This window comes from Cervus canadensis, chromosome 21 (assembly GCF_019320065.1).
Source record: "Cervus canadensis isolate Bull #8, Minnesota chromosome 21, ASM1932006v1, whole genome shotgun sequence".
NCBI classification, from domain to species: domain Eukaryota; kingdom Metazoa; phylum Chordata; class Mammalia; order Artiodactyla; family Cervidae; genus Cervus; species Cervus canadensis.
The window spans coordinates 6,641,310-6,778,263 of record NC_057406.1 but is presented as its reverse complement, the minus strand read 5'-3'; the positions used below and the strand labels follow the sequence as shown (position 1 = coordinate 6,778,263).

Genomic DNA, 136,954 nt, shown 5'->3' with positions numbered 1-136,954 from the left:
ATCACGCCCGCGAGCCGCCCCGGCCGCTGGTGTGGTAACGTTCAGCGGCGCGCACTTCTTGGAGCTTCTGTATCAGCTCCCCGCGCTCGGGTCACGGGCCCTCCTGAGGTGGATAATGGCGCCTGGGCTGCTGTGTCGTCGGCCTGGCCCCTCTGCAGATTTTCTGCAACTGTTTTTCCCCACCTTTAAACCAACTCTTTCGAAGCTCGGTATAGATGTGCACGCGCTCCCCTGGCCTTGAGTTTCTCTGCGCTTCTCCACAGCCCAGGGAGGTAGTTTATATCATCTGTTCCCATTTTAGACGGGGACGTTTTCATCCCCAACTGTGAAAACAACCCAGAATTTTGGACCTGGAAGGAAACTTAGGTCGTCCATTCTGGGTACCTTTCTTTTTCCTGGTGTTTTTCTTTTATTTATTTAGTTTTCAGCCACGCCTGCGTGGCATGTGGGGTCTCAGTTCCCCTACCAAGGATTGAACCCATGGCCCCTGTAGTGGAAGCTTAGAGTCTTAACCGCTAGACTGCTGGGGAAGCCCCTTTCCTGACATTTCTCTACTGAGGCTGTCTATCTCTGAACGTCAGTGGGGGAAGCCTGGAAGGGTAAAAGGAAAAATAACAGCTAACTAACAACATGTCAGGCGGTGGGTAGATATTGTTAGTCTTTCTTCATCTCTTAGATCAGGTAGGTTCTGTTAGCACCCCCATGTTACAGGTGAGGAAGCTGAGATGGTGCAGGATAGGTCACTTGCCATTTTAGGTTCCGCCTCAGACTGACTGTCTCTTCTGAAAATGCAGTTGAGGAACACCTTATGAGTGTTAGGGAAGGAGAAGTCAGGGCTGAACTTAGCTTTGAGACCTCAGCCACCATAGGGGATGGACTTGCATCTATCCCAGTCTTTCCCATTTTAAAGGGTAAAAAATTGGATTTTCCCCTTGTGTTATTTTTTTAATGTACATTTATATGAGTCGTGCATTTAAAGAAAGCACGTAACATGTGTAAGTTATAAGGGATACCAGAATGGGAACTTTTGAACTTTAGTACCCGCCTCAAAAAGTTGTAGTACAGTTAAGACTTATGTAAAGTGTTGAGTTCAGTTGCTCAGTCATGTCCAACTCTTTGCCATCCCATGGACTGCAGCAGGCCAGGCCTCCCTGTCCATCACCAACTCCCAGAGCTTGCATTTAAAGTGTAAGATGCTCCTATTAACCACTGTGTTACATTTTTCAGGCACATTAACTTGTTGAAGCTTCCTGACACACCTGTGAGATAATGCTGTTATACCCACTTTACAGATGAGAAAATTGAAACACAGTGGCCAAGTTACTTGACAATATTGGATTGAGACCCAGGTAGCTGACCCAGACCTAGCTGACCTCTAGGAGTAACCACTATCATGAATTTAGTGTTTAATATTCTTATCCATTGAAAAAAAAGTAAGGTCTGGACTTTGGTGGTGGCCCAGTGGTTAAGAATCTGCTTGCAAATGGATTTGATCCCTCCAGGCATCTGGGGCTTCCCTTGTGGCTCAGCTGGTAAAGAATCCACCTGCAATGCAGGAGACCTGGGTTCGATCCCTGGGTTGGGAAGATGCCCTGGAGAAGGAAACGGCCACCCGCTCCAGTATTCTGGCCTGAAGAATTCCATGGACTGTATAGTCCATGAGGTCGCAAAGAGTCAGACACGACTGAGCGACTTTCACTTTTCTTTCTAGGCATCTAAGCCACTGTGCCCTAGCACCTGCAAGCCACAACTACTAAAGCCTGTGTGGCTAGAGCCTGTGCTCTGCTGCAAGAGAAGCCGGTGCTATGAGAAGCCCATGTACCACAACGGGAGGAAAGCTCACATGCAGCAATGAAGACCCAATGCAGTCAGAAATAAATAAAGTCTGTGGGGAAAAAAAGTCTCTAAAACAGCTCACAACTAGAGGGAGAATATTTGCAAATCATCTGTTCCATAAGGGACTTCTGTCTAAGATATATCTATCTAAGATATCTGTCTAAGATAAAACTCAATTTTTTAAAAGGCCCTATTTGAAAATAGGCAAAGGTGACACCACCAAATGCTAATGAGAATGCGGAGCTGCAGGAACTCGCATTGTTGGTGAGAATACAGCCAGTGTAGGAAACAGCTTGGCAGTTTCTTACAAAACTAGCATACTCTGGACTTGCCGGTGGTCCAGTGGTTAAGACTTCAGTCCTTCACTTCACAGGGCTCAGATTTGATCCCTGGTTGGGAAACTTTAAGTTCCCACGTGCCACGAGGCATGGCCAAAACACAAAAAACTAGCGTACTTTTACTATACAGGTCAGTAATCACACACCTTTGTATTTACCCAAATGAGCTGAAAAATTATGTCCACACAAAAACCTGCACATGGATATTTATACCAGCTTTATTTATACTTGTCAAAACTTGGAAGCCACAAAGAAGTCCTCCAGGAGGTGAATGAATAAATAAACTGTGATACATTCAGACAATGGAATATTCTGGAGCAGTAGAAAGAAATGAGCCATGAGAAGATGTGGAGGAAACTTTAATGGATATTACTAAGTGCAAGAAGTCAATCTGAAAAGGCTACCTTTATGACTCTAGCTATATGACACACTGGAAAAAGGCAAAACCATGGAGGCAAAAGATCATTGTCAGGGACTAGGGTGGAGGGAGAGAGGAATAAGTGCAGTACAGAGAGATTTTAGGGCAGTGAACCCATTCTGAATGATACTGTAATGGTGAATACATGTCATTATATATTTGTCCACATCCACAGATTGAACCCTAATGTAAACTATGGACTTTGAATGGCAATGATGTGTCAATATAGGTTCTTCCATTTTAACAAGTTGTACCACTCTGATGGGGGAGGTTGATAGTGAGGGAAGCTGGAGAGTGGGCATGGCAAGGGGTATATGGAAACTGTACTCCAATCAGTTTTTCTGTGAACCTAAAACTGCTCTTTAAAAAGTCTTTTTTTTTTTTAATGGGCAAAGGCTTTGAGTAGCTGTTTCTCCCAAGAAGTTATACAAATGAGCAGTAATACATGAAATACACTCAACATTATTAGTCATATGTAAATGCATATTAAAAAAGCAGAGACATTACTTTGCCAACAAAGGTCCGTCTAGTCAAAGCTCTGGTTTTTCCAGTAGTCATGTATGGATGTGAGAGTTGGACTATAAAGAAAGCTGAGCGCCGAAGAATAGATGCTTTTGAACTGTGGTGTTGGAGAAGACTCTTGAGAGTCCCTTGGACTGCAAGGAGATCCAACCAGTCCATCCTAAAGAAGATCAGTCCTGAATATTCATTGGAAGGACTGATGCTGAAGCTGAAACTCCGATACTTTGGCCACCTGATACGAAGAGCTAGCTCATTTGTAAAGACCCAGATGCTGGGAAAGATTGATGGCAGGAGGAGAAAGAGATGACAGAGGATGAGATGGTTGGATGGCATCACCAACTCAATGGGCATGAGTTTGAGTATACTCCGGGAGTTGGTGATGACGGGGAGGCCTGGCATGCTGCAGTCCATGAGATCGCAAAGAATTGGACGTAACTGAGTGACTGAACTGAACTGACTGAAAGGCAAATCAAAACCATAAGAAGATACCATTTCTCACCCACTAGAATACATTTTTTTGGTGGGGGATATTGATACAGGTTAAGGAATAACTGCTTTTCTGTCCCCCCTCTTGCCACTGTCGTTGGTGCCCAGTGAATGTTAAATTGGGTTGAATTGAAGACTTCAGCATGTGAGAGACTTGTGCTGTTGGTAGTGGAGTGAGAACTAGATCCCAGAATTTTTTTACCTGGGCCTGATGTTTTTCTTCTACTCCATCCCTCCTCTCACCCTCCTCTCACCTCCTCTCACCTCTTGGCCTTGATTTGAAGCTCGTCTAAGATGGTTGCGTCCTTCTTCCAGAGACCACCTTACAATCAGAGATTCAAGCAGAGGGTCCTTTGGTTTCCAGTGGTATATGAGGTCATGGGGTCCCAAGATGAAAGCAAAAACAAGGGGAGGTATCAGGAACTGATTCATGAGGGCTGAGATACACAGCCACACATTGCCTTAGACCCTTTTCTTTCTGGCCTCCATTATTTTTCTGGCCTCTATAGGGACAAGAAAGCAGCTTTTATAATTTTCTAGCATGCACTGTGTTATATTCTACACATTTTATTTTTGGCTGTGTTGGGGCTTCGTTGCTCCATGGACTTTTTTCTAATTGTAGCGAGCAGGGACTACTCTCCAGTTGTAGTGTGCAATTTTTTCATTGTTTTGGCTTCTCGTTGCTGAGCACAGGCTCTAGGGTGTGTGGGCTTCAGTAGTTGCTCCTTATGGGCCCTAGATAGCAGAGGTTCAGTAGCTGTAGCACACTCATGGGCTTAGCTGCTCCAAGACATGTGGAGTCTTTCCAGACCAGGGATTGATCCCATGTCCTCTGCATTGGCAGGAAGATTCTTAACAACTGGACCACCAGGGAAGTCCCATACTGCACATTTTAAATTAAATTTGTATGATAATTATAGATTCATATGTATAGAAATAACAGAGAAAGGTCAGATGCACATTTTACTCGGTTTTTCCCAATGGTAACATATTGCATATTGTAAAACAATAGTACCATATCACAAGGATACTGACACTGATATAATCAAGATACAGAACATTTTCCTCACCACAAGGATCCCTCGTGCTACCCTTCTCTGTTGTTCAGTTGCTGTCATGTCCAACTTTTTTGTGGCCCCACAGACTGTAGCCCACCAGGCTCCTCTGTTCATGGGGTTTCCTAGGCAAGAAAACTGGAGTGGGTTGCCATTTCTTTCTCCAGGGGATCTTCACAAGTCAGTGATAGAACCCATGTCTCCTGTATTGACAGGGGGATTCTTTACCACTGAACCCCCTGGGAAGCCTTCTCCTTACTTATCCCCTCCCTAATCATGGGACTCCACTTTGATAATTTTGTTAATTTCTAGAATATTATATAAATGAAATCATACAATATGTAACCTTTTAGATAGGATTTAGTTTTGTTTTGCTTTCTCTCAACATAATTCCCTTGAGATTTATCCAGCTTGCTTTGTGTATCAGTAGTTTATTCCCTTTTTTTTTTTTCTGAGTAGTATTCCATGGTATGGATTTATCACAAGTTAATCATTCACCCTTAAAGGGCATCTGGGTTGTTTCCAGTTTGGGGCTATTATAAATAAAACTGTACATACTTGTGTACAGCTTTGTGTTAATGCAAGACTTCATTTCTCTAGTATAAATGCCCTGGAATGCAATTGTTGAGTCATGTATATGTTGAATATTTAGTTGTGTAGGAAACTACTAAATTGTTTTCCAGAGCAACTGTACCATTTTGCATTCCATTTAGCAATATATGAGTGGCCCAGTTCCTGTTCTACTTTTGGTGCAGCAACTTTTTAATTTTTGCCATTTGATAGATGTGTAGGGATATCTCATTATTGCTTTAATTTACATTATGGCTAGTGATAAGCATCCTTTCACATGCTTATTTCCCATCTTGTGTTCTTATTTCCCATCTTATGTTCTCTCCAGTGAAATGGATTTTCATGTCTTTTTCCCCAATTGAAAAAAAAATTTTTTTGTTTATTTATTTTTTTAGGTCTTCACTGTGTCTCGCAGGATCTTTTTTTGCAACACACAGACTGTCTAGTTGTGGCGTCGCAGCTCAGTAGTGACTTGTGGGCTCCAGAACAAGACAGCTTTAGTAGTTGCTACTCTCAGGCTTAGCTGCTTAATGGCATGTGGGATCTTAGTTCCCCAACCAGGGATCAAACCTGCATCATCTGCATTGCAAGGCGTATTCTCAACTACTGGACCACCAGGGAAGTCTGTGACAGTATTCTAATCAGACTGTTTACTTGTTGAGTTTTGAAAGTTCTGTGTTCTAGGTGCTAGTCCTTTGTCAGATACATGGTTTGCAAATATTTTCTCCCACACTGTAGCTTGATTTTCTATCTTTTCAGCAGGATCTTTCACAGAACAGGAATGTTTAATTTTGATGAAAGCCAATTTTTTTTTCCTTTTATGGATTGTGTTTTTGGTGTCAAATCAAAGAACCCTACCTGTAGTTTCAGTAGATTTTCTTTGAATGTTTTCCTAAGAGTTTTATGTTTTACATTTAAGTACATGGTTCACTTTGAGTTAATTTTCATATGGGGCATTAACTTAGATTGAGGGATTTTTGTTTTGTTTTTGCTGATGGATGTCCAATTACTCCAGAACCATTTGTGGAAAACCCAGCTTTTCTCCACTGAGTTGCTTTTGTACCTTTACCAAAATTCAGTCAAAAGCTATAATAATCAGGACTTCCCTGGTGGTCCAGTGGTAAATAATCCATTTGCCAATGCAGGGGATGTGGGATTGATCCCTGGTGCAGGAAGATGCCACATGTATGCTAAGGAGCAACTCAGCCCATGGACCCCAACTACTAGCCTGACTCTAGGGCCTACTAGCCACAGCTACTGAGTCTTACGTGCTGCAACTACTGAAGCCTGCACACCTAGAGCCTGTGCCCAACAAGAGAAGCCACCACAATGAAAAACCCAAGCAGTACAGCTGGAGAGTAGCCCCTGCTCACTGCAACTAGAGGAAGCCTGCAAGCAGCAATGAAGACCCAGCACAGCCAAAAATCATCATAAATAATTTTTAAAAAGTAAGTTCTAATAGTTCTCATAACAAGGAGAATTTTTTATTTTATCTATATGAGAAGATGGATGTTAACTGAACCTATTGTGGTAATTATTTCACAGTATATGTAAATAAAACCATCATGCTATATATGTTTAAGTTTTACAGTGATATATGTCAGTTATTTCTCAATACAACTTAAAAAACTAAATAAAAATGATATAATCAGGATTTTGATTGAGATTGCATTGAATACGGATTGAAATTGAATATAGAAATGACATCTTGTGATCCAGTGGTTAGGATTCCATTCTTTCACAGCCAAGGGTGTGGGTTCAATCCCTGGTGGGTTTAATTCCTAAGGACCCACCAGCCGTGTGGTGTGGCTAAAAAAAAAAAAATAGAAATGACATCTTTATACTGCTGAGTTTTCCAAACAGGAAACACAGCATATTTTATACATAGTGTGTGTGTGTATGTTCACACTCTAAGAGAAACTCAAGACGTTTGGATAGGGATCAGAGAATAGAGCATTTATTACTCACAAAGCATCTTGTACTTATTCCCCACATTAACTCTATTTTCTGCTGTATCTGCTGTTAACCCGTAAGTATGGAGAAGTCTTAATGTCAGATATTGTATTTTGTGTTCTAGAATGTCTATTTTATCTATTGCTATGAACAAATTACCTCAAAACTCTCAGCTAAAACAATAAATATTTATTATCTCACAGTTTCCTGTTGACCAGGAATCCAGGTGAGGCTTATTTGTGTGCCTCTGTCTCGAGGTCCCTCAGGAGGTGGCATCAATCAGCTGGCACTGTGGTATCATTGAGGGCTCACCTGAGCCAGGGAAGAGAGTGTGAGCTGGCACCCACGTCATGGTTGTCAGCAGGCCTTGGTCCCTCATCACTTGGACCTCTCCACAGGATGCCTTATTAAAAGGCAACTGTCTTCCCCCACCATGGTAAGTGTTCAGAGAGTGAGTATTCAAGATGGAAGCCATGGTCCTTTTTTTTGTAAACTTATTTGGGAAGTGACATCTCACTTCTACCAAATTTATTCAATAAATCCAGGCCACATTCAAATGAATAGTAGGAGGTTGAGATTATTAGGGACTGTCTTAGAGATTATCCTACCACAATGTCTATTTGATATTTTTTTTACAGGCTTGAATTCTCTGTTGAGTTACTCTAACTATTCATCCGTTTTGTCTATCTTTTCATCTATTTTCTTTAACATACTAATCATAGCCATTTTTAAAGTCCTTATCTGGTAACTCCAATATCTAAATTACCATTGGGTCAACTTCTCTGACTATTTATCTCTTAATTATCAGTTAAATTTTCCTGTTTCTTTGTAAGTTTAGTTACTTTTTATTGTAAGCTTGACATCATGGATATGTTGTAGATTATGTAGATTATTTTTCTCTAAAGGAATATCAAGAAAAAGGATGTATGTATATGAATAATTTAATCACTTTGCTGTACACCTGAAATTAATACAACATTATAAATCAATAATACTCCAATCCAAAATAAAACCAGCCACAAAAGATAAAAAAGAATGTCAAATTTTGTTTTGACAGGCTTTGAAGCTTGAATTTAGGCTCCAGTTGATTGGAGCTGTTTTAATTCTGCCTGTACTTGTAGGTGTAGTCCTTATTCCTAGGGCAGTGCTTTTCTGGCATCTTAACTGATGCCTGGAACATGCACCAAAATCTCTTCACTTTGGCCAGGCCTAGTCTCCAGTGTCATCCAGCAGGTGTGTTCAATCCCTAGGTCGGGAAGAGCCCCTGGAGAAGGAAATGGTAACCCACTCCAGTATCCTTGCCTGGAGAATTCCATGGACAGAGGAGCCTAGTGGGCTATAGTCCATGGGGTCGCAAAGAGTTGAATGCAACTGAGCACGCATGCCTATAAGTAGTTGAATGTATTTTGTCCCCTTTTATATTTGTTTACTGTGGGAGGGTAAATCCAACATGAGCCACTCCCTCATGGTTGAAACTTTTAAGTCCTCAAAAAGTGTAAGTGTAATGGGAAGCCAATATTTTACCAGCTTTATTTTTATTTCCACAATAGCTGTTTATTTTCCCCAATAGACAAGTCACTTTCTAGGGGTGCCACATCCTTTCTTATCTTTTTGAGAATTTTAATAATGTTTAAAGTTTCTTATGATTTTCTCTATTCACTCTTTTCCTAACCATTAGGATTTTTTTTTTTTTGAGGGAAATGCACGACAGTCTTTACTTTTAAGTGATTAGCAGTACAATATCAGTACACCAAGTAGTAACATGTAACAAGTTAGTGAACTCTACCATCTAGTAAGTATGAATAAGAGAAACTAAGAGCAGTCCAACACTAGGACCCATTATTCTAATCCTTGGCTGGAAAGGACTATTTTAAGGCTGGCTGCTGTTTCATGTGGGTCACAAATAACTATTTACTACTTTTTCATAGATAAAGACCCTGACTTTTAAGAAAGATTTAGGGAAAAAATATTTTAATCCCTTTCTTTCTTAAGAAAATTGGGTTTTTAAAAACTATCTAAGAGAGAAAAAGTCGGTGTTGATAATATGCTGCTTGAGTGAAAAGGCATAGAAAACACACAACATATATCCATTAAATTTCTAAGAAATATGAGGTAAAAAGATACACTCTTTGGATAAGCTCTAAGCCTGTACAAAGAATCTACCTTTGCGATTCTGCAAAAAGTGAAGGGACCTACTATATAATGTACAGAAATAATTTAATGCCTTTTCATAAGATATAACTCAAGCCTTGCTAAATGAAGCCTCATGTTCCATGAAGGCATTCAAAACGCCAATCCACGGAACAGGCACTTTTTTTCTCCCTCTATCCATTTATGCGGTAGTTCTCATGGATTTCTGGCCGGATGTCGCAGACAAAGGCCAAGAGGTTATCCAAGACTTCATCCCTATTCTGCCGGAAGTAGGTCTGAAGGATGGTCATCTTCTCCTGGGTGTCCTTCTCTACTTCAGTGCTGCAACTGCCATGGGATCCCAGAGCCGCAGATTCCTTGGCCTTGAACTCCTTCTCCCTCTGTAGGCGGTACTGTTCAATTTCAGCCTGGGCTTCTTTTTTGGCCTGCTTCAACCTCCGGTTCTTTCGCTTGCGGGCCTCGGACACCTTCTCGGCGGCCGGCTTCTCCGCCTGGAGCAGCCGCTGGATGCCCTGCGACTGACTGGTCGTGGCTATGGCGATGGCGCCGGCGGCTGCGACCTAGGGTTTTTTTTATTTGTTTGTTTCTTTGTACAGTGTTGTGGCTCTCTTTTCTAGTGTTGGTTTTCTTTAAGTATTTGGCAAGTTCTGCTCAAATGTTCAGGTCTGTCTTTGAGAGTCTCTGATGGATCCTTCTTGAATGTTTTTATTTACTGAGAAGTATCATTATTCTCTGTGGAGCCAGGATAAGACATTGCTAGGCAGGGTATACTTTGTGGTTAGTTTGGGGTACTGGGGCTCCTGTTTCTGCTGGTGTTACCAACCATCCAGCACTTCTCTGGCCAAGGAGTCTTACAGTCACTGTTCTTACCTGGTGCTTGATACATCTATCTTTGCTTGCCTCCGGTGGAAAGAGAGGAAGTTGGTCATCTTTTTGCTTCACATGAATCCCCAAACCAATCATCCTGATAAGTTTCTCTCCCGCTCCCCAGATCTGTCACTTTGATGGACAGACACCCAGGGACCCTCCACCTCTCACAGTGATGTCCTCCTGCCTGTATTTTGTCCTTTGGTTTCCTCTGTCGACCTCATCCTGCCTGACTTCCACTTTTGAGAGATTCCTTATGGCTTCTGATTCAACAGGGTATTATTTTTTGCTTTCTGGAACTATTATGAATTTATTTAAAGATTTGCTTTATTTTACCTCTGTTGTTTGAGGTAGGAGACAGAAGCAGTGTACACAGGTGGCAGTCTGACATCTTGGACTTAGTGGCTCCTGAGAACCTTTCTGTTGTCCTGATGCTGAAAGCTGACTTGGCTCAGCATGGAATTCTTGAGTCACAATCATTTTCCCTCAAAACTCTATAGAACAGTATCCCACTGTGCTTTAACATTTAGTTCTTCTTGTGATAATTCTGATGTTCTGATTTCTGACTCATTCTTTTTAGGTAACCTGTGTCTTTTTCCCCCCTATTGTAATGTTTTCTTGTTCTTTATATTAAAAAATCTTACTAGGATATGTATACGTATGGAAACTTTTGTGTTACTTTTGCCTCGTTAAGTTAACTTAAAATTATGTGATTCAAGAGTTAAGGCTTCCTTCACTTCAAGGAAAAATTAATTTCTGAAATCAATTAACAGTACATGAGTCTACTCCAGTCTTTATTCTGTCCCATCTATCTTGACGTCAGTAATCCTATACTGTATTGATTATACAATATATTGTCCAACTTTGCTTTTTCAAAATTCTAGGTCCTTGGTGCTTCCATATGAAATTTAGGAATAGCATATCCATTTCAACAACCAAGAAAGTTTGCTGAAATTTTTATTGAGATTAATTTGAGGGTGGAATTCACGTTTTAATAATTTTGAATCTTCTGATTCATGACCATGGTATATCTCTTCACTTGGTTAGGTCTTTAATTTCTTTTAACAGTGTTTTGTAGTTTTTAGTGTACAGATCTTCCACATATATTTTGTCAGAGTATTTCATATTTTTGACACCATAATACATTTAAAAATTTTCTATTTCTAATTGTTCATTGCTATTATATAGAAATATAATTGATTTTAATACATTTTTAGAGCAGTTTTAGGGTCACAGCAAATGCAGTTGACTTTTATATATTGATCATATATCCTTCACTTTGCTAAACTCTAGTAGCTTTTTGGATTTTATATATGATTATGTTGTCTACAAAATAAAGGTAGCTGTACTTCTTCCTTTCCAATATAGTTACCTTTTCCTTCTCTCTTTTCTTTTTTATTTTATCTCTTTGACTGCACTGTGTCTTAGTTGCTGTACACAGGATCCTTAGTTGTGTCATGTGAACTCTTAGTTGCGGCATCTGGGATCTAGTTCCTTGTTCAGGGATTGAACTTGGGCGCCCTGCATTGGGAGCTCGGAGTCTTAGCTAATGGACCACCAGGGAAGTCCCTATTTTTTATTTTTAATCTTTAGTTCATTGAAAGAAGTGATTATTATTTAATGACTGTGTCAAGTTTGCAAAACATTAGTGTAATCAATAAGTAAGCTTATGATATGGATACAAGTGAAAAGTTTTGTCTCATTTGCAATTTGCCGCATAAATTAATGGAGAAAATGTTATAACTTATAAAATTAACACCAATAGTTTTGTAAATTTTATATGTAAAGGGCTGAATCACTGTAATCATGAGGTTCTATTTTTGTTGTTGTTGTTGGCCTCTCGTGGGGCATGTGAGATCTTAGTTCCTTGACCAGGGACTGACCTCTCACCTCTGCATTGGAAATGTGAAGTCATGACAACTAGACTGCCCGGGAAGTACCCCCCATATATATATTTTTTTAATTGTGGTTCTGACTCTAGAAATCGGTTACTCAAAGTATACAGTTTGACTTTAGGAAAAAGATAAACAAATGATAATAAATAAGAGTTTCAAATGTTAGGTTGATTTCTGGACTAGACTAGGCCTGGGAAGGGAAGTCACACTTATGTGAACCGTGAACTTCCAGATGTTCAAGCTGGATTTAGAAAAGTCAGAGGAACCAGAGATCAAATTACCAACATCCATCCGTTGGATCATAGAAAAAGCAAGAGAGTTCCAGAAAAACATCTACTTCTGCTTTATTGATTATGCCAAAGCCTTTGACTGTTTGGATCACAGCAAACTGTGGAAAATTCTTAAAGAGATGGGAACACTAGACCACCTGACCTGCTTCCTGAGAAATCTGTATGTAGGTCAGGAAGCAACAGTTAGAACTGGACGTGGAACAACAGACTGGTTCCAAATAGGGAAAGGAAAATGTCAATGCTGTATATTGTCACCCTGCTTATTTAACTTATATGCAGAGTACATCATGAGAAACGCTGGGCTGGATGAAACACAAGCTGGAATCAAGATTGCCAGGAGAATTATCAATAACCTCAGATATGCAGATGACACCACCCTTATGGCAGAAAGCAAAGAACTAAAAGAGCCTCTTGATGAAAGTGAAAGAAGAGAATGAAAAAGTTGGCTTAAAGCTCAACATTCAGAAAACTAAACTCATGGCATCTGGTCCCATCACTTCATGGCAAATAGATGGGGATACAGTGGCAGATTTTATCTTCTTGGGCTCCAAAATCACTGCAGATAGTGACTGCAGCCATGAAATTAAAAGACACTTGCTCCTTGGAAGAAAAGTTATGACCAACCTAGACAGCATATTAAAAAGCAGAGACATTACTTTGCCAACAAAGGGCTGTCTAGTCAAAGCTATGGTTTTTCCTGTAGTCATGTTGGATGTGAGAGTTGGACCATGAAAGCTGAGCACCGAAGAATGGATGCTTTTGAACTGTGGTGTTGGAGAAGACTCTTGAGAGTCCCTTGGACTGCAAGGAGACCCAACCAGTCTCCGATTTCTCCAGGAAATCGGTCCTGAATATTATTTGGAAAGACTACTGTTGAAGCTGAAACTCCAATTCTTTGGCCACGTGAGGCGAAGAACTGACTCATCTGAAAAGACCCTGATGCTGGGAAAGATTGAAGGTGGGAGGATAAGGGGACAACAGAGGATGAGATAGTTGGATGGTATCACTGACTCAAAGGACATGAGTCTGAATAAACTCCAGGAGTTGGTGATGGACAGGGAGGCCTGGCGTGCTGCAGTCCATGGGGTTGCAAGGAGTTGGACACGACTGAGCAACTGAACTGAACTGAACTGAGGCATGGGAAGGGAAGTCTGGTGTTATGCTTCTTATCTGACATCATTGCTCCATTCAGGAGTGTGGTAGGTTTACTGATGGGTTAAGGGAAGATAACTTCTCTTTCTTGACTTAGTTTACAGTCTAAAACCTCCAGTACTGTGTTGTATAGAAGCAAAGAGGGCTGATATCCTTACCTTTTTCCTGAATTTAAGGAGAAAACATTCAGTATTTTACCATCAGGTATATTTGGTAGCTCTGTTTTTCATAGATGTCCTTCGTCAAGTTGAGAATGTTCCAACTACTCCTAGTTTGCTGGGAGATTTTTTTTTGTTTCGGGAAGAGATGTTCATTTTGGCAAATGTTTTTTATGAATTTGTTGAGATAATCTTATGATTTTTGTTTTTTAGTCTATTAATATGGTAAACTATATTGATTGGTTTTGGAATGTTGAAACAGCCCTGCATTCCTAAGGGTAATGTATTATCTTTTTATATGTTGCTGGTTTCAATTTGATAAGATTTTAATAATATTTGCCTCCAAAAAAAATTTTGCCTCAATATTTATGTGAGATGCTGTTTTGTAGTTTTCTGGTGTTATCTTTGTCTGGTTTTGGTGTATCCAATAATGCTGATGCCGCATTCAGAGAATGAGATGGGAAACACTTCCTCCTTTTTTTCTGGAAGAGTTTGTGTAGAATTGGTATTATTTCTTCCTCCAAAGTTTGGTAGAACTTACTAGTGAAGCCATGTGGACCTGAAGTTTTCTTTGTGGGAAAGTTAAGTAAATTCATTGTCTTTAATAAATATAGAATTATTCCAGGTTATATGTTTCTTTTTGAGCTTTAGTACTCAGTGTCTTTTAAAAATATTGTCCATTTCATCTACATTGTCAAACTTATTGGCATACCATCTTGTTTATAATGTTCGCCACATCAGCCACCTTTACCATTCTTTTTTAAAAATAGTTTTATTCATTTATTTGTTATTTTTGATTGTGCTGGGTCTTTGTCACTGCTTGGGCTTTTTTTTTTTCTTCTCTAGTTGCAGTGAGCAGGGGCTACTCTTTAGTTGTGATGTGTGGGCATCCCATTGACATGACTTCTCTTGTTTTGGAGCACAGGTTCTAGAGCATAGGCTCAGCTGGGCTTATCACTACGTGACATGTGGGATCCTCCCAGACCAGGGATCCAACCTGTGTCTCCTGCAGTGGCATGTGGATTCTTTACCACTGAGCCACCAGGTAAGCTCCACCTTTATCATTCTTGATATTGATCATTTGCATTTTATTTTTTTTCCTGATCTGTTCTATCTAGAGGATTGTACATTTTGTTGATCTTCTGATTTTATTGATTTTAGTTGAAGCATGTGGGATCTAGTCCCCTGATCAGGGATTGAACCTGGGTCCCCTGCGCTGGGAGTGCAGCGGCTTAGCCACTGGACCACCAAGGAAGTCCCTCTTTTTCTGTTTTCTGTTTCATTTCTTTTCACTCTGATCTTTAAAATTTCTTGTGCTCACTTTGGTTTGCTCTTCCATTTCTACTTTCTTAAAGTAGAAACTGAGGTCATTGATTTGAGACATTTTTTATTTTCTTTTTTAATTAATTATTTATTGAAATATAGTTGGTTTACAATGTTGCTTTAGTTTCCTGTGCCCAGCAAAGTGACTCAGTTATACATGTATATGTACACATATGCCTTTTTATATTCTTTTCCATTATCGCTTTTTACAGGACAGTGAATACAGTGCCCTGTGCTCTACAGTAGGACCTTGTTGTTGATCTATTATATGTATAACAGTTTATATCTATGGATCCCTAACTCCTAATTTATCCCTCCCCCACTCTCTTTCCCCTCTGGTAACCGTAAGTTTGTTTTCTACAGACGTTTATTATTTTCTAATACGGGCATTTTAGTGCTGTAAATTTCCCTCTATGTGCTCCTTTAGCTGCAGCCCACAAATTTTGATATATTTTAAAAAATATTTATTTACTTGGCTGTGTTGAGTCCTAGTTGCAGCATGTGGGATCCTTGCAGTGCACAGTCTCTTCAATTGTGGCAGTGGGCTTTGTTGCTCCCCAGTATTCAGGATCTTAGCTCCCCGACCTGGAATTGAACCCATGTCCCCTGCACTGCATGGCAGACTTCCAACTACTGGACCATCAGGGAAGTCCCTGATATATATATATATATTTTTTTCTTTTCTTTTTGTTTAACATTCTTTCTTATCTTTTTATTTTATAAATGTACGTGAATTTTTTTTTTTAAGGCTGCACTGCAAAGCTTCCAAGGATCGAACTTGGGCCCTTAACAGTGAAAGTGCAGAGTTCTAACCACTGGACAGCCAGGGAATTATCTATTTCACACACACGCACATGTGTATTTATTTGTTTTTGTCTGCATAGGTCTTCAGTGCTTTGCTTGACTTTCTCTAGTTGCTGTGAGTGAGGGCTACTCTTCACTGTGGTGCAGGGGCTTCTCCTGTTGCAGAGTACAGGCTCTGGGAGAGAGGGGTTCTATAGTTGCAGCACGCAGGCTCAGTAATTGCAACTGGAGGACTTGGATGCTCCATGGCATATGCAGTCTTCCCAGACCAGGGATTGAACCCATGTCCCCTGCATTGGCAGGCAGATTCTTATCCACTGCACCTCCAGGGAAGTCTTATTGTTATTATTTTTAAATTTGTTTGACTGCACTGGGTCTTAGTTGTGGCACGTGGGATCTAGTTCTCTGGTCAGGAATAGGAAATCTGCACTGGGAGTGTGAACCACTGGGTCTTAACCACTGGACCACCATGGAAGCCCCCACACATATATTCTTTAAAGTGTGTTGTTTAGTTTCCAAATATTTGGGGATTTTTCAGGGATCTTTCTGTTACTGATTTATCATTTAATTCTATGTGGTCCAAGAACATACTTGCAATTACTTAAAACTTTTAAGTGATAGAGGCTTGTTTTGTGGTTGAGAATATGGTGTTCCATGGTAAATATTTCATATATATGTGGAACTAAGGTATTGTTCTGTTTTAACCAGCGTGGTTTTGTAATTATTATTTAGTTACAGTTGTAGTAATTTGGAGAGGGTGGAAAAGCTATTGTCTTGACTCAGAAGATGTCTGTTTGATGTCTTCAAGCTCCAAGGGCAGTCTCCGTCACGTTTACCTTTCTGTGTGCTCAGTCGCTCAGTCGTGTCTGACTCTTTGCGATCTCATAGACTGTTGCCCACCAGGCTTCTCTGTCCATGGGATTCTCCAGGCAAGAATACTGGAGTGGGTTGCCATTTCCTTCTCCAGGGGATTTTCCCGACCCAGGTGTCGAACCTGCATCTCCTTATGTCTCCTGTATTGGCAGGCGGATTCTTCAGCACCGAGCCACCTGGGACCCTCACCATATTCCCGGCTCAAACTGAAAGCTCAGCAGACATTGGTTGAATAAATGGATGACACTTAGAAACGGTCCAGTTGTGTTCTGGCTTTTTATTTAAAAAACAAGATTATTGAGTCATGTGAGTGAGTCTTATGCACCTTTGTGTCCCTGCAGGACTTTGTGTGGTGCTTGGCATATCGTGGGCGCTCAAGCAGCATTGATGGCACTGAATGGACCCGAAGAGACACCTACAAAGGCGCCTCCTCTGACTGGTGGGGATTGACATCCACCCCGAGGCAATGACAAGCTACTCTGGTCAGGGCTGGAGAGGTTGTCCTGTCATAAAGCCCCCAAAGACATGATGTCACACACAGACACCGCTTGTGAAAGGGAGGGGCTGTGTGCTGGGCTCCCGGGCGTAGCTGTGCTTCAGTGCCCTTCTCAGTGTGGGAGCCTGAGGGGAGGTGAACAGGCTGCCTGCGCACTGATACAGTCAAAGGATACTCTGCAGATCGCTAACATCCTCAAGGTTGGTAGATCTGGTAAGCAGTTTCAAAAGGCCGCCCTCAGTAAACCACCCAAGCAGGTGATAATTCTCTTGATGACTCCCAGCCTGACTGTTCTGCCTCCCTTCCCATGTGGTGTTCTCTCTTCCCTCCTCTTCTTCTCTGACTCAGGACTCATTTTCTCTCCTCCAAACCTTCGTTCAGAAAAAGTCTGATATCTTGCTTTTTGAAAGGTTACCGAAAGCTTACTGTTGAGTATGTTCAACAGTATTCTCAATATTCTTAGTACCTTCTCAGTATTCTCAGAGAAGGTGGTTCAGTAGGTTTGGTAGTGCCCCGGAGAGAGACGAAATGAGCTGAGGCCCCAGAAAGGCCCCCTGGGTTTGGGGACTAGGAGCTTATTGATGACTTTGGTGAGAGAGGTCTCAGAGGCTGATGGGAACACAGAGTCTGAAGTGGGATGTGGAGTGAGGGAGTGGTGGAGTGAAGCGGAGACATGCACGGCAGAGTCTCTCAAGGAGATGGTGTGAAGGGAAGGGGACAATTAGGATGGCACCTGGAGAAAGGATGTGGGTTGAAGGGACAAGAGCTGGGTGATGTGATTACATATGGACGGGAAGAGAAGGAAAGACAAGTGAGAGAGGGGACCCCCAAACACCAGGTTGTGAGAAGACCAGATGAATGGAGTACAGGAGGGGGTGAGCCCCAGAGAAGGGGGTGCGGTCTCCTCCCCTGAAGAGGAAATGACCTGTGAGAAGCAGAGAATGGAGGAGTCTAGTGGCAGAAAGTCTGGGAACACCCGTCTGATAGAGCCTGTGGGCCCAAGTGAGAGTGAGCAAGGCGGACAAGGGGCTGGAGGTTGAGAGAGAGATTCCCTGACAGTTCCTGTGGAGAATGGGGGACTCAAGGGGAACAGAGGCTCCCCAGGCCATGCTGAGGTCCACCTCACCCTGGAGACCTTGACTTACCCTGGTGTCACTTTATATGCAGCTCAACGCTGAAGGTGGGATTCTAGACAGAGAGGGTGCTTTCGAAAGGCTAGGGAATCTCCCCCTGTCCTCCCAAGATTATTCCAAATCTGCTGCATAACACCAAAAATACTTTAAACTGGTGGTAGTTTTTAATCATTTTTATTTACTATTATAATTAGCCGCCTACCCCCTGCGGTCATTTTACATCAGATGATCAGTAGAGCTGTACTTTTTCCCTTAATCCTCTCCCAACCCACCCTCCCCATCCTGACCCCTACTTTTCCAGTGGGAGGTGTGAGGTCTTGGGAGAAATTCCTGAGCATTTTCCAAGCTCCGAGTACTAACCCACTCCATCGTCCTGAGTTTAGCCTCAAACTGAAACCGGCAGGCTTTCCCTTGGATGAACCCTGCTGGTGGGGGTCCTGCCATTCCCCCAGCTGCCTCTGGCTCATTGCAATCCCCGCCAGCCACAAAGTAAAGGAATATCAGGCCCCTGGGGCAACATGATGCACTGACTGATACCCATCTTCTCTCCTTAGACTGAAAATGGTGTTTGGTCTGTGCAGCCAGAGAGAGAGGTAAAGTTTACGTGGGCCCTGTTATCATACCCTCATCAACCAGGAAAGGGGACCCTCTCACTGGGTCCCACGAGGAAGGGGTTTTGTATGGCCCTTTTCTTGACGGTTACAGCGTCTCTGGGACTCAGGGTCAGAGTGGAGAGCCTGGGACGTGCCTCTGTGTGTGTGTGTTTGTGTGTGCATGTGTGTGTGTATATAGACAGGGTGCCAGCATTCTGGCAGTGCCAAGACGCTGTGTTCAAGGGGGTTCTCAGGTGGCCAAATGGTTAGGATTCGGCACTTTCACTGTGGAAGCTCGATCCCTGGTTGGGGAACCATCCCAAGTGCTATTCAGAATGGCCAGAAGAAAACTCTGTTTGTCCCAAGGGAGGTGTTCTTGAAGAGCAAGATGGACAATGGGATATTATTTCTAATCCAGGCTGAAGGACTTGTCAGTCCAGAGGAGAGAGGGAGGGCTTTGGGGGGCTGTGGGCCAAAGAGCTAATACAACCCTTGAACGAACAGCTATGAATGCTGAGCCAAGGCTAAGCCCCTCTCTTCAGGCTGGAGAGGCAAGATGGACCTGTGTAAACAAGAAGGAAAGGAAAAGGGAGTGGGTCAGAGGGGCCGTGTGGGCTCCAGGCTCCAAGTCTGGCTTTCTGAATAAGCAGAGGCACAGTCATGATGGCCAGTCAGCAGGGAGCCTGGGCTGAGCCCTGTTACAGCTGCGGATTTATTCATCCACACTGTTGATTGGACACATCCTGGTGGAATAGGTGCTGGGGCTTGGACGGGAGAGAAAAACTGTGAGGGCACGAGACCCCAGCCTCACACACTGCTCTGCTTTCCTTCCAGGCTCTATAGTCTCCTCTACGCAATAAATATCTTCATTCTTACAGGTGAGGGCCTGGGTGCTGGGGTGGTCGGGGGAGTGAAGGCAGGGCCCGGGGACTGGGTGCTCGTCTCTGAGCCACTTCAATCTCCAGCTGCTCCCCAGGACTCCCAGAGGCCCCCTCCTGAGATCGCCGTGTGCCTGGCTCCCCAGGGCTGGTCACACTGCTCAGAACCAAGGCTGGCCTTCTTTCTCCCTTTCCTCCCTCTGAACCTCCATGGAGAAGTGGGATTTGAACCTGTGTCTGATCTAAAACCCATGCATCCTCCCCAAAAACTCACAAACCAGCCCCTCAAAACACATATAACCAAGTCATACCCTAGAGCAGTGATCTTCAAATATTTACTTATACCTTTTGAATAACACCACTTCCCTGGTGACTCAGATGGTAAAAAGCGTCTGCCTAAAATGCAGGAGACCAGGGTTAGATCCCTGGGTTGGGAAGGTCCCTTGAAGTAGGAAATGGCAACCCACTCCAGTACTCTTGCATGGAGAATCCCATTGATGGAGGAGCCTGTAGGCTACTGTCCATGGGGTCGCAAAGAGTCGGACACGACTGAGAGACTTCAGTTACTTCTCTTTCACTTTCACTTTTGAATAGCTGTCCCCTCACACATTTGTAAGTTAATGTCTAAAGTCTTTCATCACACATCAAAGTAGTTGAAAAATATACCATTTCTGCCATATTGTACATACTGACATTTAAAAATAATTGTTACTTTTTATGTGTTTTAACTAGTCTGTCTTCATCTCCCTGCAGGCGTGGCATACTACTATTTTCAGGGGTCTGTGGGGAAAACAGCCCCTGTCCATGAGATTGCTGTGGAGTCATCACAGGTGGGGACCTCTGTCAGGGGCTAAGGGGACCGTCATGTAGCACAAAGAGCGGTCATACTGCTTGATCAGAAATGGGTGACCAACTGTGTCTGTGTGTGTGAGGACTCTGGTGAAATTCCCTGTGTTCTCGGCAAAGTGTCAAACAAAGCCCCCCTTTACCACCCCCAATTGCCACCCCCCGCCCAGGGCTGGCTGGCTGGTCACCTCAGGGCTCTGTGGCGTCAGCTCAGCTCAGGGCTCCGGGGCAAGAGCCTAGACGAACCGACAGGAACAGATGACCCCTAATGTGTGAGTAGTCTTGGAACATGGTTCCACATTCATACGTGAAGGGGGTGGTGGTGAGCAGGACAGCTGCCTGGGGTGACATGTCCTCTCGGACACTCCAGGTCCAGGAACCCGTGACTGAAGCCCCTGCTCCCAGCCCTCTGTCAGGAAAACACACATGGAAGCGGGATTTCCACTGAGAGCCACGTGCCGGATGAGGGGTTGCCCCTCTGGTGAAACCTCACAGCATCCCAGCGGCATTGTGTGTGTGTGCTGGAGTACAGCCAGGGAACATGGGACAGTTCCAGGTGAACGATGAAGGGACTCAGCCGTGCATGCACATGTATCCATTCTCCCCGCCTCCCACCAGCAGCTCTCACTTTGTAGGGGAGGAAACTTAGGCTCCCAGAGGGACAGTGACTGGACCCAGGCTGCCCAAGATGACACGCTAGAGTGACATGCCTGGTCCCTGGAGACCTCCTACTCTCCCTCTAGTGTTACAGGGAAGAGAGGATTTTCACAGGGACAAGCTTCTCTGTGGCCCAGCAACATGGAGACGTGTGGGCTACGTAGTTAGGGAGTGACTGCCAGAGGTTGGAGAGCACCTAAGAAGGCCCAGGTGGGCAGGTGCCATAGGCCTTCCCTGATAGCTCAGTGGGTAAAGACTCTGCCTGCAATGCAGAAGACCCCGGTTTGATTCCTGGGTCAGGAAGATCCCCTGGAGAAGGGATAGGCTACCTACTCCAGGACTCTTGGGCTTCCCTTGTGGCTCAGCTGGTAAGGAATCCACCCGCAATGCGGGAGACCTAGGTTTGATCCCTGGGTTGGGAAGATCCCCTGGAGAAGGGAAGGGCTACCCACTGCAGTATTCTGGCCTGGAGAATCCCATGGACTGTATAGGTTTGCAAGGAGTTGGACACCACTGAGCACATTTCACTTTCGGAGACAGAGGATATGTTGCTTCCTTTGTGTGTGTGTGTGTTTTAATTAACCAAACTTTCATTTAAAAAACTTTATTGTCATCAAAGAAATGTGTATACACAGTTTGATGAGTCAAAGTTTTAAGACCTGGAAAAAGTCTGCTGTTTGTCCCAATCCTCTTCACCCACAATTCCCATAGCCCAGGGTGGAAATCTTTCTAGCTTCCAACTTTCTAGCTGAAGCCATTGTTTTTCCCTCTGATGTTCTAAATTAAAACCTTGTCTTGCTTTGTCTTGATTGTTCAGATTTAAACATTATCTAATGAATTATTACAACAAAAGGTGAGGATTAAGCTCTCATAGCAACAGAACACTTACTGCTACCTCCAACACACATTTCACCTCTCTCTAGTCTTCCTCATGATTATATCCTAGGTTTTGGCATTCTAAATGTTTTGAGTAATGACATCTTTAGTTGCTAAAAGTTAAGTATCATTTTTTTTTTTTTTGCTGACTTTTACACCAGTTTGGGTTTTAAATCCCTCTTCCACACAGTGGGCTCTTTTTAATACATTTTTTTAAGATTAGGGAACTACTTAAATAGAGTGAAATCCATTCTTTTTAGCATACAGTTCTGTGAGTTTTGACAGATATATACAACTGTGAAATTGCCAGTATAGCCAAGATACAGAACAGCTCCAGTCAGTTCAGAAAATTCCCCCATACTCACAAATACTCAACCCTTCCCCCGCTCCCAGCCCCTGGCCTCCAGTGAATGGTTTTCTGGCCCCAGAGTTTTGCCTTTGCAAGATGGTCATAGAACTGGAAACATCCCAGTACATAGTCTTTATTTATTTGCCCACACAGCAGGCTTGCGGGATCTCAGCTCCCCGACCAGGGATCAAAGCCAGGCCCCCTGCAGTGGAAGCACAGAGTCCTAACCACTGGACCACAGGGAAGCCCCCAATATGTAGTTTTGAATCTTTCACTGAGCACAGGACACCTAGTTGTGCGTGGTGGTAGTTTGTACCTTCTCGTTACCACGTAGCTGTCCCCTGTATGGAGGTACCACAGTCTATCCACCGACCAGATAAGCAGCATTTGGATTGTTTCTGGTTTTTAGCAGTGCGTGGTGGTAGTTTGTACCTTCTCGTTACCACGTAGCTGTCCCCTGTATGGAGGTACCACAGTCTATCCACCGACCAGATAAGCAGCATTTGGATTGTTTCTGGTTTTTAGCAGTTTCAGATAAAACCACTATAATGTTCTAGTACAAGTTTTGTGTGAACAAAGGTTTTCCATTTAGGTAAACACCTCGCAGGGGAGTTGCGGGGTCATGTGGTAATGTGTACTTAGTTTTCTAGGAAACTGTGAAACTTTCCAAAGTGGCTGGTATCCACTTTGCATTCTCAGCAGCAGTGAATGAAAGGATCCATTGATCCATCTCATTTCCAGGATTTTCCTTTTTTAAAGTCATTCTAATAGGCTTGTGTCGTCATTTTGTTTAGCTCAATATTGAGGGTCTACATTTTAAAACTATGCAAACAGTATTCCTGAGTCATGTAGTATACTATAATCAGTCTTTGTGCATGATTTTTGCCTTTTTCCTCTTTTTTAAACTTTAGTTTTCTCTGTACCTATAATTAATACATCTAAACTCTCTATTAAAAACAATTAATATCCTTGATATACACTTAAGACGAGTTAGGTGGTTTATCAATATGATCATTTTCCTGGGGACATATTTCATGGAGCCCTCCACCCTTTTCCCACATGGACGGACGTCCTTGAGGTCGGAAGCTCAGCTGTCCTGGGATCTCCCTTCACCGTCATGCTGCGGAGTACGTCACTTCTTTCACGTGTGGAGCCCGTGTTATCTTTTATTTTGGGGGCAGCACAACCTACAGACGTGCTGAGGGGTAGTCCTCAGATATTCTTGACGGGTAGTCCTGAGATATTAGCTGTTCGAAAAGGTCTTACTGCATATTTAACTCAGTGTGGCAAGGTACAGAATTTTAGATTAGAAATAATTTTCTCACAGATTTTGAAGATCCTCATTTTCTTCTGGCTTCAAAGGTTGGCGTTGAAAAGTCTGATGAAACTTAATAGACTTCTTTCTTCATATCTCTGGAAGTTTTTAGGTTCTTCTTTTTATCCTAGTATTTCAATATTTACTGATGACATCATCTGGGGTGGGTCTCCTTCATCCATTTTCCTGGACACGTGGTGATTCCTTCTCCTCTACAAACTCAGGTCCTGTATCTTTGGGAAAACTCTCAAAAACTCAAGACTGGTATTTATTTGTGACCTTTCTCTGCCCCCCTAGTTTTTTGACTCTGTTCCTTATTTCAGAAAGATCTGTGATTTAGCTGCTGGACCTCCTGATCTCTCTATTCTGGGAGAAACTCTTTTTCAATTTTATCTTCTACACTCTGATTGGATTTTGAATTCCCATGATCATATTTCTCTTTTTGAAGAATTAGATGTTGTAGGGAGTCCTGGTGGTCCAATGGTTAAGAATCCATCTTCTAATTCAGGGGATGCCAGTTCAATTCCTGGTCGGGGAAGTGTTGTCCCACATGCTGTGGGACAACAAAGCCCATGCCCAGCAACTAGAGAGAAGCCTGTGCACTGAGCTAGAGAGAGAAAAAAAAAGCCCAAGCACCGAAATGAAGAGTCCATGAACCTCAACAGACCCCATGCAGCCAAAATGAAATTTAAAAAAAGAAAAGAAAGAATTAGAGATTATTGTTGGAACATTTGTATTTTAGCACCGATCCTTGTTTTGTGAATGCAGCGTTTTATGTTTCAAGACAGCGATCATTTGTTAGTATGGCGCGTCCTTAAACCCCGTAGTCTAGTGTCTGCAGCATGCACTGACCATGGACCAGTGCAGGACTGAGCCCTTGACAAGTCACCTCAGCCTTCTCTCTTCCTCCTTGTCATACAGCCCATCGGGGAGACCTTAAGGCCAGTGTGGGGGCCGATGGATAAGTGCTACCCCGTGACCACTCAGGTGGGTGAGGGCTGGGCACTCCTCCTCCCCTGGAGTGGGGTGTCTGTCCTGGGCCTCCTCGGTGGGCATGCACGGAAAGAGGATGGGCCAGGCAGGGACGGGCTCCCGGGCACTCTCAGCTGTATGTGACGGCCCCTGTTTCCCTCTGTAGAGACGCAGAGTCAGGAGTAGGAAGAAGCACGACTCTGAGGTAAGTGAGGCCTGGCCAGGAAGGGCCCGGGGCTGGGGGCTGCCACCTGTCCGTGCTCCCCGAGACAGGAAGTCCGTCCAGCGCATGGTCAGGGCCCCAGGGATAGCGGGGGGCTCCTTTAGGAAACCTACAACCCGACCACACCTCGAGCTGAGAAGGGAGGGGCTTCCCTGGAGAAACAAAGAACTACAGACTCCAAGTGTGCACAGCAGGAAGCGCGGGGGAGGGCATCGGACGGCCTTGCTGCCCACATACCGCCCTGGTGCCCCTCTGCAGGCCATGACCCCCAAGGCCATGGGAGGACCGAACAATGCTGCCCCCAAGGAGGAGACTGCTGTCTTGTCTAGGGAAGAGGGTGAGGTGGGGCCCCTGGGGGAGGAAGCAGCCAGCCTCATTCCTGGTGCAAAGCGGGTGACTGAGAAGGAAGAGGTGGCAGGGACCCCAGGATGGCAGGTAAGGAAGCCTGGTGCTCAGCTGGAACACCATCGCCGTGTGGGTCCTACTGGGAAGCCCCCGGGCTCTGCAGGGTGGAGGGGAGAGGCCAGGCCCATGCCACCGTGGCAACGGTTGGGGGAGGCCGGGGCACCCCAAGACCATGGTGTCAAACTGCCATCCCGGTGGAGCAGCAGCTCTGCGTGCAGCTGAGAGGTGCAGTCATTGTCTGAGAGGTGAGGGGATCTGAACCCCGGCCTCCCCCGACTTCCCGTGAACTGAGGCCCGTCTCCCCAGCTGCACAATGTAGAACCTGCCTCATCCCACCCCGTGCCCCTTCTCCCTTCCTAGGAGAACAAGAAGGCCCGAAAGGAGGCGGCCGTGTATGTTTCTGGTAAGACAGCAGACCCCATCCTGTGCAGCGGGACTGCCCTGCTTCCTCATTTCAGGGACCCAGAGGTCACAGATAGCTGAGCTCCCTGGCCCTCCTGGTCGAGGGAGGGGTGGGGACGAAGCCCAGGTAGCCCGATGCCCAGCCTTTCCTGAAGGAGACCACTGCATCCTTCTTCCTTCTTGGCTTGGCAGGACTTGAGGCCACTTCCCTTGGGCTGGAGGAAGGTTTCCTCCTTTTTAGCAATGCTGACCTGTTCTCCTGCCAACAGAGGGTACCCTAGCCCTGGGCAAGGTTCCTTCCAGCAGGGTACTCACAGGGCGTGTCTGTGTGTGCTTTTCAGAGGCTTCCGAGGTGGACATCGTGGAGGAAAGGCCCGGGGGCTGGGTCCCCCAGCCCTTGAAGAAGCTCTGGCTGGGCTGGTTCCCCGCCTCTGACATCCCTAAGACTCAGAGCCACGAGTGACACTGTGTGCAATAAAACCACAGTGGATGCTCCTGCAGGCCCGGCGTCCTCCTCTCAGGGCCTCAGGTTTCTGCAAGCTCAGTGTGGCTTCGTCCACGGCCCCGTCCCAGTCCACTGCTGGAGCCCCGCCTCCCGCCACTAGGCGCAGACGTGGGGATGCTGGAGACTCACGGGGGCCCTGGCTGGTCTTCTGAGTCAGTGCCAAGGGACGGACCAGGTTCCCTGAATGTTGAGACCTGACTGTCATGAAGGCACAACTGGCTTGATTAGCGGCTGGTGCTTCTGACCTGTCTGGGGTCTCCCAGCTCCTAACCTCAATGTGCCAGGGAGTCTGCCTGAGACTCGGGTGAGCAGACAGCTGTTAGAGCCCTTGGGTAGTGTCTGTGTGAGCTCAGTCCAGACCAGACTGGGGGCTGGAGGTGGAGGATGGGTGTCCCTGCCCTTGGCCGGGGCTCCAGGCTTAGAAGGTCTCAGCCTCTGAGTCGGCGCAGGAAGACAGGACTCGGCAGCCATCAGAGGCAAACCTCCTCCTGGCCGAAGGGGAGGCAGAAGCCCAAGGCCACATGGTGGCAGAGCACAGCAAGGATGAGGGCCCGGGTGTCCTCCTCTGAGCTCTGCAGGGCCTCCTTCAGCTCCGCCATCCCACTGTCACAGGACCCAAGGTTGACCCTGTCCCCACGGCACACCTGCGGTCCACAGGGGCTCATTCCCGGCCCCTGCCTAGCCTCCCGAGAGCCCGGCCTCACCTGGCCACTCAGAGGATGGAGCCCAGGTTGGAGCCGAGCTCTAGCGTGGCCGTGAGTGGCAACTCCGACTGGGCAGGGGCTGGGGGATGAGTGTCCTAAGGGGCAGGGAAAGGGGGCCCATCCTATAAAGAGGCCCAGGGAGGTGGCTCCCTCCTGGGAAGAGCTCCGGCCTCAAGAGACTGAGCGCTCTGGGCTCCCCCGGCATATCTTCCCAGTCCTGCCCCCACCTTCTGGGGCCGCAGACTTGAGGTGCTGGCTGAGGTCTGTGGAGCCAGGTGGCTGTGACTAGGCCTGAAATGTGGGTGTGAGAGCTGTTGGGGCCCCTTATTGCATGGGGCCTGAAGTCTCTCCCCAGCCTACGTGAGCTCGTCCCTGCAGAAGCCAGGAGCTGTTTATATAGGCTCGGTCACTACACCCAGCAACCGAGGTTGGGTCTCCCAGGGTGTCTGGGTGTAAGCCTCAGTACACCCATCTCACAGTACACCCTGCTACACCTTCAGAGCCTCAGTACACCCATCTGTTAAATGGGGTCAAATACCAGGTAAGGATGATTCAGTCTGGGGGTGGGGACTGGTTTTGGGGAGACTGCTGAGGCTACATGTCTGCCAGGGTATGGTCAGGGGCCCCAGCTGGGACTCAAGTCAGGATGGAGCCACCAGGCAGTGGTTTATTGAACATCAGGGCTACCGCTGAGGTTGGGGGCTGGGTGCCTGCCTCTAGCGGGGCACCGCACACAGCTGGTACGGGCCTGGGGTCACCAGGAAGGCAAAGACACCGTGGTCGCTGGGGCGGGGCTGCCCGGCAGGCACGGCGAAGCTGAAGCGCTGCAGGAGGCTGGTGAAGAAGAGGAAGAGCTCCATGCGGGCCAGGGGCTCCCCGAGGCACGCGCGGCGGCCTGTGGGCGGGCACGGGGGCTCTGTGAGCCTGGGCTCTACCCCCCCAAGATCCCCTCAGGGAGGGCAAGCAAACCGAGCACCCCCCAGCCCCAAGGTACCTGCGGAGAAGGGTATGAAGGCCTCCTGCTTGACGAAGCGGCCCTCGGCATCCAGGAAGTGCTCCGGGTGGAAACGGAAGGGCTTCTCCCAGACGGTCTCATCCTTCAGCACTGACGACAGGTTGGTGATGAGTGTCGTCCCCTGGTGGCAAATGTCTGGCATGGGTGAGGTCTCGATCGGAGGCGGGGGGGCGGGTGCCCAGACCCCTGCCACCAAACACATGTGGGCGCACACACATGCCTGGCACACACCTGGACTCAAGTAACCGCAGCCCAAAGGTTTCTCAGCACCGTCCCCGTCCCCATGGCAGGTGTCCTTACTGCCCCTCTGCACGGGCTCCGCCAATACTGTGACATGGTCTAGTTTGTCTTCCCTGCCCGGCCAGGGAATCAGAGGGACAGAGCCAGCCCTGCTCCGCCCTCCTCTCCACGCCCACTCAGGCTGGGACATTCGGCACCTGCGGCCATGAGGACGGGGTGGCTCGGATTCCAGTCCTGGCCACAGCTGGCAACACTCACACTGGGGATACCAGGTGGAAGGTGGTGCGGAGCCAGGGTTGGGAGATCTGCAGGCCTACCTTTGGGATGTGGAAGCCCTGCAGCTCGATGTCACGGGATGTCATGTGGGGCACTCCCAGGGGGATGATGTCCGCAAAGCGTTGCACCTCATGGACCACGGCCACAGTGAAGGGCATGAGGGCCTGATCCGCGATTTCTGGTCGCCTCACCTGCCCTATCACCTCATCGATTTCCTGTTGGACCCGTCCTGGAGAACAAGCGGGTCAGACCCAAGGGCTGGGCTCCCGCCTCCTCCCGCCGCCACTCTGAGGAGGGCGCTGTGACGTCTGCGCTGGGGCTCAGCCTCTGCGCAGAACTGCTGCTGGGGCCAAACCAGCTGAGCTCAGGGGCTTCGGGCTGGCCCCGTCCTACCTCGCCCCTCCACCCCCCACTCCGGGCTAGACTCACGCTGCACGTCTGGATGCAGGATCATGAGGAGGAGGGCCCAGGCCAGTGTGGTCAAGGTGGTGATCATCCCGGCGGAGAACAGGTCGGCCACCACCAGGCGCAGGTTCCCATCATTGAAGCTGCTCTCGGGGTTCCCCTTGGCCTGGGTCACACCGGGAAGGTAAGCCCAGGGACAGAGGTGAAGTCCCCAGATGGCTTCCCACTCTGCTCCGGTCAGCCCAGGTATCTAATCCCTGGGTGATACACAGGCCTGAGTTTGCCTCCTGGGCCCTCAACACACATCCCTGTCCTGATCACCTTACCTCCTTCACCTCATCCAGGAAGGCGTCGGTCAGGTGTCGGGGTGGCTGGGTCGGGTCCCGGGTCATCTTCTGCTCAGCGATCAGCTCATCAATCAGGGCCATGAAGGCCTTCTGCCCCGGGAAGACCTTGGCGGCCAGCCCTCGGATGCGCAGGAGCGATGGCACAGCTTCCACCACCTGTGTGGGTCACAGCCGTGGGGCCCTGGGACCGCCTGGTGCTCAGGTGCTCACCAGTCAGGCCCCAGCTTCCTCCAGTGTCCCCACCATCGACCTTGTTCCTCCCTAGGTTCAGACCCTGCCGCTCTCTCCTGGCCCTGAGCCCAGAAATAGAAACCTAAAATGTATATATTAATGGGTACCGCTGCCTTCCAGTGAGAGTCCTCCCTCCCCTAAGTTCGCTGACCCTCGCCGGGCATCTCACATCTGGAGTGTCTGCCATCTCCTCACTTCCAAGCCTTTTCCTTGCTGGTGCCTTTTACCGGAAAGCCCTTCTGCCCCCGGGGCGGGGGGACCCGTTGGAGGACCGAGGCCGCCTCTACGGAGATCCCTTCCCGCACCTGGCGCACTAAGCTAGCTTCTTCTTTCAGCATATCCTCCGTCACGTCCAACAGCTTGACGATGCGAGGATCCTTGTACTCGAAGCGGCACCCGAAGGTCAGGGAGGCGATCACGTTGCTCACTGCTTTATTCAGGAGGTCTTTGGGGCTAAACGGGCGTCCTGGAAGGGGACGGTGCACGGTAGGGCGTCGCCTCCATCTCTTCTTTCCCAGGCCTCTCCAAATCTCCCAGACCTCCATGTGCCTCTGCCCCAGCACTCACTCACCGGCCTGGTCGGCGAAGGCGGCACAGAGGCACGAGGCCTCCTCGGTCACCCACTGCTCCAGTGACTTCTTCCCCAGGCCGAAGTTGCGCAGGGTGGACAGGGAGAAGCGCCGCTGCTCCCGCCACGCGTTCCCATAACGCGCCAGGATTACTCCTGGGGGCGGGGCGGGCACGTGGGCGTGGCTCAGGTCTGGCCCCGCCCCGCTCGGGGCTCTGCTCACATCCCCCTACCCGCCCTTTAGAGAAATTCTCGCTGCTGCCCCACCCACACTGGCCTCGCCCTCCCCTCCCAAATCCCGCCCACTTTGACACCCCCTTCCATCTGAGGACTGGTCTCATTTGCTGGAGTCCCACAATGCTCCCCGAGTCTCCCCTGCTAGGGGCAAGTCGTGTCTCCACTTTTTATTTTGCCCACCGAGACCCCGTCTGCCACGTGGGGAATGTGCTGGCCAGGCCCTGCCCTGCTCACCCCTGACTTTGTCCTCTTTCCTGCCCACCCGGTTGTCCCCTTCGTGCTCGCAATGGCCCTGGACCGCCCTGTCTTAACAAGGCCCCCGCCCTCTGCCTCATCCAATTTCTCCTTCCCCCAACGCTTGGCACAGTCTCCTTTCTCCACCTGCCGACCCCTCAAATTCGTTGGCTCTTTCCTGCACCGAATGTCCGCGACCCTGCCTCTGCCTGCAGGGACGCGGCCTGCCCTCTCCGCTTGCCTTCGGCGCGCGGCCCGTAACCCAGGTGCTCGTAGACAGCCGGAGGTGGACGGTCGGAAGTGTCCTGGCTGCGGTACACCAGCGCCTCGCGCACTGCCTCCAGCCCGTTGAGCACGACTACAGGCGTCCAGACCTGCTGCAGGCTGAACACGTTCCCAAAGCGGCGCCGCAGCTGCAGGCCAAAGGTCGAGGGTGTTTGGCAAGCCCAGGCCCCGCCAGGCTGTGGGCCCAGCCTCCTGGCATTAGCCTTGTGGCATGTCTGGGTCCCCCTCCAGCAGCGAGCAACTGCAAGGACTTTATCTAGTCTTGTGAGCCCCAGGGGGTTACATCCACTCGTTTTGAGGATCTCAAGTTGGATCAGACCATCCTACTCATAGACCCACCTATGACTGTGCAAGGGTCACCAAAATGGTCAGTAGGCCAAGTTAGCATCCTATTTTTCAGGTGAAGAAACTGAGGTTCATAGAGGGAAGCAGGGAGGCCCAAGATCTCATGGAGGCAAAAGATTTGAACTGTGCCCCTCTCAACCTCAACTTTCCTGATTTAAATAGGGCTCATGACCAAACTCCTCTCCCCCATTCTCAAGACCTTCCCTCCCAACGTTACCCTCAGGGACTCAGGCTCACATAATTAAAGAACTGGCCAGCTGAAGCCCCAGCCCGTCACCTTGCTGTAAAACCCCCCAGCCCCTGGCCTTGTCCTCTCTGACCTCTGTTTGGAAAATCCAAACTGTTCTCGGGCCCTGAACAAACGCCCTCCCTCAGGAAGCCTCTCAAACCCGCCTCCTCTTCGAGGCCCGGTTCATCTTCCGCCCTGTGGCTTCACCCAGCGCCCACTGTCCGCTGCTCGGTGGGGCCCTAGGACCACCGCTGCGCACTCCCCAGCCCTCCGTCCTCACCTGGCTAAAGCTGGGACGCGGGTCCTCGAAGTCCACCTGCAGCAGGTTACCCAGCACGGGCAGCGGCGTGGGGCCTGGTGGGTAGCGTGCGGCCCAACGTGAGCGCCGGTGCATCAGGTCCAGCAAGAGCGAGAAGATGAGCACGGCCACGGCCAGGGTCCCCAGCGTGTCCCCAGACAGCAGCCCCATGGCTGCCTCCATGTGCGCTGGGTTCCTCACCACACCGGCACCGGGGACCAGGCCAGCAGGGCACTCCCACTGCACCTCCAGAGCTCCACGAGTCTGGGGCCTCTTTATAAAGGGGCGGAGAAGCGGCCTTTGCCCTCTGCCCTGAGGTATCTTGTCAGGGGTTAGGCTGCCAGAGGGCACAGAGAGGAGTCAAAGAGAGTCAGGTGCCCGGGTGGCCAGTGTCCGTCACGTGTACTCTCCACGTGCTTCTGGAGGGTGGCTGGAGATCCCAAGAAGCTCCCCTCCCCCAGCCTGACTCCCCTGCTCGGCAGATTTGAAGCAAGTATCCAGGGTCTTGGGAATGGGTTCTGCCACCCACCTGTCACCTGTCACCCTCTAATGTGGTCACAGCCTCGTTCCCAGAACTTGTCCCTGTCCTCCTCCTGAGTGGCCTTCACCTTCCAAGTACGTTACTGGTCCTTGCCCCGTGCTGGAGGGAGGACCTAATGATCAGAGGGACCACCGATAAAGTTCTTGGTGTCCCCTCACTTCCCACTAGGACACTCAACACACACACAATCACACACTCAGAAACCACATTCACACATATTCACATAGTGACTAGCCCATGCTCACACGCCTATCTACACACCCACAAAACCACATCCATGAACGCCTGTGTCACCACTTTCCACTCACAGAGACCCAGCATCAACGTCTCTAGTTCTCACTGGCTGCCTGGACTCCCCGGCTTCCCTACACCTCGAGGCTGCTCACGGTGATGCCGGCACCTTCACGTGGCTGTCTGCTGCCTCAGTTTCCACCTGTTGTGGCGGTGGGAAGGTTGAATCTGGGGGTAGGGAGGCAGCAGGATTGTTTTCAGAGTTCCCTAATCAACCTGACCAGCCAGTTTGGTTGCCCAGAGGCCCTTTCCTAAGTTTGTTAGAAATTGGTCCTTGGACTTTCCAGTTCTTGTGGCCTTGAGGTGATGAATTTCCTCATGTAGGTGTCTATTTCCTGACTTGGAAAAATGTAAGCTGGGCACTTTACTTTGTTGATTGGGCTGCCAGTAAGCTCACGGTACTAGGATGGCTTAGCATAGGCTGTGACTGTCCTTAGGGAAGTGGGCCTGCTTCCTCCTGCTAAATTTGTCCTTCAGTTCAGTCACTCAGTCATGTCCAACTCTTTGGAACCCATGGACTGCAGCATGCCAGGCCTCCTTGTACATCACCAACTCCCGGAACTTGCTCAAACTCATGTCTATATCAAGTCGGTGATGCCATCCAACCGTCTCATCCTTTGTCATCCCCTTCTCCTCCTGCCTTCAGTCTTTCCCAGCATCAGAGTCTTTTCAAGTGAGTCAGTTCTTCCCATCAGGTGCCCAAAGTATTGGAGCTTCAGCTTCAGCATCAGTCCTTCCAATGAATAGTCAGGGTTGATCTCCTTTAGGATTGATTGGTTTGATCTCCTTGCTATCCAAGGGACTCTCAAGGGTGTTCTCCAACACCACAGTTCAAAAGCATCAATTCTTCAGTGCTCAGCTTTCTTTATAGTCCAACTCTCACATCCATACATGACCACTGGAAAAACCATAGCTTTGACTAGACGGAGCTTTGTCAGGAAAGGAACATCTCTGCTTTTTAATATGCTGCCTAGGTTGGTCATAGCTCTTCTTCCAAGGAGCAAGAGTCTTTTAATTTCATGGCTGCAATCACCATCTGCAGTGATTTTAGAGCCCCAAAAAATAAAGTCTCTCACTGTTTCCATTGTTTCCCCATCTATTTGCCATGAAGTGACGGGACTGGATGCCATGATCTTAGCTTTTTACATGTTGAGTTTTAAGCCAGCTTTTTCACTCTCCTCTTTCATCAAGAGGCTCTTCAGTTCCTCTTTGCTTTTGTCCTTGAACATCAGCTTTTAAAACTTCAGAAGACAATGGGATGGAAACCAGATGGGGATGTAGTTTCTTGACCCTCTCACAGGCCTGCCGAGGACCTCAAGGAATGGATTCCTGGGCCTCCCCTCTCTCCATGGGTCCAGTCCACTCTGGCTGCAGCCCCATATCCTCGACCCTGGCTCTCTGGTTCCTTCCAGTCCTCCACAAAGGTGCAAATGCAAATCTTGGTACCACCCTGCCCCAGTGCGTGTCACCTCCAGGCTGCAATTACGACTGCCAGGCACTCCCTCTTGGTCAGCCTCTTGCCTCCTCCAGGCAAGGGGCTGGTCACATTATGCCAGGGTTCTGCTAGCCTCAGAACTCTCCAACAACTCAAGGGGTAAGATTTGAGGTTGAGTTTTTAAACCAGTGAAGCTGATGGGAACTCAGAGGCCCAAACTCATTCAAATGTAAAGGCATGGGAACTCAGAGGGTGGGGAAGGGGGCATTTCCTGGGCAGGGGTCAAGTCCCTTGCACCGCCCCCCTCCCCCACCCCCACCCCCCCACCCCGATCCCGAGTATGTGAGGCAACCTTTCTTTCTGAACACAGCTGGAGTAGTTGAGGGTCCTGGAGGCTCTCCCCTAGCTCACTGAGAGCCTGCAGGAGGCGCTCTGCCATCCTGTACCCCCTTACCCTGTTCCCTCCCTCGCACCCCACCCCCCAACTGTGAGAGGACCTGTTCTTCCCAGGTTGCCTTGGACAGGACAGATGCTTGTGGTCTCCAGGTGTGGGTCGTCAACATTTGCAATCCCGGCTTGGCTTGTGCAAGCGGCTCCTCCCCTTCCAAATTCCCACATCCCCACGCTCCTGCCAGGCCGGGGGCCAGCGGTGGGGCTGGCTGGGGCCCAACTGCCCTTCCTCAGTTTATCCAGCCTTTCCTGCGTCTTGCCTTGGCCAAGGCCTGGATTCCGTTCTATCCCACTCTATCGGGACACATCCCGTGCTGGTTGCTGGGCTGGGTGGAGGGATGGTGAGGGTGGGCCCCTGCTTCAAAGTGCTCACGACCAAGAGCAGGAGTGGGAGCTAGGGAGGTGACGCACCAGGCCAGCAGGGGCAGGGAGGGCTTTGAGGGCTGCGGGGACGTTTCCCCAGGCTGGAGTAGACTTTCTGGGAAAACGTGGAGGACCTCGGGTGGCTTGGGACTGCAAACCGAGGTAACCTGACTGTGGGGTTAAGGCACCACTGCGAAGCAGCAGGACGGTGGCCGCTCCAGGCGGGGCTTTTAGTCTGGCAGGGACTGGATCGTGGGAAACTCAGGTTCTCGGGCCTCAAGGAGGCAGAGAGACCAGCTTTGAGGCCACTGAAAAGACCAAGAGGGGGGAGGTGGGAGGGGGGATCGGAATGGGGAATACGTGTAAATCCATGGCTGATTCATATCAATGTATGACAAAACCCACTGAAATGTTGTGAAGTAATTAGCCTCCAACTAACAAAAAAAATAAATAAATAAAAATTAAAAAAAAAAAAAAGACCAAGAGGGGAAGACCCGTGGGGAGCCCTGGGGACTTCTCAGAGCCAGCCGGTGGTCTCCCATCTGACCTCAGTTGAAGGTTTCTGTCCCCATGGGCAGCAATCTTCCGCCCTGGACGGCCAGAGTCTGGTGGTACTGGTGGGGCTGGCAGGATGGCCATCACAGCTTTGTCACAGTGGCCCCGTTAAACTGCCCCCATCTACCCTTTGTTTTGCGTCATGCCTTCTGCAAACAGTCACCCTAATGGACGTATGAGGGCAGTTAACAGATATGCTTGTAATTCAGGCAGTGCCCTCCAAACACCGGGGATGGGGGGGCTCTAGTCCAGGACAGGGTGGCCTTGACGAACACCTCAATCGTGAGGCCAACGGCCTGTTTCAATCATTGTGCAATCGTAGCCTTGGATTACCCTGCACTCACACGCCAGGCACTGCTGTTGACCCCCATCCTCCCCACCCTCTGTAAGATAGGCGGCTTTATGATTCCCAAAGCACCATCTCAGGAGTCACAGCAGTGGGTCAAAGTCATAGGGCACCATTAGGGTCGATCTCAAAACTCAGGCTCTGGACCACTGCTCTACAGCGGAAATAAACTTCTATGAGGCCCGAGGCCCAGCATTTAAGTTCCTGCAGGCTTACTGTTTTAGAAACGTGCTCAAGCGGCCCTTGCTGGCTTCTGCTCTGGTGAAGCGGCTGGTGTTGGAGGGATGGGCACCCCTCCCCGCTCCTTCTCCCCCCCCCCCCCCACACACCTCGGGGCCGCAGGTGTTGGCCCCGGCAGGGAAGGAGCCTCCGAGCCCCGGACCTGGGCCTGAGTCCGGGGAGACGTCAGCAAGATGGCGGGCGAGCAGCGCTCCAGGCCTGAGCCCCCGGCGCGGAGACCCAGCCCTGGGCCCCCAAGGCGATGCGGAGGAAGCTCCCTGGAAAGCAGGTGAGGAGCTGCAGTGCCCAGCGAGGGCGCGGGGAAAGTTGGTGGCATTTCGCTCACCCACCCCCCCCGCCCCTGCGGCAGACACCCGCTTAGTTCCCGCTCCTGCCTGGGGGGCGGGAGGAGTGAGAGACGGCTCCCGCTGCCGGTGCGGGGTCCGGCGGGGCCCAGCGGTCTCACCTGACTCCGGTACCGCCCGCTGGGGTCCAGGCAGCGACCGCGCCTGCAAATCCGCCGGCGGACAACGGGGGGCGGGGCCGGGAGCCGCGGGGTGCAGGCCGATTCCTGGGATTTTCTGGGAACTGGGCTGGGCACGACGGGAAAGTTCTGGAGCTTGCCTGCGCAATGTGAACTTGCCGCAGGCTACTTATTGGTTAAGGTGGTCACCCTAACCTTGTGTTTTTGAATCGTGGTTTAAAAACGTAACTCTTCAAAAATACACCAACACTGCACACCTATCATAGAATGGTCAAAATCCAGAACACCGACACCACCCAACTCCGACAAGGGTGAACTCTCATTCCCTGCGGGTGTGTGGGAATGCAGACTGGGGCAGCCACTTTGGAAGACAGTTTGGCAGTTGCTTATTAAAAAAGAAAAGAAAAACAAACCCTGCACACTTGTGTTTATAGCAGTTTTATTCATAATTGCTTAAGAGTGGAACAACTGTCTTCCAGTAGGTGAATGGATAAACTGGGGTGCATCCAGGCAACAGAACATTCAAGAGAAACTGAGCCTCTTAAAGGTGAAAGAGAGTGAAAAAGCTTAAAACTCAACATCCAGAACACTAAGCTCATGACACTCCCATCACTTCATGGTAAATGGGGAAAAAAACTGACACAGCGACACTTTTATTTCCTTGGGCTCCAAAATCACTGCAGATGTGACCGTAGCCACGAAAGTAAAAGATGCTTGCTTCTTTGAAGAAAAGCTATGACAAACCTAGACAGTGTATTCAAACAGAGACATCACTTTGCCAACAAATGTCCATATAATCAAAGCTATGGTTTTCCAAGTAGTCATGTGTGGATGTGAGAGTTGGACCATAAAGAGGGCTGAGTGCTGAAGAACTGATGCTTTTAAACTGTGGTGCTGGAGAACAGTGTCTCTTGGACAGCAAGGGGCCAGTCAGTCCTAAAGGAAATCAACCCTGAATATTCATTGGAAGGACTGATGCTGAAGTTGAAGCTTCAATACTTTGGCCACTTGATGTGAAGAGCCAACTCATTGGAAAAGACTCTGATGCTGGGAAAGATTGAGAGCAGAAGGGGATGACAGAGGATGAGATAATTTGATGGTCTCACTGACTCAATGGACATGAGTTTCAGCAAACTCTGGGAGATTGTGAAGGACAGGGAAGCCTGGGGTGCTGCAGTCCATGGCATCACAAAGAGTCGGACTCTGAGCAACTGAACGACAAAAAGAAACGAGCTATCGTGCCATGGAAAGACATGGAGGAACCTTAAATGCCTATTACCAAATGAAAGAAACCAATGTGAAAAGGCTACAAACTGTGTAACTCCAACCATATGACATTCTGGAAAAGACAAAAACTATGGACATAGTACAAGATCCGTGGTTGCCAGGGGTTAAGAGGAGGTAGGGATAGAGAGATGGAGCACAAAGAATTTTTACTGCAGTGAAGCTGCTCTGTATGATACTATTGGTGTGTACATGTCATTATGGGCTTCCCTGGTGGGCTCAGAGGTAAAGAATCTGCCTGCCAACGCAGGAGATGTGGGTTTGAACCCTGGAGTCAAAAGATCCCCTGGAGAAGGAAATGGCAGCTCACTCCAGTGTTCTTGCCTGGGAAATCCCATGGACAGAGGAGCCTGGCGGGCAACAGTCCATGAGGCTGCAGAGTTGGGCAGGACTTAATGATTGAACAACAGCAAACCCATGTCATTGTACATCTGTCCAAACTCAGAGCGCACACCACTAAGAGTGAACCCCAACATAAACTATGGGCTGTGGATGGCAATGATGTGTTGATGCAAGTTCACCAAAGCAAAGGCACTGCTCTGGTGGGGAACATTGATACTGGGGGAGGCTGTGCATGTGTGGGGGGGCAGAGGATACATGGGGCATCTCTGTACCTTCTGCTCAACATTGCAATGAACCTAAAACTGCTCTAGAAATAAAAGTCTGTCCAAAAAATACAAAGAACTCAAGAGTGGCAGGAGTTGAAATGCCCATGAACAGTTGAGGCTTCCTGCAGAAGCTGGAAAGCTAGAGTTGGGAGTGAGGCGTGGAGCAGGGCCACTCCCTAGTGAACGGTCATTTCAGGAGCCAGTTTGAGGGACCATCACCAGTGTTTTACTCAAAGTATCATCAGCCCAGTCAAAAGAGTTAAAAAAAGGCAAAATGAAGAACCAACCATCTGCTGTCAGGAAAGTATTTTCCTGAAGATACGTTCAAGGTTTGTGGTTTAAGCCCACCACCTGCAATCTCTCAATCTCATCTGAACTGTGTTAATGCCAAGACCAGACGGGATGCCAGGGAAATAAAAAGCCATCATTCCTATGCAGGTTCCGTGGCCCACACGGCACACCCACCCACACCTCCATCCTGCTGGAGGAAAATGAGAAATGGACCACACTGCTGGATGGAGCCATTATAGCAAAATTAATCTGCCATTTCTGCAGCCTCAAACTGATAAGCACACCAGAACTCATTTATAATTGCTTATTTCTACTTCACAACATTCCTTCCAGTGTTTCTGTTCTCTAAAACAAAACAAAGTCCATTAACATTGCATTATTTTTTAATAAGCTTTAAAATTCACGTTGATTGGAATTTTGTCCTCCTCTCAACTTAAGTAATCTGGCTATTCTCACACACGCGGCTGAGTTCCACCCGCCAGGCTGAGCGGCTAGAACTGTCCTTGGTTGGGATCATTCCAGGGTCTGCTGCAAGGGCCCTGGGCCTGCGGGAGGCCTGGGTGGCTGGGCCAGTCTGATGGCAGCCACCTCTGCAGCAGAACCAGAGCCAGCCTAGGGGCTGGGATGGGAGGAGAAAGAGACGCGTTTGCTTCAAACAAAAAAGGAAACAAGGTTAAAATGAAGTTTATTATTTTTTTGATTTTTTTTGTTTTGTTTTTTAAATAAAACTGTTTGTGAAACAGCTATTTTATCCCCATGGCAGAGTGACCCCTGAAAGATGCACTAACCCCTTCTTAAGGCCTTAACAAGATTTTTTTTTTGTACTTTTTTCTTTTTTTAAAACTCAGATATTTAAAAATTATACAATTTACAAAACAAAACAAAGCAACACAACATAGAGAATCATGTAGCGTGGGGCTGCTCAACTGACAGGCTCCCTTTTCTTTTATAAAAATGAAAGCAAAAGAAGGGTGGAGTGGGTGCTCCTGGTCAGCTTACCCCACGTGACCACACCTGACACCGCCCCTCCCTGTGTCCACTCCTACGGCTCAGGTTTGTCCCGTCCGCCCTGGGGGTCAGGGCACAACAGCTGCCTGGAACGTGCCCAGGGGTGGCCATCCCTTGATCCTGCCGGCCAAGCCGCTTTGGTGGGATGCTCGGGGCTCTCACCGGCCAAGGACCCAGGACACAGTTGTGACCGTGGGGCCTCCGCCTTGGGGCATCCGCCAATGTCCCGCCCCCCCCCCCCGAAAAAAAAAATAATAAAAATTTAAAAAATAATAAATAAATAGTGTTTCTGGAAATGAAAAAGATTTATTTTTGTGTTTAAACATCATTCTCCCATTCTTGAAAACATGGACCATCCCCCACTTCCCTCCCCCTCGACCTTCCCACTTTTGAGACAAATTACTGACAAAGACATGGTTTGGTGTAGTTCGTCTGTCCTTCCAACCCCAGGTCTAGAGTCTCTGAATTGTGTGAGCTGGGCCAAGGATCTAAGCCACCCCTGTCCTTGTGAGATCAGAGTTTGTTCGGTTCAATTTCACATTTAAATTTCACGTTATTGGAACAAATTTGGAGTTCTTTAACTAGATAATTTTAAAATAGAATCAAAAGGGATAGCGCACCTTTCATTTAAACAAAGTCTTTCCAGACTAAAAATAGATTTATATATATATATTTTTATCCCTCCCTTTTAATTCCCCCCACCCTTTCCCATCATCCCACCCCTCCCCCCTCCCCCCACACTGTCACTATGGAGATTGTGTCCATGGAAACAGCCATTCCAACTTCTTGGGTCTTTCTTTCCTGTGGTGTCACCGGTTTGAGAGTGATGTAAGAACTTAGGAAGGAAGTGCTGGCGAGGGCAGGCACGCGGGGTGGGGCGGGGTGGGGTGTGGCTGCACAGGAGGACCGTTTCCATTCCGTCACGAGTGTCCACCACCTTCTCATCTCCACAGTCTCACCTGCAAGACAGACAGACACTGGGTGCTGGGAACCTCTGCTGCTGCTGTAGCCCACAGCCCCAGCTCTGTGGTGGCGCTGGGGTGGGGGACTCTGCAGGGTCCGGCAGCCGGCCCCGGAGACACCCAGGGCCCATGGTGGAGCCGGGTGTGTGTCCCTGGGCCTGAAACAGGGCAGAGGCGGCAATGACCTGGCCAGCCGCACCGGGAATGGACCCAGACTGCCCGTCCCCAGGGCTGTGGAGGGAGCCGAGACCAGGAGAGACTCCCCTGACCCCGGAGGTGGGGCTGCCCGCAGTGGGGCAGCTCTTGGGGTGAGCCTTGCTCGGACGCTGCCCCCTGCAGCCCAAAGCAGGACTCAGCACGAGGGCCCGGGGACCTGTGCTCACAGAGGTGGCCGATGTGGAAGAACCAGCTCAGGACCACGCCCGGGTCGCCTCCAGCCACAGGCGGCTCTCACACCTAACAGCGAACACTCCTGGGAGCTCTGGGGAGGGTGGCTCTCAGGTCATCCTCTGGGGCGCCCCAGGCCCTGCCACTGGCGTCTGTCTCTCCTTCCGGCCTGGGCTCCAGGCTTAGGAAGACTCTCCTGGTGACCACGGAGGGTATGCAGGCTTGTACCAAGGGCATCCTCAGGATACTTCATGGGTCCTTACATATGCAAAGATCTCAGAGACACAGCAGTTTCCAAGGAATCCAGTCCAGAAAAATTAAGCCAAGAGCCACGTGTGGGGAGGGGGGCTCACCTGGCTTCTTCCTCAAACCCTTTCCGGTGCCCTCCACCAACCAATAAACCTCAGGAAAACCCAGGCATCACCAGTCCCTTTTCTGCTTATGTAAAACTTACTAATACACAAACTTGTTTAGGCTAGCCTGTGTATATGAGTTAAGAACAGACATCCCACCCGCCATTGCCAGAAAGAGATTCCTAACTGCTTGGCAGAAAACATGAACAAACAGTAAGAGACTTGCAGGGACAGCAGGACAGTGTCACCGCCCTCAGGTAAAAGCAAACCCTGGGCCTCTGGCTGCCTGGACCAGGAGCTGAGCAATCCTGCCACAGGCCACAGTGTGGCTTCCCTTGCACCCAGGGGTCACCCCAGAGCCCCCTCCCCCAGCACTGAGGCTGCCAGGAAAAGGGGAGAAGCAGCCTTCTCTGGTGTCACCCCAGGAACCAAAGGCCCTCTGTCAAAGTGATACCAGGGAAGGGCTGGCAGGGCGCCTCAAACAAGAACCAAAGGGGTCAAATCTTGCCAGGGATGTGGGCCACGGCAGGAACAGAGGACAGGTGCCCTCACATTCTGCAAAAGCTCGGCTTGTGGAGCAAGGGCCAGGGCGGGGTCTGCCCTCTCCGCAGCGCTTGGCAGTCTCCGGCCCGCACCCCCCAGAACGCAGGTGGTCTCGGCACCAGGGTCTGCCTGGCTGGCGGGCTCTGCAGGCTGCTGGCCTGGACTCCTTCCCTTGGTGCCACTGTGGCCCATCCACACCCCTGCCTGCACCCAGCCTCCGGCCTTCCCTGCAGGGACATCCCCAGGATCTGATACTTGACAGGCCCAAACTCCTGGTTCCCTGAATACAATGAGACCCTAATGTCTCTGTTATTCCTAAAAACTATTCCTTTAGTAGGAAGAATGGGAAGAAACCTCTTGAAACATCTAGTAGGAGCCAGGCACTCTGCCAGGAGCCCTACAGACACTACTTCACTGGAACGCTGGGAGGCCTGCCCCCCACCCCGCCCCGTTATCTTGGAGACAAGGCCCTGAGAGGGGGCCCTGTGCAGCCCAAAGCCCCGGGCTGGTCAGACTTGGGCCTGGGGCTCACGGCCACAAAGCTCTTCTGACTGGGCCCCTGGGACTCTGCCTCGGAGCCGCCATCACTGCAGGTCTTGTCCAAAGGTGCCGGACGGGGCTGCGGAGGCAGCACCCGGGCAGAGCCGTGGCCCCTGAGAGAGCGGGCGGCCCTCTGTGCTGAGGCCGCTCTCTTCTCTGTGGAGGCGCCGGCATGTTCGGCTGTCGGCAACGATTGGGCCTTCATCCCAGGCCCAAGCGTTCCCATCAGCCTCTTTCTGCTGCCTTTCAGCTTCACCTCAGCTGCCTGGACCTGGGCGGGCCCCCCGCCTGGCTGAGGCTGCCCTCGCCTTTGTAAGCTGAGACCCGAGGCTGCTGGGGAGCACGTGAGGAGCCTGCGCCCGCCCGACACCGTCAAGTCAGCACCCTCGTCACTGGGCCGCCCCATGAGGACAGGAACCGCCATGCGTGCCCCGTCCCCCCTGATCCCGAGTCAGTGCCTGAAGAGGCCGAGACAGCCGCCCTGTCCTCATGGGAGGACAGTCGAGTGGAGACGCAGACTGTATGTGAACATGACAGCGACTCGAAAGCGTGGTGACGCCAGGGAGGTGGCAGAGTGGGGACACGGGGACTGGGAAGGCTGCTCTGAGGACATGCCCTGAAGCTGAGACCCAGAGCGGAGACGAGGCACAGCGCCGCGGCCCGGGGAGCCGAGTGTGGGCTGAGGAGTCAGAGGAGGTGACCCCAGGGCCTTCGGAGGTGAGCTGAGGAGCTGCACTTGGCCCTACAGGCAGCGGGAACCTCAAGTTGCGGAGACAGGAGCCGGTGCAGAGCGTGCGGGGCCGTGGGGTGGGAGGGAAGGGGGACCTGGGACATGATCCCAGGCACTAACCTGGCACCCAGGCCAAGGCAGAGCTGGATGGAGGTCACAGCTTCCTGCCCACGGGGTGGGGGCCGGGTGGGAATGGAGTCCCCGTGTCTACTGCCGATGAGAACAGGGGCCGGGTGAGGAGCCCCGTCCACTAGCTGCCCTGAGCCAGGGAGAGGGCCGCCCACCAACCTTTCCTTCCGGGCACAGCTGGCCTGGTGAGGGACTAGCGCCAGGTGCCTCTCGCGGCAGTGGGAGATGAGAGCTCGCATCCCCGCGCCCCCAGCCCAGGGGTTTTCTGCCAGACAGGGCTGCACCAGGCACGGTGGAGACATTTCTTCATGGAACCCTCACAAGGTTGGCCACTGTCAGTCCTCTTTTCATAGAAGGAGAAACCGAAGCACAGAGACGCTGAGTGGGCTGACCCTGTCACACTGCAGTCTCCACACAGGAATCATCGCTGCCCCTTCCCCACCGTGTGATGGTGGATCTGCGCCCGCAGCACAGACCCCAAGGTGAATGCTCCCTGAGGGGAGGGGCTGCGTCTGTCCCTCACGCTGGGGCTTCCCGCCACCTGCAGAGGGCTGAGGGGCCAACCCGGAAGGGCCCTGCCCTGACATGACAAGCACTTCAGGGGGATGAGACGGCGTTCTGTCCCTCCCTTCCCTCTAAGAGGGAAAGGCCTGACCTCAACAGACTTGAAACAACCCCAAACTGAGAGACAGGCCACTTAATCACTCGGCGCCTCATTTCTTTGGTATAAACATGACAGCAACACCAACCCTGTGAGCAATGGGCCATGAGGCTTGTTGCCCTGTGAGAGCCGAGGGCTCTGGCAGCTGGCAGCGCCCAAGAATGGGCAGAGAGGATGAACAAAATTAAAATTTCCAAGAGGAAACTGGGCCCAGACTTCCTATTTTTCTCAAACACAGGCTGGGACTCCAGGACAGGACCAAAAGGCCCCAGGTAACCCGTGGTTCTCCCCCAGCCAGCTCTTCCCGGACACTTCCGGGAACACTCCCCGGACACTTCCGGGAACACTCCCCGTGGCCTCCGCCCCAAGCAGCTCTAAACACTGGGGCTGGGAAGGTGGCAGAGCCGCCCAGAAACAGGGACACACAGAAGGGCCTGGAAACCCCCAGACTGCTGCTGCCTGAGGGTCACTGGACCCCGTGGGTTCTAGAAACGTGGGGAGCTCCCCGGGGTGGCCAGCCTCCCACCCCTGTGCCCCAGAAGAGCAGGAAAGAAGAGAGAGAGCGTGGAGTCCTCACTGGACACGTTCATGAGAGCACTGTAACCCTCACGGGCTCGTCACCCAGCAGAGGGCCTTCTCTGGAGGCTGGTACCGGGACCCACCTAAGAAACAAGTTACTTCCCAGATGAAAACTGCCACGTCCCAGATGAATTTTAGGCAGACTCCCACCCCTTGTAACACGGATGCTCAGTCCTGTCTGACTTTTTGCAACCCCACTGACTGTAGCCCTCTAGGCTCCTCTGTCCATGGGATTTTTCAGGTAAGAGTGGGTGGCCATGCCCTCCTCCAGGGAATCTTCTGTACCCAGGGATCGAACCTGAGTCTCCTGTCTCCTGCACTACCCCCGGGGAAGATTTGTAACAAGGGGGAGGGAACATTCCAGATGCTCAGGCACACAGTGCTGCCCCAGAGAGCCAGGCCTTGCACACCTGTGCGTGGGTCACAGACGCCTGGAATAAACACAGATGCCCTCACCTGAAGAGAGATAATCCCTTAATGAACATTTCTGAGACAACCAGCTGCCCATCCCATCCTGTAGAAGCAAGTGCCCCAGGTTAGTTACATTTTGCTTTTTCTTCTCATAATCTGTTTTGCTTTTTCCTCAGTGACTCAGTAAGGAGGGGGAGGATGTGGAAGGCGGGGTGGGGGTGGGCACTTCGGGCCCACTGCTTTGAGAGACCCAAGTCATATAATCATGCTCTCACAGGCACACGCTACCAGCCCCACCACGAACCCACAGACACACTCATAGAAAGCACAACTCAATCTCCTGAGATTTTTAAAAGTAAAATTAAATGTGGTGCTAAAGTCTACTAAATCTTTGAGGGGATTGTCCTTCCCTTTGTACTTTTATGAAAGGAATCTTTCATAGCACCGGGAGGCGGGGGAAGATTTCACATAACAAAACTTGGGGAACTTTTTGTTTTTCAAAGGAGAACTCACTCAAAGGTTTAGAGTTGTGGTGGTGTAGTAGCTAAGTTATGACTCTTTGCGACCCCATGGACTGTAGCCCACCAGGCTCCTCTGTCCATGGGATTTCCCAGGCAAGAATACTGGAGTGGGTTGCCATTTCCTCCTCCAGGAGATCTTCCCAACCCAGGGATGGAACCTGCGTTTCATACACTGCAGGCAGATTCCTTCTGGCTGAGCCACCAGGGAAGCCCAAGCTTTAGAGACATCAAGCAAACTAAAAAAGAAAAGATCTCTGGTGAGAAGCCTTTCTGAGACGGGGAAAAAGCGAGGGCTGCAGGCAAAAGCGCCCCCACCTCAGAGGCTCTGTCCTGAAAGCCAGCTGCCCCCAGGACCCCCACCCAAGGCCTGCCTTCAGGAAGAGCCTCCTGGACCCTAGGGGACGATGGAACCATTTTAAAGCCCCACCTTATCTTTCTACATGTATTCTAGGGGGCTAAGCAACAATGGAGAAGTATTTTATCCACCAGGTGTTGGCCTCATGCAATTAAGACACCGTGGTGCCTCCTGGCCCGGGTGATCAGGAGGCAGAGGCCACGACACCCCCTCACAGTCCGCAGGGGCGGCGGCCCCGACTCACCTGTGCTTGCTGAACTTTCCATTCCCACGAGCACACTGCCCCCCTCACCCCCGCTCCGACTGCTCTGTGCTGAGGCTGCCTTTCGCTGTCTTGTTCTGCAAGGGGGGGACAGGGCATGGAAGGGGAGGCTGACACCGGCAAAGCCAAGGAGACGAGACAGGAGGGACAGAGAACGAGCGTGCGGGTCAGGGCAGGCGGAGGTGAGGCAAGGAACGCACATGGAAAAGGAAAGAAAAAGCAGAGAGTCAGTACTGAACGACATACAGGAGATACTCAAGACAGGGCAAAAGACTGAGGCAAAATGTGACCCTTCAAAAAGGGAAGTTTAAAAAAATAAAAATGCAAATTAAGTAAAAAATAAAGAGAAAATTCTAAGATCCAAGGATCCATCCCGGGAAATAACTTTTAAAGAGAAGCATCAGTAAGCATCCTTCAGAAGCAATTTGAGGGCAGACCATCAGGATGACCTCTTTCTAGCACCTTCTGGCCCCACTGAGCAGACTGAAGGCTGTGAGCACCGGCGGCCACCAGGGGTCAGTGTGACCTCAGCCGGAGGAGAGCCGCTGCTGCAGGAGCGCCAGGCGAAGGGCTCCACGGGCCCAGCCCTTCCTGGGGTCCCTTCTCCACACCCTCCCCTCTCCACACCCGTGAGTAGTGTCTTGGAAACAGGCCATTCACACACTCCGCCCGCATCTTTCTTCCCTTCCTAAATTTGAGAGGTGACCAAGAGACCAACTCTTGAACCAAATGCAGACACCATGGGCTGCGCCTGCAGAAGCAGAACCTGGCGGGGACGGTGTTTCCCCGAGAGCCGGGCGTCAGCTCTCTCTAGTCCGTGAAGACGCCTCTGCTCTGCATCCAGGCCTGCAGCCAACCGCACCCCACGCCAGTCTGTGGTCTGGGGTTCCACTAAACTAAGGCGGAAACCAGGCGTTTCACGCGTTTCTCTTAACAGATAAAAAATACCTTCTCCCCAGCGCCCCCACCGCACGGTGCTGACTCCACATCACAGGGCTCCCTCCCGTCCGACCCCCGCGCCCGGGCCCTGCAGGCTGACTCACCTTGTGCTTGGGGCACCTCACCGAGAAGTTCTCCTCGTGGAGCAGGCAATCTGCAAGACAGAGCCGGCGGTCAGGGGCGGCGCGGGCAGCCCGGGGGCGCGGGGCGCGGCACAGCCCGAGGGCCCGGCGTGGGGCACAGCCCGGGGGCGCGGCGAAGCCCGGGGGCGCGGGGCGCAGGCGGGGTCACACCTGGAGGTAGGGGGCCCCGCACTGTGGTTTCTAATAGGGGAACACGAGAGATACCCCCAAATAACCTGGGGCACCTCAACATGGCGCAGTATCAGTCGGTCAGACAAGGTTTCAGAGCGGGGAAAAGATGAGACAGACTCTGCTCCAACACAGACGCGTGCGAGCACACTCCCGTGTGTCACAGTGTCGGTGTGAAGAAAACAGGACAGAGGGAATCTACCAAAACAGGACAGTATCCAAACCCTTACTCTCTGGATAGTAAGATTATAGGTGACACTAATTTTATTTTTTCTGTATTCCCATGATCACATCCTGTTATTTTAACAATCTCCAGTGAAATGTTCTTTTTAGAATTTCTTATCCTAGGCTAAGCCCACTCCACAGGCCCACGCCAAGGCTTCCTTGTGGAAACACTGAATCTGCAGGCCTCTTTTCTCCTGTCGAGTCACAGGTCAGAGGCAGAAAGGAGGCCAGGCCCAGCCCTGCTGCCGCCCTCTCCCCCCAACCATGGAGATGCTGGAGAAGCTCCGCAAGCCACGCTCACGGCTTCAGAGGAAAGTGAACCCCCCCGAGGGGCTGTGAATCCTCAGCCCTAGAGCCAGAGGTGGTGGCAGGACGTTAATACTGGTCACACGTTCTCAGCGAGCTCCCAGGCACCATGGCAGGAGGTGGCATAGTTAGCCTTGCTAAATTTACAATTTAACTCAGCTTTAAAGCGAGGTCCAGATGAGTGGCCTGTGTAGCCACAGCTTTCAAGTGAAATAATAATAAGCAAGGGGACACACAAATGGAAACTTCTGAGGCCCTCTACATTTTATGTAAACCAACAGAGACCCTCCCACAATTTGGCTGAGCCACCTCCGCTCTGGAGTCCCAGGATCCTAGGACTGGGCAGGTTTAGTCCTCTCAGCCCCAGGCAAGCCTGAGGGCTTGGGAAACAGCAAGTCCTGCTCATCTTTGCCTCACCCCCCACCCCCAAGCAAACAGCACAGCAGTAAATGAAATGTGCTAATTTACAACCCACAAGTGCACGGTGTGACCCAGGCTCCTGTCGCTCCAGTTGGCCAGAGAGCTCCCGGGCAGCAGGGACAGACAGCTGGAGCCCGAAGGAGGCGCCTTTGTCTCACCTGGGCGGTGGCCGCAGCATGCCAACAGAGACGGCACAGGCCACGCGCGGTGAGGCTACCCTCCCACCCCAGCGGTTTACAGAATTGAGGAGGGGGCGTGTGAGTTGGAAAAGATACCATCAGGAAGGCAGAGGTCTGAGAGGGTCCTCACACAGCCACGGAACAGTGACCGGCAGCGATGAACCATTAGTAAAATGTGCTTCTAGGTGGGAAACATGTCCCCACGAAGTTAAAAGCAGAAAAGAAATGAAACACTAGAAGTGCGCGCTAAAGGCAACTTGGAACTAGTGCCTGGTACTTCTGGAAACGGAGTGTCCTGAACCAATCTACGAGACCTTCTGGCAAGGCCTCCCACGCAGGCAAAGGCGCTCCGCACTCTGGTGAGGTCACAGGCCTGCAGGACATGCACTTCCCCTTCCTGGCAGGACGAGAAGCATGGCTGAAGAGTGCAGCCTCCGCCAGGAGCCGGGGAGCCTCTTCTTGACTGCCTCCCGCCAGCCTCCGCCAGGGGAGGGGGAAGAGGGGCGGGAGGTTCGCAGCAGGCGCCGGCCGCTCACTGGCTTCCAGGAGCCCCTGGCCTACCCAGTGCAGAGGGCCCGGTCAGCACTTTCCCACAGTGAAGTCAGATCACCACACAAGCCGGCAGAGACTCACCAGGTTGTTGAGCTGGCAGGGTGGCTTCCAGACAGACACCAACACCCCAGGCTGGTGCTCCACTTTTGAGAGTCCTCTCTAGGCGTAGGGGCAGAGGACTCTGCTGAGCTCCTGGCAACGAGCTAGGTGGAGCCTCAGATACCCACGTGCACCCACAGATGCTCCAGCTAGGGTGGAGAAAACGGAAGGGGATCTAGTGTCCTTGGGATCTGCCGAGCCCCGGCAGTCTCCAGCTCAGCTACAGTCTCTCAGGGCGACACTGAGTGCTCACACTGGCAAAACCAGGCTGGGACTGGGGGATCCGCCAGCCTCACCGAGCAGCAGTCTCCTGGGGCCAGAGGAAGGGGGAGGAGGGCAGAAGCAAAGCCTTGAACTGGCTTCTGTGATGCAGACAGCTCCTCTCCAGGGAGTGGCAAGGCCACCGGTCTTTCACAGAGCCCATCAGGGGCCCTAAACCCGCTGCCAAGATCAAAGTCGGCAGAGAGGAGCAGCTTTAAAATGCTGCAGGAAGGGAGGCCGCAGGTGAGATTCCCAGCTGTGTTTCCTCATGAAGCCCCTCTGGCCGAGACCCTTGACGCAGGGCGGGATTACTGCTGAGCCACCGCAGTCTCCGTCTCCGGGCTCTGTTGCGGCTCGCTGCGTTCAACGCGTTCCAGCCTTTCCTTTTTACACTGGCGCTCCTGCTCTCATTACTTCCTCTTCCTCTGGGAGACAAATCCCGTGTCTGTGACGTAACGAGCAGCACAAGGGAGCAAACCATGACGTCACAAGTGCGCGACTGCGGTTAGCAGGAGCCACGGATCCTTAGGTTTCCGTGGAGATGCGCCCAGAGGTAAAAGTTTTCCCTTCAATACCAACGGCTTTCTAAGGTTTGGGCAGCTGGCAAGAAGGCAGAGATGAAAATGCTCTACTGTTCCTTAGTTTGCACAGAGACGGGGGACTTGACTAGAGGACTTATTTTTTTTTATAATTAGGAAGAAAAGAAATCAGTGAAGGCTTCTCCAGACACAAAGACTCACCACTTACAGAATTCCTGGGAAGACTGTGGATAGATCCAGACATCAGTCTGCAGAGTGATGCGGGCTCTGGGTCACTGTGACTCAGGTCATCAGAGAGACCAACAAACGCCCCAGACGTGGTCACCCTGCGAAGCTGCTGCTCTGGGGCCAGCCCCGTGTGGAGGAGCAGAGTGTGCAGCGGCTGGGGCAGCAAAGCCAGAGGGCCAGGGCGCCGACCTGGACAGCCCCCCCTACCTGGACACTTGGCCACCAACTTCTGCCAGACAGAGATGTTACCAGCTTACCTGGCAGGCTACAACAGACAGGCTCAAAGAGAGCAACGACAAAGTCACTGACTTCCTGACCCTCAGCTGGCGAAGTCAGCCCTGCCTCCTCCGTCAGAGGGAGGAGAGCCCAGGGCCTTTCCCAGAGAACCTCCACCGCCCCGCCTGGCCAAGGTGGCGCCAGGCCTGTGCTGCCAGCCACCAAGGGAAGTAAGATAAAATAAGAAATCTCTCCCTTCCGAGCACTCAGTGGTGACACGTGGCTTATGGCTGCTGTATCGGACAGTACAGGTCTAGAACATTCCCCCACGGCAGCAAGTTTACCGAGCAGCACTGCTCCACCCCTGGGAGCCCCGAGTGCGCGCTGGGAGCACACCTGCGGGGCGAGGCGGCCTGCCTGCTGCCCACCTGGCGCTTCTGGGCAGAGCCCCTGTGCAGGAGACCTCCGCTCACTGGCCACTTAACGGGGGGAGGAATTCTTGCTGCATTTCACTCATAGAACTTACAAACCACCGCCAAAAACCCGAGCCTTAAAAATCTTCATTTAAAGACCACGAAGCTTAAACTAGAAAAAGAAACAAAACATTCTGACAGCACCCTGACTGTATCATGAAAGTGAGAAAAGGCAGTGGTTGGCTCTGAGGGAGAAGGATTTAGCAGCTGTTCTACAGAACACCCCAGACCATGGTCCAGGTGAATTACAGCTCAGATTCAACCTGGAAACACGCAGAGGAGGACAGAGGACAGAAGGGACAGACCGGAACCCAAACTCCCTGAGCTGACGTTTCAAGGCTCCCTTCTCATGCCCACTTTCCCCTCTGGTCACATGGGGTCCTGGCCACCAGCTGCCCTTCAGCGTGTGCAAACATACTTTCACCAGAATCTAACTTCAGCATAAAGTTAAGAGCATTATCTTTCTCTATTTTTCTTGTTTTTTGGCTGTGCCGTGTGGCTCGTGGGGTCTTAGCTCCCAACCAGGGACGGAACCTGGGTGCCTGGCAGTGAAAACCCAGAATGCTAACCCTGGATCGCCAGGGAATTCCCTTTCTTATTCTTTTCAGCTGCAGCCGCTACAGACACCTGGAAAGAAGAGAACAGGGAGGAGGAAAGGAGGGACAATGAGAAGGATGTGAGGGGCAAGGAGCAAATGTAGGTGAGCGGGGTGAAGGGTAGTCAAGGGGAACTTGGATTCCTCCTTGCCTGCCAGATCCGACTCCAAGTGCTCTGTGCTCTGCACGGCTGTCACCTGCTCAGCCCCCAGGCTCCGTCAGCACTCTCATCTGTCTTCCCCTTTTCTCTCCCTGCATCCTGACTGCCAGCATTATAAGCGACCTGCTAGGTGAAAGTGTCAGACCCATCTAACACTCAAAAAGTAACTGGTGAAGACAATCAACAAAGAGCTATGCGTCAGGAGAAAGAAAGAGGATTCTCCCAGGCACTGAAGCTCTGAGTCAGACTCAAGTCTCCTGCACTGCTCCCTGGATGGCACTTCTCAGACAGAAGGGGTCCTTCTTTCAGCAGTCGTCACACTGCAGAACACCACTCTGATTACCTCCAGAGACCTGGAAAAATGTCTGACAAAATCCAACACCAGTTCATGATAAAAATACACATCAAACTAGGAGCAGAAGGGAACCTCCTCAGCTACATCAAGAACGTCTGTGAAAATCCCACAGCTATCATCAAAAGGGGTCAGAAACAAGGCAAGCGCACCAGCTCGTGTCACTTCCATCCAGCGTTACGTGGGAGATCCAGCCAGAGAACTAAGGCATCTATCTGACTGGAAAAGAAGTACAACGACCTATTTGCAGGTGACGTATCTTATCTATAGAAATCCACTAAACCACTATTAGAACTAATCTGTGAGTTGAGCAGAGTTCCAAGATCCATGATCAATACATATACCTCAATCAATTATACTTCTATACACTCACAGTGAAGAACCTGAAAACTGACTTAAAAAAAACAATTCTATTTATAATTGTACTAAAAATAAAAATACTTAGGAATAAATTTAACAAAGAAAGTGCAAAACGTCTACCCTGAAATTTACAAAACAGTATTGAAAGAAATTAAAGACTGAAATAAATGGAAAGACAGATACCTCATGATCATGGACTGAGGGATACATTATTACCAAGATGGCAGTGCTCCCTGTGATTTTCAGAATCAGGGTAATCACTATCCAAGCTTGAATGGCTGTTTCCCCTCTCACCCACAGAAATGGACAAGCTGATCCTAAAATTTATCACAGAACAGCAAAAGATCCAGAAGAGCCAAAACAATCTTGGAAAAAAGGAACAAAGTTGGAGGACTCACACTTTCCACTTTCAAAGTCTACTACAAAGCTACCATGACCGCAACAATGTGGTACTGGAGAGTCCAGAAATAAGCCTACCCATCTACAGTCAACTGGTTTTCGACAAAGGTGACAAGGTGAGTGAATGAGCAAAGAGTAGCCTTTCCCACAAATGGTGCTGGGACAACTGGGATCCATGCGGAAAGCAATGAACTGGACACCACATACAAAAAACAGCGCAGAACAGACCAAAGACTCGAGTAAGGGCTAAAACTAAAACATAGATATATAATCTTTGTGATTTTGGATTATGCAATGGTTCTTAAATGTAAGAAAAGCAACAAACAGCATAAGCAGGAAAATAAAAATAAACTGGATTTGCTTAACGTCATTAGCCACTAGGGATGTGCAAACCCAAATCACAAAACGAGACACCGCTTCATGCCCATGAGGACGGCCATGGTGAAAAAGACAGATTAAAAACAGGTGCTGGTGATGATGGAGAAACTGGAACCCTCACACATTGCTGGAGGGATGTAACATGACTCAGCCACTTTGAAGAATGGTCTGATCATTCCTCAAACGGTTAAACAGAGTTACCATGTAACCTCAGAATACCACCCCTAAGTTTATGCCCAAGAGAAATGAAAACAGTAAGTACACACAGAGACTTGCCTATGAATGTTCACAGCACCACTATTCATGATAAAAAAGTGGAAAACCTAAATGTGCATCAACGGAATGATAAATAAAATATGGTGTATCTTTACAATAAAATACTGTTCAAAAATAAAATGAAGTACTGACACATGCTGTGATGTGGATAAATCTGAGTCTGGAAGCGAAGTGATACATAAGCCTGTCATGAAGACCACATATTGTGTGATTCCACGTACATGAAATGTCCAGAATGGACAAATCCACGGGGATAGAGCAGACTCGTGGTTGCCAGGGGGCGGAGGGTAAGAGAGACCACCAATGGGTAGGAGTTTAAGAGGTGATGAAAATGCTCTAAAATTAACTGCGATTTGTGCCTGCACCACTGTGAATACGATGGTAAAAATCGCTGAATTGTACACTTAAGTAGTTGAATCTTTTATGAATTACAAAACTTATAAAAATCATCCCACTTAATTCATCTTTGGTACCTTCTCTGCATTCCTTCAGAATTTACATATAGAACAGGGTTAGATGAGACAAAACAAACAATAAAGAAGACAGAGAATCAAAGTGGATGTCCTACCCTTCAGATGTTCTGAACAAGGGTCCGTGGTCCCCTCTTACCTGCGTCAATGGCACACGGGTAATGGTATCGGAAGGAGCAGCCTTTGTTGTAGCAGCCCAAGGTGGCGCCCGCCTCCTGGCAGTGGGAACATTTCTGCAAGGGAGGAAGAAGTCAGGAGTGTCAGCATCCCAGACACCCTCTCCTCCAGGCCTGCCCCAGACCCCGTCGGTCAGACCTCAGCGCGTGTCCCTGCGGTTACCGGAGTCTGGTGGCAGGGCGGGCTGTCAATTTCCAACCGCCACTCACTGACCACATCATGGAAGCCGTCCAGCAGCAGCGTTTCAGGCCAGGCCTCCCGAACATTCACAAATAAATCAAACAGAGCAGCACACAGGCCCCCAGCCCTGCCCGCCCGCCGTCCGCCTGTCCTTCCCCCGATCCTCACCGCTCTGGTGAGCTGCTTATAGACCCTGCCCGTCCGTTTCTGCTGTGGAAGTCTGGGGTAGGAGGAGGGTGCGATAGTAGATTATATATAAGTCTTTTAGAATTAAAAGTGGAATTTAGTTTCTAGTTCCTATTTTTGTAAGAAGAATTTATTTTTATTCTGCTTATCCCAAATGCCCAATACAAGTATATTTCTCTTTTCAGAAAATACAGGCTCCTGTGTGCACACGGTATTTTTACACCCAAATCCTATTTTAAAGGCACTAGGAAACCTGCCATGAATTTCTGGCTGAGACATGATCCTGTAACTGAGATGCCCCTCCTCCTATGTTCAGGTTTTCATGCAGCGGGGCACACCTCTAGCGTGTGATGCGGCTGCCCATGCGTGCTCGTTCTGTGTCCTGTCAACAAAAATCACATTTGTGAAATGAGCCCCACTGGCCCCACTGAGGAAAGGCGCAGACTCTTCTGGGGGCTGAGGCCACATAGATGAGGCTACCTGAACGATGTGGATGCTTGTTCTTGATTCTAGGGAAAATAAAAGTGCTCCATAAACAGTTCCACTTGTGGAAAATGGCTTCTCCCCCAACACACACAGCAACCCTCCTGGGGCAAGGGGACCAGAGGGCGCCCTTCCAGGTCCATGTGGCACACAGGCCGGCAGCAGTCAGGAACGCCTCACTGAGGGGGGTTCGTGAAGCCTGCCTGGACGGAGCCATGGAGTGGACACTCCTAACCCACAGCGGCAGCAGTAGGGCGACAGTGAGCTGGATCGAGCGCCCCGACACTGACGCCGATGGAGAACTACACGGACGCCAGCCATAGCGCGGCCCCGAGCACACCCTGCACCGCGCGGCGGGCATTGCTGCATGTGCCCCGTCTGGTCATAACCAGTCTGTGACAGCCCCGCTCTCAGACGAGGTACCTGGAGCCTCAGAAGGGGAGAAACCCGCGCCCGGTCAGAGCCAGTCCTGGCTGACCACACCTGGCCTCCTCCAGAGGCAACCGGGGTAGGAACAGGGTGCTGGGAGAGCCCTGGAGAGCGACATCCTTCCGGGTGCTGACAACCACGTGCCCCCACACCCTTGCCAAGAAATAAAGACTTCCGGCCCAGGGTAAACCCAGGGCGGTTGGCAGCGTCTCAGGCAGCCCTTGTCAGTGCCACAGGGTGCCTTCAGAACACAGGTCTCAGTCGTCAGCCAGAGAGAAGGAACATGGCTAACTCCTCCACAGTCACCCACAGCCCTTTCTGCTACACCCCTTCTCCTGAAGGAGCCCTGACGGTCAGCCACCAGGGGGCTCCTGCTCCGGGCCCTCCCTGCTCTGGTGGCCACTGAGGAGCGGGTGTGTCAAACATTTCTGGTAGTAACGTCTGAAGAGAACAGAACTTCTGAGAAAGTTTAGGCCTCTACCAAGGAACAGGAAGCCTTCTCACTCGGCCTCTGTGAGGAGGGTATGGTGAGATCTGTCGCAACCATCTCATCACCACAGGGGACAGCCCGGGAGACAGAGCCCAACCTGCTGAGAACTGCAGCGAGACACGGCGGACAGAGCCTGGATTTCTGGGACATAATTGAGCACCAGGACCACCTGTGTCCAGACATGTTGAGGAGGACACTTTTCTTAAAACACACACACACTTTTTTGTTTAACTCTGTAACTTGCAGTCCAAATATCCTGACAAGCAGGAAGGGACCCAGTACTTGAGGCCCTGCTGTATTTGGTTACAGGTGTGGACTCTGGAATCCAAGTCACTCCTTGGTGAAGTGACTCCACTGCTGCCCATCTTTGTGCTGTTCTTGGTCAGAGTCCTAACCTTCGTCTCTTCAATCTGCAGATGTGGACCTGATAGTATGATCTACCTCAGAGAGATGTTGGGAGGGTTGAATGTGTTAATCCAGGCTTTTAACAGTGGCTGGATCAAAAGTGCTCAGCAAACCTGACCCAAGGACACCCATGTGCCAGACACAGGCCGACAAACAGCCAACAGCGGAGCAGCCTTGTCATTCCCTTGGGTCTGAACATTGTCCATTTCCTTCCCACCTCAGCACATACATGCCTCTGTGCCCCTGGCAGGGCTTCACAAAGCTTCTTGCCCAGAACCAGCCCACAGGTCCCATTTTTCTCAGAGGAAAAAAAAAAAAAAAGCAAACTCCCTCACCAAGAAATGACATCAGTAAAATGATGCTTGCTTCTTCTAATTAAAAAACAAAACAAAACAAAACCATGCAATTAATTTACTGTTTTTACTTCCAGAGGAGAACGACCCTGCAGGGCTTATTCAGGCCTTAGAGAAAGGACCTTATAGCATTTAGCTCAGTGCTTCTTCAAGTGTGGTCCTTGAACCAGCAGCATTGTCATTACCTGGAAACTTGTTAAAAATGCAAATTTTGGAATTCTGGGCAGATTGTAGAGTAGGTAGCACCAGGAACCTATCTCCACACCCAGACAATAACTGCACTGGTAGAATCTATCTGATGTAACTGCTCCAGAGCCTTGGAGTCTGTTGAAGGCCTGCAACTTCCCAGGGAGACATGGATGGAAAATGGCAGTTGATTCTGCCCATCTTCCCCACTTCCAGCCAAGTGCAGGCAACCTAACTTTATAACTTTGTAAGTTAAGGAACTACAAAAAGAACAAACTAAACCCAAAGTTAGCGGAAGGAAGGAGATAATAAGGACTGAAACAAAGATAAATGAAACAGAGAACAGACTATAAACAGAGAAAAACCAAACTGAGGATGTCACTATTGATTCTACATAAATAAAAAGGATTAAAGAGAGTACTATGAGCAACTGTTGGAGAAGGAAATGGCAACCCACTCCAGTATTCTTGCCTGGAAAATCCCATGGATGGAGGAACCTGGTAGGCTACAGTCCGTGGGGTCGCAAAGAGTCGGACACGACTGAGCGACTTCATATCATATCATATCATATGAGCAACTGTACACCGGTAAACTGCATAATCTACATGAAATGGACAAATTTCCAGAAACACAAAATCTACCAAGGTTAAATCACAAAAGTCCCAAAAAAGAAATACCCTGAACCTGATGATGGCTTCATCGGTAAATTTCACCCAGTGTTTAGGAAAGAACTAACACTTGTCCTTGTGAAACTTCTCCCAAAAACTGAAGAGAAGGGGATATTTTCAAAATCATTCTAATGAGGCCAGCACTAGCAGATACCAAAGCTAGAAAAAGAAAATCACACACACAGACACACAAACCCTACAGACAAATATCCTTTATGAACATTGATGCAAAAATCCTCAACAAAACACTAGCAAACAGAATTCAACAACAGCACCTGATTATATGTGCTGACCAAGATTATATATCCTGACCAAGTGGGGTTCATTCCTGGACTGCAAGGATGGTCCAACATGCAGAAATGGGTCAGTGTGATGTGCTATGTCAATGGCATGCAGGAAATAACTACATGAACACCTCAATAGATGCAGAAACAGCATCTGACAAAATGTAACACCCTTTTATGATAAAAACACTCAACAAACTAGGAATAAAAGGAAATAAAAGAAATATATGAAAAACCTACAAAGAACATCATACTCAACGGTGAACGACCAGCAGTGTTTCTTCTAAGATGAGGAGCAAACAAGGACACTTGCTTGCACCACTTCTAATCAACATAATAATTTCTAGCCAGAACAATTAAGAAAGAGAAGGAAATAAAAGGGGTTCAAACTGGAAAGAAAAAGGTAAAATTATCTGCTTGAAGATATGAATCTTATGTTTATAAAAACCCTAGAGTTCACACTCACACACACACACACACCCCTAGAATAAATGAATTAATTCAATAAATGAATAAATGAATTCCGCAAAGTAGCTAGTTTAACACAGAAAAATCAGTTGCCTTTCTATACATGAACAATCTGAAAAAGAAATTACAAAAACAATTTGACTCTCAATAGCATCAAAAAGAATAAAATACTTAAGTATTAACTATGGAAGTGAAAGACTTGGGCAATGAAAACTACAAAACATTGCCAAAAGGAATTAAAGAAGACACGAATGGAAACACATCCTATGCTCAATGATTAGAAAATTTAGTATTATTAAAATAGAGTGACCTACAGAGTCAACACAATCAAAATCCCAACAAAGTTTTTTTCAAAAGTCGAAAAAGCTATCCTAAAATTCATGTGGAATCTATTTTGTTGCTGTTGGGCCTCATAGCTTGCAGGATCTTAGTTCTCTGACTAGGGATCGAACCTAGGCCCTCAGCACTGAAAGCATGGAGCCCTAACTACTGGACTGCCAGGGAATTCCCACGTGGAATCTCAGGGAAACCTGAATAGTCAAGACAATCTTGAAAGAAAAGGAACAAAACTGGAGGACTCATGCTTCTAACTTCAAAGCTACCGTAATCAACAGCGTGGCGCTGGCATAAAAACAGAGATAGACCAACAGAATAGAATAGAGCGCCCAGAAATAAACCCTTCCATATATGACCAAACAATTTTTGACAAGGGTGCCAAGATCATCCAATGAGGAAAGGACAGTCTTTGCAACAAATGGTGCAGGGAAAACCGAATATCCACATGCAAAAGAATGAAGTTGGACCTTTACCTAACAGCATACACAAAAATCAACTCAAAATGGATGAAGGACCTAGATGTGAGACCTAAAACAATAAAGCTCTTTGACGAAAACGTGACCCCAAAGTTTCATGACACTGGATGGGCAATGATCTTTTTTTTGGGTTATGAACCTAAAGTTCCACATAACAAAAAGTAGACAAATTAAACTTTATGAAAATTTTAAAATGTTGTACATCAAAATAATTGTCAACAGAGTAAAAAGGCAACCTACAAGTTGGGAGAAAATATTTAAAAATCATCTATCTGATAAGGGATTAATATCCAGAATCTAGAGAGAACTCCTAAATCTCCACCAAGAAATAACAACAAACCCCCAAGCAAAACAAAAAACCCCAACCCATTTCAACAGTGGGCCAAGGACTTCAACAGATACTTCTCCAAACAAGGTAGACAAATGGCCAAAAAACAGGAAAAAATGCTCAACATCACTCGTCAGTACCGAAGTGCAAATCAAAACCAAAACGAGACTCAACTACTGTCAAACAGGAAACAACAGTGTGGTGAGGATGTGGCAAAACTGCAACACTCGGGCACTACTGGTGGGAATGTAAAATGGTACAGACACTGGAAAACTATACGTAGTTCCTCAAAAAATTAAAAATAGAATTACCATATAATCCAGCAAGTCCACTTTTGAGTATATATCTCACCAAAATGAAAGCAAAGTCTGAAAAGTATCTGTACACCCTTGTTCGTAGCAGCATTATTCACAATACCTAAAATATGGAAGTAATTCAAGTGTCCATTGATGAATGAATGGATAGTGAAGTACAGTATACACATACAAAGGAATATTGTTTGGTCATAAAAAGGAAGGAAATTCTGACACACGCTGTACCTTGAGGAGATTGTGCCAAGTTAAGTAAGTTAGTCAGCAAAAATCAAGTAACACACTACTCAACTTATATGAGGTATTCAGAATAATCATAGTATAATGGTGGTTGCCATAGTCTAGAGGGAGGAGAAACTGTGGAGTCTTGTCTAATGGATACAGAGTTTCAGTTCTATAAGATGAGAAAGAGCTATGGGAATGTAGACCACACAACAGCCTGAAGGTATTTAACACCACTGAACTATGTACTTAAAAACAGTTAAACCAGGATTTCCTTGGCCATCCAGTGGTTGACTCTGTACTCCCAATGCAAGGGGTGTGGGTTCAATACCTGGTTGGGGAACTAAGAGATCCTGCATGATGTGTGGCACAGCCAAAAACAACAAAAAATGGGTAAACCTACAGCTAACATCAGACTCAACGGTGAATAGCTGAAAACATTTCCTCTAAGATCAGGAACAAGACAAGGACCCCCACTCTCTCCACTTTTATTCAACATAGTTTTGGAAGTCCTAGCCACAGCAATCAGAGAAGAAAAAGAACAGGAATTTAGGTTGGAAAAGAAGTAAAACTGTCACTGTTTGCAGATGACATACTAAACACAGAAAATTCTAAAGATGCTAACAGAAAACTACTAGAGCTCAGCAGTGAATTCAGTAAAGTTTCAGGATACAAAAACAAAATTAATACACAGAAATTTGTTGCACTGCTACAAATACACACTGACAACAAAAGATCAGAAAGAGAAATTAAGAAAACAATCTCACTTATCATCACATCAAAAAGAATAAAATCAGGAATTCCCTGGTGGTACAGTGGTTAGGACTCCATGCTTCCAATGCAGGGGGCATGAGTTCGATCCCTGGTCAGGGAAGATACCACCTGCCTCCAGGCAACTGAGCCCGTGTATCACAACTACTGAACCTGCACTGTACAGACTGCAAGCCACAACTGCTGACGTCACCTGCAGCGGGGCACAGCCAAAAAGTAAAACAAAACAAAAAAAAAGAATGAAATTAGAACATTATCTAATACTATATACAAAAATAAACTCAAAATAGATTAAAAACCTAAACGTTAAGACTGGATACTATAAATATAACTCCTAGAGGAAAACACAGGCAGAACACTCTTTGACATAAATTGCAGCAATATCTTTTTGGAGTTGCCTCCAAGAATAACGGAAATAAACAAATGGGATCAAATTAAACTTAAAAGCTTTTGCACAGCAAAGGAGACCATAAACAAAATGAGAAGAGAACCTACAGAATAGGAGAAAATATTTGAAAATGATGCAACTGACAAGGGGTTAATTTCCAAAATATACAAACAGCTCATGCAGTTCAATATTAAAAAAGTAAACCACCCAATCAAAAAATGGATGGAAGATCTAAATAGACATTTCTCTAAAGAAGACATACAGACAGCCAATAGGCACATGAAAAAATGCTCAACATCACTAATCACTAGAGAAATGCAAATCAAAACTGCAATGAGGTACTAACTCACACTGGCCAGAATAGCCATCATAAAAAAAAAAAACAAAAAAAAAACTGCAAATAATAAATGCTAGAGAGGATGCGGAGAAAAAGGAATCATCTGGTGGGAATATAAATGTACAGCACAGGGAACGATACTTAGTATTTTGTAACAATATGTAAGGGGGAAAAAGTTTAAGAATATATATATATAGTGTATATATACACACACAATATATATAATTGAATCTTTGTGCTGGACACCTGAAACTAACATGATATTGTACATCAACTATACTTCAATAAAAAATAACAAAAATGGTTAGGATGGTAAATTTTATGTTGTCTATTTCACCACAAAACAACAAAAATCCAAATTCTCAAGTCCCATGTCAAGTATCCAGGCAATTCTGATGCTCCAATAGAGTTTGAGAATCACTGGTCCAATTTCAACTCCCAAACTTTTTAGATGAGGGAAAACAAAGATGCTGTGACTGGCTGAGGTAGAATTTCAGGTTTCCTGGGTACCATTGAGTGCTTTTTCCACTATGTTTCTGCCCCTTGCAGACTAATGTAGACAGTGGACCGTAAGAGGTAGACCGGACCCCCCCAGATGTCCAGCCTCATCCTCAGAAGCTCTGCCTCATGGCCATGGACCCTGCAGATGTGGTTCAGTCAAGGACCTCAGATGGGGAGTGTTTGCTGGATTATCCAGATGGCCCTAATCTAATCACGTGGGTCCATATAAGGAAAGAACCTCTCCCAGAAGAATCAGAATCACAGGCACCAGGGAGATGTGATGATGAGAGCAGGACCAGAGAGATGTAGCGCTGCTGGTTTTAACGGTGGTGGAAGGGGCCATGAGCCAAGACGCGGGCGGCCTTCAGAAATTGGAAAAGACGAGAAAAGTTCTTCTCTGGAGCCTCCAGAAAGGAGCACAGCTCTGCCAACACATTAACTTGAACCTAGTGAGACCGTGTGGGACTTGTCACCTACAGAGCTGTAAGATAACAAGTGTGTTTTCAGCCACTGAGGTTGTAGTAATACATTACAGCAGTGACGGAAAACCAGTGAGTGGGGATTTCCTGAGAAACTCACGGTAAGAGAAGTGACTGTTTATTTTCCTCTTACATTGCTCGATGTAACAAAATTTCACTCACTTTTTCTTAGGCAAATTCTGGCAACAGATCAGTGACACTGGAACTAGAAGGGGCCCTGGGTCTGTCTTCAATGACTTTTTTTTTTTCCTGGTTCAAGAAACAGACTAGAAGCAAGATGACCTGCTGAGGATCACATAACTAGAAGTACCAGAACTTAGAACTAAAGATTCTCTTCTTCTGAACTCCAAGTTCAACCACTCTTTATACCACACGGTGCTGCCTTCTAGTCCCCTTCATTTACTCAACTACCTAGCATTTGAAAAGTACTTCCTACATGCCAGGTGCTGAAGATAGAATATAAAAAATTTCTCTAACAAATTCTATGTCTGATCACCCTTTCTATCCTAAAATCAATATCCAAGCCAATACTGCTTCCAACTGGATTTTTATTCTTCACTTTTTACCTGAAGAAGTTAGGATACCATTCTCCCATAGTGCAAATAATGCAATAACATCAGTGTACAGCTCAATGTCCTTGTTTCTGATGCCACTGTTGTTACAAGTTTAATAATATCCATTCCCAGGAGAGTTAAGTCCATAAAGTGCTGCTCCCCACACAGGGCAGACACACAGTGGGACTTTTCAGTCATCGTTGCTGTTAATAAATCAAAGTACTTTTTTAAACAAGCAATGGTCCAATTATTTCAACAGTGACTCCTTCATTTATTTAGGGGGTGGAATAAAGGTTATTTTTTAAGCAACTCTGCATTTTGTGATACTATAAATCTTGGGAAATAAACTATAAAATATATCCTTAGCTCTGGGACATGTTTAAACCAGAGAAAGTGGCCAAACACCCTCCCTAGCCCTTTTACCAGCCCTTGTCACTGCCCAGAGGCAGGGCTCATTGACTGGAGGTGGCAAACTGCAGGGGCAGAATCTCAGAGGGAGAATTTTACATGCCTCTTCATTCACAGAAACGTCTTTCCTGTGAGATGTAGCAGTGACCTGAATAATTGCTTTGTTTTAATGAGCATCTCTGAGCAGCCTCCGTGCACTGAAGCATTTGGGTCAGGGTATTATTAGTGCTGACGACAATCGGTTCTATTAGAGCTTCAAAGATCACATACGCTGCCACTACTGTGCCCAAGATGGCTTTTACCCAGCACTACACATACTTCTGCTCATGCTCCCGGCATTAACCTCTTCATATCTGCCCACCTCCCAGAAATTGCGAGACTCATTCTTGGATCCCCAGGGCCTGGCACACTGCAGGAACTGGGAATGCAGCCGGATGGAATGAACACGATGCCTGACACACCTGAGTGTGGAAAAGACTAACGAGGCTACTCTTCAACATGAACTAAAAAGCTGCTGCTGGTAGAGCTGGGAACATGTGGAACATGGTACATGTTAATTTCTGGCCCCCAGTGAGAGCTTCCTTCCCTCTTAATTCCGCCTTCTGTATCTAGGACAGAAGCCTCTGCCCCGAGCGGTCAACTCCAGCCACGTGCCAGTTGACACAGTCCACCTGCAAGGAGCTGCCCTCTGTGTTCTGGGTTCTTGCTTCTTCAGAGTTAGATAATCTCTTTATGTTCCCTGAAAGCTCGTGAGACCAGCTGGAAAGTTCTGCAGCTGCTCGCCATTCTCACAGACATGGAAGGACGGCGCGGCACCAGTTTCTGGAGGCTCACTCCACGGCCCAGAGTGCCATCAAAACCTCAGCCCCCTCCGAGGGGAGAGACACTGGGTCTTTCCATGTGCACTTACTCCATGCTACAAAGAGGTATATATTACAAAGTAGCATCTATGTCTCATAGCTGTTCCAGCAAAACCATTACATCTTGAAAAAATTATGACAATACTAGTTTAAATGCCATCATTCATGTCAGCAGCATGTACTGGCTAACAGCTAACTGTGTGCCTTAAGACAAGAGCTTCAGGTCCGTCTGACTTTTTGGAATAAATACAGATGGTCTAATGAAAATACTACCCACATGTGAAGCAGCAGAGGGGCCAATGGGAAGAGAACCTGAGGTGTAAAAAGCCAAAAATAGGTACCACCTCAATTTTATCATCTGCAAAATGGGGATAACAACATTGCTGACCCTTGAACAAGTCAGGTTTGAACTGCTGGTGATTATATGTGGATGGTTTCAACAGTAAACACTACGGAACTACACAGTCCACGGCTGGTTGAATCTGCAGAAGTGAAGAAACCAAGGATGTGGAGAACTGACCATCAGCTATACTCAGATTAACCCCCGTGCTTTTCAAGGGTCTACTTTGTCTTCCTTTCTCATAAAGTTGTTCAAAGTAACTGTGAGAGTGTTTTATAAACTAGAAAGAGTTTATATAATTGTTAGGGCTTATAAAAACATGTCGTCTATAATGTGTCATGTATTTACCAAGTAGATACTATTAAATGAAGACAAATTAAGTTTAAAAACTGCTTTTTGGAACTAATTTTTTCCTTTAGAATACTGCCTGAAACAAGCAGACCCTAGGTGGTCCTGAGTGTCTGCTGTCAGTCTTTCTGTGACTTGATTTGCTGTGCATGTGTTTCACCTCTGAGGGTGTGTATCAATGGCTGTTGGCCAAATCTCTGAACATGGCATCTCTTAGCTATTATTAGCTATTCGTGGAGGGTTAGTTGCTAAGTCGTGTCCAACTCTGTGTGATCCCATGGACTGTAACCCACCAGGCTCCTCTGTCCATGGGATTTTCCAGGCAAGAATGCTGGAGTGGGTCGCCATGCCCTGCTCTAGGGGATCTTCTAGACCCAGGTATCGAACCCGGGTCTCCTGCATTGGCAGGCAGATTCTTTACCACCACCAGGGACTCCCACTATTAGCTATTATTTTCATTTCATTTCCCTTTCTACTTCTATCCTTGATCAACACAGATTCGTGGGAATTTTAATGTTTTGTGAAGCACTTCTGCATTGGGAGGGAGGGTGTAAATAAACAAGGAATAAGGCAATCAAGTACAAATTAAACACTAGCAGGAGGCCGAAAGCGTCGTGAGCTGGCACAACCAGAGTGAGGAAAAGGGCCCCTCAGGCTGGTCTGCCACCTCTAACAGAGTCACCTGCTAGCCTCCTAGCGTGGTTCTCCCAGACTGTCCCCGCCCTTGTTACGCAACTCCCTCACTCACACTAGAATAATCTCATTTCCGCCACTGCTTCTGGATCCCTCACTATGAGGGGCTGAGGCCCAGCAGGCAGTCCTGCTCCTCTTCACGACACACCTGACCTAGCAGCGGCTCATCTCCCCCTGCCCCCAGGACAGAGTCCTCTGCTTCCCCTGGAAACCAGGAGAGAAAACACACATGCACAAACTAATCCGACTGTGATCCTTCAGACAGAAAAATCTGGACTGAAACTATTCATTTAGATTCCCATTCCCCTCCCATAAAAATCCAAGTTAAAAAGAATGGTTCTGCTGCTGAAAATAATAGTTTCTGAAAAATATTAGTTTCTCTGAGAAAGCTTTTTAAACCACATTATAAACCTATAAAAAATGTGGCTGAGTGGGGGTTAGGGGTGGGGTGCCTGGCCTCAGAAGTGGAGCACAACACAGACGGTGTGACCAAAGTCCAAATCGAAGTGCTGCTGCTGAGGCGCGTCTCCCAGCTCCCAGCCCGGCCCCGAGTCCCTGAGTTTCCTTCCTGCCATCTCTGTACTTGCAGATGGGTTTACACTGAAGTTACGATGCTTTGGATCACGGTACGAAGTGTGAGATTAAAGGACTGCTTTTCTGTCCTTTCTTATTTTTTTGCACTTCGTCTGCCGAACAGAAGAGGCCAGAATTTACCTTCAACCTTGAGCACATGAAAAATATTACAGTGTACATGCTTTTCTGTGACAGATTTGTTCATTTTATCATTCAGCAAGCAAATAATGAAAACATTAGGACGCAGCTGGGGAAGGATGTCTTTTCTCTAGAAGATTCTATCACATACATATCTTTTCTTGTGGTTGCTGTTTTACAATTCCAGATTCTCACCTGTTAGGTGTGTTAGAAGTAAGGCACATCTGTTGTACCTCCATCAGATGCAAAGGTTAGTAACCACTGGCTGACAGTAAAAACCCAGGCTGGTACTTCCTTACAGAATCATGAAATACAAGTTACTCTACTAAACACAAGTTACTCTACTAAAAAATGAAGGATTCTGACTTCCTAATGAGCTGCTCTTGGGACTTTTAATTTGCCTTACTAACATGTCAATTCTGCATCTACAGCATAAAACTGCAAAGCCGAGAAACTGGAAACACGAGTTAGAAGAAAATTAGACAGAACCCAATTAGTTTGGTCTTTATTGGCTCAAGTTTTCTCTATTCCTTATCTTTCCCTCTAATATTTCGATTGCTCTAAAGGTTGAAAGAGACTCTCAAGGTGCCTTTGATTATCAGTGGCCTTTGCTTTGATAGTCTTCTTAAATGATATGAACTTCAGAAATAGAATAATTTTTCCTTTCTATTCATTCAACAGATTTTACCTGCCTACGTGCCAGGCAAAGGGGCTGAACTGAAGATCAAAAGTCTGCCCTCGGGGGGACTTACAGAAGGGCTTGCAAGTAAGACTCCAAAACTGTGATGTGTCAAGATATAAATACTACTTTAGAGCTTAGAATTGGGGTCCCTGACTTAGTGAGGCAGGTCAGGAAAGCACTCAGATGTCAGGGCAGAAGGAACAAGCTGCCTTGTAGGAACAAGCACTTTTGCGTGTGGAGGGCTGACACAGTGGAGCAGGATTTTGAAGGGGTGGAGAGCTGATGAGCAGGAGGTGGGATCAAAGACGGCCCACTGGTGAGTTAGGGGTGTCATGGCAGAGTCTGGGTATGCGGGGTGGGGGTGGAAATGCACTCAAGAGGCTGCATTTAGAGATCTGGAGATAAAACCAACAGGACTTGATGATAAGCAACAGCCATGGAGGTCTGAGACAGGAGTCTGAGATGTGTCTCACAGGTCCTAGGTGTGTGTGTGTGTGGTGAAGTGGGGGGACCCTCACTGGACAGGCACAGTGGAAGGGGAGCCCTTCCAGCATCTGTGCAGCTGGATTCTGAGGAGGGAAGGACACAAGGGGCCCTTGAAAAAGTCCATTTAAGAAGAGAATGCTTTGGACTTTGGAGTGATGAGGAAAGGGTTTAATTCCAAATGACATTTTCTGGGTAACTGAAGGTAAACCTAGAAACCTTTCTGGAACACATGGGTCTACATTATTTTGAATTAAACTGATTATTCTCTATTGCCCCAGTGATGATTCTATTATTAGGGATAGTCTTGTAAGGTACAAGATAGAGACTAGGCTTTTTTTTTTTTTAATCAAAATGACTCCCAGATATAACTTAAAACTTGCTTTTAAAAATAAATACCTGCTAATAAGCTTTTTTCCTGATCATTTTCTTATTTATCCTAAAGTGGAAGGGAGGGGAAAAAAACCCAGTTAAAGACATGCTCTGGTTTGCTGCCGACATCCCCTGGGTTTGCCTGCCTCACATTCAGTGGGCTCTCTCTCTCCATCCCGGCCTCAAATACAGGCAGCCTAGAGAGACAAGACACAAAAAGAGAAGAACGGAGAGACAGCGGGTGAGGGGAGGAGGATCCGAGTTCCTTCCTGGGACGAGCTGTCCAGGGAAGCCGTCTGGGGGTGGACTGGCAGGCAGCAAAAGGCTCCGCAGGAGAGGAGACCAGGGCCGGCCAGCTACCCTCCTCCTCCGCAAGACCAGCCTGGGGCCAGTTAATTAGTTTAAGCCTCAATTTTTTTTTTTTTTTTCCCTTCAACAGTAAACTGGGAACAATACCCAGATGGGGAAAAGAGGAGGATGGAAAATCTTTCAGGAAAATTAACAAGAAAACAAACCCCAAAGTCTCCCCAATCAACCCAGAACATGCCTGACAATGAAGGGAAAAAAAAAGAGTATCTGTTTAAATGACGTGGAGGGGATTCCTAAGACACTGTATAAAAACAAGGGAAAAAGAAGGCCCAGCAGCGTTCCCGGGACAGCCCCCGAACAGGAGAGCCCTGTGGGCTGGCCTGGAAGGCTGGGCACAGCATCAGTGTAGACATCCAGGAGGAGGAAGCCTGTAAAACAACCCACTACTAATGCCTACACCCAGCAATGCTGCCATTTTCACGCACTGGTTTTGAACATTTATCTTTTTATTACAATAGCATTTTTAAAAAACCGGCCAGGCACATTCTTTTTCTTAACCACTTTTTTTTTTTTTCCCACCAACAATGTTCTCTAAACATGTACTAGTATTAGTACAGGTCCTAGTAATTATTTCTACCAAGGCGCCCACAAAGTTGAAAGTTTTAATTACCACATGTGGTATGAACTTCAAATGTGGCTGTGGTGGGCACAGATACTGGCTGTTCACTGTAGGTTTTAAATGTTCTATAATTTCCTGTCTAACTCTAATTCTCTTTGGTTTATAGTCTCCAGGTTCAGCAATAACACATTTACAGAGGCAAAATCAAAGCAATACAAAGCAGGTTTCCCAAGAAAGTACATCCACTCACCATGATTTAAGTTAAAACCAGTTTTCATCACCCCCCCCTTCTAGAATATTAAAGTATATAAAAGGCTGGGTTCAACCATTTTTCTCCTGCTCTTGAACTGTATATTGTTACATTAACATGTATTCTTCATAACTCCACTTAAGAGAAAGTCAGTACTGGCCTCACTAATGAAGTTTCTGTGGTTTAACCAGACTTTGATTTTTTCCTGAAACATAGTTTGCATTTTATCTACCCACAGGTACATATACTCCATTAAAATAATTCTAATCAGAGGCTTTCTTTGATATCTGGAGAAGAAAGCTGTAACTCTGCTGAGAACATTATATAGTTTGTCTAAGGGGAGTCTCCACATGGTAGGAAAAAAAGGGATGTGTGCCCTTTAAGAAGTTAGAAAGGAGGTTTGAGGCAGTAATTAGCATGTTTGCTCTGAACAGCAGCTGAGAACCTGAGAAAGGCCAGCCCAGCAGGAGGAGGAGCCCTTGGCAGCCCAGTGAGAAGAAAGATGGGCCTTTCCTCCAAGTGCACAGACAAACGCTTATACACAGAGTTTAAAAGAAGACTACATGCTGGCTTATTTTTTACCCCTTGCTCAAAGAATGGACTGGCTCGCAAGGAGAAATGACTGCTTTCTGAATCTAAAAAGGTATCTTGTAAAAGAAATTACCTGTTAGGAAAGTGCCTCCTGCTCCTTTCTAAGGCTCCTCCAACCCAGGAGTTGGGTCTATGCATCCAGAGAGGTGCTCATGTTTAAAGGTTTTATCATTTCAGCGGCAGGAAAGATGGCTTCCTTTAACAACATCTCAAACCTGCCCAGCTTATCCTGGAACTTCTATCTCTGAAGATGTTCCAAACTCTCGGAGAGCCTTCCCCTTATTTCACTGCCTTTCCCCCTACCTGCATTTGTTTTATCCCTTCTCGACCAGATCTGCCTCTACCACACCCATCCCTGACTCCCCAACAGAACAACAGAGTTCTTTCTGCAAGTCCAGATCTTGCCAGGCAAGGCCACCCTATTCCTGGAAGCAGCACGTTCTTCAAGCGGAGGGCAGCTTGAACAGGCACAGAGGGCAGAAGCACTTGTACACAGGGACACAGTGCCAGCAGAAAGGAATTTTTAAAAACGGGGACCTCTTGGCATATTTAAGCATATTAAGCCAGTGTAACCATCCACAGGGTCACTGGTCCCCATATCCAAGATCCAGATCCCACCAACCCTCTGAGTGGGCTGCATGGGGCCACTTAATGAGACAGGGCCTATTCTTCCCAGAAACCTTGCACTGGAAGGGAAAACTTGGTCCAAACCTAGCATGGAAACTTCGGGACTGAGTTAGTCGACTAGCTTACAATCGAGCTTCAGTCAACTACCTAAACACTGAGTTTTCAGGGCTGATTCCAGTCTGTCGCCTGCCCTGGCATCACCACCACCCAGAAAGACTGAACGTGCGGCAGCCAAATGTGACTCCTCCACCCAAGGAAGTCCAATAGCTGTTGGCTCAATCCACCTTCATGGATGTGGACTCTTTTCTTCTTCAAGAGCAGGAAGATCTCAGCAAGAGGCCACTGCTCACTTCAGCAGATGGAGGAAATGGGAACTTGGAAATTATATGACCAAGATCACAATTAGTTAAATTCAACAACTACCTTTGCCACCATCCATTTTGCCATTTTTTTTAATGTCAAGTGACTGTTGGAAATATTTTATCCCTACAATAATCTGACAAGGTAGCCCAGTTTCTACCTCCACTTCATAGGTTAAGAAATGAGGATGGCGATGGCTCAGGAAACTCAGCGGCTCTGTATCAACCTAGAGGGGTGGGATGGGAGGGAGGTTCAGAGGGGAGGGGATGTATGTATGCCTATCTCTGATTCCTGTTGAGGTTTGACAGAAAACAAAATTCTGTAAAGCAATTATCCTTCAATTAAAAAATAAATAAATTTTAAAAAATGAAATGGGGGAAAAGACTAGAAAAATAGAATGTCAAAAAAAAAAAAAAAAGAAGAAGAAAGAAAGAAATTAGGCTGGGATAGGCTAAATGACTTATGTTCTGTTACAATTTTCCAAGAACTCAATCCTTCTCAATATTTGGATGAAGGAAAAAATGAGATCTATAGAATTCTGTAACCACTAATGCTCCCCAACGCAATCTCTTCCCGTGTTTTCAGAGGCATCAGTGGGGTAAACCCGAGAGCCACTTCCACTCTCCGCTGGCCCCTGTTCCTGGGGCAGCCTGTGAAGTGATGTGATGAGCAGGGATGTGATGAAACGTGCTTCCACCGTGTATACGGGTTTTCTTCCATGAGTGAGATTACACAGACAACAGAAAACGGGGCTTCACAATTCCCAAGTCAAAGTAAGGAGCTAAAGGCAGCAACTGGTATTCACTGCCTGTGTGTATGTGTGTCTCTCTGTGAGTGTCTGGATCATTTCCTGGGCTTCTGAGAGTTAACTGGGAAGGTTGTGAATGGAGAGTCTTCCAGAGCTGAGCAATGAGATCTTGTTGGCATATTCACGTTTAAAAGGAACTCTCTTTTTTCCAAAGTGGGGGTGGGGTAGGTGGAATTCCCCTGCCAGAGAGGCCGCATCCTGGAGGGGAGGGGCTTTCACGAGGAAAAGGTCTGCAGCACGGCAGGGCCTCGCCTGCCAGGAGGCAGAAGCAGCAATTCACAAGGATGCCACCTACAACCACATGGTGGCTTCGCATATCGTTCCTCAGGGGCTGCCTTTTCAAGGCATTAATATATTTTGATTCCTTCCAGAGAGAACTCTATCAAGAAACAAGCAGAGAGAACCATCTGGCAATTATCCTATTGCTTACCTTAATCAGTTTAAAGCAATTTTTGAATGAAAAAACGAAGCCACTCTCAAGTAAACCAAGGACCTACATCTGACACCCATCTGAACCAAGATTTAAACTTCTTAGACTATTTTCCAAGTCTGGAACCACCTGGCATCTCCATGGAGCCAGCCACAGTGAATATGCCTGACAGTTGTTAAATGAACGTACATTTTTCTAAAACTCTTCCACTAGCTGCTTAGTGAAACAGATAAGAAATTAAATGCCTTCAAAGTTGATGTCACAGGAGAACAGGTAACCCTCCTACACTGTTGGAGGGAATGTAAACTGGTGCTGCCACTTTGGAGAACAGTATGCGGGTTCCTTAAAAGATTAAACTGAGCGACCATATGACTCAGCGATCCCATTCCTGGGCATATATTCAGAGAAAACCATAATTTGAAAAGATACACACCCCCCAATGTTTACAGCAGCACTATGTACAATAGCCAAGACATGGAAACAACGTGTCTATCAACAGAGGAATGGATAAAGAAGATGTGGTACACACACACACACACACACACACTGGAATGTTACTCAGCCATAAAAAGAACAAAACAATGCCATTTGCAGCAACATAGATGGACCCAGAGACTGTCACACTGACTGAAGTCAGTCAGAGAAAGACAAGTATCATATGGTATCGCTTAAAAGTAGAATCTAAAAAAAGGGTACAAGTAAACTTCTCTACAAAACAGAAACAGAACTACACATGTAGCAAAGCAAACTTACGGTTACCTGGGGGTAAGCCAGGGAGATAAACCAGAGATTGGGTCTGACACAGACGCACTGCTATATATAAGACAGATAACTAACGAGGACCTACTGTGTACAGAGCAAATTCTGTTCAGTGTTCTGTGATGACCTGTATGGGAAAAGACTTTAAAAAAGAGTGGCTATATATATATATAAAACGGATTCCCTTGGCTGTACACCTGAAACTAACACGACGTCGTAAATCAACTATACTCCAAAAGAAAAAAAAAGAAAGAAAGGTTGACATCACTGCAGCCACTCCCATCAGAATGCACCAGCACCACGTCAGACCCCAAGTTTGTTATTTCGTTGGCCCTGGCTCAGGCATCTGCCTCTGTGGCAGTTCTTTAGTTCTGTTCTCACGAGGCACATTACTAGACAGCAGCGTGCTGCGGATATGTTCAAATCTAGTGTCTGTTGTAGGCATACACAGACTATACCTGGCTTCCTGGGACAGAGTCCCAAAGGGCTGAATTTTCTCTTCAGTTTGACTCCTACCCAATAAGCTTAATGACAGGAATACATCTTTACTAAAATGACATGGGAGGACACCTTCTAGGACGGACATCAGCCCATAGTACTTGTTTAGTCTGAAAACCACAACTCAAAAGCCTCTAGGAATAGTCTGGAACCCACCAAGGAAGCTACCTGATCTCCAGTGAAGTTAATTTCACCCCAACAGTCCTCTGTCATCTTCCTATTTATAGATGAGAAAACCGTCTAAGAGCCCTCCTGATGCCTCACTCAGGTGGCGCTCCTGGAGAAAGGGCTTTCACACATCTGACATTTCCAGGTAACCGAAGTTATTCAGACTGGGAAAAAGATGCACAGGAAAATGGCAACACCCCGAGGAGAGACTTTAAAGTTCTAAATTAATGATCATCAGGCATAAAGCTCTAAAGCAGGAAACAGCCATACCACCCATACATGAAATAAAATTAAAAGGAATAAAAAATTTTTAAAATATCCACTGTCATGAGACTGTAGTAAAACATACACTCACATGGATGATCATAGTTTGGTACAATCCTCTTCAGTTAAACCACAAGATAATACCTATCAAAACCATAAAATGGTCACTTTCTGATTCAGTAGTGGACATCTTAAAAATTTCCCCTAAATAAAACTCCATGAATAAAAATGTATACTCATCTGTTTGCATAACAGAGGAGCCTGGCATGCTGCAGCCCATGGGGTCACAAAGAGACAGACAAGACTGAGCGACTGAACAACATAGATAGTAAACTAACTGGAAACCTCAATGTCCAACAGTCTAAGAACACCTGTAGAAATTACAGCGCATTAAAACACATTAACATTGTTATTATTTACCTTATGTAGATAAGTAACACCTTTATAAAGGGTATTTCATATTTGCACAACTTGGGAGTAAGGCTGGGAACTCCGACCCCGAGGACCCTGCCAGTCGCCTCCTCCAGACCCCGAGGCCAGCCTGCCCAGCTCTCTCTTCAGCTGCCCTCCTCCAGGTTTCCTATGAGTGCAGCTGCCTCAGGCCCTCAAAAGACAACTGTCCACCCAGGGACACAGCCTCGGAGCCCAGCGGCCCATCTGGTAAAGCGCATGCACTCTGTCTAGCCTCAGTTCAACACACAGAAGGCTTTAGCTACATTCTGGAACTCTGAGAATATGGGTGCCTCTGTGCACCACAGAGCCTTTTCAGACCCACCTAGCAGCCAGCCCTTCCTCACTGTAATTATATGCAATTCAGTATTCCACTCTGTTGTCCATAATGTCAACATCTTGGAAAAAAATTATTCAAAAACCAAAACCAGCAAATTTCCCCTTCTGCCCCACCCCACCCCTCCACAATCATATTTTAGGCAATGATTACAATGATAAGCTTAATTTCTTTCTCTGATGCCTTTTCAGGGTTCGCTACATAAGATTTTTTAAAAATGACACAGATCTCATGATTTCCTATTTTCCCTCCACTTTCTTGCAACTTAGATTTAAAAGTTTTATAGCTTTCATGTTAACTCAAAAAGCTAAATACAAATCAGCAAACCTTATTAAAGAGGCTGAGAGTGCTGACTCACGTGGACTGCTTTCGTACCAGCATCTTCGGTCTGCTACGCATCAGCCACAAAACGAAATGTTGCCCTTCTCTCTCTCAATCTCTCTCTGCGGTTGCTGTCCTACTCACACTCACATGCCCACTGACCTCACTTTCTTTTACCTGCCAGGTCTAGTCAGTTTCTAGATGCTATGAACTTTAAATTCTAAAATGTTGTTAGCATATGCCCACTCTTCTGATTCCTTCACTACCCTTTCTTCAGCCCTTACCATCTCCTGTATAAATTTAAGCCGCAGCCTCTCATCTGGTCAGCTTGCTTATCTCTCCCCACATCCTTCCTGAATCTCCTTCATACAACACACACCCGATCATACGACACACGCTTAGAAACTGTCAGTGGTTTTGCACTGCCCATAAATTAAAGGCTACGACAGAGCCCTCCGCCATCCATATATATGACACATACTAGCTATTTTTGGTGGGAGACGGAGTGTGGCTGTCCGGAATCATTCCGTGAATTCTTATTTTGCATCTCCGTTTATAGGGCTGACCCGTCAAAAATGCTTATTTAAAGAACTTTATTACTAGGTAGACTCTTTACTGTGGCCTTAGGTAATCACTATCAAAATTTACCAACTCACAAGAATATTAATGCTTTTACTTAGTGTGCAGGCAGATTTTATTCTCTGCCTTCCGCTCCTCTCCTTTGAGGAGTCTAACTCCTGAGGGTGTTCATGTGGGCTAAAGCTATTTCATGAGACAGTAATTAATACTGCACCTTACATACCAGAATCCCTGCTCCCCTCAAACTAGAGCCTCCCACAAGAGTAATAAAAATGAGGAGAAACTGTTTGTTTTATGTGCAGGGCAACTTTGCTATCCAGGAGGATATGTTCTGGACACCCCTGGGACGAACCACTAATTGTGCTAGGATGAAATGATACAAACCCCCACTTACTGAGTGAGTTTACAACGGGAATGCATCTTTGCCAAAACAGCACGTGAAAATGCCACTCGAGGGCAGACGCCAGCCCACAGCACACGCCGAGCCCCTCTCTAGGCACTTTCCAAAGAGCACCTTGTTTCACACTCAGCACAAACTGACTTATGCAGGTGCCATCTGCTTCCACAGTTCACAGATGAGGAAAGTGAAGTACGGACGTCAGTGGCTTGAGCAAGTGACCAGCTAGGAAATTCCCCAGAAGCAACGTGACTCCAGGTCTGACCTAGCCCCCTCCACACACCTGTGAGGGACAGAAGTCCCCACCTCACCCTAATGTCAGACTCTTGGCTTTCTAACAAGGACTCGGATACGTGCTGAACTGAAATGAACACTTAACTTTTATGTGCTGTTTGATCCCATAAGCTCTTTAACATTAGCAATACCTAGTTTAATCTCTCAGGGATGAATTATTCGGCCTAATATACAGTGACCTGTCAATATTCTTATTTATGGTCCTTCAGCATGCTCAAAGAATAGTTTGAGCCTCATAAGTTTTATTTAAAAATCAGGGGTAAAGCTTCTCTCATCATCCCTCCACCCCTAAAAGAAATAAAGAAACAGACCGTAGGAAAACTCTTCCAATGTGTAAGGTAATATAAACAATAAGATTAAAAACTTCCAAGTTTCACAGGAGATTCCCTAGAATTCAGAAAAGCCAAATTCTAAAAGAAAATTAACCCTTTCTCTGGAGGTTTGGTCTCAAGGCCATCATGTAGGAATAGAAAAAGAGATATCTATCACACGGATAAAATGTTAAGAAAAATAGGAAATAAGATAATTACACAACTTTCTGCTGCATGATAACATGGCAACAGAGAGATGAACAACCCTTGGTGCCTTAACGTTACTGCAGACAGGCTGTGCCAGCTATGGTGACTGGGGGCTGGGGAGGGAGGGAGTGTGAGGAAGACAGAAGAGGAGAAGGAGGACAGCGAATAATGCAGGAATGAGGGAGAAGGAGGAGAACGCAGCGGGCAGCGCAGGGGCAACGGGCGGGCAGAGTCACTAGCGGAAGGCGGGGACTGGAGCTGAGGGCAGAGACCAGGAGTCAGAAGAAGGTTCAGGGGGACCTGGGCTGACGGCTGCACCCTTGCAAGGCTGCTAGCTTAAGAAGCACACAGATGGAGTTCAGGGAGAATATGTCTTTATTTTATAGATAACGGGGGAAACTAACCAACCCATTTTTGACATTTTAACACGCAATCACACGTTCAAGATAATCAACGCATTAGTACTTTTACACTTGGCAAATTATGTTTTTTGTCACAGTTTAAAGTAAATTAAGGTGGATGCTAGCCTGTTAGATATAAGAGGGCAAATTATTATTGCCCATTATTTAAACTTACAGACATTCAGAAACGTAAAGAGAGTGAAAGCCGTTTGTACAGGAGTGTTCTAGCTTTCAGCTGTTTTCAGGTTAGTGTAACTTGGGCTTACAGGGAGAGGAAATAGTATGTTTTGAAGACTTTTTATTATTTTGCTAAAATATCACACTTGTCAAAACACCTGATACATACCCAGGCCAAAATGGATCTTTAATCAAATATACGTGGCCTTATCTCAGCATGATAGGACTGAGAACACACTTACTGAGCAGACCAGAGCTGAAGGCATCTGCTAAAACCTGAGATAAAACTAGACTCAAAGTGACCTTGACAAACTGAAACAGCATCTATCAAATTAAATAAAAGAAGTCAAGTTAGTGTCATTTAAATTTGTTCTCAAGTACATTACGGAGAATAAAAGCTAGACAAATAAACCTGAAAAGGATCTCGCAGTCATAGTGGAACATCAGTTCCAAGAGCCAAGAAGCATAACTTTTAAAAACATTTAAAAAACCAACACATCACTGGGGGCAAGACTTCCTAAGCATCTGTCACTAGAGCCAAGCCATCCTGTATTCTGAGGGTAATGGACTGGTGTCTTCTCTCTTCCTATCTCATTGGGAGGCTTGTGAGAATAAAACAGATGTGCAGTGTATTGAAAAACTAAATTCAATATCCCAAGCTAGCATTCTGTTCTAAAAGAGGGATGTAAAATATAGAATGGGATCAAGGGAAGAGAAATGTAATATTCTTAAAGGGCACTGGTAGAGTGAGTGAGTACAATACAAGAAGATAAAGCGGCAGTATGAGATTTATTTAAGAGATTGGTCATGAAAGTAATATAACATTCTATGCCAGTTACATCTCAATTTTAAAAAACAAAAGTAGGTCAGCTGTTATGAAACCTGTTACTAAAGGAGACAGTGGAACCTGCAGTCCTGATGGCGCCACCATGGAACCTCAAGGTCTAAGTTCAGGTCTCTATTGTAAAGACAAGTGTAGGGACCAAAAAAACCTGTTTTTGTGCCTTTTACCTTTAAGTGAAACATTCCAACTGAGACAATTAAGGCTGCAATTAATATTTTAAAATTTAAAAACTACTTTCAATGTTCTCTATCTAATGCGCTTCATGTTATTTAAACCATATGAGGGATGGGTTAAAGAAAGAGACTGCTTTCTTACATTCAGCTATTTGTTTCAACTATAATGTTCCGGATTTTATTTTGGGATCAAAGCTGACAAGGAGAAGACTAAACTGTTACTTTTGGAAGACAGGACTCCTGACTAGGAATTCCTTACTCCTGAAGATGGAGGGGGTTGTGATTCAGGGTGGTCGCATCACTATAGGGTATTCGCTACCGTCTATGAACTAGGCTTAAATTGAGACAGAGGATCTAGTGATCTGCTGAGAAGGATTTAGCCTGCTGATTTAGGATTCAGGCTATCAACTGGAAAGGGACACATACCAAAAACTAACAACAAACCAGCCCACCAAATACTGTAAGCTTCAGAGGAAAGCTGGCAAGCAGGCCATCAACTGGACAGGAACACACACCAAAAACTAACAACAAACCAGCCCACCAACTACTGTAACCTTCAGAAGAAAGCAGGCCATCAACTGGACAAGATGATGATTAAAGATCACTGAGCTCCCAGAAGCAACTGAAGAATTTTGTACTGACTTGGCCAAAAAGTTTGTTACAAGAAAACCCATAAGAACGTTCTGGCAACCCAACACTTTAGGGTCTTAAATTTTATGTCCCTTTAGGACTTTCACAAATGCCACTGTGGGGGAGTTCCCTGGTGTCCTAGTGGGTAGGATTCTCGGCTTTCACTGCCATGACCCAGGTTCAACCTCTGGTCAGTGAATTGAGATCCTGTAAGCCAAGCAGTGTGACCAGAAAAAAAGATGCTGCGTGTCTAAGAAGCAAATCTACTTCAAACTTGGGGTCTGGGAGTGACACTGATGGTAGAGAGGGGAGACGGGAGGAAAAAATCCTGTGAGGAAGTAAGGGGATAGGGAAAAGGTCTAAGAGGGAAAGGCGAGCTCCCTGTGAGGCAGTTAGAACGTTCTCACTTAATACGTATGTGGACGTCACACTAATTACACCCTTGACTATGCGAGTACTTCCTCTCAGACCCTGATAAACTCTGTAATGCAGTGATGAAACAGCTCTGTGGGGAAGCCGCAGTGGGAAGGGAGAGGACAGTATGAAGTGCCCAAGAATACTATGATCCTGGCTGATAAAACACTTATTAGGTATGACTGGAAGTCATCAGTACATGTGTCAAGTATGTTTTAAATGTAAATCAACACAAAAATCTCTCATCTGACTATACATCACAGACTAAACAAACATGTACACATCTGTTTCCTTTCCATAAAAAAAAAAAGGAATAAACTTATCAAAGGAATAGACAAATTAATGAGGACATGAAGAAAGGGCAGGGAAACAAACAACGCACAGGAGATGCCCAAATTCTAAAAACCAGAAACAGAACAGGCAGAACAAGTGCTTCAGCTGATGGAAAGCAAGCAGAAAACGCGTGCAGGAGAGGAGTCGCTGAAAGCCAGTCACCTCATGGCCTGGAGTCTGGGAACTGCAACACTCAGAAAGTGGGGGTGTAAGACAAGGCTAGAAACCAGAACATTCGCTCCAAGTTTTTATGAGGAGCTAGGTCCCTTACTTACCCCCATTTAACCAGGTAACTGTCCCCTCAGAGAAACAGAGAAGAAAAAAGTTGTTGAAAATATCAGAAATGAAGATAAATAAATAAAATGTTGATCAGATGAAGCTGAAGAAAGCATGGAGAAATCAGAACAAAAGGAGCTAGAACACAGAACAGGAAAGAAATGACAAAGCCAGTAGGTGAAGCCAGGAGATACGATTCCTAATTAATAAGAATTCCAGCAAAAGGGGACAACAGAGAAAACAGGAAATTATCCAAGAAATAACACCTGACAATCTTCCCGATCGAATAGCTATGAATTACAGATGGCAAGATCTCACAGCAGCCACCCAGTACATGGAAAGGCCAACAAAGGCCTATGGTTTGAGATTTCAGAACTCTAGGAAAATGAGAAGATCCTCAGACTTTCAGAGGACAAAGACTCAATGCAAAATTAAGGCTGAAAATCAGAGCAGTTCCAGTCAACTGTAATACCTCCTTCTCTAGGAACCAGAGAACAGGTCAGGAACCACGACTCCAAGACAGTGAGAAACAACTAGATTCTATACCCAAGCAACCTCCTGTTAAACAAGAAGATGGAAAAAAGACATCCCGATTCACACGATCTCAACATACTGCCTCCCGCCCTTTTCTCCTGAAAATGCTAAAGGATGACGCACACCATCAAATGACGGCCCAGACCAAGTAAGGGGAAGACACGGGTAAGAAAACAGCATTCAACAGAGGGAAGAGGCAGATGACGACGATGATGAAGAATGCCCCAGAAAAACAGACACAGAACAGACCTGAAGAACAAAACCCCCTGGGAAAGTGTGAGTCGGAAATGTGTGGTCCAAGAAAATAAAAAGCAAATAAAAACATGAATTAGTAATTCTAGTGAAGTAAAAAGTTTTAAAAGAAAGAAGTTATAACCATAGTATTAATTTCATCAGTATTACAGAGACAGATGTTGAAAAATGAAAAAAAAAAAAAAAAAAAGATCCATAGATAACCCCAACAGCAGTAAAAGCTTAGTTTGTTCAGAATCAGAGGGAACTGGCAGAGGACAGGTTTGAGAAGGGGTGAAACACTGATGTTTGTTTTAATGAGTCAGAGGAGACTAATATGACCCTGTAACCTGTGAACACAAATTACTGATAAAAGTAAAAGCTAAACAAATCTCTAAATTACTTCATTTTCTGTCCCTCATTTAGGCCTAAGGGCATTATTATTATTGATGTACTGTATTAAGTTACAGGTATACAACACAGTGATTCACAATTTTTAAAGGTTATACTCCATTCAGAGTCATTACAAAGCACTAGCTATATTCCCTGTGTTGTCCATTAGTCTTGGGGCTTTACTGTGGAGGAATTACCCTGTGATTTGTAAGAATAAAAAGTATGGCTGAAACAAATGAAGGTGGAAGAAAAAGAACCCAAAGGAAGTAACCGAGAGCCGCGGTGGCGGGGATTTCTGGTACTCACCATCTCTCTGGCTATTTCCAGCGCTTCCTGCAGGCCATAGAGCCGGCCACAGACCAGGTAGATTCCATTGGCCCAGAGAATACAACCCTCGTGGACCCAAAATTCATTGCTGTCGAGAGGTAGTTCAGGGATTTGTAACTCCAACTCGGGGCCACCTTCTGAAGTGGTGGGCACGGAGGGCTTTAAGTCCGAAACAGTCTTTTCGCTGCTGCCCTCGGTGGTGGCTTTTTTACAAGGGAGCCCCCTGGACAGGGACCGGGGGCCTCCGGCACAGTCTTCTGAGCGGTGTCGCCGCTTAAACCTGGGGTGCGCGGCCAGGCTCCTCTGCTCCTTCTGCTGCTGCTCCTCCTCCTCCTCAGTGTCCGTCTTGGAGCCGTTCGAAGTGCTTTTGTGCCGGACCTTCACCTTGCTCTGCGTTTCCGCGGCCCTCTTGGGAGGTGGATTCTTGGGGAGAGTGGCTGCATAATCTTGGGGGTAAAAGGGTCCAAAGAGGTCGCCCATGTTCCGGTAACTGGCCCACTTGCCGCACAGACAGCAAACCAGGTGCCCCATCACAGAAGACTCTGTCACCACGGGGCCCTGCAGCACGAAGGACGAGGCTGGGAGAACCTTGCTCTCGGTGCTGCTGGGCGGAGGCGTCAGGGACCGCTGGCCCTTCCGCCCCCTCACCAATTTGGTCTGCTCCTCCTCCTCTGCGTTGATGATTGTACACACGGCTCCAAGTTCACACTTATTTACTACGTGGATATAAGGGAAAAAAGACTTGTTCTTGGCATCGGTTTTATCCAGGGGCTGGGTGGCGTACTTCAGCTTGATCTCCGGTTCTTGGGGTTCTACGATGGGAACGGCCTGTTTGGTTTTCCGTTTCCTGGGCTGCGCCCCAGTCTTCCTTCGCTCCCTCCGCTGCCTCTGCTTTTTTGGCTTTGGCTCTCCATCGGCAGAACCTTCTGGTATCTGAGGGGGCTGAGGGGGTGGCGGCGGGGGCTGCTGCTGTTTCTTCTGCTTATTCACGCTACCAATGGGTCTTCCTTTCTTCTTTCCTGAGGGGAAGTAACCCTTTGGGGGGAAGCCTTCCTGTTTGGGGGAAATCGTCACAGCATCGCTCTCTTTCTCTTCAGCCTTGGGGTTTGCCTCGGGAGCCAACGTGCCCACTGGAGGTACATTCTTTGAGTCAGGAAAGATCAAAGGTGCTGTCCCGCCAAGAGACCCGTCTGGTCTCCCCTGGTTACCCCCAGGCTTCTGTGAGGTTGTGGATGCCATGGCACCAGGGGGCTCCTTCCCAGCAGCAACCGTGTCGGGGTGCGTCTCCGTCTTCACCTTGTCATCCCCACCACTGCGCCACTCCTCCGAAGACCGGGCCAGAGGCTTCTCTCCGCTCAGCTCCTGGTTTGCGGGACAGGTCAGCTCAGATATCACCTCGCCTTTTCTCTTCTCCAGCTCAGCGTCCGGAACAGCACCGCTCCCACCTTCTGGAGGGCCGCTTTTCAAAGACAGGATGTCGTCAAGAGTAACCGTGTCTCCCCCGGTCTCCGCGCTGTTCGAGGACGCACTCCTCCTAATGTTTGGGGATGTGATCTTCTGGACGATAGCTTCCAGTTTCAACCCCCGGCCTTTCCTTGGGGGCAGGATTTTGGTCTTAGCAGGCCCTGTAAGGGTAACCGCTGGGCAGTTTCTACTATCTGGACTCGGAAGGTCCTTGGAGGACTCCCTCTTAGGGATGGACTTGATCTCCTGACTGTGAGAAAGATGGGCATAGGAATTGTAGGCTTTATCAGTGCCTTCTTTTGACGGGTGAAGGAGGCGCCCTTTATCTTCAGTGTTGCTGTTCTTCACATCCTGTGACTGTCTCTTACTGGGAATGGGAGAGATAAAAGAACGGACACGCCTCCTCATGATTAAGGGGTTTTGAGAAGAATGATCCTCTTGACCTGGAAGTCTCAGCATAACGTTACTCGGTTTGGATGACTGCGTAGACTCTGAGAGCCCGTGTCCGTCCGTCTCGTGGGGTGGTCCGTACCTTTTCTGATTGGACATTCCTGGAGGGCCGCTGCTTTTGGCCGGAGAAGTCTGCCGAGAGAGATCCCAACAAGATTCTTGCTGTAACTTCTGGGAGCCGTGCTTCAGTTCAATGCCTTTGTTAGAAAGACCATCGCTAGACATGAGGCAGCGCCCGCCGTCCTGACCGCTGGGGTCATGGTACGTCCCCATCGGTGGGCCATACATCATGCCATCTTTGTCATTCTTCAGGGGACTCCGGACTCGGTCGAGAAACTGCTGCTGCCGTGGACTCTTGCGGGGTCCCTCCTGCCTATGCTGAGCCGCAGCAATCACTCCCTGAGCAGAACTGCCGCCCCAGTCCTTGTATTCCTCTTGCTGCTGTTGGTACATCTGTCTCTTGTAATGGAGCTGGGAATTCACACCTGCACCGGGGTCCCCATAAGCATGAGCACGCGTGTTCGTGTGATAAGCGGAGGCCAGGCTTTCCGAATTGGGAGAAAAGGGAGCGTGCAAAGAACTCCTGTTGGCCCTCTCGGAGAAGGTCATGTGTGGGCTCATGTGATGAGGGTCTCCCCCTGGGCCTCTGCTCCTCCCAGGGGACATCTTCAACTTCTCTGAAAAGTCATGATACTGAGAAGGGGACCGACCCCTCATGCCCTCCCGACCGCCAACTCTGCCGGGGACTCGCCGCATCGACGTGGGTCTGCTGTCCTGTGGGCCGTAGTCTGAGATGGAATCGTGGGCCGCCACTCCAGGGCTGGCGTTGCCTCGGTAGGACTCGTGCTTGATGCTAGCAGGGTGGCAGTGCTCTCCCGATTTCTTGTTGTTGAAACTAGCTTGGGACTTGGACTGTTCAAAGTCTTCCTCTTTTATCTGCCCACTCTGGGATTTTAGCTTTGTTTCCATGGACACCAGCCCACCTGGAAGAATGACCGACTGACTCAAACTGGGATTGAGACGCTCATTCCTCCCGAGTCTGGTGTCGGCGCCCATGTGTCCCAGCGAGTGAGCCCCCGGGTCTCTGACAATCTGTCTTAGTGGAGAAATGTCACAGATGACTGATCTTCTCTCTGAGAGGGAACCCCCGGGCTCATGGGCTGATGATGGAGGCTCTATTTCAAACTTTCTGGGAATTGGGTAGTCGGCCAAATTGATCTGCTTCATCTCAGGAGCCGTGCCACTTGACTTCCTTTCCCAGGGGCCCCAGTGGGGGTTTTCTAACAGGGACCCAATGCTTTTGTTCAAAAGGCCCCTGCTAGCTAACTCATTGGTCTGACTCACTAAGACATTAGGCCTTGTGGCTCCTTCGAGGCTGCCAGCCATGGCCTGGTGCTCCTGAGAACTCCGGGAGTACCTCCTGTCGGGGTGGTGGTGGTAACCCTGAAGCACCTCCTGCAGGAGGCTGGGGAACTTCTCATTTCTGCCCTTTCGCTCCCCGTGGCTGGTGAAGTCCCCCTTATCTTGTCCTGTAGGATACTGGGCAAAGCCGCTGATGTTTCTCGGCACGGCTGACCCCAAACTGTCTTTGTAACTATAGCGCAGGCTTCCAGGAGATTTGCTGGGCTCAGTCCTGCCTGTGAAACCAGAGCCCCCTGTGGGGTGCCCACTCTGGCCGTTCCCTTCCCCGTTGTGGTTGGAGTTACTGTCTCCACTCTTGCCTCCTTTACTGCCTCCCCCCGGAGGCTCTGGCTGGGGAAGGGGCGCGTGGCTGGTCTCCTTCGCCGCCCCGGTGCTGGGCGGCCTCTGTGCGGCTGCAGGGTCCTCCTCCTGGGAGCCTTTGTCCTGCCCACCAGGCTTCTCCACCCGGCCTGTCATGGCTTCCCGGGAGACGATCACCCCGACTGTCTTCTCATTGACTTTCGGGTTGCCCTCAGATGACAGGGGCGTGTCCTTGGCACCCGGTGAGGCGGTCTCTTCTCGGGCTGCGGGACTGGCGCTGAGTCGGGGGGCTTCGTTCTGAGCTCCCTGTGCTGGTGAGGAGCCTGCCTTCTCCGAGGCCCCGCCCTTGTAGGTGGTGTCCGAGCTTGTGCTCTGGCCGCTCAGCTGCCTCACCCTCTCGCCTTGATCCTCAGAACTGCTGGAGCAGCCTCCATCCAGCGACTCTGCCAACGGGGACTTCAGTTGTTCTTCAGCCTGTGAGGAGCCTTCTGAGTTGGGGCAGCTGTCTGTTTTCTTAGATGATGAGGAGGGCCTCTTGGAGGTCTTCTTCTGAGGGGTCAGGGCATCGGAAAGTAGCATGTGCTGAACTGTGTTAGGAAGGTTGGCCACCTGCGTGCTCAGGGCACTCAAACTGCTCAAGCCGGGATCGGTCAGCCGCTTTTCGGGCACCCCTTCCAGCCCGAACCCTTTGAAGCCTGCAGCGTGAGAGTTGGGACTGGGCATCATCGACGGGGTTGGGCTGAGCTGAGGCATTAACTGCAGGATTCTGTTTCTGGAGCCCATTGGCACATTGCCTTGCCCACATTGGAGGTTCTCCCCGCTCTGCGTGAGAGGAGACGGGGTAGAACTACAGCTTGGAGACTGAACCACGGAGGCAGCTGGGGAAGGGTTAGAAATGGGGCTGAAGTTCTGGTGAAACTGCATGGGGGACCTCACGGGAACCTCGGGCTGGCTGTACTGCCCGACCTGGCTCTGCAGGGGCAGCTTGGTGGCGGCGTTGGAATACTGCATCACGTGCTGAGGGGGGTGCTGCTGCCCCTGCGGCTGCCCCTGCGGCTGCCCCTGCTGGGTCCCGGGTGGAATCTTGGCTTGTTCGAAATTCTTCACAGACTGAGGCTGATAGCTGTAACTGGATTGCGTTCCGTAAGCCTGTGTGCTGGAGCCCACGCTATGCCCTTCGTACTGCGACCCGGCGTTCACGCTGTAACTGCCGTCGTAGCTCTGCCCAGACTGGCTGAAACGCTGCGGTGACGGGAAGGAGGCGGCGGCGGCAGTGGCAGAAGACTGGTAGTGCTGGCCGAACTGCCCCACCCTCAGCTGGTAGCCGGCGGCGGAGGCCGGCAGCGTGGAGGGCCGCTGCATGGGCTGCAGGTGGGGGGCGCCGGGCGCCGGCTGGCTGGCCGCCTGCGGCAGGGGCTGGTGCGACTGGTAGAGCTGCTGGCGCAGCTGCTGCGCTTGCTGCTGCTGCTGCTGCTGCTGGCCGGAAGGCTGCTGCTGGTACTGAGCGCTCCCTGGGGAGAAGGGCCCCGCGTAATCCTGCGAGTAATGAGACACACCGCCCAGGGCAGAGTGCTGTGCTTGGAACTGGCCCACGTGACCCTCACTGCCGTACTGATTGCCAAAGCTGCTCCCCTGGGGGGGTCCGTAGCTCTGCACCGGCCCGGAAGGCCTTCGCGGAGGAGGCTGTGGGGTGCCTGTGGCCACGGGGTCCTTGTTGCCGGCCATGTAGTAGAAGTCTCCAGCCTCCTTCCTGAAGCCCTGGTAGCCCTGATGGCCGGAGGTCTCGCTGGCCATCGCGGCCGCCGCCGCCGCTGCCGCCCGTCGCCCACCGCCGCTGCCGCCACTGCTACCGCCACCTCCACCAGCACCCCCAAAACTCTGGAACATCTGGGCCTGGCGGGGGCTGAACTCCTCTATCCGAGATGAGCCGTGCACCTCCTGGGGGTAGCTCTGCTGGTTCCCGTGGTAACTGCTTTGCTCCCGGAAGGACTGCATACTGCTCAGCAGCGCAGCAGCAGGCCAGCAGCCCTCCTGGAAACAGAAGGAGAAAAGAGAAGCATGAGACACACATCTCCCCAGGACAAACAAAGCCAAGTTTAGAGACGGAGGGGACACGGAAATTCAGATGCCCAGGTAAAGTTAATTACATCTCCTTTATTTCTTATCTGGGCTTCCCTGGTGGCTCAGCTGGTAAAGAATCTGTCTGCAATGCAGGAGACCTGGGTTCGATCCCTGGGTTGGGAAGATCCCCTGGAGAAGGGAAAGGCTATCCACTCCAGTACTCTGGCCTGGAGAATTCCATGGACCGTGTAGTTCATGGGGTTGCAAAGAGTCGGACACAGCTGAGTGACTTTCACTTTCCTATTTCTTATCCTGTCTGTTTCTAAAGACGCAAATACACAGAGAAATGGCCATAAGTGTGAGGCCAAACTCTATGGTAGTAGGAAAAGAAAACACTCTGGGTAAATACAAACTACAGTACACTTCACTAAAGACCTCTCTTAAACAAAGGAGCCCCGCCCCCCCCCCATTCAACTGGGTTAAAATATGGGGCTATATTGTCAATAAAATATCCAGCTATTTTAAAATAAGTCTTCCAGTTGTGGTCGGGGAGGGGTGAGAAAAAAACACATTCATTTAGTTTGTTTCATATATTATTAGACTGATCACGGAACATCACGTGAGAGCCTCACATGATGATGAGGCAGTCACTCCCCTGGCCTATCTCCTCCCTGACCTAAAACAGAAGTCAGCTCCGTATACCCTAATGCATGTTCTTGCAGGTTTACTATAACTACCAACAACCTGTGATGCTGGGTGATCCCAGGACACTCAACTCTTTATCACTGCATGGGTGCCTTACTGCTTCAGCCAGACATAAAATCTTAGGAGGTGAACCTCTTCTTGACACGTAAGTATGTCCAAGACCCCCTCACCGCCATCATGCCCCCATCCTCAATTCCCATGCAAATGGACTAGGCAGCATAAGCCAAAGTAGCAGTGATTATTCTTCCAGATTTTTTCCAGAGGTGTGCAAGAAGATTTAGCATCTCTGACCCTCCATGTAGTTTTTGACTTGCCAATATAGTATTCACAAAGTTACTACTGTCCATTTCTATGAAAGAGGGAATTCAGTCACACAGGAGGACAGCAGAAGATACAGAAGAAAATTAGAATTCACCCAGCTTAGGACCTAGACTCTTTACAAAGTCATCTGATTCGGTCAACACTGCATTATCTTACTCAACGTAATTCTCATGTAATGTAATATTCCTCTTACACAATTAATCAAGAGCTGATTTTATTTTGCCTTTCACCTGGGCCTGTCTCCTTCTCAGAGTCAGAGATGAAGAAGAAAGGCCAAACTGCTCCAACGGATTTTAAAATCAATTATTCAAAACAGAAATTACAAAACACACATGGGTAGGTTAAGACAAAGTTTTCCTACAAAGTTTTCCCACCTCTTAAATTCCCTCTCAGGGGAGCTGAAAAAGGAGTTGCAGCAGGAAAGGCCGTGGTCCTTTTTAAAGGTTAAGTAGATTCCTCATGTCCAAGCCCTGCAGTAGCTCCCCATCTCATCCCAAGTGAAGCAGGCCTGGTAGGGCCACCCCCACCGCATAACCTCTCTGACCTCCTCCTCTGCCTCTCTCTGCTCTAGTTCTGTTGTCGTCTCCTTGCTTCTGGGACAGGCTACCAGCCTTTCTACACGGAAACTTATTAGCTCTTCCTCCAGGCACCGGCTGGCCCCTTTACTTCCTGCCCAGTCTCTGGACAAACGTTACCTAACCAGTTTGGCCTTCCCCTGGCTAGCCTATTAAAAACAGCTACCTTCACATGCTCACCTGGGCCTTCCTGATCCCCCTGCTATGTCTCCTCCCCAGTATTTATTCCCAACAAGCACAGATACACACAGCCCCCCCAGCCCAGCAGAATGCAAACTTCCAAGGGCAGAGAGTTGGTGCCTTACTGTAATCCTCCTGTCACGAAAACAGTAAGGAGCACATGGCAGGCATTCTGTAAACCAGTACACGGACAGGAGGTAAGCCTTAGAGAACTGGGCTACGACATCCATACTCGAGGCGGTAGAGTGGCAGTGATTATGAGAGGAGGGCAGGAAGGGAAGACAGAATATGACGGATCTGAAAGCTAGATGACGCTTAAGACTTTGTCTGTAAAATTCTCCGGTTCCAGGGGGGAAAAACCCAACTCAAGGCCACATGAGGGCTGTGAGGAGACTGCAGAAAGCAAACAGGGATCAGAGCTGAAGACGGTCAGTCAGGTAATGCCAAACTCTGAAAAGCTTGAGCCACTTCTTCCTGAAATATCTTAAGTCTAAACAGCTAGACAAGAGTCTACCACTTGGATATTAAGCTTGATGATATGATCACATGACCCAAAGTCACCCTTAAACATTCAAGAACAAACAATCTCAGCATCTAAAGGAAACTGCTTCTCAGCCTCCTCAGACTGCTGTTCTCTGTGCTGCTGGGCACCAGGTAATTCCTACTGGAGTGTTTGCTGCAGTGCCTGACACTGTACCAGCACTTCACAAGCACCAACTCCTCGAATCCTCACAAAACCGGTACCCTCATCTTCCAGGAGAGGAAACTGAAGCCCAGAGTTCCCAAGGCTGGGCAGTCTGCTCCTCAGGCCACGTTCTCAGCACTACAAACCAGAGGACGGAAGACGTGGTCAGTGATAACTGCACTTGTCATAGGTCAGCCTGGAAAGTGGGTGCCTCCACCTTCTCTGTTTCCCTCTCGTAAGGAGCCCCCGAATAAGCCACCTGGGTAGGAGTTAACATAGTCAGGATGGCTTCTGTCCACACAGGTTATCTTTCCTCTTTGTGGTTTTCTTATACCCTGGCTCTCGGAGCCAAAGGCCTTCTCTACATAATAAAAGGCAGCTGAAAGGCTGTGGACAGAGGAGCTGGCCAGCTACAGTCCATGGGGTCACAAAAGACACACGACTGTCTGAGTATGCACGACTTAAACAGAACAAAAAGACTAAATCTGGCAGTTTAATGGAAAGCTTCCTTGAGAGATAATCTCTCCATAAATAAATACCTTATATGTAGTTTAATTAATCGTTCTGCAAATAAAATCAGGCTTCTGAAAACTGAATATATAAACAATGTTGCCACTTGCTCCAAATTTTTCCTAAATAAGCACTGCTAGAAAGCAAAGAACCCTTAGCATCAGCACTCCCCACCTCTGGCTGCCAGGCTCCTTGGAGAATCCCATCCCCAGAGAGGGAGACAAGGTGTGAGTGTGCTTCCTTCAGAGGTCTGCTCTTGGCCTTACTTGGAGGTCTCCTGTCCTGTGCAACGATGGCATCCTCCCTACTATTGTAATTGTGGTTTTTGGACTAGATGAGGGGGGAAAAAAATCACTCCCAAGTATACTAGCAATTGAAAATGTACACTCAGAATATTTTAGTTTCACCATTAGTATATAAATAAGCTACTAATCACTAGTGGTAAAGAACCTGCCTGTCAATGCAGAGACTCAAGAGATGTCGGGAAGATCCCCTGGAGAAGGAAATGGCAACCCACCCCAGTACTCTTGCCTGGAGAATCCCATGGACAGAGGAGCCTAGCAGGATACAGTCTATGGCGTTGCAAAGAGTCAGACACAACTGAAGTGACTTAGCAGGCAGTGGGCAGGCAAGTAAGCTGCTAATACACTGATCCAATACTGTCCCACCATTTAAGAGAAGCAAAGCTGTCAGTGTAATCAGGTTTACAGCATCATGATTAACAGTGAGTGATAAACATCTGAATCTCTTCGTTTGAATGAGTATAGATGTAGCAAAGAAAATGTGATACTCTAAAAGGAAGCAAGCCACACACTTTTGAAAAGTTTACTAATGCTGCCTCCCTCCCCAATTCTCCCCTTTCCTGGTTATCTCCCATTTTCCTAACCTCCTGAACGGTTTCAGGAGGGCTGTGGAGGTGCACTGGTGAGGTCCAGAACTTCGCCGTTTCTGTTTCAGGGGCCATGATCCAGAGTCCACATGAGACCTCGGGACAAGCATCGCTTCCCGCCTGCACCCATGCCCCCCTACCCTACGCCTGTGCCAGCGACCCTGCTGTCTGGTAGAAAACCAACACTAATCTTCTCTGTCTTCCTTCCTGTGTCCAACACTGTCCCAGGCCCCAATCCATTCTCTTCACAGTTTTCCAAACTCTCTTCAGGTAGTTTCTTTGAGAGATCTTTTCAAGTACCTGCTTCCTCTTTTATTTCGGGTTAACCCTTGATTTTCTGCTCATATCCTTCCTTGCCTTGACAAAAATGCTTTAATCCCCAAGATGTTAACAACACATATGGCCCTTGTCTGGTGGATTATTCTGCTTTCTCTCCAACCTTATTCCTCACCCACCTCCATCCTACTCTCTGTTCTGGGAGGGTCACCATAGGGACTCAGGAGGCTCCACCACCCCTCTGGCTTCTGGTCCAGTTGTATGGGAAGAGGCAGGAAGAGAGTGAGAAGGAGGAAATTACGGTCCCGGTCGTCCCTCCCCCCGAGCCCCCTGCCCCGGCCATGGCTGAGGCTGGCTGAGATATCCCTCTTCTCCACCCTCCAGAACGGCTTCCTCCTCCCACCTTCCAGGCACAGGGGCAGCAACCCTAACTGCTGCCAGCCCAGGAGACGCCACTTTCTCCACTGGTGTCCCCAGACCCTGCTCACCCTTGGTAAACAGTCCCAGTCTGCACTGTGGACAACTCAGCAGTACTGTGAACACCCTCTTTCTAAGTTCTCTGCAGATCAGAAGCTGGAAGCTACCTTTTCAGAACCCTTTTCCAGCATAATCTGGACTAGAGTTTACAAAGAGAAGCACAAGAAAGATTTGAAAGGCAGAAGAAAACGAGAGGTTTACACTCCCAGAGGTGGCTGCAGTAGACACGGATTCATGTGTCTTCCCCATGAGCTCCTGAGAACCACTCACTGGGGGGCTTCAGTCTGAATGGCCAGGAGAAGCTTCCCTGACCATCCCAATCGCGGCTCCCCCTACAGCTGGGCAGATCCTAGTGCCTGTATCACACTCTTCTTATCTGGAACAGAAGCTTCCGGATGCCTGAAGGAAACAAGCACTCCTGAAATCATTCCGTTTCTGTGCGCCATCTGCTTCCTACCAGGATTCCAACTAGTGTCGCCCCTCTCTCAATCCTAGGATTTCAGAGTAACATATTCTTATTTGGGGGAGTGAGAGACTTCTGTTTCATGAAATATACCACAAGGTCTAAAGTCCTCCCATAACAAAACACCTAGAAATGTCAGACAATGCACAGCCAAGCTGTGAGGAAGAATGAATGCCCAGGATTCTAAACTGGTTGGAACCCTGACCAGGAGGGATGAGTTGGGTCAGGTCTACAGGACTTATTAAGTGCCATGAACATGGTAATGCTTTTAATGACCACCCACACAGGGACAGCAGACAAGGCCTCCAGCCCTCTTGTGGTGATGGTGGTGGTGAAACAGAACAGTCACTTTTGCACATAAAGACTCTAGACAGTGTCACTTGTGGCTAGATTAACCTCTATAAAGATGACAAGATACATTTTTAGGTAGTCACCAACTCATTCTCAATGACAAAAATGTTCTTTCCTCAACTGACCCAACTTCCTACCCCCAAGGAGAACCATGAACATCTCTTAGATACTCTAAGGAAGATGCCCTAGAATGACCCCAAACTCATTTTTTGCTTGAATTCTCTGTATTTAAGGTGTTAACTAATCCTGCAACTTCTCCGCCACCTGTATTTGCCCTTTACCTCTCCAGCCTTGTCACTGCCGTTTTCATCTTTCTTGGACGAGAATAACATCTCTCTTCCCCAGGACCACTCTCTTGGAACAGCTTTTCTTCACCAGCTGTTTTGACAGCACTGCCTCTCCACATGCCTGTGGCCCTCCAGCATCTTCTCACCCCAGGTTCTGCTCCTCTCTACCCTTTCAAACAAACCTGCTCAGCTCCCTCTGTGCTATGGCCCTGCCCTCACCTTGAGCCCATCTCTGAAACATTCCTAGGTCCACAGTTCCTTCCTACTAAGTCAGGTCACATGGTTCTCAAAAAGAGTGCTGGAAATGTGACCTTTTCCACAAATCTTCCTTAAAGCAGGTCATCTGTTGGCTTTTCTCTATTAATAAAACAAACAGTGAAGTGCATGTGCCTTTGTGTTTAGTCGCTCAAGTCGTGTCTGACTCTGTGCGACCCTATGGGACTGTAGCCCACCAGGCTCCTCTGTCCATGGGGATTCTCCAGGCAAGAATGTTGCCTGGAGTGGGTTGCCATGCCCCCTCCAGAGATCTTCCCAACCCAGGGATCAAACCCAGGTCTCCTGCATCACAGGCAGATTCTTTACCGTCTGAGCCATCAGGGAAGCCCTTTAACCATCTGGGAAGGATTTGCCTTTAACCACTATTTAAGGTATGTGCTATTGATGAGAATATCTACCATTGATTCTATGTGTGAGGCGCTGGTCGTTTTACATGTATTTCAACTTATGGATATGTTGGGGGAAAAAAAAAAGATAAATTATGTTATTTGCCGAAAGTCACTCTTCTAGAGTAAACTGAAGCTGATAACCTATAGCTCAAATTCTTTTGGTTCTAAAACCCACTTTCCCTTCTCTCACTGTACCATAAACTGAGCAGGGAGCACTTGAATCCAGCTTTTAGAAGTTTCTAATACTTTGGAACTTCCCCGGCAGTCCGGTGGTTAAAACTCTGCACTTCCACTGCAGGAGGCATGGGTTTGGCTCCCTGGTCGAGGAACTTAAGATTCCTCACGCCATGAAGCATGGCCAAAAACAAAAACCCTAACAGACAATAACTATAGCTATCGCCTATTTTCTGCATGTCTAACACAAGTCACACACTGCACCAGGCGCTTTATAGGAATATTAACGTATTTAATCCTCACCATGCTCTAAACAAGTATTAGCGCTCCTTTTTGTAAAGTGAGGCTCAGAAAAGTTAAAACAAGCAAAACATTCATAGTAAACGTCCAGGTGGAATATGGAATCCCCACCCCAACCCAGTCTGTACTTCTGGCAGAAGCCTTCCGTGAAACAGCAGCGAGACTGGCACGGATTGGGAGCATTTTATAAAGGAATCATGACACTTCCTAGAATTGAGTCTACTGTCTATACCTGGATAGTTCTATGTTATTTGCTCTATGTATGTGCAAACATGGGATCTTCTTAAGTAGATCAGGCAAAAGATTTGCTTGAAGATTTGACTTGGTATTTCAAATTCTATGTTCTATTTGCCGATGAACAGAGCTTCGCTCTCCCTCAGTGGCTTACAGGTGTCTCAGGTGCAATCAGGCCTTAAGGGTAAGATAACGTGCTGATGGTGTGGGCTGTCCCCTGGTTTGGGAGCCTAGAGAAACAGCTTAAGGAACCAACTCAGTCAGAATTTACAAGTCAACAGTCTAGAGGAAAATATGCCCACTAGAATGTTACAGACCTAAAAAGTCTCTTTAAGGGTGAAAACCTGAATTACATTAGCCACGCAAACTACAAAAAACATCCACCCACCTTCACCTGTGATCAAATACACGCTGGCATAAAGTGGGGACACAAAACTACAGCTTTAAATTTTCAAAAGAAGAAATGATATGATACCTGGCGAGGTTGGGGTGAAGCTGGTACAAACAATAACGGCATGAATTATTACAACCCTTTGGAAAAGCAATTTGGTGATAAAAATATTAATAACTTTTGACCCAGTAATTCTATTCACTAGATTTTTATCCTAAAGAAATCTCAAAACAACCAAGCAAAAACCAAGGTACCAACATATTCACTCTAGTGATATCTACAAGCAGTAAAGACAGGCAAGAATCTAATTTTCTATCATCTGAAAATGATTAAACATATTGTGGTATCTTCACTCAACGAAATGGTACATACTCATTGAAAACAACTGTGAAGATTCCAGCACCATAGGAAACGCTTATTTTATATACTAAGATGAAGGAAATAACCTGTGCTATGGTTGCACCTATCTGGAGATCAATTTGGTCCAGGGCCAATCAGCACAGAAAAATGAAAACCCTTCCATTATTCAAGGTGGCAGGATTGTGGATGCATTTTCTTCCTTTTCATTTCTATTGACATTAGTTCTTGTGTAGAAAATAACCACTTTAAAATTTTATTCAGTTCAGTTCAGTCGCTCAATCGTGTCCGACTCTTTGCGACCCCATGAATCGCAGCACACCAGGCCTCCCTGTCCATCAACAACTCCCAGAGTCTACCCAAACCCATGTCCATCGAGTTGGTGATGCCATCCAGCCATCTCATCCTCTGTCGTCCCCTTCTCCTCCTGCCCCCAATCCCTCCCAGTATTAGGATCTTTTCCAATGAGTCAACTCTTCGCATGAGGTGGCTAAAGTATTGGAGTTTCAGCTTCAGCACCAGTCCTTCCAATGAACACCTAGGACTGATCTCCTTTAGGATGGACTGGTTGGATCTCCTTGCAGTCCAAGGGACTCTCAAGAGTCTTCCCCAACACCACAGTTCAAAAGCATCAACTGTTTGGCACTCAGCTTTCTTCACTGTCCAGCTCTCACAGCCATACATGACTAATAGAAAAACCATAGCCTTGACTAGACGGACCTCTGTTGGCAAAGTAATGTCTCTGCTTTTAAATATGCTATCCAGGTTGGTCATAACTTTCCTTCCAAGGAGTAAGCGTCTTTTAATTTCATGGCTGCAATCACCATCTGCAGGGATTTTGGAGCCCCCAAAAATAAAGTCTGACACTGTTTCCACTGTCTCCCCATCTATTTCCCATGAAGTGATGGGAACAGATGCCATGATCTTAGTTTTCTGAATGTTGAGCTTTAAGCCAACTTTTTCACTCTCCTCCTTCACTTTCAAGAAGAGGCTTTTTAGTTCCTCTTCACTTTCTGCCGTAAGGGTGGTGTCGTCTGCATATCTGAGGTTATTGATATTTCTGCCGGCAATCTTGATTCCAGCTTGTGGTTCTTCCAGCCCAGCGTTTCTCATGATTTCATTAACCTTATTTTAAAAATACACCTCTCACACTATCTCAAAAATATCTTGTCCAGGGGCAGGTGGGGGAGAGAGGCACTTGCAGAAATCCTTGCTTCAGAAAACCTGGCACTAGCACTGCATGTGCACTGCAGTGCCCAAGTGAGTGTGCACACACACACCACCAGCTCTGAGCTATTTTTCAGAATTAGGCATAAAAACAACTGAATTCCACCCCAGAGTGGGCAGTCCTATTTTTAGACATAATCTCAAATAGCAAAGAGACTGTAGCATCCTATCACTGCATGTGTCTGTAACGGCATGGAGATGCCATAACCCTGCTCCCAGACAGGCCAAAGGGGCCCCAACGCCATCCACTAGAGAGCTGCCTGTCTCGTAACTGCAGTATCAACTTAGATGACCCCCTCTGTGGGCAGGATGGCCAAAGCTGCTGGGAAAAGGGCAGGGCCACTGGTGTCTCTGGGACCCGCGGAGCACGGGCTCCCTGTGGGTTTTTCCTAAGTTAAGCCTGAGGGGTTTTGCGATGTTATTAATGTTTTCCCCTCATTTAAAGGCTGTATGAGTACATAATTTCTAAACCGTCACAGACAAAAAGGGTCACAGAAAGCAATCCGTGTCACCACTTGTAGGCAAAAACAGCTCCATTTTATAATAGCAACAACAACAACAAAATACCAGAGGACTAACTCAAAGTAGAAGGCAAAAACTACATGTATAGATAAACTACTGAAGGACCCCAAAGAAGAGCTCAAAAACCAACCAGCCCACCAGAGAAATACACAAATGTATCCACATGCAAAGACACAGTATCATACAGAGGTCAAGTTCCTACAGACTAGCTTATAAAACTAGTAACATGCCAGTCAGAATCTCAGTAGGGTCTCAGAATACAACTTATTTTGAAATAATTTTAAATTGTACAGAAAAGTTCAAGAATAGTACAGGGCTTACATAATCCCTTCAACAAGATTCTCCAACTGATAATATCACTTCACTTTTAATTTAATGATATTTTATATCTTTTGCTGCATTACCTATACATACTCATTACCTATACAGTCAGCCCTCTGTTATCTATGGGGTCTGCATCTGTGGATTCAACCAACCGCAGATCAAATGTATTAGGGGAGAAATTACAGAAAGGTATACAAAGCACAACTTGGGTCTGCCACATGGCTAGCAATTATTTATACAGTACTCACATTGAGTTGATAACTATTTACGTAGCATTTACATTGTGTTAGATATTGTAAGTAATGTAGAGATGATGTGTGGAAAGATTTATATGCAACTACTATGCCATTTTATATAAGGAATCCAAGTACCCACAGAGTTTGGTGTCTGAGGGGGCCTTGGAACCATTCCCCTACAAATACTGAGGAAGAGGATATATACCCTCTATGATACCCATTAGCTTCTTCCTGATCTCTTTGAGAGTAGGCTGAAGACTGAAGCCCAATCACCCCCAACCAGTCCAGTGAACATTTCCAAAAACAGGAACATTCATCTACATAACCAGCATAAAACCCTCCGCACCAGGAAATTAACATTCCTTTACCACTGAGCCACCTGAGAAGGTCCCCTGGAGAAGGAAATGGCAACCCACTCCAGTATTCTTGCCTGGAAAACCCCATGGACAGAGGAACCTGGTGGGCTACAGTCCATGGAGTCACAAAAGAATCAGACATGACTTAGCGACTAAACCGCAACATCAACTATACCACCAACCCAGTGCACAGAGTCCATTCCAATTTTGTGAACTGTCCCAACGTGTCTCCTTTTCCTTTCTGGCCCAGGATCCCATCCAGGAGCACAAGCTGTCACACCTCACCAGTGTCTCGTCAGTGTGAAATGGTCCCCCAGTATTCTCCTGACTCCCATGTCCTTGACAGAGCACGGTCCTCTCATTCTGCAGGAGGCACGTCCAGCCTCGGGCCCACTTTCTTGGCAACGACACCAGAGGCATGACACTGAGCTCTGCTCAGGGCACCACGCCAGGGAGGGAGGGCAAGTGTACCCTCCACTGTGATGCCAATCACATTCATCTGGTCAAACCCACCCCTGCCAGGTTTCCCCACCACAAACTTACCAGTTTACCTTGGTTATCAATCAAGTATCTTGTGCCAATAGCTTGTTCTTTGTCAAACATCCACTTACTGACGACTCCCGTGTCAACCAAGCACCACTATGATGATTCATTGTTATTGTTCAGTTGCTCAAATGTGTTTGACTCTGAGACCCCCTGAAATGTAACCCGGCCAGGCTCCTCTGACCATGGGATTCCTTAGGCAAGAATACTGGAGTGGGTTGCCATTTCCTCTGCCAGGGGATCTTCCCAACCCAGAGATCGAACCTGCATCTTCTGGACTGACAGGTGGCTTCTTTACCGCTGAGCCATCTATGATGGATGCCAAATGGTGACTCTCTGTCCATCACTAGCTGGCAGAACTTCCCCTCCTAACCCACGTGTCCACTCATCTATTTGATTCTCAAACTATCCAGCTCTGGCCAGTGAAGACCTCTTCAAAGTGGCCCCTATACCCTTTGGACACACTCCCTCCCTTGAGCGTGACTTTGCGTCCTGGCACAAAGTGTTTCAGGATCATATACCCCTTTCCACGCCGCCCCCAGGAACAAGCCGCATCTCCAAGGATATGATTCATTTTAGAGAAGGATAATATACAGAAACAAAGATCTGGATGCTAGGATTGTTCACTGCTGCTGGGATGTCACTGCCTCTAGCTAGAAAATACTATGTACAAACACCCACACCCGTAACTATTTCCATACCCACAGCTGTATATGCATCTAGGAGCCATGGGTTCATCCTGAGACCTCCAGTTCCAACCCAGCACCCTCCAGGGTCTTTGCAACCTTTCACCTTGCCATGTTTGCGACTTCCTCCTCAAATAGTTCAGGCACCTGGCCCCCATTGGCCTCAATATGTACTTAGACACTTGCTTACTCAACGTACTTATTTTGCTCATTTGCTCAGTAAAACTGACCTCCCAAGCCCTGCAGCCTCATCCTTCACGTCTCCTCACCATCAACCCCTCAACCAGAAGACTCTCCACTGCCTCTGTGAGGCTCTGATAAATAAATTATAAAGTTCGATTAAAGTAAATACATGAAGCTAGTCAAGAAAATTTGGGAAACTATGGAAAGTCAGAAGATACTTACTCTACCATGGATTGTACTTTTTTCTAAATTATAATTAAAATAAACTAAAGGGATAACATGCTACCTTTCTGTTGTTTTTCAGGGAGAAAAATAATTGTGTTAGACCCATCTCATGATATCCACAAAAATAAACTCCAGGTGAATTAAAAAGCTAAACATCAGAGAGAGGAAGAGAGAGGGGCAGGGCAGTTTAAAAGAAAACGTTAATAATTCAAGGGAAACAAGCTGACATTCAGTTTTGAGTTTATAAATGCCATTCCTCACTAAATGGAACCCAGGCTAGAAAAATGTCTGATTCTCCAAGGGGCAGACAAGCCCAAGGCATAAATCTATAATACTTGAACCACGCCAGAAAGCCAGGATACACTTTCAGCTGAATGCAGATATGTCAAACCAGACTGAGAGGGTTCTCCTCATTTGGTGGGATCAAGTTTTATTCCTTTTACTGGATTAGATGAATTAGCAATGAAAAATTTCCAAACTAGTTCTGTAGCTCTGTATTTATGGACATGGATAAATTTTAGAAACAATATACACAAAAAGAGTGACAAAGAATCAACACGACTTGGCGACTGGACAACAAATACACGGAAAAGGCCTGGTGTTTGGGAATACGGGTCTCAGCGGAAGGAGGGAGACACTCAGAAGGATGCAGTGTGACACTGTCCAGTCTGGGTGATGGGTACACTGGTGTCATCAGTCTTTGTACTTTTCTGTGTGTTTGACGTATTTTGCAAATAAACAGAATTCTGGTTTCCCACTTAACCAGTCTGAGGAAACATCACTGGTTCACGGCATGGAATTTAAGATCCTTCAGCTTCTGACGTGAACAGAATTTCTAGCTCCATATCTCATGACCTCATTTTGCACCTCCTACTCCAGTGGGCTTCCTTTGTGGCTCAGCTGGTAAAGAATCCACCTGCAATGCGGGATACCTGGGTTCAATCCCTGGGTTGGGAAGATCCCCTGGAGAAGGGAAAGGCTACCCACTCCAGTATTCTGGCCTGGAGAATCCCATGGATGAGTCCATGGGGTTGCAAAGAGTCAGGCACGACCGAGCGGCTTTCACCTTCATTCCAGTGGACAGTAAACTTCTCTCCATTCCTCAAAGGTGAGTCAGACCTCCAGGTCTTGTCCAAGCTGTTATCTGTCGGAATGCTAGTCCCCTGCCCACTTTCACCATCCAATTAATTCAGATGCTTCTGTGACGACCTACTCAAACATCCCTTCTTCGGAGCCTCCTTCCAATGAGTCAAGCACTCCAGTCTCTCTCCCCACAGCTCCTGGGAGCATGAAGTGGCGGAAAGGGTATGCCTGGACCTTGAACTCAGACACTGTCAGATTCTGAACTGGATTTTGCAGCTTAATGCTAGTGAGCTCTTGAGCAAAACTGCTCACTTCTTAAGCACTGGTTTCCTCAATGGTAGAACAGAAATGCCCCTGGAGTTTGCCTGTGGTGAGGTGAAACATAGAGTGCTATTCCACTAAGAACACTTCTCCTGATACCAGAAGTGAAGCAAGTCCCTCCCCTCTTTTCTTTTATTACTGATACATTTCAAAACAGTAAGTCGGGAAAATGGCTGGAAAGGATACATGGCAACATTAACTAGGGGAGGAATGACTTTTTAATTGTTTTTTATTTTTAGTAAGACTACAGTCATGTGTTATGCGGAGAAGGAAATGGCAACCCACTCCAGTATTCTTGTCTGGAGAACCCCATGGACAGAGGAGTCTGGTGGGCTATGGTCCACAGGGTTGCAAAGAGTCGGACACGACTGAAGCGACTTAGCACGCACGCATGTGCTCCTTACATGAAAGTATGGTTTGTAAAACACATAAGGTTATCGAAAGCCCCTAACAGAACGGCCTAGCAAACACCAGCTAACACTCACTGAGGACTGCTGCTCTGAGGGCGAGGAAGGCTGAGAGAGGCCTGGGGTGAGGAGGCAGGTTAACGACCTGAAAAGCAGGAGGAGTGAGGAAGGCCCCCTCCCTCCAGGGGCCCATGTCCAACACGGGGAACATCACACACATGCATAGCCATCCTTCAATACACATTCTGAGCAAATATCACATTCCAGGCACTGATTTTAGGTTCTGGGGATACAGCTACAACAAACAAGTCTCAAAAGTCCTGAGCTACCACGAAAACAGCAAATAAAGACTGAACGATTACAAAGAGACATCGGGTTGGCCAGGAGCTAAGAAACGCTGAGGGAAAACTAAGGGAGGCTAAGGGGACAGAGAAGGGTAGAGGGAAAGGGTGGGACTTGAACAGGATGGTTTACACAGGACGACAACCCCCCCGAGGAGGTGACAAGCAACTGGAAGGAGGGGCGGGGACGGGCCACACGGAGACCCGTGGAGAGGTGGGCACAGAGGCAAGGCGGGAATGGGCTTGCCGAGAGGATCCGCAAAGTGGCTGACGCGGCAGAGGCCAAGTGCAGGGAGAAGAGAGAGAGGTGCAGCCAGAGAAAGGGACCCTGAGCACACAGGCCCTGCTCTCGAGGGGTCCACAGACCCGTAGCACCGCCGTCTGGGTTCTTGTTGGAGCTGCAGAGTCTCGGGCCTTGGGGACCTACTGAACCAGAATCCGCATGTTAACACGCTCACCAGTCAGTCACATACATGTGACAGTTTGAGTACAGATGAAGGGCCTTTTAAGCCACGTAGGAACGTTGGATTTTACAAGAAGACTTTGGAGGGTTTGAGCTAGAGAGCAACACCCTCTGGTTTCAATTCTCAAATGGCCACCTCTGCTCTGGTTGTTTTGCGGAAAACAGACTTTGGGAGGGGCGAGGGCAGAAGCAGGGAGTTAGTGAAGAAGCTATTTTGGTCGCCTGGGTAAGGGGTGTTGGCTGCAGAGATGAATGTGGTGTTGATGGAGGTGGTGATATGTGGTCAAAGGACGGACGTATTTTGAAGTCAGAGCCGACGGGAATTGCTGATGGATCAGAGGTGGATGTGAGGGACTTGACAACAATGACAAACCCCAGCAGCCACGTGACAGGCACTGCTCCGGGTCCTCTACAGGCAGAAATCTGTTCAGGTCCCACGGCAGTCCCAGGAAAAGGTACAGCTGAAAGCCCGGCTCTATTAAAATGAAGACAGCCAGGCAGAAGGAGGTTCAGTGACTGCCCAAGGCCCCAGAGCCCGTCAGGCGGCAGCACCAGGCCCAGGGAGCGTGCACTCGGGCACCGTCTGCGGAGAGGGACGAGGCAGGGAGGGGAGGGCTGAAGGAACCACGGGTGCTTTTCTGGACACGTTAACTCTGAGATTCCTGGTGAGGTCCGCGTGCAGAGGTCAGGTAGACAGCTGGCGTATCTGGACCTCAGGGGAAGGTGGGGATGGAGATACATATGGGAAAGTCATCAGCACAGAGATAGGACTTGAAGCCAGAAGAGTGGATGAGATCACCCAGAGCAGTTTTTCAAACTGGAGGTTGTGAAATCAATTTAGTGGGTCATGAACAGCATTAAAAAAACAAAATGAAATAGAACAGAATGGAAAATAACAGAGACGACGGCTCAGAGTAAGATGAAGCATGAGAACTTTATTGTGAAACTTTTGTTTCAGGCTTGAGTTTAGGTGCGTAAGTGAACGCAGTGGGCATATACTAGGTTGGCGTGTAGTTTGGTCAAAAAATGGTGTAAAGCCTCTGGTCTAGGGACCAAGAGTAGGACTGATCCCTGAATCCCACCAACATTTGGAGGCTGGGAAAGAGGAAAAGGAGCCAGCAAGGGAGAGTGGAGGGAAGAAACGGCTGGTGAGGAAGAAAGGCCACGGGGGTCCCCGGAGCTGCGGGAGGGGGACGTGCTCGTGAGCACACACGGGTGTACACAGATTATGGGACGGAGAGGTACGTGCGCGCTCAGGGGAGGGCGGCCTGTTGGAGGCCTCGCAGCTGAGGGCAGAATGCAAGGGGGAGAGAGATGAGAGTAGGGTTTTTAGACCTTGATTTGTCGGGACAACAGGGTATCCAGTCATAATTTCCATAAGTAGCAAATACTCGGCTGTTCAGCTTTTTTTTTTTTTAAAAGCATCTACTACATACTGGGCCCTTTACCAGGCTGGGGAGCACAGGGATGACTAAAACTCTGATGTCTTTTTAAAGAAGCTTACACTCTGGAAAAGGAGAAAACTGCAGTACAGTGAGAGTGAGGTCAGGGCCACGGGGCAGAGCGTGAACAGGTCTGACGAAGGCACCAGTCACCCTGCTGGCCAGCTGATGTCCACCACGCCACCCAGACCAACTGTTGACCCCTGCTCTCCTGACTCTTGACTCGCGCTTTGCCCCTCCCAGACACTTCCCAAATCGGAGTCACTCTTCAAGGCTTGCCTCACACCAGCACTTCCTGTCCACAAGCCACATCAGTGCCTGGTCCCTGCATGGTCCACACTTCCCTGCCTCAGGGAGCACCTCATTTCCCCAGTGAGGATCACATGACAGTTGGAAGCAGGTAACAAATCTTTTCAACATCTGCCTGGCACTTCAACAGCCAAGTAAAGGCTTGCTTCCCCACTACAAGCCGACTTATATTATTATTCAGCATTATTACTGAAACAGAGCTGAACTGACTCGTTGGAAAAGACCTTGATGCTGGGAAAGACTGAAGGCGGGAGGAGAAGGGGATGACAGAGGATGAGATGGCTGGATGGCCGAATCGTAGGACATGAGTTTGGGTAAGCTCTGGGAGTTGGTGATGGACAGGGAAGCCTGGCATGCTGCAGTCCACGGGGTTACAAAGAGTCGGACATGACTGAGTGACTGAACTGAACTGAGGGCTGATCACATCACCCCTGACTCTAAAACCTTCTCTGGCTCCGAATTATTAGCACAACACATAGTCAGCTCAGTCGTGTCTTCTAGAAACGCCACACAGCCTTGCCCTTCCCTGCCTCCCAAACTCCCTAATGCTTGAACAGACACAATCAAAACAAATATGAAAAAGATGCACAGAGTTGAAATGAGAAAGACAACATTCCTCAAACTGTTGACAACAGCTGTCTTTGGACTGAGGCTGCAAGGGACCTTCTAGGAACTGATTTAATGAACATGTTAACTTTAAGACAAAAGTTAAAAAGAAATTTAATGACTGCAGCTGTTAATTTATTGAGTGTTTACCCTATGTACTAGACAACGTATTACAGTCTCATTTAATTTTAACAAGTCTGTGATGTAGGTCTTAGCCATTCTGCAGAGGGAGAGACTGAGGCGCAGAAAGTTGAAGTAACTCTCACAAGGTTACACAGCTGTCTGTAAAGAAGAAATGCTGGGATTTGAACCCAGGTCTAATTAAGAATGTGCCCTTAACCTCTCCTGTCCTCAGTCCTGGTCTGGCATCCCTCAGCACCCCTGCATGCATCGTGCAGTCCTTCCTTCGTTCCAGCTGGCTCTTCTGCCTGAATAACTGAGCTATGCTGACACGCCACTGGCCTTTAAGGTCCAGGGCAAATCCTGCCTTTCCCCTGACTCCTCCCCTCCCTAGAGGTGTTTACCAACACTGCTCAGTGATGTCCGACTCTTTGTGACGGCATGGACTGTAGCCCACCAGGCTCCTCTGTCCATGGGATTTCCCAGGCAAGAATAGTGGAGCAGGTTGTCACTTCCTCCTCCAGGGGATCTTCCCAACCCAGGGACTGAACCTGCATCTCTTGTGCCTCCTGCACTGGCAGGTGAAGTCTTTACCACTGAGCCACCTGGGAAGCCCCCAGCAACATTACCTGAGAGTAATTAAACCCTCTACTTCCCAATAGAGGAAACATGCGAGCATTCAAATCCCGGGTGAATTAAGTTGACAATGTAATCTCTTTCTGACAAAAGCAAAGAACACAGAGACCAAAAGTTCTCATCTGTGAGGGAAGTTAATCTTAAGAAGGGAGTTTCTGTGAGCCCTCCCTCAGCCCTTCCCCCACTTTCAGCCTCAGCTTCCTGCACTTATTAAAGGAGCTGAGCATTTCAGATCACCACTTCTGACAAATAAAAACCACTTACTATTTAAAAATGTAAACAGTGTAAATCAAAAGGTTTTCTTTTTAAACATCTCTTTAAAATTGGTTACCTTTTCCCAAAGGCTCTGACCTTTGAAAGAAAGTACTTTTTAAGTTCAGCACAAAGAAGTGTAAAAACATTAAGATACCTTACATACACACAAACGTGGAGAGATGTGACCCCGTGAATCAGACATGCCTAAAAATGCAGAAAGCTCTTTTAACACCATCTGACCACATCTGAATTTATGAGCAGAAGTAAGGCCAAACAAACAACACACAGTAAAACAAAAACACTGCCCCAGCAATCTCAGAAAGGAAATACAAGATGGAATGAACAGATTCTAACGTGCCCTTGGCCTTCCTGGGCAAAGCGATGAGAAAGGCAGTCAACCGAGCATTAAGACTTGATTTTACTGGAGGTGCCAAGACCACAGGTCAGCCTGTCAAAGGAAGCAGAGGCAGAGCTGAGCTCTAAGGGTGCAGTCCACTCCCGATAAAAGCCAATGGGCCTTTTTACAGTTTATGGGGTCCTCTGCATGTGGCTGGAGAAGCAGGCATGGGAGGAATACTGCCTGGATGACCAAGTCCTGTGAAAGAGCACAGGTGCCAGGAGAAGCTGAGGTGAGCCGAGTGTCAACAACTTGGACCACTGCCTCAAACTCACAGCTTGAAAATACTGAGGAACAATGTGTTAGTTCTTGTTAAATGCATCTATAAGCTAAGTGTCCTCAAGATTACTGAGTTTTCCACTTAAAAACAGAGAAACGAAAAACAAAACAAAAAACCCCACAAAAATCCCACACCTATAAATAGCTAAAAGATTGTTCTAAACATGCTAGCAAACTTCTAAACTCCCAACTTCAAACTAAAGAGGGTCACCTCTAAGCCTCCAAGAAGAGCCTCTTAATCAGCAAATTAATTTGGGGTTGGAGAACTTTAAAGAAATAAAAAGCAGATCATTTCAGTAGCGTAAGATATCTCAGTGAATGGCTTTAACTCTGCACTGTATTTTATGTTCTCATCTTATTTCAAAAAGGAAAAGGGGGGGAGGGTGCCAAATGTACAAGTAACAGTCACTGACAGACAAAAGAAGCCACTCCTGACAACTGTTCACTTTTTCAAGATATTCACAAAGCAATAACCATAAAAACCCTCCTTGACTACCATCCCCCTACCCTCACCATGAACACAGAATCCTCTCTTCCTACGGGACAGTGCAGCACCAAGCATCGCTTCCTCCTAACCAGAGGCAAGCCAAATGTCTTGAAGAAACCAAGAAAAACACGTTTAAAAAACCTTCTGGAAATAGAATTTTATTTTAGCAAGCAAGATGAGCAAAAATACAACTTTATTTTTGCAAGGTACAATTGCTTTCCCTATTAAACCTGTTTTCAATGGATTCTCCTGGGTGACGCACTGGAAAAAAATACTACATTCAGAATCAGGAAACCTATATTTAAATGCTAGTTTTGCCACTTGTTCAGTGACTTAGGCAAGTTCCTTAACTTCAAAGTCCCACTTTCCTCATTTGCAGAAATGGAGTTACCTACCTTGCTGCCTCACAGGAATGCTCAATAATAAATTTGTAAGCTGCTACGTACCATATAAATTCAAGTGATCATTAGCAGTATTACCATCATCTCTTTCCCAGGTAAAAGTCTGAACGAACAACAAAACAGGCAAAAGACAAACAATGAGGAAAAACAATGGGAGAAGTTACTTATCAATCAAACAAAATACAACCAAACAAACCCTAAAAAACGAAATACCCAATGACTGATAGAAAACCACTCTATGATCGTTAATTTCTGTGTCATTCTCTCCTGCAAGGCGGGAGACCTGGGTTCAATCCCTGGGTTGGAAAGATCCCCTGGAGAAGGGAGAGGCTACCCACTCCAGTATTCTGACCTGGAGAATTCCATGGAGTTCATGGGGTTGCAGAGAGTTAGACCTGTCTGAGCGACTTTCACTTCGCTTCACTTTACTTCTCTAATTAAGAAAGCTCCCATAGTCTAGGGTCTATAGCCCATTCATAAAAATCACATCATAAAAATGTGATTCATAAAAATCACATCACAGTGAATCAGTGCTCCTAATTCACAGTCAAAATGCCAATGGAATGCGTTCCTACTCTACGGGCAGGAGCCACCAGCCACAAGACAGATCCCCGCCCTCCCCACCAAGGCAGGGACCCACTTGGAGGCAGTCGGTCTCTGCCAGCAGCGAGTGTCTCTTTCTCCCCTGACCACTGGCATGGAGTTCGCAAATACCAATCTCAGTTTTTCTGAAATAAGCCCAAAGAGAACAGGAGGCTAATAAACAGGCATCACCACTTGCAATTCCAAGTTTTAAAAAATAGAAGTCAAAACAACAGAAACATTTTCTGAAAAATCAGCAATTTCCAAATTTTCTAGATGGTTATAACAGTAACTAAAGTTTATCTGCTGATTACTATGAGTCAGGCAATATTCTAAAAGCTTGAGTTATTAACAGATTTAATCAGCCCAACCACAGGTAAGTACATTCATGTCTTCATTTTTTAGACAAGAAAACAGAGGCACAGATTTGTTCACAGTCACGCTGCTAATAAGTGGCATAGCTGGGATTCAAAAATCAGGTAGCTGGCTTTGGAGACCATCTCCAGACGCTGACTGCTAGAAGAGAACCCTCCGACCAACAATGCCTGGTTGTCCTCATCAGCTGTGCTACCCTGTACTTGGTGTCACACTGAGTGTGTAACCGAGACTACGGTGTCGTGTCGCTCACCTGATGGTCATTTGTGTCAAAGCGAACATGAGCGTAACATGAGCCCATGAAAATCGGGTTTCCTTTTCTGCATTCAAAAATGATGGATTAAACAATTTTGGGGAAAAAACTGGATGAAATATATACACATCTTTTAAAAAGTAACAAGAAGCTAACAGGATAGTGAGGCATTACCTAGTTAAAATCCTAGAAGGAATGGAAACCCAAAGATGTGATAGAGACTCGAGGGCAACTGCTGATCTGCCCGATGTGGCCAAGAGGCCCAGGGGGCACGCACGTCTACCCTTCCAGGTCCTGCAGAGGAGACGCTGAGTAACCTCGGCCTGGCCCCAAACCAGGGGACTGCGGCCCTAAAGGGCTGCATCCTAGGGCTAAGAGCGAACTAGAAGTAAACCAATCTTCTCAGACTCAGCACCCAGTCAACTGGATAAAATCTCAAACTCTCAACCTAGATTAAAATAATCGTGGTTTGCTGGTGCCCTTAGGCACCTGGAAAAAAGTAAACAAAAATCTTCCCTGGAAAAAGACATCCAAGGCCTCTAATTATTTCTATAAATAATGTTTCAAATACTACATCCAGCACACAAACACATGAATAGAGAAAACACCATGAGTAAAAACCATCAGAACCAATCAAAGACACAGGTAACAGAACTGAGAAAACGAGATCATTAAAACAACTACTTTACTCTGTTTTAGGAAATAAAAGCCAAGCTTGAAGAATTTAGCAGGGAATAGGAATCCATAAAAGCAACAGAGAAAATTTGAAAGGTCCCAAACTTCTCAGTTTTTGTTGTATTTTTTCAAACTTATCGAGTTCTTAATTTTAGTTAAACACAGATTAGACAGAGAGAACTGGTTATATGGAATACAGGTCAAAAGAAACCACCCAGAATGAAAAACGGAGAGAATAAAAAATACAGGAGAAAGGAAGAGTGATCAAAAGGAAACCCTGAGAAGGTCGAGCATATCCAGATAAGTGGAGCTGCAGAATGAGAAGAGACTGGGACCAGAGCAGTGTGTGAAGAGCATCACTGGGAATCCTCCAGAACAGATGACAGAAGTCAGGCCACAGACTCAAGAAGCCTGCTGAACACAAAATCAACGATCTTTATTATCCTGGAAGGTCTTCTAAAAATAATATGGCCTGTGCTATAAGGTTAGTGCCACAGCTAACTGAGCATCCACTGCAGTCCTACGAGGGGCCAGACATAGACAAGAGAAAGACAGAAGGCTCCCAGCATGTGAAGAGCTCAAGTCAAGCCCTTACAATCATAATAATCTAACACTCCCTCTACATCTGCACTATTGAAAATAAAGGGGGTGGGGTGGGAAGAAAAGGAAAAGGCAGAAAAAAATGCTAGAGAGAAGTATTTAAAAAGAAAATGGGTTAAGCTTAAAAACAATAAACTAAAAGGCGCTTGTAGGAGTAAAAGTAAGGACATGCCAACATGAGCCCAGGCCCAGGCCTAGACGCTACTTTCGTTCCGTTCACCATGCTAACGAAGCATCCTCACAAGCTAAACTCAAGTCCTTGGCATGAGAAAGTCAAAGAAGAATCATTTCTTTATACCTCCTTTTCAATCTAAGTAAATTTTTTTTTTAATATTAAACCTAAACAGACAATTCTTACTGAGAAGACCCTGATGCTGGGAAAGATTTAAGGCAGGAGGAGAAGGGGATGACAGAGGATGAGATGGTTGGATGGTATCACCGACTCAATGGACATGGGTTTGGGTAAACTCCGGGAGTTGGTGACGGATGAGGCCCGGGGTGCTACGGTTCATGGGGTCGCAAAGAGTCGGACACGACTGAGCGACTGAACTGAACTGAACTTAGCTCTACTAGTGGTGACATCATCATTATAATGACCATCTTCTCCTCTATTACTTGAGACAACGTGGAGAAGCTGGATCAAAGAGGATCAAGCAAAGGAAGGAGGGTTCCACCAGGAGCTAGCTGAGTGAAGAGGAGAAACAAGCAAAAATGTAATACATGGAATCCTCAAGTTACAGGAAAATCAGACTTGTGAAAAGCCGAAGGTCTCTGCCTTCTAGAAAGCTCAAAATGCGCAGGGAACTCTCTCATCCAGAGAGACGGGTCAGGGAGGGAAACAGCCTGCATTGTTGCCGTTCCCGCAAGCTTCCGTGGCACGTTCATTCCCACACAGGGAATCAAGTGGAAGAGGAACTGGCTGAAAGGTTAATGCATAAACCCTGCTCCCAAGTCAGAAAGCTGATATGCAAAGAAGCAGGTGATAGAGTGACCAATGTGTTGATGAAATAAAACAAACCCTTCCTGAAGCCTAGTGCTACTGAAGTTTCAGGACAGGCTGTCCATCACTTGGGAGCGCTCCTATGTTTCTGTGTTTGGAATATGACCTTCAGACTAAAACACAGAGACATGATTCAATACATAACTGTAAATGTCTGTCTTGGGAATAAAGTGGCTTAGAATAAATATCTTATGCATGCTAGGTCTGCCTCTCAAAGCGTGGTCTCTCTAGATCTCATGAGTCTCGTGAGCTGCATAGGCTTCCAAGAGATCAGGAAAGGATACAATGACTACGTAAGTACAGACATCAAACAAACTTCAAAATCATTCAAAATTTCTTCTATTTCTGGGATGCAAGTACTGTTCAAATCTGCATACAGGCTTATTCATATCTAAACCAAAGTGTCTTGGGAATTCCCTGGTGGTCCAGTGGTGAGGACTCAGCGCTTTCATTGCCAGGGCACGGATTCAAACTCTGGTCAGGGGAACTAAGGCAATGTGTCCAAACTTGTTCAAATGATACCGGAAAAAAAGGATCCCAAATTCTCAGACAATGTAAATCATATATCTAGTATCTGATCAGAGTAAACATATAAAGAACTCTTACAACTCAACAATATAAAGACAACAGCTCAATAAAAAAATCAGCAAAGGACTTGAATAGACATTTCTCCAAAGATACAAAAATGGCACACTAGGACATGAAAAGATTCACAACATTATTAGGGAAATGTAAATCAAAACCACAATGAGACACCACCTCATACCCACCTGGATGGCTATAATCAAGAAAAGGAAAATTACCAGTGTTGAGGAGGATGGAGAGAAACCGGAACCCTCATATATTGCTGGTGGGAACAGTATAGCCACTCTGGAAAACAAGCAGTTCCTCAAAAAATTATACACATAATTACTACACAACCCAGCAATTCCACTCCTGTATACACCGAGAAGAACTAAGAACAGACACACAGATACCTGTATGCCATTGTTCACTGCAGCGCTATTCAAAATAGTTAAAAGGCAGAGGCAACCCAAGCGTCCATCAGACGAACGGATAAACAAAATGTGGCATACACATATAACGAAGTATTACTCAGCCACAAGGAGGAATGAAGTTCTGATAGGTACCACAACATGGACAAAACTTAAGAACATTAAACTGTGTGAAATATGCCAGAGACTGAGATACATATCGTATGATTCTATTTATGAAACATTTAGAATACGCAAGTTCAAAAAGATAGAAAGTAAATTAAGATGGTTGAAACGGCTATTCTGTCATATATTTTCTTAACCAAAATTAAAAAAAAGAGAAGCTAACATGCAGCCTTTATTTTTGGGGGCTGCACTGTGTGGCATGTGGGATCTTAGTTCCCCAACCAGGGATCGAACCCGTGCCCCTCTGAAATGGAAGTGCGAAGTCTTAACCACTGGACTACTAGGGAAGTCCCACACGCAGCCCTCTTGGAAAACAGTTTTACAGTTTCTTACAAAGTTAGAACAGTCTTACACAATCCAGCAGCCATGTTTCTAGCTATTTATCTAAATGAATTGAAATTTATGTAAACACAAAATCTTACACATGTTTACAGCAACTTAGTAAGCTACCAAAAATTGTGGGCAAGAGAAAAGTCCTTGAATAGGTAAATGGATAAACAAATTGTGATATATACTACAATGGAATATTATTCACCCAAAAAGGAAAGCACATGCTACAAGAAAGACGAACCTAAAAACACGCTGAATGAGAGTCGGGCACAAAAAGCCACATACTGTTTAATTCCATTTATAGGAAATAATCAAAACAGGCAAATCTATTGACAGAAAGCAGATTGGTAGTTGCCAGGGGTTGGGGGAAGGCAGAAAACTGAACTGTCTGCTTAAGGAGTACAGGAGTTTCTTCTGGAAATGATGAAAATATTTTGGAACTAGACAGAGACTGTGGATGCATAATGTTGTGGATGTACTAAATACCACTGAACCATCGAACTGTTCACTTAAAAAGAGTTGATTTTGGTCAAAGGGCACAAACTTTCAGTTGTAAGATGAGTAAATTCTAGAGATTTAAGGTATGGAATGATTAGTATAGCTAATAATAATGTTGCTGTTCAGTTGCTTAGTCGTGTCGGACTCTTTGTGACCCCATAGACTCTAGCCCACCAGGCGCCTCTGTCCACAGGATTTTCCAGGCAAGAATACTGCAGTGGGTTGTAGTATCATTTCCTTCCCTGGGGGATCTTCCCAGCCCAGGGATTGAACCCGCCTCTCCTGCATTGCTAACGGGATTCTATACCACTGAGCCACTTGGGAAGCCCCAGTTAACAATATTACATTAAAAAAGATTCACTTTATATGTGTTTCACATCAATTTTAAAAAAAGGAAACAAAACCAAACCCAAAGGAGGTACCTTAAAGAACCTGGACACCGAAGAGTGAAGTCATCCCACTCCTTGGTGCCCCCTCCTCTCCCTCAGTCCTGGCTCACTGCCATGACTTTCAATCTCCCGTCTGCAAACACATGAGGTACTGAAGAACAAGCTGCTCTGTGGGTTTCAAACACTAAATTCACCATTGTTTCTGTTAATACTAACTTACTTCTCCCTTAAGATCTGAGCTGGAACACTAAGAGCTAACATTTCACCATCACTGTTCTAAAATAGCTTTGAGATGCCCTCTGTGATGCTCATTTAAGGAGACAGGACAATGGACGTCCTGGCCCTAAGACTGCCTCCTGTTGCGTGATGCCAACCTTTCTGTCCACCTGTCAGGACCACAATCTTGCTAAGGCTGCTGGTTCTCACTGCTATCACTTCTCTAGAACCAACAACTGTTTTCTAGCACCTTCCCTTGTCTGTGGCCAATTTTTTTACAATGCAGGATCACTGACTGCCTGTTTGCTTCCTCACTACACTACTGAACACCCTGAGGATAAGTGCTAGGACTCATCCCAGAGTTCTGAAGAACAACTGCTGATGCTCACCTGGTCACTTCTGGCTTCCTGTTGTGTATTCCAACGTACAAGACGTGCTACGCTTCATTCTCTACCTACCTCTATCCTGATTTCTTCTCCAAAAGGTTCCTAACCACCAAAACAATCTTTGGATAAGGACAAGACTTCCCTGTGTCCAAACCAAATACAGTTGGTTCTCTGTATGCACAAGTTCAGCCAACCACATGGGGGAAAAAAGATTCCAGAAAGTTTCAAAAAGTAAATAGTTAAGAAGTCTTCAGGAGATGAACCACCTGCAAATAGAAACCTCAGAATATTTTGTAGAACAGTACCAAGAACCACCTTCATTTGCAAATAAAAAGACAGTTCTGTTACTGAATGCTTAAAAGACATGAGCCATCAAGCCATGAAAAGACAAAGAAGAAATGTAAATACATATTACTAAGTGAAAGAAGCCAATCTGAAAAGACTATGTACTGTATGATTCCAATTATATCATGTTGTGAAAGTCAAAACTACAGAGACAGTAAAAAGACCATGGTGGCCAGGGATGACCGGGAGGGAGGGATGAACAGGCGGAGCACAGAGGAGTTTTAGGGCAGTGACTACTCTGTAGGATCCTGTAATGATGGCTGCAGGTCATAAATTTCTCCCAAGTCACAGAATATACAATACAACACTAAGAGTAAACAACAGTGTAAACTATGGACTTTGGTGAAAATGTGTCAAGGTATGTTCATAAATTGTAATAAATGAACCACTGTGGTGGGAGATGTTAATAAACCGGGGAGGCTACACATGTGTGGGGGCAGAGGGAATATAGGAAATATTTGTATCTTCCTCTCAATTTTGCTGTGAATCTAAAACCGCTCTAAAAAAATACAGCCTATTTTTTTTAATGTACTGGATATGCACTAAGCTATAAACAATAGCTATATCCAAAGAGTAGGATTATACACCTATGTACTGTTTCAATTTTATACCAAGAGCATGCACTAATTTTATAATAAAAGGATGCATTTCAAGAAAAAAAAAGTTCTAAAAGTTGTTTCAACTAAAACACTATGCTAACATTCTTGACATTTTTCTTTAACATATATAATTATTTCCATGTACAACTATTTCAACAAAAGTAACTATTCTCATATGACTATTTTAACTCTAGAACAAAAATACTGTTAAGAGTATTTTTTTTCAAATTTTTATTTTAGCAGATTCTAATCTTATTCTTAAAATACTATAAAGTGTATCTCAATAAAATGTTAATAAGCTGAATCAAGTCAACAAGAGAAACAATGTATTGGCTTACAGAACCAGGTCTTTACTCATCTCTAGATGGAAAGACAGAATTTCCCATTTTCCTGTTTCCAAATGATTTAATTTAGAATGAACTAAAGCAGAGAGAAAACATTAGTCTCTCCTCCTCAGAACCGGTATCACCTATTAATTTGCTAATGAAATCAGATACACGACTTCTACACAGTCAATGTTGTGACTTTACATTAGCGGAGACACCCCTTGAGCTGTATTATCACAGGCTTCCGAGAAGAGATTTCCTGATGAATTACTCACTGAGGAAGATTCTTGAGCAGATACAGAAGGACTGGTATCAAATATTAAGAATATGGCAAAAAAAAAAAAAGGGAAGTACAGATAATGTTTGGTCTGTTGAGAAAAGATTCAATAAACATATAATCAACTACTATAATTAGAAGTCAATTTCAATTCTCTTTAACATTTTCAAGGTTTACATCTTAAACATAAGCAAAAAGCATCAACAAAAGAAATCTTTTCTATATAAAAAGATTTCTGATGAAATCTTAAAACCTCTTCATTTTGAAAACAAGCTGCTGATTTCTTTTTAAATCCAGAGAACAGTAGACTGTGCTGGCATCCTTTGAAAGCTGAGCAAGATAAGTTCAAGCAAGTAATAAATGCATGGAACTCATTAATTCAGAAAGGGATCATGAACAGTGAGCCAAAGGGGAAAAAGAAACTGAAGCTCCTATGGCACATTCCTTTGAAAGCTGGCAAGAAAACTCTACTTCTTTTATTAATTCATACAAAAACTATTTGCTGAGCACTACCAACTTGCCAAGCACTATTCTAGATGCCAGGGATATGATGGGGAACAGAAAGTCCCTGCCCTCACACAGATGATGTTCTAACAAGCAGGCCCCAAAATGGCACTTCTGGACCCCACTCTATTTTTTTCTAAATTCAAACCCAAACTCTTCCCTTCAAAGGTATCACAGGGCAGGGAGTTATGTGGTTTGTCCACCCCAGCCACTAGCAGTCCCTCTGACCTTATCTGCTGCTTTCTGTGTCAGAGGAGAGGAACAGCAGGCCGTCACTCCAACATACCCGAAGAGCTGACTCGTTGGAAAAGACCCTGATGCTGGGAGGGACTGGGGGCGCAAGGAGAAGGGGACGACAGAGGATGAGATGGCTGGATAGCATCACCGACTTGATGGACATGGGTCTGAGTAAACTCCAGGAGTTGGTGATGGACAGGGAGGCCTGGCGTGTTGCGATTCATGGGGTCGCAAAGAGTTGGACACGACTGAGCAACTGAACTGAAGACCCTCATCAACTCATTGCTGAGAATACTTTATCAGGCTAAATTAACTCATTTCTTTGGCTGATATTGTCTCCGAATTTTCCCTCCATTCTTCAACTATTTTAGTTACTCTTAGAGATGCTTTGCAAGTTTTTTTCAACAACAAATTCAAATTTAACATTACTTTAATACGTACTATGTGAAGGGGACATAGAGAAATAAAGATTAACAAAGTACGGTGACCATCTAGGAATCCAATCTTGTGGTGAAACAGACACACTCCATATTAACTGTAACACATGGACAGACACAGGAGAAAGGGAGGACAGTCCAGGGAGAGGCTCAGAGGCGTTCACTCTCCACGCACTGACGGGCAGCGCGCCAGCTGCGGGGGCTCCAAAACAAAACACAACACAGCCCTGACCACAGGGCCTTAGAGCCTCGCGCAGGAGTATTTGAAAACAGTTTGCAGTTTTTCCAGCAAAAATCTTACAGGTACCCAAGATAAGAAGAGAGAGATGATGAGAGCTGCTCGAGCTGTGGAGCTCACAAGATGATACACTTCTTCCACTACAGCCAGGCCACTTGGGGTACCCAGGTCCAAGGGGATAAGAATATCCCCCACCTTACCTGTGTTGGTACAACACTGAGAACCCTGCCACCCACCTAACACAGGGAGTGCATGGAAGCAGTGGTTAGGTCAAGTCTGAGAGCTCTGGGGTAATTTACAAGCCACTGGTCTAATAAATGGGAACAGCAGAAGCACACGGGGACACAGGCAGGAAAAGCTGAGTCTAAATCACTGGAATCCAAAACTGGTCAAGGTCCGACCAGTTTCTCTAAAATCCCAAGAGGCAGCAAGCTCATCTTAACTACTTTCTACTTTACCCCTGCAGACCTTGTTTCCTCAGCCAGCTCTATCTGCCTGCCACAGCAGTCTCTTGAAAGCTTTCCTTGTTCAAGCTTCCTGCTCTCCACTTCGCTCTTGTCCCCCAGCAGAGAGCTTCACAGAGCTCACCGGAAAGCACTCTTGCCCACTGCCCCCAGGCCCACATGTATCCCACCCACACAACTTGCTTTCCCCCAGAAGAGGGCATTCCTACAATTCAAAGCCAATCACCTGGATCACACAGGGCCCTGAGATCTCCTGGAAGGTCCTCAACCCAGTGCTCTTCCGCATCTTCAACTCAGCCCTGTGCTGGCTCCTTCCCACCTCCATTTACACACGCTTAAGTTTTTCTTATGTCTAAAAAAACTCTTCACTTAACCCCAGGTTCTCCCTATAACTACTTTTTACTTTCCTCAGTGGCCAAATTTTACAAAGGCTCGACTCCAAACTTACTGTCTCCACTTCTTCACCCCACTTTCTCATCAATACACAACCACCTGGCTTCAGTCATCCCCTATCCTTTCAAATGACATGTTTCAGCAAGCTTAGCTACTGCCTCTGACTTGAGGCTTTCTTCATGTCAGGCTGTCTGGGTTTTCCTTCTCACCTGCTGGTTGCATCCTCTCCGCTCTTCTTTAAACGCTGCCCTGCTGCCTTAAATGTTCACATTCCTCAGAGTTCTGTCCTGACCCTTTGAGCCCTTGTCATTATTAGCAGCAACAATATAACTGGGGCACAAAGTTGGGCGGGCAGGGCGGATGGGAGTGTCAACTACGAGACCCGCGAGGGGCTGAGTCCTGTGAAGTCCCCATTACTGGTGGCAGACGCCCATCACTCAGGCAGGAAAGAGGAAGGAACACTTTCCTACATACAGACACTCCCTGTTCACCCTGACAGCAACCTCATCTATTCCCAGGCTGGAAAAGACATGCTCACCTCCACGTCTTACCCTATAGCCCAGTCCCTTCCCCTAATGTCCATTTTGTGCCTCTAACACCTAATGCCGTCCTTATAAGCATTTTGAATTTAAGTTCAAAATTAAATTTATCACTTCCTACCACACCCCAATCTTCTCATTCTCCACTGTTTTCTATTTCAGTGAATGGCGCCACCAGCACCTGGTTTCCGAGCTAGAAGTCTGGACTCTCCTTGGTTCCTCCTTTTCCCTCACAAATCTACTTCCTAGTTGGCCTGTTCTCATCCCATCATCACCAGCATCATTACCTTCACTTAGTCAATACACAGGGCCTTGTTGTTTATTTAGTCACTAAGTTGTGTTCACTCTCTCCTCTTGCTCTCAATCCTCCCCAGCATCGGGGCCTCCTATGTGCCAGATCAACCCACTTTAGCACTCTTGCCTGGGAAACCCCATGGACAGAGGAGTCTGGCGAGCTACAGTCCACGAAGTCACAAGAGTCAGACACGCCTTAGCAACCAAACAACAACTGTTATGTGCCAAAACCTTCCCTTGTAGCTCAGTCGGTAAAGAATCTGCCTGTGATGCAGGAGACCCGGGTTCGATTCCTGGGTAAGGAAGATTCCCTAGAGAAGGAAATGGCAACCCACTCCAGTATTCTTGCCTGGAGAATCCCATGGACAGAGGAGCCTGGCAGGCTACAGTCCATGGGGTCACAAAGAGTCGGATATGACTGAGTGACTAAACCACCACCACCACCTTTATGGGCCAAACACTGCTGCTGACATTGATGTACAACGGTGAACAAGCCAACCTCAATCCTAGAGGAAGGCACGGGCAAACAAATAAAAGGATGAGATAATTTCAGGTGGTGATAAAAGTTATAAATAAAATAAAGCAGGCTGATGTGAAGAAGCACTACTTCAGACCATAAGGGCTAGAGAAAACGCAGAGAGAAAGAAATATTTAAACGGAACCTGGGGACTTCCCTGGTGGTTCGCTGGCTAAGACTCCTGATGCAGGGGGTATAGGTTAGATCCCTGCTTGGGGACCTAAGATCTTGCATGTGGCTTGGTGTGGCCAAAAAAGAAAAGATAAACTGAACCTGAATGGCAAACAGAAACAAGTCTCACACAGATTTGGGAAGCAGGATGTCCCATGCAGAGGCAATGTTGAGTGAACAGCTCCTAAGGTAGAAATGAGCCTGAGGTGTTCAAGAAACAGAGGGAAGGTCAAAGAGACTGGAACTGAAGGGAGCAAGGAGGAGGCCAGGTCAGATGGGCTCAGAGACCCTTGTCGGTCACCATGAAATCAATGGAAAGCTACTGAAGGGCTGTAGGAAGCTACTGAAGGGCTGCAGGAAGACAACTGACAAAACCCAACGTGAACTTTTAAAGATCATTTTAGCTGAAAAGCAGAAGATATTATTTGAGAGGGCCAAAAATATTGGGGGCTGAAAATCCAGTCAGGAAACTAGTAGTAGAGTAGCCTGGATAAGAGGAGATGGTGCTTGAGATGGGGAGGGGGGAACAGATTCAGAATGTGTCTTGGACATAAAATGAACAGAATTTGCTGGGAGACTAAATATTGAGAGTGAAAGGGAAAAAGAAATCTAGGACAACTCTTCAGTTGTTTTTAGGTATAATATACATACAGCAAAATTACATATAGGGTTATCACTCAGTAAGATGTGATGAACGCCTATCCAAGGTGCTGAACACTTCCATCACTCTAGAAAGTTCTCTCATGTCCCCTTCCAGTGAACCCCCTGCTACAAAGAGGTAACCACTGATGCAATGTCTGGTATCACAGACTTTTGCCTATTTTAGAATCTCTTATAAATGTGATCATCCATTGTGTACTTTTTTGTGTCTGTGTGAAATTCTTCCCTGTTACATGTATCAGCAGTTTCTTTTTGTTGCTGAGTGGTCTTCCACTGTATGAATATCCATTCCGTTTATCCATTATCCCAATGATGGACAACTGGACTGTTTCCAGTTTTCAGCTATCATGAATAAAACTCCTATGAATATTCTCGTACAAGGCTTATTTGTGGCCACAGGTTTTCATTTCTCTTGGGTAAATACCTACAAATGGAACTGCTGGGTCACAGGGCAGACATGTTTAACCTTTTAAGAACCTTTCAAAACAGTTTTCCAATGGCGTGGCATCATCAGCAGTATAGGGAGTTCTGGCTGCCTGAGTCCTAAGTGTTTCGCTTGAATAACTCCACCTGCAACACAACCAAACTCACATTCTTTTAGCTCTTCAAACATTTTTCACTTTTTTAGACTTTATGAAGCTTCAATGAAGCTCTGAAACTGGCCATGTGATAGAAGAGCCAACTCACTGGAAAAGACCCTGATGCTAGGATAGATTGAAGGCAAAAAGGGAAGGGGGCAGTAGAGGATGCGATGGTTGGATGACATCACCGACTCAACAGACAGGACTCTGAGCAAACTCCAGGATATAGTAGGGGACAGGGAAGCCTGGCGTGCTACAGTCCATGGGGTCGCAAAGAGTCAGACACGACTGAGCGACTGAACAACAGACGCACTCCAAGGACACTTTTCCTCCTTACCCTATCACCTTTACTGCTATGCATTTTCATTCCACAAATATCCTGAAGGATGAGAAAAGGCTGGGTTGGCCAGTGTTCTGAGCAGAGGACATAGCATATAAAGAAGTCCCTGAGATGAGAAAGAGTTTGGGGCCTTCTGGGACATAGAGAAAGTCAATGTTGCTGAAAGATGGCAAGCAAAACCAGGAGACAGGCAACCGGGGAGGTGGGCAAGGGCCGGGGTATTCAGAGCCTTGTGAGAAATGGGAAGTCTGGATTTTCTATTTAGTGCTATGAGAAACCGCTGAATGATTTAAAGTGGAGCAAAGACAGGTGACTGTGGCCGCTCTGGGCAAAGTGGAATAAAGTCAGATGGGCAAAAGTCAGGGGGACATGTTAAGAGGCAATCACAATGTTCCAGGTAAGAGATGATGGTGGCTCAGAGATTGTGGCAGCAGAGTGGACAGATTCAAATCATATTACAGCAACTGCACTGACAGTAATGTGATAGATTAGATGTGGAGGGTGGTGAGAGAAAAGGAGGAATGGGATTTGAGAAAGTGGTTAGATGTTAAAATCACTTATGGAGAAGGGAACAAATGGAGGAGAGTTTAAGGAGTATGTGTTAGTTTTGGACTTACAAAGCTCAACCTACTGATGAGCTATCCAAATTGCAGCATCAAGCAGGAGGAGTTAAGAGGAGCTAGGAGAGTCTGGCTAAAGATATTAACATGATGGTCATCAACTTATGGGCAATCATCAAAACCTAGTGGTATATGAGAGCACCTGGAGAGTGAGTGCAATGAACCAAGAGGGTCCAGAGAATGCCAACCGATAAGCAAAAGCGGAGGAACGAGCCACAGAGTTGGGAAGAGACTGTTGAGAGAACAACAAGCGTCAGGACAAAAAAGCCAATGGCCCTCCTTTGAGAAGTCTCGTATGACCATTTGAGTGAGAATAATATGTCTTGGTTCAGCTCCATGTATTTCCCCATTAGAGCACTTCCAATAGCCCTGTTTTAACTGCCCTTCTCTACTGAGCAGATGGCTTCCCAGGTGGCTCAGTGGTAAAGAATCTGGCTGCCAATGCAGGAGACTCGGGTTTGATCCCTGGGTCGGGAAGATCCTCTGGGGTAGGAAACGGCTACCCACTCACTCCAGCATTCTTGCAGGGGAAAGTCCATGGACAGAGGTGGGCTACAGTCCATGGGGTTGCAAAGAGTCTGACACAACTGAGCATGGGCACTGAGCAGACCTATGAGGATCTAAAACCAACAGGATTGGCAGGAATCAGTCAGTCAGTCAGTCAGTTCAGTCACTCAGTCGTGTCCAACTCTTTGCAACCCCATGGACTGCAGCACGCCAGGCTTCCCTCTCCATCACCAACTCCTGGAGCTTCCTCAAACTCATGTCCATTGGGTCGGTGATGCCATCCAACCATCTCATCCTCTGTTGTCCCCTTCTCCTCCTGCCTTCAATCTTTCCCAGCATCAGGGTCTTTTCCAATGAGTCAGTTCTTTGAATCAGGTGGCCAAAGTACTGGAGTTTCAGTTTCAGCATCAGTCCTTCCAATGAATATTCAGGGTTGATCTCCTTTAAGATGGACTGGTTAGATCCTCTTGCACTCCAAGGGACTCTTAAGAATCTTTTCTAACACCAGAGTTCAAAAGCATCAATTCTTTGGTACTCAACTTTCTTTAAAGTTCAGCTATAGTCCAAAGTAATGTCTCTGCTTTCTAATACGCTGTCTAGGTTGGTCATAGCTTTTCTTCCAAGAAACAAGCGTCTTTTAATTTTATGGCTGCAGTCACCATCTGCAGTGATCTTGGAGCCCCCAAAAATAAAGTCTGTCACTGTTTCCATTGTTTCCTCATCTATTTGCCATGAAATGATGGGACCGGATACCATGATTTTAGTTTTCTGAATGTTGAGTTTTAAGCCAACTTTTTCAACTCTCCTCTTTCACTTTCATCAAGAGGCTCTTTAGTTCTTCGCTTTCTGCCATAAGGGTGGTGTCATCTGCATATCTGAGGTTATTGATGTTTCTCCCGGCAAGACTGATTCCAGCTTGGGCTTCATCCAGCCCAGCATTTCTCATGATGTACTCTGCATATAAGTTAAATAAGCAGGGTGACAGTATACAGTCTTGACGTACTCCTTTCCCGATTTGGAACCAGTCTGTTGTTCCATGTCCAGTTCTAACTGTTGCTTCTTGACCTGCATACAGATTTTTCAGGAGGCTGGTCAGGTGGTCTAGAATGAGCTGTGCTCTAAAGGAAATCAATTCTGAATATTCATTGGAAGGACTGATGCTGAAGTTGAAGCTCCAATACTTTGGCCACCTGATGTAAAGAGCCAACTCACTAGAAAAGACCCTGATGCTGAGAAAGACTGAAGGAAGGAGGAGTAGGGGATGACAGAGGATGAGACGGTTATCACCGACTCAATGGACATGAGTTAGCGAGCTCCGGGAGATGGTGAAGGACAGGGAAGCCTGGTGTGTGGTGCAGTCCATGGGGTCGGTTGGACATGACTGAGGGACTGAACAACAAGCTCCGCTCCAGTTAGTGTCCTGGCACACAGCACAGAGTGGAATGCTTCAGTGGGCAACTACCATTCACCTACAGGTGATACCATTCACCTATAGGTGGTGCACTCCACTATATACTTTTCCTATTTTAGTTCCTTTTCCCATTGGCCCTGAGGAAGATGTATCTCCATTTTACAGACAAGGAAACTGTGGCTCAAACAAAATGCCTAAGCTCACTCATGCTAATAAGTGATGGAGCCAGACTGAGGCCACATGTTCTCCTTCACACTCTTCTGCCTCCATAAACTGCCCATCACATAGAATTTCTACAGCAAGAATACCCTTGCACATTACTGCGAAAGGGATACAAAACCTGCCCCCAGGTAACTGACCCACCTGAGCACTAAGTCCTGCAAACATCTAGGGATGCAGTCCTGCTCAAGAACCCCTGCTCTGATCAGGCACCGTCGATGATCTCCAGGCTCCCAAAGGAACGGTTTAGCCTAGGGTGCTTCCAAATGTAAAAGTGAAATCTTCCCTGAAACTGAGGTCGAGAGGTGAAAACCTTAGGACTGCCAGGGCCTTACCTCTTTTGAGTTCTAGAACTCATTTTTAGCCACGTACCAGAAATTTCTCCCTACATCTAAAGGGCCTAGCGTGAACTTCACAACTAATGCTAAATGTGGCAGAACTTCTCCATGTCATCCATTCTGGATCAAGATAAAACCAGGGTGAGATTATGTCTTTGGTGGGCCCAAAGAAACCAACACTATATATACATATCTGTGTGAAAAAAAAAAAGAGCAGTACAATTCTCTTTGTCCATACCCTGCTTTTGAGGTTGATGTGTGTCTTCTCCCTGACTTCTTAAGACTGGAACTACACAGGCTTTTCCCTACATGAGTACATTAGCAACCCAAGGCGACCTTTCTTTTTCTACTCAGGAGCGAATGTTAACGACCAACCCTCTGGTCAGAGCAGGGGCTACAGTGGAAAGAATACCAGCCTTGCTGGCAAAGAACAGGGTCCTCGCCTTGACTGTCAGTGTAAAGCTACATTAACTATGGGCAGGTCACCACCTCCCTGGCCCCTTCCCTGAGTAGTAAAGAGGTTGTAAAGTGCTAGACGAGACGATTTCTTTCAGCTCTCTAGATAACTACCAGAGAGCACAGAAAGGGTGGGTGAAGGTATCTGGATGCCACTGGCTGGCCGGCAAAACTGTGGAGGACAGACCCTCCCGGCTGTGGATAACAAAGCCTCTCTGACTGCACTGTCTCCTCTCCTGCCGAAGTCCCCACTCTCAGATACCCCTGCTTCCTCCACCCCACTACCCCACCCAAGGTCACTTGGGATCTTCTCTTTGAAGCAATATCTAGCAGAGTGCCCTGCATACAGATATCACTAATTTTTGCTAGCTTCAGTTGAAGTTTTAACCAAGTACAATGATTGTTAACACCCCAATCCAACTTCTTAACAGCGAAACAGACATAATTAAATGATGTTTCTAATAATGCCTAGCAGTCATCAATATAACAACACATCTCTGTGGTTTTGCTTTTTTCTTTTGCGGGGTTGGGGGGGGACTGTGCATGGCTTGCAAGATCTTCGTTTGAACCCACACCCCCTGTAGTCAAAGAGCAGAGCCCTAGCCACTGGACCACCAGGGGAATTCCCTCCACATTTCTGGGTTTTATCAGAACAATGTTAATAAAGCACACACATTTCTCTTTCCTACCCTTTATAAAGTATCACTAATAATCCCTCTTAAGTTCTCTTGAGCCAGGTCCCCATTCACAAAGCAGAGGGAAGACTTCAGCCAACCCACGTCTATTCTTTGGATTAACTTCTCAAGATGCTCAGGACTAAAGCAAATCATTCACTTTGTTTAATGCCACTTTCATCCATCCCACAGATCCAGTCTGACTGCCCTACTGGCAGAAAATTCTCCAGAAGCGGGGACATCTTTATGATCACTCTGAGCAGCTTCCCTTGAGTCACTATCACATTGTCTTTTTATTCTCTTCATCACTATGTTCACTGCCAGACACATTTACTTACTGTCAACAGTCCGTCTCCAGAGTAGGCTCCTTCTCTATCCTGCCCACCACTGTACCTCCCATGTTTCAGAACAGTGCTTACAAATGCTTGTCAATGAAAATTAGAACATAGAGAACCTTAAACCATGTTTAGGGATGTGTTGTTCAAACACACAGAAAACACTCTTCCAATCAGGCGGATATTCAACTGTTGCAATAACTTCCACCCTTTCCCACAGAACAGCTTACATATGCAGACTGCAGTAAGGATATCTTCCCCTGTAGCTAATGCTTTCTCTTTCTTAACATTCCCACAATGAAGCATCAGATAACAAGCCACAGATACACCAGTAAGTCACTTTACGGTTCACCTTCCTGCTGGGCCATGCACATTACCTACAAAGTAAATACAGCTCTAATGCAGAAAGTACTGATCGTGTTTGTCGCCATGAGAATCTTTCCACCCATACTGCATGTACCGTAGGTATTAAGACGACCTTCAAACCTAATAATAAAAAAAAAACCTATTCAGTCTAAATGCAATGTGACCAAATTATGCTCTATGAAAGGCTTGATTTCATTATATTTCAAATGTATGACTTATGTGTACAGTTTTGCTCCAATATAAATAGCATTATGCTGTTTTCCTTTATTTTGTTACTTTTACCTCCACAAAAAGGAAATGAAGGCACACAGTCAGAAGCCCCAGATAGAGCTAACGATATCACCAAGGTGTCTTGCACACAAGCCCCTAGGGGGAAGACAGCTGAAGGCATACTAGGGAAGAGCTGTCTTTTATAAATGTACCTTTTGAATCCCATCTGGCCAAAATGAGAGCAGGTACCAGATAATGGTTCCTGTACATTGTAAACAGACAGGAAGGGAGACAGCCTCTTATATATTGTGTCACTCTTTGAGCTGACAGAAGTTTTCAGTTCAAGCCAGAATGGCAGAATTGGGTATGAAAGAGAAACTTTTTCGATTAAATCTCAGGTGCACTGGCAAAACCGGCCAGTTCTGAGGAAAGTGAGATTTTAGAAAACTCTCGGCATCACTAAATCAGAAGGCACAGCCTTCCTGAGGCCAGGTTTCAAATTCATTATAACTTTTAAATTAAAAAAAAAAAAAGGAAAAGATGAAGAAGGGAAGCACAGCAGGCAATTTGGATTCCAAAGCCAATCTACCACTAGCTGATTTGTTACTTGAGCTGGCAGTGAGCTATAACGGACCTAACAGAGGCTTTGGAGTCAGGGGGAGGACAGTCACAACCAATCAGCTCCTTGACCTCTCAGGAAAAGAAGAGGTGATATATCTCAGGTCTGCTGGGTGGATTTTGTTAGATAAGTTAAAACGCCTTGGACAGAACATACTGGGGTATTTCTGGTTTTGTTTTTTAAAACAAATGCTAGCATCCTTTCCTCTCCTTAGAAAGACCAGGTTGAACTTAGAAGTCCAACTCTAATTTCTTGATCTACATCCCACTACACTTTATGAAGGTTAAAAAAAAAGGTTACAGAACCTAAAATCCTTATCTCCTGACATCTTACTGCCTTGGCAACCTTCTCTCACAAACGTACACACAAATAAACGCTTCCTCTGTAAGAGTTTTATAACTTTTTCCTCATAAGTTACAACAAAAATGTAAATTTACGTGAGTAGGATAACTGTTTACAATTTAAGTAACTGTAAGGTTTTTAAAAGCCCACACAAAGCAAGGTCATAATTCAAATACCAACATAAATAGTTTGTTTTGGAAAACCCCAAATAATCAACCTGCACAGCCATATAAAAGCGTCTACCTATGTGACAGGCCTGATGTCAACACACAAGGAAAAGTCTATCAATCCATCTCCAAGGTGGGCATTATGGGCCTACCTCCCAAAGCTGTGACCCTTTTTGAAATGTGTGCACAAAAAGAATTAAAAAGTGGTCTAAGAAAGACATGTCACACATTAGGTACATGTCCTTCAAGAATCCCAATACTAGAAATTTAAGACAAACAAGACCAACCTCTGAGTTTGGTCCAGAAGGCCTAGCCAGTCAAAGGCATGGCCTAAGGCCCTCACACACCATAAAATCAGTGAAATTAATTGGGGTTCTTCAGCATCTGAGAGGAAGCATCCAGCTACCATTAAGGAATAAATTGGGGATGCAAATAATTAGTGCACCCTGAGGTGATAGTTAATTCCACTAGCATGCCACTTCACAGGAGATGTTATAGAATTCCACTTTATTCCTTCTCTGAGAATACTAAAGCTGGAAATTTCAAAAGTTAGCCAAACATCCCTTGAAGGAACTTTAAATAAGGTCCCTTCGAAATATCCTGCATAGAAAGATCTTGGATTTCCTTGAAGCTAACCAACACACAGAATCAAATACACATTATCCGCAATTCCAAGTAGTCAGAAGACGACCAAAAAACCTCTCCCTGATAACTCCTTCTTGCAAAGACAAAAAAAAAATACAAGGCACATTCAGCCCAGGCTAGAATATACTTTCTGAGAAGCACAGAAAAGCATCTGGAATTCGAGGAAAAACTGCACCCTGACCAAGTCTTACACTCTGTCGGAGTAGAAGCTGAAAACTGAAAGGTGAGATAGGCTTTTAAAAGCCAGGTAAGCAACAGTCTGCATCTCCCAGGAAGTCACCTACCACTAAAGCAAAAGCACAAGGGACTACCTAAAAGCCCTGGAACGTTTGAGCCTTTACTGAAGCGGACAAAACTGAAGTATTGGGGAGGCAGGTAACTTGGCCAGGGTTATAGTTCACTTGGTGGCAAAGCTGGAAGGAGATTCCTGGGTCTTCCTGGTCGAACTTCATTCAGGGCAGTTTCCCACTTCAGCCAGCTTCCACTCCCTTTAAGATCCTCAGTGAGGATCTTAACTGAGGATCCTCCCTTAAACTCCTCACCGAAGCTGTTAACAGAAGGGTCCGATTATCATTCAAAGATCTGCCTGTTAGATAACAGCTAGAAAATTCCATCCATTTTACAGAAGTTATCAGAGACATCTAATCTTCGCGAGGTGGGGGGCGGGGGGGCGGTATCCTAATTTTGATCTGTCCCCTAAGGGCAAACGAAGGGGCTGCAGACAGAGCTAGAATCCACAACCACAAATACAGAAAGACAATAATCCCCACCCACAGGCCCAGGAAGGCGGCCGCTCCTCTGCGCCGCCTCCCCACACCCCCCCCTCCCCGCCCCTCAACTCACTAAATTCCACTCCCATCCCGGCGCACGGGAGACATTCCACCTCCATCCTCTGCCAGAGCGGGCTGGGCCGGACCGGCCGCTCTCCTTCCACCACCACTCCCCATCTTCCCCAAAAAGATCAGAAGCCTAAAGCCCCAGGCACCCCCCCCCCACCAAAACGAGCCGTCCGCTCGCACACGGGGGACCACCGGATGCAGCACCCACAGCCCTGCTCACCGCGGCGGGGGAGAAAAACCCCACACAGGAAGGGGGTCCCGCGCTCGGCTCTCCGCCCCCGGGTGGGGGGCCGGGACCTTGCGCCCGGCCAGTTGGTACCTGCCCTCCGCCCCCAACAGGCGAGAAGCAGCCGCGTCCACATGGCTTCAGGTGTTCACATGGCAAGAAGCGGGCCCTTTGCCCTCCCCGCGGCGGGGGCGCGCGACGGCTCCCCAGCTCCGCTCCCGCCCGCGGTAGCCCGGCCGGCCCCTCCCCAAGCCCGGCCCTCCGCCCGCCCGCCCGCCTCGCCCCCAGCAAAGTGGCGAGAGCTGCGGGATATACCCGGGGCTGCCAGGGGGGCACCCCCCACCCCGGGGCGGGCGGCGCTGACCCCGCCGACCCCCCGGACGCCGCCCGCTCACACCCGCCGCCGGTGCACCCGAGGCTGCGACGAGCAGGTACCTTTCTCCGGCACCCTCAGGCCAGGACCGGTGCCCACGCCCGGTCAGACCGAGACCCCCCAACCCCCGCCTCAGCGCCCCGATGATTCCAGGCCGGGCCCTTTCCCCTCAGCGCCCCGAGGCCAAGGCAGGCCGCTCCTCTCTGCACGCCCGGGTCGGGTCGGGCCGGCCCCTCAGCACCCCGAGTCCTGGCCTCGGAATCCGGGGGGCTCGGCGCACTCTCAGGTCGGGCAGGGCAAGGACCTCTGTCTGCCCCCAGCCCCGGAGGCCAAGACACCCGGCCTGCCCGCTCCCCACAAACCCCTCAGCCCCTGACCCCGGCCCCTCCCCCTCAGGCGCGGGCGGCGGTTACCTGCGGGAGCCCCCCGCCCGGTCCCTCGGCCTCAGCCGGGGGCGGGAGGGGAAGGAGCGGCGGCGGCGGACGGCGCTGCGCGGGGTGGGGGTGGGGGAAGCCTCCGCCGCCTCCAGCTCGGGCGCCCGGGGCCGGCGGCGGGGCGGGCCGGGGGGCCGCGGCCCCTCGACGCTCGCTCCGGCCCGCGCGCTCGCGCTCGCGCTCGCTCGCTCGCTCCCCGGTCGGGCGCGCCTCAGGGCGGGCTCCCCCGGCGGAGGCCGCGGCCGCCTCGCAGGGGCCGAAAGCCGCTCGGCTCGGGGTTTTTTCTCTCCATTCTCCCAACACACAGGAAATAACAGAGCGTCAGGTGACGCCGGACGGCCAATCGCCGGGCTCCGAGCAGCGGCGCGCGCGGGCGGGCGGGAGCGGGGCGCGCGGCGGGGGCGGGGCGCGCGGCGGGGGCGGGGCGGCGGGGGGGCGGGGCCGGCGGGCGCGCGCGTGCCCACCCGCGTGCGGCCGCGCCGAGGCCTGCGCGCGCCTAGCCGGAGACCTCCCGGCGCCCCCCGGCCCGCCCCGCCCGCCCGGCGGCCTGAGTCGCGCGGAGGCGGCGGCGGGTCCCCCTCGGCAGCTGCGGGGTGCGGCGCGCGTGTCTCGCCGCTCACCCAGTGCCATCTTGGCCCGCAGATCCCGGCCGTCCTGGGAGTGGCCGCGAGCCAACTTTCTGGGGAGTTTGTGGCCCGGAATCTCTCCTTGAGATTTCTGGAGTTCCCTCGGAGCCACCAAAACCAAAATCGTGCCTCTGGCCCCGTGTGGAGAGACCCCCTGTAACCTGGCTTAGTGGGGCCGGCTCCTGCCCGCCCTAGCGCCCTCCGGGCCCGCAGGCCTACTTCCCTAACCGCCCTCCACCCCTTGGCGCCTCATGTCCTTGGATGAATGACTTGGGCCCTGTTGGGACTCAGTTTCCTCCGCAATAAAAGCAAGGATGAGGAGGCCCACCAACCTCGCCTGTAAAGTAGATGCTCACCAAATGCCAGTTGCCTTTGCCTGAGGCAGCCTTAAAAAAAAAACTGCCACGCCTGGCTGGCTGGACCCAGGGTCCAGAATTAATTTGGAGATGAGGTGGAGGATTTGTGGCGCCAAGGCCTCGGGCAGTTCCCAGCCTTCTTTTGCAAATCTCCTGTACGTTTTATGGAGCAAAGGAATGGTTGACTTTTTTTTTTTTTTAGAAAATCTCAGTTGTAAAACAACCGGAGATGTTTCTGCTGCTTGACCCACTGCCATCACAGTGAGACAACCAGTGAGAGGGTCGGTTGTGTTTGAAGTGTTTGTAATCCCCTCTCTCACTCACCCAGAAACCTGGTCAAATTCTCTCCCCACTCTAGGCCTGTTTCCGGTTGGTACAGTGGGAAGGAGGAGCATGTGGACTAGATGTCCCTAACGTTGACTAAAACTGCTAATTCTAAATTGGGCCCCCATCTGCCCTAGATGTTAAGAGAGTATATGTGGCTTCCTTTCCTAAAGCAACCTGACTTGAAAGTAAACTGGAATTGGAAGAAGTGGGCAGCAGGTGGAAGCTGATAGGAACGGCCTGGGGTGCAGTTTCAGTGTATTTGAGGTCCACAGCTCCCCAGGGACTGGCTCTGCCCTTTCACCTGTCACCCTACCTAGACAGAGACATTAGCTTTGTCTTGCCCTGGGCCACCAGCAGAGGATTCTGGCTGTGGCAACACCTGCTGCCAGCAAAAGGATCCAAAGCAGGGTCTGAGTTGCTGCTGGCACCCCAGGAGGATGTGGCTGGGGAAGGCCTTGATTTCTCCTGGCTTCTGTCCAATCGTACAAAGTGGGGGCTGGCTCCAATGTGGGTCAGAGCTATTCTTGGACCCTTGGTCCCCCAGCACCTCCTGCATGCCAGGTGGGGTGCCGGTCTCTTCCGGGGTAGAGCTTAACAGGCCGCCAAGCCCTGCCCTCTGGCTGTTCCCATTGTTCTGTGAGTTTCATTTTCAAATTCTTTGGCACCAAGACTTAAAAGGCCAGTGCTAGCTTTTGCTTGAGTCAGAGCTACAGAGGGAAAGAGGGAACTCTTAGCACAGACCCATGTTTTCTGGACAAACACAGAAAGATGTGTGAGAGCTTCCATTTGGCGTTGGGAGCTCTCTCAATTTCTTGAGAGAATTTGTGAAGAAAAGGGAAGCCCATTTCCTAAGAGTCTCCTGCCCCCATCCTTCTCTCCTTCCTATTCCTTCTTCCTCAGCCCCTTTGGGTCTCAGACTGGGGGACCAGAACATGAAAGGGATGGCGACAAGCCCTGCAAAGCCTCATTCAGAAGGGAAGGAATGCAGACAGGTAACTGAAGTCCAGGCTTTTGTTTGTTCCTGCCTCCTGTCCTGAGACTGACCCTACAGCCCCCACTTTGGACCCTGCTGGAACAGTGGCTAGCTAACATCCGACCGACCTGGAGACTTCCCCAGTCCTCAGGCCGGGCCAGCCTGGACATTTTCCCCTTAGCAGCCTATCACTTTCCCTTCCAGTACCATCTGGAAAGAGAACATGTGTGGGCATTATGACCAACAGACAGACTTGGGCTGTGTGACCTTGGACTAGTCACTTCACCTCTCTGAACCTTGGTAAAATGGGGATAATGTGACCTCACTCATGAAGTGTTATGGGAATCTAAAGAGATGCATAAAGAATTCAGTACAGTACCAGGCACACATTAGCAATAGCAACAGTTCTATGATGTGGACAGACAAGCAGACTGAGGTTCAGAGAGCTAGTCAGTCACTAGTCAAGACCCCATAGTGGCCAGAGCACAATTAACTGGGGACCTGTTTGATCACATTAGTATCTTCCATTGTTCTCTCACTGTCCCGTCTGTGAGAATCCTGTTTTTCCTACCACACTTGAAGAACAGTAGATTAGTTGAGTTTTTTTTTCTTTTTCTCCCTCTCTCTCGTCTAACCCAGTCCCCTCAAAAAATACTTATTGAATTGAATCAGTGGTTTCAATTCCAGAAGCAAAATTAATCCTTTCCCTCCTCCTCCAGCTCCGAGATGGCTTTTGGAAACCCCGTGTCACTCCCTTTATTACAAACTCCTCTGCCCTCCTCCAGGCGCCTGAGCCACTCCGGGATTACAAATGGAGCCTTCTGCCTCTAGGTCAGTGATTCCGCTACCATCTGTCAGCACGGATTGATTGAGGAGACTGGCCCTGCCCGGCATATCAGTGACTTGTGCGAAGTGAGCTGGGTGCGGCGCCTTCAGCGGCAGGCGGATGTCCTTCCTCTGGCTCCCTGGCGCTCTCTCGAGCACACGTACCGCCCGCCCGCACCTTTATCCTTCAGTGGGCCCCAGCTCTCCTTCCTCTTGGGAGGGGCCTCCTGCTAACTGGAGCACACGAAGAGGGAGGCCTCCAGGAGACGAATTACCAAAAAAAGCCTCCGCTTACCGGAAGTAGGGGACCCCCCTCCCTCCGCCCCCATCCTGCAGAGCCTGTCCCCAGTCAGGCACTTTCCCCACGCAGAGCACAAACAGCAGGGGTGGCCAGAACCTCTGTGGGCACGCCTTCCTTCCACACAGAGCACCTGCGGTGTGCGAGGCTGCGGGCCCTGATGGAGGGAACACAGGACCTCAGAACAGGTCTTTCCCAGGCAAGGGCAGGGCAGGCAGGAAGGCGCAGGGGGTGGGGATGGCTCCAGAGAGATAGCCTGTCGGGGAATCCCAAGACGGAGCCGCGTGCGGACAGCCACGCCGTTCCCAGGAGTGCACACAGCCATGGGAACCGGAGATGGGGGTGCAGAGGTGGGTAGGGGTGGGATCCTACAAGGCCTTGTATCTGGGACACTTGATTTCATGGGGTCTCCCAGTGGCCTCTGACCCAGAGATCTGCCCCTCAACCCTGCCCTCCCCCTCATTCTTCCAGGGCCCAAGCAGTGGCTGCCTCCTCCTCAGCCCTCACTGGTCTCACTGGGCTGTCTGTGCTCGCATCCTTTCTGTCCCACAGGACCGTGAGCACTGGCAGGGCAGACCCCTCTGCTTCCCTCCGGTCTCCAGCATTCAAAGGCAGGGCCAGGCACCATCACCATAACAACGATCCCATTAGAAATGGATCCCCAGCCCAGAAGAATCCAAGCTCACTGGGAATAGGCACTGTGGGTTTGCAGCGACGCGATGAGGTTGGTAGTGTTCCCATCCCCACTTTATAGATGGAACCACTGAGACACAGAGAGCTGGACAGCTTGTCCCAAGTCACACTGCTCAGAAGAGGCCAAGCTGGGATTGGAACCGGGGTCTTTAGAGGTTGCACTCTTAGCCACTAAGTTTCCCAGCAGTCGATAAACATGGGAAAGATGGATGGACACAGACAGTTGGTGGGCCCCAACGTTTGCAGGCAGACGGGAAAAGAGATGGGAGGGGACACAGCAGGGTGGGTGTCAGCCTCTCCCCAAAGTAACAGCGTAAATCCCTGGAGCGTGGTAAGTTTGCAGGCATTGGACCCTCAGACCCACACCTGGAAGACCAAGGCCTGCCCACCAAACGGCAGGAGCCGGGCATCAGCGTACTCAGGACACAGGAGGAGACACAGCCAGGCAACAGGAGGCCCCTCTCACGGGACAGATCACCCTTCAGCCCACTCCCCACTCCTGCCACTTGTGGTCCGAGTCTCCCTGGGAAGTCCCTGGCGTGGTGGCCCAGTACAGGGCGCTGAGCTGGGGGCCTAGCCTGGTTTTACTGACATGTGTCCTTCAGCAAATTATCTGATGGCCCTGAGTCTCATTTCTTCAAATTGTAACAGGTGGGAAGAAGAGCCCAGTGGTCTACCTGCCTCCAGGAAGTCGGGTCCCTTACCTGGCCGACCCGTCTCTCCTCCCCACTCCCAACCTTATGAGGCAGGGATTGCCATCTTCACGGTGCAGAGCAGGAAATGGGATACACAGAGAGGTTAAGAAACTTGCCTGAGGTCACACAGCTGGCAAGCCACAGAGCTAGTCTGAACTCAGCCTTCTGGCCCCGGAGCCGCAGCTGAGTCACTTGCAGCCCGGCAAAGTGTTAAACTGAAGATGAAATGATCTAACAATAGTAGTGACAAAGGCGTGTTCTAAGCGCTTCACCTGCGTTAACTTGCTTAATCCTCACCAAAGCTCCAAGAGGTGGATACTATTATTACCTCATTCCGCAGATAAGGAAACTGAGTCACGAGGCAGAGACGAAATCTGAACCCAGGCGGGTCGGACTGTGGAGCCCCTGCATGGCTTTATCACAGGCGAACAATAGGGAGGTTCCTTTCCATCGGGATTATTTCTGCTTGAAAGCTCAAGACTTTTAGCCCCGTCCCTGTTGGGCTCCACAGGAAGGCAGTGCTGCATGCTGAGGCATGCTGGGAAAAGACTTTGTTCCGTCCTGTTCTGTTGACACGCTCTTCACTTTAAGCCTGAAACCCCAGCTTCCTGCAAAGAATTCAAACCGTGGAGAAAATACGCAGCCATGATAACAGCCACGACTTCCCGCGCCTCCAGTGTTCCCCATGCTTGGGGCTCCATGTGTGTGTGTCCTCATCCTTGACCCTTCACGACACCCAAGTAGCCCCCCGCTTCACAGCTGAAGACACTGAAGCCCAGAATTGCTCATAAGATGCCCCCCCGCAAAGGCACACGGCTGCCAAGTTGCGGCTCCGGGTCATTCTCCAGAATCCCGGTTCTTCGGGACGCATCGGCCGCACCCCCACCATGAGGGGTGCGGAGGTGGCCCCAGTGTGCTGGGCTTTGACGGAGATGCTGCTGTTGCTCCTCTACCACACGGTGTCACAACTCCCGGGCCACGGGGAAGGTACTAGGACACATGTGTGGGAAGTGTGGATGTCAGCGTCCACTCTACTCCACCTCCCTCCCTCCAGGGACTCAGGCGAGGCTGCCCTGCCACCGAGGTGAGAGCCTTCTGGAAGCAGTCCTGCCCTGTGAGGTTCCACATCACTGTCTGTGTCTCCCCAGGAGCTCACAGGATAACTCCAAGGCACATGTGTGATGCCGGGGAAATAGAAAGCAGCCAAGTCAGTGGATTCTCCAACTCCCAGCTGGTCTTCTGGATGGCAGCCTCTCTTCCCGGCCCACCCCTCCCTGCCGCAAACTCGTTACAGTTTCCAGAAGCCAGCTTTGACCCTACTGCCCCAACTCCCTCTGGCTCAAAAGTTGTCGGTGGGTCCCAAGGAGTTTCAGAATTCAAGTAAATTCTCAAAGCCCTCATCTGGCCCCCACCACCTCTCCAGCCTTCTCTCACGTGTCCCATCCTGCTTCTTTGCCAAACCAAATGAGTCGTGTCCCCACCGTGTGTCTGTCTGCTACCCAAAGCAGGAAGCCTTTCCCTCTTTCCTAGACTGAAATCATACCCTCTTTCAAGTCTCTTTCAAGTCTTACGCAAATGCTACCACCTCCACGAGCCCTTACTTTAATACTCAATATAAATTCATTCAACAAACAGTAATTGAGCCCTCACCATACACGAGGTCTTGAGCCCAAGGGTCTCTATTGTCATGGAGCATATAGTCCCCTGGGACCATTAGAGCAAAAATCATCACATAACTAATCATTTGGTAATAGCCACAAAGGAGACACAGAAGATGCAGGTTTGATCCCTAGGTCAGGAAGATCCCCTGGAGGAGGAAATGGCAACCCACTCCAGAATTCTTGCCTGGAGAATCCCATGGACAGAGGAGCCTGGTGGGCTGCAGTCCATGGAGTCGCAAAGAATCGGCACGACTGAACTGCTAAGCATGCGCGCAAACACGCATGCACGCACAATACACATTGATAAGAAAGCAGGAAGGTGCACAGAGGGTATGTAATGGGAGCCTGGGACTTGGGGGATCCAGGACATTTGAGCTGAGACCTGCAGGACAGATAGGAAGTTGCCAAGCAATGAGGTTGGAGGAGAGAGCTCCAGGCAGTGGGCACAGCACGGGCAAAAGCCCTCAGGCAGGAGGGAGCGAGCGGATTTCCAGGAAGGGAAAGGAGGCCAGTGCAATTCAAATGAAATGAGTAAGCTGGAGGTGCAGCTGGAGCAAAACAGTGCAAACCGAGAAAGGCTTGGGGACTTTATCCCAAAGGCAAAACGAGGAACTGCGGAAGGTTTCCAAGCAGAGAAAAGAGTCAGTGTTCATTTATAAACGATCCCGCCAATTGCTCCATGGCTGAGTGTCTTTTGAAAAGCCCATGCTTTGCATCCAGCCACCCCTGACCCTTGGCCGTCTGGTCATTTAGGGGTGGAGTTTTCAATCCCTTCCTCCAAGACTGAGCTCTCAAGGGTAGAGCTGACCTCCAGTTCTCCAGCATCATCCTCCGTGTGTGGAGCTGCTCCAAAACCATTTGTGGAATGAGCTAACAGACATGACACCAGCTTTTCCCCTGGAAGGGGCCAGGCTGCCTGGGGGTGGGGTGGGGGGGCTTCCACATTCTCTGGAAATCACAAAATTCAAGGGTTTCAGTGAGGTCACTCCTCAAGGAGCCCTTGCAAGGATAGCCAGCATCTCACTGAAGCCTGCGTCCAGGGCCAGCACCCAGCAATGACACCACACAGGCGTCTGCCCGTGACCATGTCCCAAACGACCAGAAACAGAACCGAAAGATCCCAATCGCGGTAAGGTGATTTCGAGTTTACAAAGCACATTTCACACGTGCAGACTCACACAGGGTCAACCCTCATGGGTGGATTCGGTTCCTGCCCTGTTTTACAGATGAGGAAACTGAGGCCCAGGCAAGGGAGGGTCTCTGAAAAGTCATCTCAAAGCCAAGCCTGGAACCTGACAACCGTTCAGGCTACTTATGGTTCCCGTGAGGATAAGAGAGCTCTCTGGAAACTTCTTTTGAAAAATTTTTTAAAGTGATATATTTCATCAGGATGTCTGTCACGCCAGCAGTGGGAGCCAACACACCAATTCTCGCAGGCCGTTCCCCCTGCATGTCAGATCTTCACGCTTAGCCCCAGGCCCTGGTGGCTTAGCCCAGGGCTTGGGAAGGGCCTGAGTGATGGAGCCTCAGCTGCCTGGGCTGGGTGCTGGCACAAAGCAGGTGCTTGGGAGACTCAGAGTTCTCCAGCGCAACCTGGGCAGATTGGAGGGTGAACAATAGAGAACATTCCTACAGCTCTCCTGTGCGCCAGGAGCCACGCTCAAGAGTTACCTGCATTGGCTCAGGTTTTCCTTAAAACAAGCCTAAGAGGTGACTACCACGATGACCTCCACCTCTGTTATTGTTTAGGGCTTCCCTGGTGGCTCAGAGTTGGACACGACTGAGTGGCTAACACTTTCTTTCACTTTTGTTGTTGCTTAGTCGCTCAGTCATGTCCAACTCTTTGTGAACGAACCGTGGACCATAGCCCGCCAGGCTCTTCTGTCTGTGGGATTTTCCAAGCAAGAATACTGGAGTGGGTTGC

General features: G+C 47.9%; 5 protein-coding genes across 11 annotated transcripts; 2 read left to right on the top strand and 3 right to left on the bottom strand.

The window, feature by feature from the left end:
• Nucleotides 1-9,221: 9,221 nt before the first annotated feature.
• Nucleotides 9,222-10,215, bottom strand: LOC122423111 (V-type proton ATPase subunit G 1-like). Its single transcript, XM_043439895.1, has 2 exons — nucleotides 10,200-10,215; nucleotides 9,222-9,861 (listed from the first exon to the last, which is right to left on the bottom strand). Exons 1-2 carry the CDS (start codon nucleotides 10,213-10,215, stop codon nucleotides 9,503-9,505), a joined length of 375 nt encoding a protein of 124 aa, XP_043295830.1. The 3' UTR covers nucleotides 9,222-9,502.
• Nucleotides 10,216-17,065: 6,850 nt separating this feature from the next.
• On the top strand, nucleotides 17,066-26,336 carry LOC122423708. Of its 2 annotated transcripts, none has more exons than XM_043441007.1 (9): nucleotides 17,066-17,387; nucleotides 18,875-18,913; nucleotides 19,748-19,791; nucleotides 20,545-20,621; nucleotides 24,756-24,821; nucleotides 24,973-25,011; nucleotides 25,288-25,464; nucleotides 25,795-25,837; nucleotides 26,178-26,336. In XM_043441007.1, the coding sequence occupies exons 2-9, from the start codon at nucleotides 18,882-18,884 to the stop codon at nucleotides 26,297-26,299; spliced, it is 600 nt and encodes a 199-aa protein (XP_043296942.1). In that variant the 5' UTR covers nucleotides 17,066-17,387; nucleotides 18,875-18,881; the 3' UTR covers nucleotides 26,300-26,336. The 2 variants fall into 2 exon arrangements, with proteins under 2 accessions (XP_043296942.1, XP_043296943.1); XM_043441008.1 differs by having other exon boundaries at nucleotides 17,066-17,400.
• Nucleotides 26,337-27,692: 1,356 nt separating this feature from the next.
• On the bottom strand, nucleotides 27,693-33,165 carry LOC122423707 (cytochrome P450 2D14). Of its 4 annotated transcripts, none has more exons than XR_006264204.1 (9): nucleotides 31,738-32,083; nucleotides 30,840-31,011; nucleotides 30,131-30,283; nucleotides 29,865-30,025; nucleotides 29,308-29,484; nucleotides 29,006-29,147; nucleotides 28,618-28,805; nucleotides 28,040-28,246; nucleotides 27,693-27,879 (listed from the first exon to the last, which is right to left on the bottom strand). XR_006264204.1 is itself a non-coding variant. In XM_043441006.1 (9 exons), exons 1-9 carry the CDS (start codon nucleotides 31,936-31,938, stop codon nucleotides 27,762-27,764), a joined length of 1,515 nt encoding a protein of 504 aa, XP_043296941.1. In that variant the 5' UTR covers nucleotides 31,939-33,165; the 3' UTR covers nucleotides 27,693-27,761. The 4 variants fall into 4 exon arrangements, 3 of the variants coding, with proteins under 3 accessions (XP_043296941.1, XP_043296938.1, XP_043296939.1); XM_043441006.1 differs by having other exon boundaries at nucleotides 27,693-27,940; nucleotides 28,040-28,181; nucleotides 31,738-33,165; XM_043441003.1 differs by having other exon boundaries at nucleotides 28,040-28,181; nucleotides 31,738-32,082.
• A 6,125-nt stretch (nucleotides 33,166-39,290) lies between these two features.
• On the bottom strand, nucleotides 39,291-128,891 carry TCF20 (transcription factor 20). Of its 3 annotated transcripts, XM_043439791.1 has the most exons (6): nucleotides 128,556-128,879; nucleotides 81,003-86,690; nucleotides 53,942-54,035; nucleotides 47,107-47,156; nucleotides 46,046-46,173; nucleotides 40,454-40,589 (listed from the first exon to the last, which is right to left on the bottom strand). In XM_043439791.1, the coding sequence occupies exons 2-5, from the start codon at nucleotides 86,652-86,654 to the stop codon at nucleotides 46,090-46,092; spliced, it is 5,880 nt and encodes a 1,959-aa protein (XP_043295726.1). In that variant the 5' UTR covers nucleotides 86,655-86,690; nucleotides 128,556-128,879; the 3' UTR covers nucleotides 40,454-40,589; nucleotides 46,046-46,089. The 3 variants fall into 3 exon arrangements, with proteins under 3 accessions (XP_043295728.1, XP_043295726.1, XP_043295725.1); XM_043439793.1 differs by lacking the exon at nucleotides 46,046-46,173 and having other exon boundaries at nucleotides 39,291-40,589; nucleotides 128,556-128,891; XM_043439790.1 differs by lacking the exon at nucleotides 128,556-128,879 and having other exon boundaries at nucleotides 46,046-46,140.
• LOC122423110 (proline-rich proteoglycan 2-like) lies at nucleotides 124,785-134,955 on the top strand. Its single transcript, XM_043439894.1, has 5 exons — nucleotides 124,785-124,816; nucleotides 127,710-128,200; nucleotides 130,786-130,877; nucleotides 131,690-132,705; nucleotides 133,326-134,955. The coding sequence occupies exons 1-4, from the start codon at nucleotides 124,785-124,787 to the stop codon at nucleotides 131,915-131,917; spliced, it is 843 nt and encodes a 280-aa protein (XP_043295829.1). The 3' UTR covers nucleotides 131,918-132,705; nucleotides 133,326-134,955.
• The last annotated feature ends 1,999 nt before the right edge of the window (nucleotides 134,956-136,954 follow it).

What these genes read in the sequence shown, in the direction of transcription:
- LOC122423708 (XM_043441007.1), top strand. Translation starts at nt 18,882, where the DNA reads ATGGTGTTTGGTCTGTGCAGCCAGAGAGAGAG. An exon ending in TTGCTGTGGAGTCATCACAG is followed by an intron (nt 20,622 to 24,755) that starts GTGGGGACCTCT and finishes CTTGTCATACAG; the next exon opens with CCCATCGGGGAGACCTTAAG. An exon ending in CAGGGACCCCAGGATGGCAG is followed by an intron (nt 25,465 to 25,794) that starts GTAAGGAAGCCT and finishes CTCCCTTCCTAG; the next exon opens with GAGAACAAGAAGGCCCGAAA.
- LOC122423707 (XM_043441006.1), bottom strand. Translation starts at nt 31,938, where the DNA reads ATGGAGGCAGCCATGGGGCTGCTGTCTGGGGACACGCTGGGGACCCTG. An exon ending in CGCCTTCGCCGACCAGGCCG is followed by an intron (nt 30,026 to 30,130) that starts GTGAGTGAGTGC and finishes GTCCCCTTCCAG; the next exon opens with GACGCCCGTTTAGCCCCAAA. An exon ending in AAGCTAGCTTAGTGCGCCAG is followed by an intron (nt 29,485 to 29,864) that starts GTGCGGGAAGGG and finishes TGACCCACACAG; the next exon opens with GTGGTGGAAGCTGTGCCATC.
- TCF20 (XM_043439791.1), bottom strand. Translation starts at nt 86,654, where the DNA reads ATGCAGTCCTTCCGGGAGCAAAGCAGTTACCACGGGAACCAGCAGAGC. An exon ending in CCCGTGTGCCATTGACGCAG is followed by an intron (nt 47,157 to 53,941) that starts GTAAGAGGGGAC and finishes TCTGTCTTGCAG; the next exon opens with ATTGCCTGCTCCACGAGGAG. An exon ending in TGAGGTGCCCCAAGCACAAG is followed by an intron (nt 46,174 to 47,106) that starts GTGAGTCAGCCT and finishes TGCCGGTGTCAG; the next exon opens with CCTCCCCTTCCATGCCCTGT.
- LOC122423110 (XM_043439894.1), top strand. Translation starts at nt 124,785, where the DNA reads ATGAGAATCTTTCCACCCATACTGCATGTACC. An exon ending in CCACCCATACTGCATGTACC is followed by an intron (nt 124,817 to 127,709) that starts GTAGGTATTAAG and finishes CACCAAAACGAG; the next exon opens with CCGTCCGCTCGCACACGGGG. An exon ending in CCCGAGGCTGCGACGAGCAG is followed by an intron (nt 128,201 to 130,785) that starts GTACCTTTCTCC and finishes CTTCTTCCTCAG; the next exon opens with CCCCTTTGGGTCTCAGACTG.